Genomic DNA, 144,179 nt, shown 5'->3' with positions numbered 1-144,179 from the left:
GGTATAAGTCAGCATACTTGCCTAATTTTCCATTTCTCCATTCATATAATAAGGAGGATTTGAATTGGAGGGCATGTATTTATCTATAAAATTTTAAATTATGTGACTTTTTAAACTACAGGATTTAATTAGTCCATGCTGATCTTGCCATTGGTCATAAAGACTGCATTTAATGTTATTTCATGGAAAATCTAATTCACTGACCAAATCTCATATCAAATTAGGTGCTGATTTCTCTTTTTTCTTCATCATCATCAACCATAACTGTTTATTGAATATTCTCTATATTATAAGGAACTGAAGTAGTATCCGAGGATATAAAAGTTTCCTCTTATTACCCTTAAGAAACCACAGTTTAATCATAAGATAAACAATTCAAATATATCTGTTGTTGTTGTTCATTCATGTCTAAATCTCCATGACCCCGGTAGAGTTTTCTTAACAAAGATACTAGAGTGGTTTGCCATTTCCTTCTGCAGTTCATTTTACAGATGAGGAAACTGAGACAAACAGGTCTAAGTGGGATGTGCCCAGTATTACAGAAGTAAGTGACTGAAGTTAAATTTGAGCTCAGGTCCCCCTGACTTTAGACTTGGGTTCCATCCTCTATACCACTTAGCTGTCCTAAATCAACCAGTATGAAACACCAGATCATCAGGAGAAACAATTACTAGAATTTATTTAATGAACACCTATGGAAGAAGGGTCTGCAATAGGCAAACTATGTGCCAGGTGCTAGAGAAAAACCTCTCTATTCAGCGAAAGAATCCTAAAGGAATTGGGACATAAAATTGGGTTTAAAAGAGGGCAAGGACTCAAATAAGCAAAAAGGAAATGGATGATTTTTTCCCTTTTAATTGAGTGGCTCTTAGGTGCAAGTTACTCTTTCTGATGATCTTCCTCATGTTTTCTTCTGATGAAAATAAATGGAGTCTAGAAAGTATTGAACTAGGAACCATAATATATAGGTTCAGTTCTTTATCTATTTGTCTTACTACCTGTATGACATTTTGTGATTCCCAAGTCTCTCTTGATCTTTAAAATGGGAATAATCTCAGTCCTTTTATTCTATGATGGGTAAACATTGTAGAGAAATGAAAGCATTTTGCAAACTGTGGGGTTCCAAATATTTTAAAATAGATTTTTATTAATGGATTATGTTTTATACATTCTTAAAACTCCCTTTTATCCCTCTTCCATCAGACTCTCCCAGAAAGTCATATGTAGTATATAAATAAAATGTGATATTATCACTGTAACTCCTATGGTCGTTTTGGGAAAGATCTAGGATTCTTAAAAACAGTTCCTGATCATTTTCTTTGACTCTAGCTCAAGTCTCACATCTCCCCAAACAGAGTTACCTTGATTTCCATCTCCAGCTATGCCCCCTGTGTTGGAGGTCAGGATCTTAGAAAGCATAGCCTCCAACTTCTTCCACTGGATGGACTGCAGGGACTTCTCTCTTGAAGCACATTGTTTGAAAGTTTGTGTCATAAAGAAATCGATCCTGCCCCATGCTCCCAAACAGAATCTTGATGTTGAAGCACTCCTTTAATCAAAAGTAAATTATGTACTGGCTGCGCAGGTCAGCCCAGCCAGACTCACAAAAATGGCAATCCATCATTTATTCCTAAATGTCACTGAAATCTGGGGATCAATATGTGTTCCAATGTGGATTATGTTTATTATTTTTTCTGTAAATATCAAAGAAGAGAAATATTTCAGAGATGCAAGAAGGTGCCACGGGAAATCGACCTGAGATCTTGCCAAGTAGATTTTGTCTGCTCCTTTGGGGGAGGTCAGATCAAGAAGTTCAGGGAAAGAATGTGTAGGCTCACATACACAAAAATTCTGTGAGGAAAGTTGGAGGAAGAAGGATGAAGTGCTTTCAAAAAATAAAATTCTGATGATACAAGCAAAAATGAGAAGGAAAGTTAACTAAAGATACCCATGTGGTTACCCAGAGCATTCTCCTCCAACTTAAATTTTAAGAGACAATATTACTTATACCACCTACCTCACAAGGTTGCTGTGAGACATGCACTTTGTACACTCCAAGGTGCTGTATAAATGTAAGTTTTGATTTTCTTGGAAAGGAGCATAGAAGATCAAAGTAAGTACAGGTAACTCAGGATGAATATCAAAAAGTGACATGATCCTCTCAGAATAATACAGGAGTGCTAACACTCAGAATGAACACTTGTTTACAACTTATATGAATGAGAATGAGTACTCCTTTTGCAGCTATGCTGAGTGGGAGAATGATCAAAGATGGGATAGGAGTATTGCTAAGGGTAGATGGGAAGATAATGATGTACAATGAAGAGAAAGCAGAACTACTTGACTACTTAACACATTTATATTTTCTTTTCTTTTCCTGGAGTTTGGAAATATAGAAGAAAAATTGCTAAAAGGGCATGCCCAAAAGTTTTAGTGACACTTAAAAAGTAAAGTGTAAGACTTTTAGGATGGACTGTATAAACAAAGAGAGGGCTAGAGAGAAGCAAACTACTCTCAATGAATTCAATTCACAAAGCCCAGGTTAATCCTATGCCTAAATACAAAAAGAAGAAAAATATCAAAATCTCTGGTAGAACATATTACCAGGAAATTATTGATAGTTCCTGATAATTACTGATAGAGAATGAAAAAATACCATGGGACTGGAGATAAGGAATGTGGTCTCAATTTTTTTAAAAATAGCAGAAGGTAGATATTTCAACCTGACCTATTCCTGGAATAATTCTAGAACACATTGTTAAAATGGTAGAATAAGGAAGTGATGATCACTAAGAATCAACCAACATGAAGAACCTGTTGATTACTTCTTTGAAATATTCCCTAGACTGTTGGTTCTAACTTTGGTCTGGATATTGCTAGGAATATCCAAGACTCTTTAGAGGGGCCCATGAGGTCAAAAATTTCAAAACAATATTAAGAAGTTTTATTAAATAGGATGAATATTGAGGATTATAACTCACTTGAGCCAAAAAAAATCTCTTTTGGGTGGGGAGATCCTCATTAATTTTTAAGAATATAAAGGAGTCCTGAAACCAAAAAGTTTAAGAATCACTGTTCTAAACTAATATATATTTGTGGAAAGTTGGAGATATAGAATATCTGGGTTTAATTTTTCATATATTTTTGTTTTACTTTTTTTCATTTATTTATTGAGATATTTTTTCCTTTTAAATTTTGAGTACTAAATTCCCCCCCCCCCTTCTCCTGCCCCATTTACTTTTCCATCCCCGGAGAAGGGAAGCATATGATATCAATTATGTATCTGAAATCATGAAAAACAGCTATATTTAAAAGAAACAAGAAAAATTAAGTGAGAAAAATACTTCAGTTTGAATTCAGATTTCATCAGTTCTCTCTCTGAAGGTGAATGGCATTTTTCTTAAACATGAATCCTTTGGAATTATCTTGGATCACTATATTGATTGGAGTAGCCAGTCTTTCAAAGTCAATCATGATTTCCTGGTTCTTCTCACTTCACTTTGCATCAGTTTATATAGATCTTGCCATGTTTTTCTGAAACCTCCCCCATCATCATTTCTTATTCAATAGTACTCTATCACAATCATATGCTATAACTTTTCAGCTATGCCCAAATTAAGGAGCATCTCCTCAACTTCCAATTCTTTGCCACTACAAAAATATTTTTTTCCATAGTAGTTTATCCTTGTTATTTTTTCTTTTTTTTAGATACTAGTACTGGTATTGCTGAGTCCAAAGGTATGTATAGTTTTGAAGTCCTTTCAACAAAGTTTCAAATTGTTCTCTAGAATAGTTGGGTCAATTTACTATTTCACCAACAGTTCATTAGTGTACCTGCTTCCCCCTTCAATATTTATCAGTTCTGATAGGTATGAGGTGGTACCTCAGATTTTATTTATTTTGCAATTCCCTAATCTTTAGTGATCTTACTATTCAATCCTGATGTTTTCATTAAGAATGTTTGAAAATCTTCTGTTTCATTAAATACACATTGTCCCCCTGAAAGATTATACTCAGATTTTCTGTCTGAGTTATTCTTAGTTGTAATCCTAATTCCTTTGCATTCCAGAATGTCATGTTTCATGTCCTTTGCTCCTTTTATGTGTAAAGTATTAAATGCTGACTGCAGCTTAATGCTATATGAATTGTTTCTTTCTGGCTGCTTGCAAAATTTTCTCCTGGAATTTGGTAAAAATATTCTTGTGAATTTTCATTTGAGGATCTCCTTTTGGGAAATTATCAGTGGATTCTTTCAATTTGCATTTTACCCTCTGGATCTAAGATAGTGACTGTGGTAGTTTTCCTTGATAAATTTTTGACAATGCTATATAAGCTCTTTATTTAATCATGGCATCTATATTTGATTAGATAATCCAAAAATTCCAAAATGATCTCTCCTCAAGTCTCATTTCTTTTCCCTAATATTTTCTTTATGACTCTCATCTCTTTCTTTAAGTCTTTCAGGAATTGCTATTGGACTTGGGTCCAAATAGCATTTTCTTTTGAGACTATGTTTTCAGTTGCTTTCACATTATTGTCTTCTGCATTTGTCTTGTTCTTCCCTGCCACCATCAAGATTCTTGTTATTGTTGTTTTCTCATCTTTCAGCCTATTTTTTTTCACTTTGAATTCTATATTGAAGTAGAACTTTGCTCACCTGAATGTGAGGAGACAGTGTTCCAAGCTTCAGACTTTCTCATGCTGCTATTTTCAGAGCTAGTTTTGGGGGTGTGCAAGCTTTTTGCATTTTTTTAGGTTTGTTTATTTGTTTTTTGCAAGGCAATGATGTTAAGTAACTTTCCCCAAAGCCTGGAGGGATTTGAATGAACTGATGCTGTGCAAGATGAGCAGAACCCGAAAAACATTGTACACCCTAACAGCAACATAGGGGTGATGATCAACCTTGATGGACTTGCTCATTCCATCAGTGCAACAATCAGGGACAATTTGGGACTGTCTGCGATGGAGAATACCATCTGTATCTAGGGAAAGAACTGAGGAGTTTGAACAAAGACCAAGCATTATTACCTTTAATTTAGAAAAAAAAACCTGATATATTATTATGTAATCCTGCTATCTCATATATTTTATTTTTCTTCCTTAAGGATTTGATTTCTCTCTCATCAATTTAGTGTATACCATGGAAACAACACAAAGACTGGCAGATTGCCTTCGGGGGGGGGGTGAGGGAAGTAAGATTAGGGGGAAAATTGTAAAACTCAAAATAAATAAAATCTTTTTTTTTAAAGTAACTTATTGGGGGCAGCTAGGTGGTATAGTGGATAAAGCACTGGCCTTGGAGTCAGGAGTACCTGGGTTCAAATCTGGTCTCAGACACTTAATAATTACCTAGCTGTGTGGCCTTGGGCAAGGCACTTAACCCCATTTGCCTTGCAAAAGCCTAAAAAAAAAATTAACTTGCCCAAGACCACACAGGTAGGTAATTATTAAGTGTCTGAGGTCAAATTTTAACTCGGGACCTCCTGATTTTGGAACCAGTGCTCTATTCACTGTGCCACTGTGCTGCCCCAGTTTGCAAATTTTTCACACTTCCAAGGTGGTGTGATCCTGAGAAAGGTAAAGTCACTGCTTTTTTGTCCTATGTCCAGGAAGAGCTCCTGATCCCCTGCAGTCACCCAGGATTCCTTTTCATCTTGGAAATGTGACCCAGAACTGTGTATTGGCAATAGAGTTGCCAATCAGTGCCAGCTGTACCCAATCCCAGCAAACAGTCTCCTGCAAATCTCTTTCTGAGTATTGTCTAACCCCATTATCATCACTGGACTGAGAGTTCCTGAAGCTGCTGTTGCTGCGCTGACCACTATTCTGTCCCTGCATGCACTTTGACAGGTCTTCACCCTGGTGTCAGAAGTCTTCTGCCAAGCTTCTAATTTTTCTTAGACCAGAAAAATATCTTTCTCTGACTCCAATAAAACCTCTCAAACCCTTGAGGACAATGTAGAAGATAATACTGTTAGGCGGATTCTAAACGAAATGAGTGACTATATACAGAGCAATGATTCAGGAGGGAGGTCTCTGAAAGAAAATCTCAGTCTCTGTCCTTGGCTTTGTGTTATTCAATATTTTTAATAGTAACTTGGATGATGGCTCTGATGGGTGTAAGCAAAGATGGGAAATTGGTGAAATTTCTTATACAAACAAATAACACTATGCTTAGAGGAATAGCTAAGGAAATGGATTACAGGTTATAGACAGCTAGGTGGCACATTGAATAGACCATTAAACCTAGAGTCAGGAAGACCTGAGTTCAAATATGGTTGAAGACACTAGCTATGTAATCCTGGACAACTCACCACTTTTATCTGCCTTAGCTTTCTCAACTGTAAAATAGGTATATTAATTAAAAATCCCTATTTTTTAAGGTTATTGTGAGAATCAAATGAAGTAATATTTGTAAGGTCCTTTGCATGATGCTTAGCAAAAAGTTGGTGCTTAAAAAGTATTCTTTTGAGGGGCAGCTGGGTGGTGCAGTGGATAAAACACTGGCCCTGGAGTCAGGAGGACCTGAACTCAAATCCAGCCTCAGACAATTAATAATTACCTAGCTGTGTGACCTCAGGCAAATCACTCAACCCCATTACCTTAAATAAATAAAATTAAAAAAAACAAAGTGTTCTTTTGTCCCCAAACTACTACCCTTGGTTCAGAAAAATCAATTAGAGAAGGAACAGTTAGAAACAAATTCATGTTAGCAAAAAAATGGGGGAATTAATGTATTCCATATTCAATAATTATGATAAGGCACCTGAACAGATCTGGAACCGTGCATTTCTGGGTGTTGTATTTTAGAAAAAGAACTAGACAAACTGGAGAACATCAAGAGAAGAGCAAATAGCATCAGAAAGACTCTAAGACTTAATTGAATAAATTGGGGGCATCTAGCCCATTGAAAAGGAGATTTAGTGGTGATATGATAATGTTGTTCAGGTATTGAAAAAGTTATTATAGTGACAAAAATTTCAATCCATTTGATTTGACCCCCAAAAGTATAACTAGGAGTAATGGAAATAATTAATAGCATGCTATTGAAAAAAAGGAATGGGATGATGAAATAAACACTGCTGAATGTTTTTAATCCTGGTTCTATCTCTGTAATTAAGGAAACCACTTAATCTCTTTGGTTTTCCATTTCCATCTATCATTTATCTACTTACCTACCTACTTATCTATTTATCTTCTGTCTGTCTGTCTTTCTGTCTGTCTATCTCTCAGGTGATTTATTCTTTCCCAACTCTATATTCTATGACATCTATTCAAATATTATTTAATATTCTATTGAATTTCTTAGTAAATATAATATCTGTACCAAAAAAATTGTTCGGCTGGCAAGTACTGTTAAAAGTGTAAATCTCCAGTCTTCCCTCTATGTAGATTACAATTCTCCTACCTGTTAATGGCAGTATCAATTAGTTTTTGTGGTCAAATAAATTGAAAAACAAAATAAGACACTATCCCCTGATGGCCAAGGTTCTGGTGATATATCTTTCTGAAGTTGAACAGACTGGTCCTTAGGCAAGAGATATGGCATGAACTAAGTAATAGCATGTAGGAGACTACATAGCCAGTATTCAAATTCTTTCTGTCTTGGATAGCTCTGGCAAAAATTGTGCTTTACCAACATAGTTTTAACATACTCAGGATCAGTATATGACCATGGAGAGATATCAAAAGAAACTTCAGTGGAAGAAAATACTAGATACATGTCTGAGATGATGATGATGATGTTAATAGTAATGATGGTGGTGGTGGTGGTGGTGGTGGTGATGGTAGTGATGGTGATAGTGATGATGATGATGATGATGATGATGAAGTGAACAGAGAGTGAACCTCAAAGTCAGGAAGAGCTGAATGAAGTCATGTTGGTTGTATAATCTGATCAAGACATTTAACCTCTTAGTACTCTAAGTAACTTTCTATAAGACTATTCTTTCAGAAAGGCAATTTTTCACTGGGTGAAAAGAGAGTTAAAAATAGTGTCATTTTCTCCAAGCAGATCACTTTATAATTGGGAAGAAAACATGCAAACAGCAAAAAATATATATCATAAATGGAAGATAATTTTAGAGGGAAAACATATATATTTTAGGTGCATGTGTATGTTTACATATATATGTATATATTTTATACAGTAACTATATTTTATAAAAATGTTTTATATAACATATTATGTATATTTACATGTGTATTTGTAGAAATCATCTCCATATAAAGTATACTTCCGAAGTTTTAATGCAGTTTTAAACTATTAAAGCTTCAAACTGCTCTAGGACTTTTAGGACACTACCAGCCACTGCACATCAGTGCTCCCAAAGTTCTTTCTCCTGCGTTTGTTTGCAGACTTTTTTTTTTCCACTCTCCAACTCTCTACCACCAAGGCATAGAGCACTTTATTTTTTCTGAGTGAATCTTCCTTTTTTCTTGAGCCTAGCGCAATGACCTGTTTTTTGCCACCTAGTGTCCAAACTTGAGAACTAAAATCTCCTTCAAAATTAGTTTTCATTTTACCATTTGAGGAAAGAAGAGTCTGGGAACACCTCCTCTCATTCTACTCGAATGGAGAATCTCTTTGGGGAAGCTAAAAATTGAAATATACTCTGAATTTTGAACCACCACAGACAAAGGAACCCACTACTTGTAGCATTGATTTTATTTTATTTTATTTTTTAGGTTTTTGCAAGGCAAATGGGGTTAAGTGGCTTGCCCAAGGCACACAGCTAGGTAATTATTAAGTGTCTGAGGCCTGCTTTGAACTCAGGTACTCCTGACTCCAGGGCCGGTGCTCTATCCACTGCACCACCTAGCTGCCCCGTAGCATTTATTCTTAAAGAAAATTTATAATTTCTTTAACCATATGTCAGTCATTCAGTATCATGTTCCCAATAACCATAGTAGGTAGCATTACTAGCTGATTTCTAGAGAAAGGAGAAGGATGGAAAGAAGAGGAAAAAAAGAGCATAAGCCACCTAGCCCAACCTTTTCATTTTACAATTCAGAAAATGGAGAACCTGACAATGAAATGACTTACCCAAGACCACATAGGTAGTAACGATTTGAGAAGAATGTAGAACAAAGCTTCTCTTATTTCAGAGCTAGTACTTTCTTTGCTGGATAACATTTCCTCCCAAAGTGCACTTTGTGATTTAGGCTCATCATTTTGGACCTGGAAGGGACCTAAGAGTCCTATTTGAGCCCCATCATTTTATACATGAGGAACTTAAGGCTCAACAAGGTTAAAACTTCCAGGTTTCGAGATCAGAGTTGCTTCTTGGTAGGGAAGAACAAAGTCATAGGTACGAAAAATAGGAGCAATAAATCTGTATAACGTTTGTCTTTATTTACTAGAAAATCTCTGGGATCATATGCTTTCATCAAATTTTAGATCTGGAAAGAACCTTGGGCATTGGTGCCTTATAGTTTCTTGAACTAATCAAATCTAAGAAATAGATCCTGAGAGTTCATCTGGTCCAACTTCCCTCACTTTTCCTAAAGGGAAACTAAGGCATAGAAATGACAAGTGACTTTCCCAAGGTTAGCACAGCACGGTCAGAGCCACCAGGCAGGGCTGCCTTTTCCCTAATCCAGTGACTTTGGAGATTGTGTTGATCAAGGGATTTGTACTTAGTTTAACCAAACCTTCCACTCAGGTGGACCTTTGTTTAGCTAGCACAAGTCTCTTAATCATGCTGGCAGTGGGGCCAGAGCCCTTTTCTTTCAATTTCGAATGACAAATAATTGCTTCACAAAGAAATGAGAGAGCGGCAGCCTACTTCTGGCCACATTGTTTTCTTTCCCAGATCAAGTCTTTTATCTGGGACTACAGAGAACAAGGTGTTAGACCTCTTCCCCCAGCTCACCAGGGAGGTGAATGAGCAAGAAGGTTGCAAGAGTTTAATTTTTACTTAATTTTTATTTAATCTCCAGTAAGCAAAATCTACAGTACAGCAAAAATACTCTTCTATTATCTACTTGCTAAAAAACGCCAGAATTGAAAGAGAAGGGGGCAGAGCTTTCGAGATTATCGCCATCTAGTGGACCCACTGATTATCAACAGTCTCCAAGAAGAAGTCAGCTGTAGAGATTTGTCTTAACTCTGGGTTATACAGTAGAAAACATTAGGGGAAATCTTTATGAGACCTTCAACAAGCATAGGACTAAAATTAGGCTGAAGGGTGGCGATTTCTGTTATATTTAAGATTTAAATGGAACTTTGAAGCTGGATATACATAGGGGTATGTGTAGTATATACACATATCAATATAAAATATATACAATTTTAAACATACACATTCAAGCACACATCATATACATATATATAAAATGTATGCAAAATATCTACAGAGCACTTTGAAGACCTGAAAATATGTGTGCCTACATATACAATAGAAATCATGTTCTATATAATATGATATGATTTTAATCTTATATATAAATATGCATATTTGCATAAATATATATAAACCTAGAATTGTTGATAAAATTATTTGATAAAATTAGTAAAAAAGAAAATTGTAAATTGAGCAAAAGAGTTTTGAAAAATCTAGTGTGTGTATATATATTTATAATATAAATTGCATAATTTATTTAGGATATGATATATAACCTTATATGTGTATATGCAAACACATAAATGTGTGTATATGTATACATACATGCTACCACTCAGGATTGTTTAAAGCATCATTTGAGAAAATTTGTGAAGAGTTTTGTAAATCTAAAAGTGTCTATATGTATATTTACCATATAATTTTATATATTTGTGCATATATGCACATAAATGCATGAATTGTATATCTCTCCAGATTGTTGAGAGGATCATTTGAGAAAATTTTCAAAGAACTTTAAAAATCTCAAGGCATGTGTTTATATATTATGTTCATAATAGAAATCATATTTTCTCTATGATATGATATATAATCTTATGTATGTATATATGTTTACACATAAATGTGTACATATGCATTATGCTACCTCTCAGGTTATTGAGAGAATCATTTGAGAAGATTTGTAAAGAGCTTTGCAAACCCAAAAGTGTGTACAAAAATGTTCATAATATAAATTATATATTATATGTGATATGATTTATAATCTATATGTGTATATGCATACACATATACTACCTCTCAGGATTGTTGAGAGGATCATTTGAGAAAATTTGTAATGTGTTTTGAAAATCTGAAAGGGTGTGTATATTTATATGCATATATTTGCACACATCTATGTGTGTATATATATATTATATCCTCTCTGCCTCTCTGATCACACACACATGCACACACACACATATACATGATGACAAATACTTTGAGGTTCACAAAGTGCTTTACAAATCCTTTCTCATAAGATCTTTATTAATTCCTCGGGATTTAGATATTATAATTATCTCTATTTTAAGGATTAAGAAACTAAGACTGAGTGAGATTATGATTTCCCACACATAGCTATTAAATGCCTTGGCCAAATTGAAACTCAGGTTTTCTGACTTCCAGTTCTAGCACTTTATCTACTGTGCCACCTTCTCTCTAATCTGACTCATAAGAAACTTGCTATCACTACTCCACTTCCATTGATTTTTATTCTGTAAAATGAAGAAGTCAAACTAAATATCCCTTCACCTCTAAATTCATGATGCTTTCTGGTTCTATGACCTTTTCCAGGTCTTTCCATAGCTCTAGGTCCTGAAACTGGACATAGGAGCTGGGGAGGATATCAGGTTAATCATCTGGAAATTAAGAGCCATCTCTAGCTTCCTTTCAATTCCTTAGCCTGAAAATTCATTCTCTAACTCTCTTCATTGTACAGCTGTCTCCCACTCATATCTTTCTGGATCCCCCAGTTCTTAGAGCTCCCTCTCTCTAGAAATTACTTTCATTGAGTTTGTATGCCTCTTGTACTTATTCAAATGTATTCTGATTATATCCCACTATAGAGTCAACCCACTCTCAAAAGCTAGGAAAATTTTATTTTTGTCCTAAAGACCCCAATGCCTAATACTGTCTCTAGGACATGGGAGATATTTAATAAATATCTCTTGAATTAAATTATTAAATTACATCTTCTTTCATTCCTTTCCCTCCCCAAATGAGCAAACAAATAGCCAGGGTTCAAGAGAGATGCTCAGTAGAAATGAGAAGATGCTAATAAAGAAAAGAGAGGGATGCTGCAGCATCAGAATGGCAGTGAGAGGTAGGGCAGTCTCGAAACATGGAGAAGGCTGCTGGCTGTGTCAGAAAGCCCTTGTAAGAGGAAATTAAGCCGGATATAACCCCCTGTGGGAAATCGATGTGGGCACATCTTGGGTCTCTGGTTTAAATATTCAAGACCTTCAGCAAGAAAGAGTATTAATGCAGAGGGTCACTTGTCAGTAGAAAGAGAAAAAAAAATTAGTGAAAAATGTGTAATTCTCCATCCTCCTGCTTATGCTACGCTTACACCAGGCAGACGCTGTCCGGTTCCTTATAAAGGGGTCAAGAAGATCTGTGACTACTTTCCTCTCACCTTCTGGAGGCCGCACTGAGCTCAGGTTTAAGGAGAGCAGCCCCTGGGAGGGGGTATCCTTGCATGGAGAGGCTTTCTTATTTAGCTTTGTTTTTTTACAGAAAAAGCCATTGCTAATGGAGGTCTTGACACAGGTTGAAATAGCCAGCCACAGAGATGTTTGTTTTGCCTGAATGTTCTTTGTTAAAGAAGAAATATATTATTGGGGGGAGTAGAGGAAATAATCTCTGTATTCCTAAGGGATAGGACTGAGCAGAGAGATTTCCAACTTTCAAGACCAATTCACACACACACAAGTTGCAATACAGATGTGGAAAGTCCCAGCCGACTGTCAAATGCTCTTTTATGTAAATTGGGGAGAGATGCATCCCTCCATGAGAAATCTCCTTTTCTACACTCTAACTGTGTCTTAAAAAAAAGAAATAAAAGCACAAAATAAAGAAACAAACAATAATGGCTTGGTCAGAGTCATGGGGAGGTGTATAGTAAGGGACATGGCTGCAATAACAGGAATCTAATGTGGCACACTTGCCCTTGGAGCTCATTATAATGAGAGGAGGCTCAAAATCAAAAAATCTGGTCACCATCATTCTATTTTATATGTTGTCTTCACCTATCAAAATACGAGTTCCTACAGAATAGGAACTGTCTTTTGTCTTTCTTTGTATCCCCAGTATTTGGCACAGTGCCTGGACCATAGGCATTTAATAATTATTTATTAACTAATTGTCTCCATGTCTGTCTTTGATCTCTCCCTCTCTCTCTTCCTCTCATTCCCTATTTCTTTTGTACTTCTCTGTCTCTAGCTCCTATTTTTCTCTTTCTCCTCTCTGCCTCTCAGATCTGTTTCTCTCTGTTCTATCTTTCTCTGTCTCTGCTTCTATCTTTTCCTTTCTTCTATTTTTCTCTCTCTTAGTTTCTCTGTCTCTGTCTTTGTGTCTGTTTGCTCTCTCTCACCCTCAATTTCTTTCTCCTCCCTTTGATCTCTGTTCTATAACTTTGCCTCTCTCTGCTTCTAAATCTCCCTTTCTCTTCTTTGTCTTTGCCTCTCTCTCCTCTTTTTCTCTCTCTCCCTCTCTCTGATTCTCTGTCTCTGTGTCTCTTTGTCTTTCTTCTTTTTTCTCTTTCTGCTCTCTGCCTCTCTGAGATCTCTCTCTGTTCATTCTCTTATTCGCTAACTCTCTGATCTCTATCTCATCTCTATATCTCTATCTCTTTCTCTCTGCTTCTATCTCTCCTTTCTCCTCTGTCTGTCTCTCTTTTTTTAGTTTCTCTTTCTGTTTCTTCTCTGTCTCCCTTCTCTCTTTGTTCTATCTCTTTCCTATCACTCACTGTCTCTTTGTTTCCTTCTTATCTGTCTGTGTCTGTCTGTCTGTCTGTCTGTCTGTCTCTGTCTCTCTCTCTCTCTAAGTTTAGCATAATGACCAACTTACTCTTAATAAATACTTTTCTTTCATTCTTTCTAAGTCCAACCCTAAGCACTTACTTATTAACTGTGTGACTTGAAACAAATTCTTTTCACCTGAATTTAGTTGCTCCACTACAACAGGGACAATTAAGTCTTCAACAACCCCACTGCAGCAGAGTGGTTATGATAAAAGAGCTTTGCAAACTCTAAATAAAGCATTATATACATGTGGCCTAGGTTCATCATTATTTATATGATACCACTTCCTTAGAATCTTTCATTGTCATTTCCTCTCATGGCTTCAGTGAAGAGTCCTTGGAGAAAAATGAATAGAGTTCAGATTCAGCTGTTCTACTGATACAGTAAAAGAAATATAGAATTTCTCCAAAGACTTTTTTTCTGGGCAGTTTGACTCATGTCACTCCCCAAATTTCAGCTTTTTTCCTCACAGAGTTCAGGAAAATGAGGGATCCAGAGTAACTTACTTCTCCATTTCATAGGTAGGCCAACTGAGATCAGGGAGTTCAAGGAGCACAGTAGAAAATAGGAATGAATCATCAAACATTTATTAAATGCTTACTGTGTAAAAAGCACTGTGTTACTTCTAAGGATACAAGTAGAAAAGCAAGACTGTTCCTGCCCTCATGAAGTTCAGATTATAATAAGAAGGAGAAAACATATTGGAGAGGTTTCAGTAGCAAGTTAAAAAGAAAGGTTCATTACTCTCAGGGAGTAGTAGCATACAAATGGTAAAGCTATCTTCTTCAGTGTTCTTTCCATTGATAAAATCACTTCTATTTCTAATCTTTAATCATTCAGCAGTGCCAAGGATTTTAATGGAAATGCCTTCTTGCCTAAGTTTTCAGTAGTCATATGACAACAAAAACAGTCTCTACATATTTATATTAATCCTGATTTCCCATTAGACCACAAATCCCCGAAAGCCCCCAAAAGTTACTTTCAGAGCATCTCAGTTCTCCTGAATCTCCACACCACAGGACAGGTCTCTATCAGCATACCCATAGCAGCAGTAAATGATGGGGGCAAAGGAAAAAGACAAGGGGTAGGGAACAAGTATTTATTGAGAGTCCACTAAGGGCCTGACCCAGTGCCATGTATTTTAAAATTATTATCTCATTTGATTCTCACAACAACCCTGGGGGATAAGTGCTCTTATTATCTTGAGAAAACTAAGACAGAAAAAAGTTACGTGACTTACTAGGGTCAAACAGCTATCAATATCTGAGGTTAGATTAGAATTCAGGCCTTCCTATTTCTAGGCCCTCAGCTCATGCCATCTAGAGTGTTGGGGTTTGTAAAGTACTGCACAAAGTTATTTTAATAATGTATGATTTTGCTATTTTTAATTTTATGTTAATTTTAAGAATGTAGTATTATTGTTCATATTTTGTAGTTGAAAAACCTGAGTCTTAAAGAGATTACTTGATTTGTTATATTGTTCATTTGTTTGTGATTCACTGGGACTCCCTGCACCAATCTATTCATGAAATTTCCTTGGTAAAGATACAGGAGGGTTTATCATTTCTTTCACTAGTGAATTAAGGTTAACAAAAGTTAAGTGAATTGCCCAGGGTCACATAGCTACTAAGCATTTGAAGAATTTGAACTCAGTTCTTCCTGATTTCAAGTCTAGCCTTCTTAGACAATGACCACCCAGCATCTTTAACATTGTTCCCTAAAGTTCAGGGCTCCCCTTCATATCCCTGAGTCAAATTTCTCACCTCTTTGCATAGCATCCATCACTTGCTCAAAGTAATCTGTGAGCCCCATTTCCCATCCATTAGCTCCATGGCAGAATAACTCTGGAGGAGCCCTGGCTAATGGTGAGAACTCCTGGGGGTGATGAAATCTACCCTTCTCCACTGCGTGGGGTCTACTCTCTGCTCTGTAGGTAACAAGATGTTAATGGAAGTCAATTCTCTAGGGGGGTGAGTGAAAAGAAAGGGACAGTTTGACAAATGGAAGAATCTTTAATATACTCTAGAGGGAAAAATTGAAGGAAAAAAAGAATTCATCTGTTAAAAAGGGTGCTCTGTCAATTCTTTTACATAGACTACTAGAATCCTTGGGTCAGAAAGGACCTCAAGAGATCATCTAACCTATTCCCCTGTCTCTGGGCAGAACTACTTTGTAGATATTGATAGATCCTCAAGAGAGAATTCATATAAAGTACTCTGAAAGCTTTAAAGTCCTATATAAATGCCTGTTATTATTATTATTATCCTCTTTGGGACTCCCAAGCTAACTGCTGTTGCATAAATGAACATGTTGACACTGACATACATTGCCTACCTGGAATAGGTAGAGCCCAAGACAAAAGCTGCTGGAAAGTGGGGAGATGCGTTTGCCCCATTCACCCCTTCAGTCAGTGACTGTCAAGACTGTTGACTGATAGCAAGGTGTACCCCTAATGTGGATGAATCATGTCCTCCTATACAGAGACTATACTTGTTCAGAAGCGTGGGTTGCAGTGGGGAGAGCACTAGCTTTGGAGTCAGGAAAACTAGATTCAAATCTTAATTCTTTTTCTTAATATGTGTGATTTTGCCTAGGGTACAACCTCTCTGGGATTCAGGTTTCATCTGTCCCTTGAGGGTGTTGAATTAGGTCATAGGTCCACAGGATCATAATGTTAGAGTGGGGGGGATCTATGCTATGTGATCCTGCAGCCCCCCCCCCCCCTTATTTTACAGTTGAGGCAATATATCCCTGAGACACACCTCCCCAGCTCTGACTTGGTTTCAATTTCCTAAAGCATAACTGAACTGGAATTCCCTGAGCAAACACACAAAACAAAGCCAACCTTAGACTTCTTCACAAAGCCAGTCCCATTCAGGATGGGACGCTGGAGTCCAGACATCACAGTCAGGAAGGGGAGAGAAAAATGATATGAGAGCAGCTTGGATTTGAACAATATTTCAGGCATGGCTAGCTGTTAAAAATGAGCTAATTCAGAAGAGGCACATTTAAATAAATATAATGCAAAGGCATAATGGCACAAGATAATAGTTTTGAATGGGAAATTCTAATGACCAAGTGCATTTCACAGGGCAATTAATACACTTGGAAATGCTGCTATGTTCAGCAAAAGGAGAAGGTGGGGAAGGGGGGGAGGGAAACAAGGGCTGAAAACAGGAAAGGGAGATGGCGGCAACTGATAAAAATAGGACTTGATTTTCTTTACAGAAGGAGTAATGCTTACAAATATAATAAAAGGGGAAAATAAGTATGTCAGGTTTTATAATACAGCTTGTAAAATCCAGAATGATTAGTTTTTGAAGGGGGCAATTAGTCTTCTTTTGCATATTCATGGAAGTTTAATGAAATCGGGTTGGGCTTTCTTTCTTTGATTCCACCCCCCCCCCCCCATTCTCTACCCCATGTACCCTTCCTCCACTACAAACTAAAAATATATCTGATTACCAGCAGCAAATTCAGAGTATACCCCAATTCAATTCATTCAGGAATCTCTCTAGGCTAATTGGTACATACAAATACCCAGGACTCTCTTTAAGAAATTACTCCTCTTTATTGTCTCTGCCAGGAGGTAACAGATGAGGTGTGTAAATTGTCTGGGGATGAGAAGGAGAGTTTTGATGACAGCAAGTGGGGAGAATTTACAGGACTGGAGATTGAGACAGAGGGTATCTTTTTTTTTTGTTTTTATTTTTTTATCATCTACCAAATAAAGGTGTGTGTGTGTGTGTGTGTGTGTGTGTGTGTGTGTGTGTGTGTGTGTGTGTCTGAAGTTGAGAAATATGAAAAGGACCACAAAGTAAGACACATCATAATCCTTTCCTGTCCATCTGGGTTTGGGGCCTGGTGGATTATTTCAAGGCAAACTGAAAATGTTTTTTCCCCCTTTCTTCCTTCTCCTTTTTTGTTTATGTGCCTTTTGACTGTTACCTAGAGTGGGCAAAACTAGAAATAAAGACATAAACAAACTCTGAACCCCCACAAAGAAGTCAAAACCCGTTTTGACACAAAAGTAAGAAATGTTGATGACCCATCTGGTGTGGCTCTAGCATCATAATCCGCTACTGGTAGAGAGATAGACAGACAAATAGATAGATAGATAGATAGATAGATAGATAGATAGATAGAAAGATGATAGATGGATGGATGGATGGACAGATAGATAGACAGACATAGAAAGGTAGGCAGATAGACAGACATAGACATATATAGAATTATTACTAATTCAAACCATTTCTTTAATGTTTTCCAGCAAGAACTCCTGCCTGCTGCACAGTTCTCATTTAATTTTTTTTTAAGTTGGAACATTTTTTCTTTCTCTAACATTCCTAGAACAATAGTAACCATTTCCATTTATTCCATATTTCTCTAACTTTAAACCTTATTTCTTATTCTGCTATATCGTAACAGTAGACTAGAGTATCTCTTGATCAAGAACCTTAAACATTTTTTCCTCGATGATTAGCTAATTTTGAGTCCTTAGAAGCTGGTACCTAAAGCCAGGTTAGGAAGAAGATTGATAAAGTCACAAGTTGTTGGAAAACATTAGAGAAATGTTTTGCATAAATGGCTGAGGGGACTAAGAATGTGATCCTGGAGTTACATAAACTTCTAAGATTGAGTGGTCATTGTCTAATGCTCTATTGGGATTCCCTGTCCTAGAGAGATCCTCGTAGACTTCTTATGAATCCACAAATCATAAATCTTCTCTATAAGGCAATGCTTTACCCTACCATCCCTGCCAATCTAGAAGTAAAAAATAGTGCACTTGCATACTCTTTTCAGTTTAAAATTGTTACAGCATAACAATTTCTGTTACTGGTATTTGCATCTTGCCTTTTCCAAAGACCATGTTTTGTTAGAGTATCCCAAGGCCTTTAAAGAGTTTGGGGTTGATTCACCTATTCAAGAGGGCTTATATCCCTGCTAATGCCTACTACCTGTAAGAGGCAACCTTATTCTTCATCTTCCCACTTGGCTGGCTAAGGTCTTGTGAATAACTCCCCTGCCAAGAATCCTCTCTACTGGCACCCAGAGAGAGACTTCCCTGCTGTCCTTGAGAGGAAACTAGCCTTCACAGTGTGCTGTGGGTTTAATTCATAAATAAATATTACATGTACCACCAGATGGTTCATTAGTCAGTTGTTATGGCAATCAGTGTTTCAGCCAATTAAAACCCTTTCCCAAGACTCTAAAATATGTTGATTGTGGAAACATTAAAACTCCTGAAGACCAAGTAGATCCACTTGAGTACTAAAAGAAACAAGCAAGAAGAATCGCTGTCTGATAGGAGGATATGGGTAGGAGAAAGTGAAAATGAAATGGAGGAAAGGGAAAAGGGAAAAAAAAAAGAAAAAGAAAGGAGAAAAGTAAGCAAGATGCCAAAGAGTGTTCTGATCCCCAAGGAAAGAGAGAAGGAATGAAGAAGAGAGGCACATTACATAGTTCCCACGATTTCAGTTCTATTTTTTCCTAACTCTATGGCCAGGAGCAGGTCACTGTTACTCTCAGAATTTCAGTTCCTCTTTCTGTAAAATGGCAGTATTATCTCTTGTCCTATCTGACATGATTTCTGTGAGGAAAGTGCTTTGTAGGGTCTGATACAAATGTTAAAAATTAATTTATCCTTTCCCTCACCAGATGAGAAGTCCTAGCAAAGCCTCATGCAATCCAAGGGAGCTCATTGAATATTAATGCACAACAAAGAAATGAAGTGGCAATACCCATTCTCACTATCTTAACTAAACAAGTTTGCTTGGAATGTTGCAGGGCCAGGGTAGGAAATAGGCTCTAGAATCAGAACCTTTTCTAGCCAAGGATAAAGGTATTGGAGAAGAGGACCAAGCTATAGTCTGTCCCTAATTGGTGCCTAAGAGACAATGGCTACAGATGCCAAGAATTTACTGGATTTGGAAATCTCATAGCCTCTATTTTCTGTACAAGTCATTTGGCACCAGTTTGTTTGTTTAATCAACTGGTATGCTAGTTATCTTTTATCACAATGTTTATGTTTTATGTCTGCTAACTAAGCTCATTGAAGGAAGAGATAGTATCATAATCATGAGACCTTTATTGGTCAAAATTCACACCAGATTAATATTTCTCTAGCACATTCTTTCTCTCTCTCTCTCTCTCTCTCTCTCTCTCTCTCTCTCTCTCTCTCTCTCTCTCACACACACACACACACACATATACACACAGACTTATTTCTCCCTCCCCTCTCTCCCCTTTATCTCTCTCTCTCTCTCTCTTTTTCTGTCTTTCCTTCCATTCTTCTCCCTTGACTCTTTCTAGTTTGATATGTTAAGAAAACATCACACTCCTATAGATTCTTTCTGGTTACTAGAAAAAACTGAATGTGAAGAGACTTTATTTCAAGGTAGTAAATTTAAGAGGATAAGGATATCATCTCTATATTGACCATTCAGACCAAGCAGATTCTTAACTGAACATCACTTTTGTGTTTGTCTTATCATCTTAGCAGATGTATCTCCTCTACAAAGACTATGAACTTGAACCATAACCTCTCAGAACAAGCAGATATTAATCTGTGTTGGTAGAGGACAAATAATAGACAAACCAAAAAGGAAACACAGCAAAACCAAAATTCCCCCTTTGCTAAATAGAGTGATCTGTCTTCAGTAGGTACTAAATGTGCATTCAGTTGAAGAATAACCCAGCACAATATCTTACCCAAATATTGGTGTTCAATATATGCTTATTGATTTATTGATCCTTTGATATCAATTTCTCCAAGAATATTTGGGAGGCTAAGGGATGTTTTTGGATCCTTTATACTGACTAAAATTCTCAGTTTATCTCATTCCAGTGTTGACTTTTATTATTTTTTGGAGCAGCCCTGCCATCTCATTGTATCATTGATACAGGGAACTCTGAGTAGGCATATTGCTGCTATTAATACAAATTAACAGCTGCTCTACAAGTTCTGAACTTGAGAGAGTTGCCTGATTACATTGCTAGTATCTATCAGAGTTGTATTATGAATCCATCTTCCTAATACTGAATTCAACTTAATGCATTAAGCCATACTGTCTTTAATGTTTTGGTGGAAATGAAATCTTAAGGTTCTTATTGTAGTCTTGATTTTTCCACTTCTTCCTTTTGGGGTCTCTGGATAATTAGTACTACCAGAGACAAGGAGATAGCCATGTAGATCTGTTCCAAGAATGAAAGCACTGATACTTATTGGGGCCCAAGAGCCAGGAATAATTTTAGGGGTCTGGAATTTCTAGCTCTCAAGGCAGCTGGCTCTGTTTCTAACTGGCAACAAACTCCCTCTCTCCCTGGGCAGGACAGTCTGGCCCCCTCCTCTTAAATTTCTGCCGCCTCTGAAATTATATTGATATAGTAGAGGGAAAGGAAGCACAAAAATAACTTCCCCAGACAATCAGAGCAGATTATTTTAATGAGGACTTGGAAATGAGAAACAAACAGCACCAAATTAGCCTCACTCTCATTCTTCAACTGCGCTGGCGAAGGCACTGTAGCTTTGCCTGAGTCAGCAGTATGGAGAGCCAAGCTGGCTGTCTTGTGTTTCAAGACTGGCCTCTTCCTGGTAGCTCCTCAAGCTTTCTGCCCAGAAGTTGCCCATTAGCATTGGGCCCATTCATCTCTCAGCTTGTCTCCAGCACACTTTGGCTACTTTACTTTGGCCTTAGATATCCAAAGAGAGGAAAAAGGGTAGATGGGCAAGGACTTGATTTCCCATATGGACTGAAGAAAAGTAAATAATAGGACCAAATTACTAATCTTCCCCAAATCTCAATGGTCATCCCCAACCCAGGAGGTTCCCTTTAGCTGGCCCTTATGAAGACAATAGTTTTTTATTTTGTTTTCTATTTTCCCCAAAGGGAACTTGTCTTTTCCCATTATACATTAGCATTGGCAATATACAAAGCACAAGGCTGGGGCTGGGGTTGGATTGACTATCACTCCACAAATCATAGTGTGGCATGATAACAATGATAATACTCCCGAATACAGCTGGCCGGTGATGCTGAGCTCCTTCTGCAAAGGGGCCTCAGGTCAGAGTGGGAAACAGGAAGGGATTACAATAGATTATTATATTAAGCAAAACGAAATTGTTTCCCCGCTGGAAGGAAGGAAAGTCATTAACTCAGGGTGTCCAGTTATCAAGGAAAATGATATCACATCTGCAGTATGTTTTGGATTGCAATTTAAGGGGGAAAATTGGAGGAGAATTTGATGTAGGGTGAAAGGTGTTGGATTGACAGCTGAGAGGATTGAAGTATGTTGTTCCTTGCTCTGTTTCTCCATCTTAGTCACTCTATCTTTGGGTCATTGTCATTTTTTTTTTCAACTCTCTCTAACTCCCCCCACCCACCTTCTCTCTTTCCAGAATAAGCAATATATTAGAAGCAAACTCAACTTCAGTAAATTCCATTCCTTCCTTGCTTCAGACTTTGCTGGGATATCTATTTCAAAAAGTATTCTTATGATTGGCTAGCTTTGTGTTTGAAGAGAATTGTCAGAGTAAAATGGTATAAATTTGTTTACATATACCACTAACTACTTCTCGAGGGCTGGTATGGAAAGCCTCTTTATGTTATCCATTTAAATAGCTTAGTTTCTCCCTAACTCAACCTCAGTTATGAGTCATGAGTCACATCACATTTAGCCCATTCTTATCAAGAACCACTTTCCTTTCATAAATTTCAAGATAAATATTATACACCAGAAAGTCAATTATAAGTATAGTTGAGTTACAGCATTTAGTCTTGTCTGGCTTAAGGAAATCTTCCTCAAGGCTGGATTCTCTGCCTGAACTCAGTCATCCTCAGTTCTGTCTCAGCTTTTCACCTGCTCAGCTTTGCAAGAAGTCTAGATTTTCTTTACTTTTCCATCCATATAGAATATGAGAGTGCTTTATTTCCATTTACCTGGACAATGGGGAAGTAGGTCACTTTTCTTATCCAGTGATTTCCCCCATTATTATTCCCGAATCAGGTAGAATAACATTTTACCCCTAAATTTTCAGAGCCTTGTAGTCCTTGGCAATGTCTGACACCTAATGCCATAGAGTTTCTTCTTCTTTTTTTTTTTTTTTTAGGTTTTTGCAAGGCAATGGGGTTAAGTGGCTTGCCCAAGGCCACACGGCTATGTAATTATTAAGTGTCTGAGACCAGATTTGAACCCAGGTCCTCCTGACTCCAGGGCCGGTGCTTTATCCACTGTGCCACCTAGCTTCCCCCTAGAGTTTCTTCTGTAAAGTCTCTTGGTATCAATTGATCAATGAATTAACAATATTTACTAAGCAAAAACTATGAGCCATGTAAGTGGTTTACAAATGCAGGGAATGAACACTCCTTATTTGAAAGGGTCTTATAATCTAATGGGGAATATAAGAGATAGAGATGCATTATATAAATAAAAGTTATTAACCATAAAATAGTTAAATGCATGGTAGTTTGGAAAGGACAGCAGTGATAGTTTGGAGTGGAGGCCAGGAAGATATTCATTCAGCTATTCAATTGCATCTTTTTTTTTATGTTTTTGCAAGGCAAATGGGGTTAAGTGGCTTGCCCAAGGCCACACAGCTAGGTAATTAGTAAGTGTCTAAGATCGGATTTGAACCCAGGTACTCCTGACTCCAAGGCTGGTGCTTTATCCACTAAGCAACCTAGCTACCCCAAAATGACACAGGATTTTTTTTTAGGTTTTTGTAAGGCAAATGGGGTTAAGTGGCTTGCCCAAGGCCACACAGCTAGGTTATTATTAAGTGTCTGAGACTGGATTTGAACCCAGGTACTCCTGACTCCAGGACCGGTGCTTTATCCACTGCCCCACCTAGCCACCCCTCAATTGCATCTTTAAGAAAGAATAGGGATTGGGGGAAGCTAGGTGGCTCAGTGGATAGAGTATCAGTCCTGGAGTCAGGAGGATCTGAGATCAAATCCAGCCTCAGGGTGTCCAGTTATCAAGGAAAATAATATCACATCGGCAGTATGTTTTGGAATGCAATTTAAGAGGGGAAAATTGGAAGAGAATTGGATGTAAGGTGAAAGATGTTGGATTGACAGCTGTGTGACCTTGGGCAAACCCCTGAACCCATTGCTTTGTGAAAACCAAAAAAGCAAAAAAAAGAAAGAATAGGGATTCTATTAGGCCAAGGAAAGGAGGAAGTACATTTCAGAAAGATGGGTGGGCAAAGCTTAGAAATGGAGTATCATGTATGAGAAACAGAAAAGGCCTGTTTGTCTGGATATTCAAATGTGGAAGAGGAAATAATCAATGTTAAATGAGACTGAAGAGAAAAGTTGAAATCAGTTTATGAAGGATTTCAAAAGTTAAACATAAAAGTCTATATTTTATCCTAGAACAATAAGAAATCATTTTAATTGGGGAATAATGGGCAAATCAGATCTGTATAGTTGAGGGCACCACCATCTTCTCAGTTTCCCAGATTTGCTACATAGGTGTCATTTTCTAATTCCCCCTCTCTTTCCCCAAATCAAGTCAGCTGTCAAGACCTGTCAATTTTACCTTCACAGCATCTTTTGTATTCTACCCCATCTCTCCCACCACTGGGCATCCCTAGGTGTAGATATTCATCATATCGTGCTTGTACAATTCCAAGAGTTTGTTGCTTGGTCTCTCTGACTCAAGTACCTCCCCCCCAGTTTTAGACATGTTGAGTTTCATATATCTGGGACAACCAGTTTGAAATTTAAAAAAGGCACTGCTGTTGTGGGACTGAAGCTCAGGACAAAGACCAGCCCTGGATATATAGGTCTAGTAGTAATCTATACAAAGATGTATCACATAATGTTAGACCCAGATGAAACTAAGGAGATCATGCTTCAACCTATCGTGCTATACATAAGTCTATGGAACAATGCCTTATTTAAGATTACATGTTTAGCAAGTCAGAACATGAATTCAGATCACATTAACTCTTTATCCAAAACTCCAGATTATCTACTATAAACAAGCACATATTATACAATGATCATAGAACTATGGACTTAAAGTTGAATTGAACCTTAGAAGTCATCTAGGTTAACTATTTCATTTGTCAGATTACAAAAGGTGTCAATACCATTTAGTGTAAACTAATTACTATAAAGAAAACTGATGGTATATATTTAGAGAATGAACTAAAAAACTAAACAAAACAATTAACAACTTGAGCAAAGATGCAGGATAAATCCATGCAAATCATAAGCATTTGTATTTATTACCAATAGAACCCAGCAGGAATAACAAAAAAGAGAAATTACATTTAAAATAACTGCAGACAGTATAAACTACTTAGGAGTTTACCTGACAAGACTCACAGAGGAACAATATGTGAATAATTTTACACAAAGAAAGATAGCGGGGGCGGCTAGGTGGCATAGTAAATAAAGCACTGGCCCTGGAGTCAGGAGTATCTGGGTCCAAATCTGGTCTCAGACACTTAATAATTAGCTAGCTGTGTGACTTTGGGCAAGCTACTTAACCCCATTTGCCTTGCAAAAACCTAAAAAAAAAAAAAAAGAAAGATAGCTCTAAACAGTTGGAGAAATATTAATTGCTAATGGATAGGTTCAGACAATACTACCCAAATTAATTTACTTATTCAGTGCCACACTAATTAAAGTACCAATGAATTATTTTATAAAGCTAGAAAAATAATAATAAAATTCATCTGTAAGAACAAAAGGTCAAGAAAATCAAGGCAATCAATGAAAAAAGTGAAGGAAGGCAGTCTAGCAAGTGGTAATCATCAAAAACAATCTAACACTAGATAAGAAATAGAGTTGTTAATCAATGGTATAGATTAGGTACACAATATGGAGAAACAAATGATCACAGTAACTTAGTGTTTGATAAACTGAAATATTCAAGTTATTGGGGAAAGAACTCATTATTCAATGAAACTACTGGGAAAACTTGAAAGCAAATTGGCAGAAACTAGGAAAATGAATAATTTTGATCATATAAATTTTTTGCATAAATAAAATTAACAGACAAACTTAGAAGGAAAGGAGAAAACTGAGAAAGAAAGGAATTTACAAGTTTCTCTGATAAAGGTCTCATTTCCCAAATTTATAGGAAACTGAGCCAAATTTCTGAAAATAAGGGCCATTCCTCAATTGATAAACAATGGATGTGGACAAGCAGTTTACAGAAGAAAAAAAATCAAATTTATCAGTAGTCACATAAAATGCTCTAAATTACTAATAATTAGAAAAATGAATGAAAATTGTTCTGAGGTACCACTTTACAAACATAAGATTGACTAAAATGACAGATTAGGAAAATGACAAATGCTGAAGATTATATGGGAAAAATAGATACATTAATGCACTATTGGTGGAGTTATGAATTGGTCAAACTATTGTGAAGAATAATTTGGAACTATGCCCAAAAGGCCATAAAACTGTACATTCTACTTTATCCCATCAATAAACTTATTAGATCTATACCCCCAAAGAAGTTTTTAAAAATGAAAAGACATATGCGCAAAAATATTTATAGCAGCTCTTTTAATCCTGGTAGAAAATTAGAAATTGAGGGACTGTCCATTAATTGAGGAATCGCTGAACATGTTGTGATAAGTGATTCTGATGGAAAACTATTGTGCTAGAAGAATAATTAGTAGGGTGTTTAAAAAAATACACCTGGAAACACTTATATGAACTGATAAAAGAGAAGTGCACAGAACCTGAAGAGCAATGTATATGCTAATAGCAGTATTATAACAATAATAAACTACAAAAAATGTAGGTTCTCTGAACAATATAATGACCCATGACACTTCCAAAGGACTCATGGTGAAAAATGCTAACCACCTCCAGAGAGAGAATTGAGAGACTGGGTGGAAATGGAAGCTTATTTTTCCTTTTCTTTATTTTTTTACTTCAACAAGACTAATGTAAAAATGTTTTGCATGATTTCATATGAATAATTGTTATCATCAATGGATGGGAGGGATGGAGGGAATAAGAGATTTCAAAACTAAATTCAAAAATTCAAAAATTAAACATTAAATTAAAAAAAAAGAAAATCCAGACTAATATACATGAGCAAAATGGTTTGAATTTGGCTCCTACTGCAATGTCCAACCCACATGCTTGGGGACTTCCTTGACTTCTCTTGACATTGTGAGCATACCAATGAAACATTTTTAGATTTACATTAATAATTCCTTACACTTAAGCAAGTAGGTCTTCTTTTTGCTCATACATTTATTTAATGTATTCTTTATTTCATTTTTTTATAATAACTCTTTGCTTGCAATGTGTCTTCATTGCATTTTGGATAATGCAAAATTTCACAGACTGTAGTACTCCATGACTCATCATGGTCAGAATAATATTGCTATTTTTAAAAATTGTCCATATTTTCAAAGGTTAATGCTGAAAATTCCTAATAAAGAAATAAAGTACTCAGGATAGAATGACTTTTTGCACATAACCAATGTGATAATTTTTTCTGATTGACTATATCAATATTTAGTGGTTTTCCTTTAGCTCTATATTGGAGTTTGGGAAGGGAAGGTTAGAAAATGAGGTTGAGAAGGTAGATTTCTCCTGAATGAAAAAAAAAAGCAATTAAAAAATTAAAAATAAATAAATAATCATTTATTTCATGGAGGATTTGGGAGCAATTAAAATAACTTTGTAATTTACCAAACTCAAGAATATCTGCTTTATTTTTTCTTCTCAGTATAAAAGAGATGACTAAGGAATGTACAGATTTTTAAAAGATGTTGCTGAAACAATAGAAAGAATACTATACTTGAAGTCAAGATAAGTACAAATCCTGTTTTAGACACTAGTCATATAACAGAGAAAGTTACTTAATGTTTCTTATGTCAGTTTTCCATTCTGTAAAATGGGGACAATAATCATTATCTATCTCTGAAAGTGGTCATGAGCATAAAATGAAATAAAATATGTAAAACACTTTGCAAACTATCTAATAAAAGTATATATATATAAAACTTTAGATAGAGATGCTATAGATGCTATGCAAATGGCTTAAATGTTATTTTTATTTATTCATTATATAATATATTATTAGAATTTATATATTTATGTGACACATGTATTATTTTACTATATAAATCATTAGACTATTATGCTAAATTATTATACTACATAAATTCAATTATTAGTATTAATGATAAGGAGTATTTTGCAGAGGAAAGAGTACTGGAAATGAAACCAGACAATACTTGTGTTCAAATCCAGGATCTGTAATCACTATCTGGATGATCTTGCATCAGATCACTCAGTTCTCTTAGACTCTGGATGTTTATTATAAGCCTTCTTTCAAGCTTTCCTATTTCTGTCAGTCACCATCATTCTTGCCATTTCCCATATTGGCAGGCCCAAGATTATCCTCATTTCATTCTCTCTCACATCATATATCCACTAAGTAGGGAATTCTTACCATTTCTTACCTCCATAACCTCTGACCTCTTCTCTGTACTCCCACAGTTGTGGATCTTATCACCTCTTACTTGCTTCAGTCATCTGATGGGTCATGCCCTGCTTCAAATTTCATATCGCTCTGGTCCATTCTACACATTGCTGCCAAAATGATTTTCCTTAATCATAGATCTGATTGTATGACTAACTCACACAGTCTGGCCCCAATCAATCTTTCCAACCTCATTGTATATTACTCTCATTCTTGAATGTTGTGATCCCACCAAACTGGCCTTTTCTTTGTCCCTCATTTGCAGCACTCCATCTTTCCTCTTTATACTTTTGCAATGATTTTTTTTTTTTTATGAAATGAATTCTCAACTCTCCTTCACCACTTTCTGAGGTCTCTTCCTGCAAGATGCTGGTCATGTATCATTGCTACCCACATTCTTTCCTGATCTCCTCAATGGCTAGTGCCTTCTCTTCTTAACTATTTCTATTTAACTACTTGGTATTTATTTTCTTTAGGCTTATCCAGCATATGTGTGATCTTCCTCATTAGTATTTTATGGTCCTTGAGGGTGGACATAATTTCTTTTTATGTACTTGTATTCCCATCACCTAGTCCAGTGTCTGAAAAAAAATAGTAGATCCTTAATAAATATTTGCTTGATTTAATAAATATTTAGTAAATACTTAATTGCTTTATAAGTTATTAGGTTTGACTGAGATAATCTGTAAGATCTCTTTTAACTAAATTCTATTAACCTAGGTCATTCTTTTATAAGATTTCAGGCTAAATGACATTCTGTAGCTCCTTTTCAGTATAAGTATTCTTGGGTTCTAGGAAAGCAAAATGTAAAAACATAGTAGAGAACTTATTGCTTTAAAGTATAAGCTTCTAAATGGCAAAGAGCAATGTTGTGTGACCTTAGGCAAATCATTTAAACTCCCTCAGCTTCCACATCTGTCAAATAGAAATTTGGAAAAGGGTGTATTGACCTTAAAGTACTATTTGTTCATCTATAATCCTGAAGATTAGATCATATATATATATATATATATATATATGTATATATATATATATACACACACACACACACACACACACACACACACACACACACACACACATATATATATATATATATATATATATATATGTAAAGCCATGATCACTAGGTTGACAGAGACAGAGCAGCACATCCTTTCTTATAGGAAACCCCTGCCTCCTCTCCTTCTTCCTTTTCCCACTAAGATAGTGCCAGAGATTTTGTTCCACTCTTTCCTAGTCTCTAAAATCTTTTCTGAGATTGTATGCGGTCCTCAGTTCAGATTTGGAAGGTGAAATAGAAACTACCAACCTCATTGTTTTTGATTTCTTATTTCCCTGCTAATCATGATGTATTGACATGTCTGTGACATTCCTTCAAAGAAAGGCAGTTGAGCTTCTTCTTGCCTGTTTCATTCCCCCACCCCTAATTCCCCAAGTTTGGTATGAGATGTGAGTGAGAGGGTATGGGAAAGAAAGATACAGATGTAGGCTTCTGATACCCAAAGTTATTCACCAAGGTATGTAGGTCCTTGATTTGGCATTAATGACCTGGCATGTTGTAATATTAATAGAAAAAAGGGGAGAGATGAGAGAACACAAAACTCCCCACAATAAAGTAGAAACTTTTGCTAGCACATTAAAGAAATTTAAAATGGTGCCAAGCTTATAAAGGGAAACAACTTTTTTCCCATGTATTGTGACTGTGTTTGTGCTGTTCCTCCTTAATAAACTAAGTTCTGTGAGGGGAGGGATCCATGTTATCGAAACTTTGTCTTTTTCCTTGTGACCAGCACAGTGCTCCAAGTATAGTAAGTACTTGGTACTTTTGTTGAACTAAACTTGAATTACATTTCTGAAAATACTACGACAGGGAAGAGGAATACACAAAATCCAGTTGCTTGAATGATTCACAGAACTTAATGAGATCCCAAAACCCTCTGTTCTACTTCATTAATTAGATATCTAACTAAAATAACCAACTGAACTATGCTTAGAAAGAATTATTTTCTTGGCAGTATGGAGACTTGGCTTCAAAAAACTTATAGTCTCTATTAGGGAAAATGAAAGCAAATAAATATATCTTCAAGAGAAATACATTAATTATAAACCTGATTTTTTTATAGTTTGAAATATATATAGAAATCATATCCAGAAAAACTATAGGATTTATTATATTACATTCAAATTTATTAAATTATCCATTTAATATATTGCATTCAAATTTTAGGATTTAGTATATCAGATGAAAATTGGTAATGTGATTTTTATTCAGTCAGTAAGTATGTGCCAGGCTACAGATACAAGAGGCAAAATTAATGGTTGTCCTCAAGGAGTTTAAAATCTAAAGGGAAAAATGGCATGCAAAAATATATACAAAGTAAGGATTTATACAGAATGAAAAGGGAATAATTAAAAGGGGGGAAAGCACTAGAATTAAGAGTTCTTGGAGAAAGCTACCTATAGAAAGGAGAATTTTAATTGGGACTTAACAGAAAACAGGGAGGTCAATAAGAGCAGAAGAGAAAGAGTATCTCAGGCATGAGGGATATCCAGGAAAAAATATGTTCATATTTAAGAGATAGAGTGTTTTTTTTTTGTGAAACAATCGGTGTCACTGGATCAAAGAGTACATGCTAGACAGAAACATGTAAAAGGACTGGAAAAGTAGGAGAGGTTTTGGTTAAAAAGGACTTTGAATACCAAATAGAGAATCTTGTATTTTTGCACCTGGAGGCAGTAAGAAACCACTGGAGTTTTTTGAATTGGGGGGGGGAGGGTGACATGGTTGGATATACATTTTAGAAAAATCATTTTAGTGACTAAATGTAGAATGGAATAGATAGGGAGGAAAGCAGATTCACCAGCTAGATAGTGCTATAAACCCAAGTGCTAGATGATAAAGGTCTACACCAGTGATGCCAGTGTAGGTGGAGAGAAAGGGACAAAATTGAGAGATCTCACAAAGGTAAAATCAATGGACCTCAGCAAAAGCATAGTATGGAGGACATGAAGGACAGTGAGGAGTTCAAGATGACTCCTAGGTTGTGGACCTGAGGGATTGGGAGTTGCCTTGATGTTGCTATGTTAAATAGAACAACTCAGTTAAATGGAATATCCTATTTTTCCCAACCATGCTGGATAAATGGGAGACTATTTTAACTTGAATTAATAGAGTTTTAGTCTAAACCTAATTTGCCATACTTTCTTTCACCTTGTTGACACCTTCACTAGGATAAAAGGAAACTCAAGGAGAATAATGCTACATTTAGAACTTTTAGGGTTTGCAATATCAAGTCTAACCCTATATACGTATATATATATATATATATATATATATATATATATAATCTAGATCTAGATCTAGATATGATATATAGATATGTAAGTATATATATATATATATGTAAATGTGTTTATATACATACATACTACCTATATATGAAGAAACTGAGGTGAAGTGATCATCTTGCCTAGTATATCAGAGATAGTACATAGTAGGTCCAGAATTTAACTCAAGTTTTCTGGTGTAGAATCCAGTGGTCTTTTCATAATTTGATATCACCTCTTTAGTATCTTTTTAGCACTGAAACATACTCTACAACTAATGGAGTTATTGATCCCCCTTAATGCTAGTGCCTCCCCTCTTTTTATTATTACCAATTTCTCCTGTTCATTTTGTTTATATGTAGTTGTTTGTATATTCCCCCCACACACACACATTAGACTATAAGCTCCTTGAAAACATAGAATGTCATTTATCTTTCTCTATTTACCAGTGCTTAGGAAGGGCCTGAAACATTGTAGATGCTTATTAAGTGAGTATTGACCAAATGGCTGATTGACTAGTCCCATTTTCTCTTCAGGTTTGTAAGAAATGGAAAAACTAAGAAGCTCCAAAAATGGCCTGTGGTATGATCAACTCCTGGGTATTGTTTCCTCGGATTTTAGCCTAAGCTACCATCAGATCTCACATGGCTTAATTTCAGTACTTAACATTGGTGATATACCCTGCTTCAAGTCTCTATTTTTTCAATATGTCTAAGTTGTAAATATGATGATCAGTTGATGAGTTGTTGGGAAAGACTACCAGGTACTCTGGCAGATTCATTAAAGTGTGGGGACAGTCCAGCTCAAGGGGAACCAAACCAAACTATTAAGTAAAGAAAAGGAGATAGTTCATTTAATCCAATCCAGTCCAATTTGTAAGCATGTATTAAGTGTCTAAAGTATGTAGGGTATTATGAGAGATAGGAGAGATTCAAAGATCAAAATCCAACAGTCCCTTCCTTCCCCTACAGGGACTGCTTATGTAGAATCAAAATAGTACATTCATGATCATCCGAGGAGGAAGGAGAAAGCGCAAACACCAAAAGCAACCATATAAGTTAAATCTTATTACTATTTATCCTGGGAAGGTCAGAACTTGAGAGGAAACTTATAAAAGTGGGAATTTGGAGAAGTAGGGAAGTAAGATTAAGGAAATCAGGCTATAAAGCCAATGTTAGGAAAAGTAGAGGGCAATGGCAGGTATACAATGTCAGGACCAATAACACCAGGGGTTATGACCAAGTATGTGGCAAGATCCCTTTTGAGATGTCTCTCCTAACTTCCATCTACATTGGCATGTTATATCTCTGTAATAAAGCTAATTATTTCTCTCTTCAAGATCTTAGGGTAACCTTTAGAGATTAATATTCCTAACACTCACTCACAAAAATACCTTACTTGGTGTTCCTCCTAGTTTCAATCAACCAATGGAACTTTATTAGCTTCTAGGAAAAAGCATTTACTGAGAAAGTATAGCAAGAAAAGTAAGTATAATATATTCCCTATTCTCTGATGTTGAAGGCATACTCTGTATGCATACAAAATCTCTGGGAAGAGTTGACTCAAATTTGAAGTAAAAATGGTAGTGAGGTATATATTTAGGGAATATATGAGACAAAGTACTATCCTGTAACTTGTATTCTTAGGAGTCCTAGTTCAAACCAAAGTCACCTATGCCAGTGGAGTCAGTGATAGATGGGTTAGCTCCTTTCAAGGTGTAATATTTTTTACAACAGATCAATAAACTACAAGGGTGGGTTAAGCATATGAGGTACTGGTTCCTCACTAGAATTGTTTGTTTATAGCTACTTCCTCCAATGGATTCTGTTACCCACTTTGTGTAACCAAGAGCTCTGATTAGGAAGGGGACAATTCTACATTTCCCAAATCCCCAACTCACCTGGGTATTTCCAGCTAAGGATGTTCATTAATCTAAGATCGAGAAAGAACGAACACAAAAGAAATAGAGGCATAATATTATTAAAAACATATGACAGCCAAGTTTTAGGGGGCAAGTACTTAGTTTCCCTTCTCCATGGTAGAATTATAGATATTCCCTCTCAAAAAAAAGTCAGGAATGAGATTGAAAGGTTACCTGATCAAATTTTTTGTATGTATAATTAGTTCCAACTCAGTCACTCATCCTAAGTCAGCAGTTCTTTCCACACTTAAACCAATTAGAAGGTTTTTCATCATCTTGACTCTTTAGCTACTTATTCCTAGAAACTCACTCCCTAAAGTTCCATAAATTCAATTGGAATGTGAATTATACAAAGCAATGTGAATGCTTTGTATAACCTACCAAGAATGGCAAATCCAAACAGGCTTTAAGGACTGTGCCTTCCATGACTAGCCCTTCTCTCTCTTCCCATTAAATTAGAAAGAGGGAAAAGAAAAAAAAGGGAATCATGATGACAACATGACTTGTTGAATGAGTGCCATTCTACAGCATTAGAGTATATATATCAAGCACACTATTTCATTTTATCTTCACAATAAACCTGTTAGGTAGGTGTTATTACTATCCCCTTTTATTAGAAGAAACTGAAATCTAGAGAGGAAAAGTGACTTGTCCAAGGTCATTTAGCTACAAAATATATTAGAATGTGATTATCTTGAAGGCAGAGACTGTTTTTGCATTTCTTTGTATCTCTAGGTTTTGGCACAATGCTTGAATTACAAGGAAATTAATAATGATATATGAAGACTTAACAAAGTTTTGGAAGCAAGATTTGATCTGAGGTACTTCTTATTCCAAGCCTAATGCTCCATATATTATACTTCCTAACTACCAATAGAGGGGAAGAAAAGAATGTTTTAAAAAGCATATCCAAAAGACTATAAACTGATAGCCTAATAGCAATTGCATTGAATTGAATAACAGAGAACAAAATTGTCCTTCATAAATGGAGGCTGATGGAGCTACAGTTGTTGCCAGGTAAGGAGAATGGTAGAGAGCCAAACCTAGAAACAGGAAGACTTTAGCTCAAATACTTCCTCAGATACTTATTGTATGACCCTAGAGAAGTCACTTCACTTTGATCTGCTTCAGTTTCTTTATCTGCAAATGGGAATGATAATAGCCTCTATCTTCCAGGGTAGTTGTGAAGATAAAATCAGATAATATTTTTAAATATATTTTCAAATGTTAAAATGCCATAGAAATGCTATTATCATTGCCAGAAAAGCAAGGCTCTCTACTTTCTTTAGTGGTATCAAAGATGGTATCACTAGAAGACAATAACTGTTCAACTCTCTTCATTGTTTTCTTAAAGACCCTTACAAATCTGGCAAATGGGACGGTTTATTTTTTGGCTGTGCCTTTTTTCCCAAGAAAGTCTTTCTTTTCTCAGAGCTCTTCCTCTCAGGGGGCTGAATGAGAAGAAAGAAAGGAGATATAACTGTGATTAAATGAATACATCTTTGCATTGTCTTCCCTGAAATCCCCTGGTATCTGTGGCTCTCTCCCCAGTGAAGCTCCTAGAGAGTTATTTAGATGAAGCATATGGAATGCTTTCTAATCCTTTCATTACTCACCAAGGTATAGAAGTCACAGTGTTGGCACTCAGTTATCTGACTCATTTTAAATGTCTTTTGCTTCAGGAAAAAAAATAAAAAAAGAGAAAGGTAACTGAAAGATGAAGAAACAAAAGAAGCTCCCCATAGCAAGACAGATGCCTTGCCAACTGCATTAGAGAAATCTGAACACTGCCAAAGTGATGGTGCAGCTCAACTTGTCTCATACTCCAGGTTTGGGAAGCAAACAGGGGCCAGAGCTGCACAAATGTACTCTCAGTTTCAGATCAGAACAACATTAAATGCAATGAAAGCTGTCTTCAAGTCAGTCCCCAACTCCAGGCCGGGGGGAGGGGGGAGGCAGAGAAGCCAGAAATGGCTATTGGAGATGAGAATCCCAATGGAATCTGATGAAATTGAAAAGCTGGTGAACTCCTAGAGGGAAGAGATTGTGTCTTTCACAGCACCCTGCACAAAGACCTGTCTGAGTATGGGTCTTTGACTCTAAGGATAATGCTTCAGGTGTGAATTTAACTCAACAATTTGCCCGTATTTCCAACTCTATGGTTTGGCCAATTGGAATAATCAATACCCTCACCCCCATCTCCTCCTGTCCCTGCCACAACCCCCCAAGGATGAAAATTCTCATTTCTTAAGACATGAATATTTCCCCTGCTTACACCTCTCTCTCCTCTCTCCATTTGCATTGGCTATATAGGAAACATGAGTGCACTCCATAGCACTTCAGGCTCTTATTTCAAACACCAATTAGGATTCATACCAATGATCCAAGACATTTGGCCCAACTCTCATCTTGATGTGCATGTGCAAGCTAAAGGGATGAGAGTCAGGGAATAGCTGGACCTACAGAGAGCAACTTCAAACCTAGTTAATTTAAGCCCTCCCCCATTCTGAAGTTTGATTTAATTTCTACTTGCACAAGGGGGAAAATAAATAGATTTCTTTCCTCAGTCCTATCCATCCTTTCTGGCAGAAATAATATTCTCTATCTTTCCACTGCTCTGGGTCTTCCCTCCCCCCTCTATCCCCAACTCTTCCAATCCCAGTAATAACATAGCATTAACATCTGCTAAGTTATGAAGATTTATCTTGGGACAAAAGGGTCTCTTTCTAAATGGGGTAAACCATAAACCAGTTGTGGTTAAAAGTTAGGAATTTGGAGACATCAGATGACTCTCCCAAGAAATTGATTCCTTGAGAAGTCCTTGAGTGGTAAGGTTTAGGGGTGAACTGTTAATGGGTCAGTGGTTATAGCCAGTCTGCTTAAAAGTTCATGAATAAGAGATTGTATATAATATCTGTGTTATGAATTATACACAGCCCTTGCATTGGAAAATGTACAACTTCCCACCCTTACCCACCACAGCCAATTTCACCTTCATTTTCATGTCAACATCAAGTAACTTCAGTCAAATTTACTTCCAGCTGGCTCACTTTGGTCCTAGTGAAGTCAGTTCAGAACAGGCCTGGGATGGATTGAAAATTCTTGACCTTGGTGAATTCTGAGGTATTAATTTCCTTATGAAAATCCCCTAGGATCTCTGAATTTCTTGATGAAGTTTTCCAGGACTACTGAGACTCCTAACACACTTTATCGCTTCCAGTCTCTTCTCTTTCCAAGCCATTCTTCATTCCAGTGGCAGATTAATCTTCCTAATGCACTGTACTGATCACCTCTCTTATTCAAAACTCTTCAGTAACTCTCCATTATCTGTAGAATAAAGAATTAGCTTCCTTACCCTTCCAGTCCAGTCTCAGGCCACCTAGTCAGTTCTATCCACACTGCCTCTTGTCCATATACCTGACCTTCCAGCACAAACCAGATAATATGGAAATGGTTTCTGCTTTCTCTGGATTCTCAGAGTGCTTTACTTGTGAAGGACAGAGTCCATTGTCATGTCTGTGATGCTCTTTTATCTCTTAAAATCAATACTTAGCCAAAATGTTAGCTTCTAGATAATAGTCTTCCTGATTCTCTTGGTTCTTCATACTTTCCTCCTCTCTGCAAAATGACTTTAATGTTAACTGAATGTAAGCTCCTTGAGGGCAGAAACTGATGTGTTTTCTTTTTCTTTATATCTTCATTACGGTGTTTGCCACTTAGTTGACAAGTAATATTTTTGAACAATAAAACAGTAAAAATCAGTAATTATATAACACTACAGTTTACGGTATATTTTTTCATTCAATTGTTAAATTGAGTTGCACCTCTTCTGATATATTCTTATAGATGTTAGGATTTAGATGTAGAGATGGAAAAGATCTTAGAGACTCAGAATCCCTTCATTTTACAGCTGGGGATATTAAGTCACAAATTTTTTTAAGTGATTTAGGGAGTGTCACACAAATTCGAAGTGTTTAAGGTAGTAAATCTACTCTGCCCTGCATAACCTACAGTGAGCATGTTATACATATCTTTGTTCACCCCAATAGATAGTAAAGTACCACAAAAGAAGAACTCTTTTACTTTTAATTTGTATACCTCCCTTGACAACAAATGCAGTGTTTGCAACATGGTAGGCATTTCTTAAATGAACTTTAAATTGGATAGTTCCTACCATAACCTATCCAAAATCCATTCTTACTGTGCCATAGTAAGTAATAAATATGAACAATGTAAAGAATCATGAGATAACTAATTTGAACTGATGTAAATTGAAGTAAGCAAAACCAAGAAAATAATATACCTAACTACGGCAATAAAAATGAAAAACAATAAAAAGAAACTTAACACTTTAATTATAATGACCATACTTGTCTCCAAAGAAAAAGAGAAAAAAACAAACCACTTCTATATCTCTTCTTTGGAGAAGTACAGCTCTATGACTGTGGGACATTATATATACTGTCATACTCAGTAAACACATTGATTGATTTTAGCAAACTACTTTTTTCTTTCTTTTTTAATATCCTTTATTAAAAATGATGACTAAGAGTGAAGGGTGAGGATATGTTTGGAAATGAAAGCAACAAGGAAGCAAAAGATATCAATCATTTTTTAAAAAGTTGCTTGAATGTGGGAGTTCTCTTCATCTTTAACTAAGTGAATTTAGACAAATTGTGGTTTCTGATCTGATTCAATCTGAAGTATATACATTTAATAAAAAAAATTACAGTTTGAAAGCTAACATGATTGGAATTATAATGTATAATGTTCTCTGTGTTTATATAATTAAATGAAACTCCCTTTTGCTTTGTTTTCAGAAAGAGAGCAAGCAAAGAGTGAGAGTGAGTGAGTGAAAGAGAGAGAGAAAGAGCGAGAGAGAGAGAGAGAGAGAGAGAGAGAGAGAGAGAGAGAGAGTGAGAGAGAGAGAGGTATAAGAGGATTTGAATTCAGGTCTCACAAGATTCTCTGGAAAAGACAGGGTTTGCATTATGTGTAACTGCCCCCCTCAACCCCCCCTACAGAAAACTGATGATGTTTCAGTTTTGGTAGACAATTCTATGTACAACATTAGGAAAAGCAATAGAAATGTAATTTACCTGTATTTTTCCAATTCCCAGAGGGTCAGAACTATTTACTCTTGTCCCTTTTGAAATCCTATTTCTTTTTTTCCTAACCAGTAGATCCACCATCTAAGGGTAGATAGCTTAACAATGCCTATTGCTTCATCAGAGAAGCATAATATCTGAATGTTAGGAGTTTTAAGGATAAATCACCAGGCAGGGCTGCAGGTAAACCAATCCCAGATAGATGATGCTTTTGGAATCTCTGTTTTTCTCTGGGGAAGGAGATCTCCAAACCTTGCTTTAGAAAAGTCCATACCAATGTCCCAGAGACATAATGGGGGACTGGGTGGGAGGAAGAGGGGAAGTTCTGCATCCCAACTCTGTCCCTTACTAGCAGAATTGGGTTTGGATTTTGAGTGTGGCAAGTCACTCTTCTCCTTAGAGTCTCAGATTTCTCAACTGCAAAACAGAGACGAAACTTTTACTACCTATTCCACTACCTATCCACAAGCAGAGGTTGTGAGAAAAATACCTGGTGAGTGTGAATTATTAATATTTCATCCAATTTAACAAGGAATTATTAAATGTTTATATGTGCAAAACACTGAAGTAGACCCCAAACCCCCCCAGGGTTAAAGATAAAACAATTCTTACTCTCAAAGAATTTCCATTCTATTCAAATGTAATGATAATTACCACTATATCTAAATTTGGAAATTGAGAGGCAATGTGGAGTTGTGTATAGAGCTAATCTCAGAGTCAGGAAGACCTAGGTTCAAACCTCACCTCTGACAAATCCTGGCTATGTGAATCAATGCCCAAGTCAAGTCTCCAAGGCTGTAAATTGTAGAACAATTGCACATTTGCATTAGTGGAGTGATGTGCCTCTCTGCAAACCAATTAGTCCATACAAATGAGCAAATAATCTAGGGTTCTTCCTGATGTCTCACTTAAATTCTTCCAGCTGCTTACAGATGAAGCCCTTTCCCCAATTAGGCTCCTCCATATAGCCATTTACATCTTTGGAAATGGCTATTAAGTCACCGTTCTGCATTCAGAAGTTAATATTATTTAGTCCCTTTAGGATTATTGTTTTTGCCATCATCATTATTTTTATTGATTAATATTGCATTAGTTTTAGTCCATCACTACACACAGGCAAAGCTAAAAGGAAAGGGCCTGTTACCTTTTTTTGCCAAAAATAGGATTTTCCCTGACTAGAAGTATCTTTTCATAAATTCAGAAGCAAGGAACTATGCTATCCATACACCATGCCATAATCCACTCCTGTCTCCCAGGGGCTCCCTGTTACATATTGGATATTTTTGAGTTTGCTTTAAAGCCTTTCATTATCGAATAGTGTTTGGGGAGCTGGTGTGTAATGAGGAAATTGGCAGGCATCCCAGAGTGATCCAAGGGGCTGGAATTCAGAATGCTAAGCCACTATTCAAAATGTAAGTAATTAAAATTAATTAAAAATCATTAAACAAACCTTCACTCTTGCAATTTCAAGGTGCAACCCAAGTCACCAGAGCTCATAAAGGATATGCATGCCATCGTGTTTCCATGAAATATTTCCATGACCTGAGCATTGACTAGGAGGCCAGGGCTGGCAGAAGCAGGGGCTATATGCCAGGACAATTCAAACTCTGCATTTAAACAGAAATAAAGACAAATAACAACATATCCACATGAATCTAATCAAGACAGTGCCTTTGATGATACACTTCCTGCCAATCAATCAACTGGCTACCAAGTCTCTACAGAGCCTTTGCCATTTATTTGGCATAATACTGAGTCCTAGAGGTGGTGTAGTGGAAAGAGTCAAGGGACTCAGATCAAAGAACATAGATTCAAATCTCAGCCCCGCTGCTTATTACCTGTATTATCTTAGGAGACCAAATGGTTTCTTCTAGTTCTAAATCTAGGATTTTGAACACTGCCACTTACTATTTGTTTGACTGGAGGAAATCACATCACATTCCTGGCCTCAGTTTCCCCATCTGTAAAGTGAAGGAATTAGACACAATGGTCTCTGAATCCACTTTCAACTCTATATTTATGATTCTATCATCCTATGCACAATAACAAGAGCTGACATTATCCTTACTCTCAAGATAAAAATGACTAAACAGTATTAATAAGAAGACACTGGAGTTTCTTGAAGGAATAATGATCAGACTTAAGTTCTGAAGAAATCACTTTGGCTCATAAGTGAAAGATGGATTGGGGTGGGGAGGTAACAGAGGCTGGAGACCAATTCAAAAGCTATTTATTGCAACAGGCCAGAAGAGAAATGATGAGGGCAGTGGCTGAATCAAAGTTTAGCTGACTGGGTTCGAATTTTTGCAGGCTTCGTTCTCTCTCTCTCTCTCTCTCTCTCTCTCTCTCTCACACACACACACACACACACACACACACACACACACACACACACACACACACAATCTAGGGCCATTTGCCTTTCTCCAGTCTTGTAGAACCTCATCTATTTTCCATGATCTTTTCCATCTCACTGACAGTGACTCAGGAATCGCATCTCCCACTTCTAGGTGCTTTCCTGATACCTCCTAAATTATGTTGGAGATCAATTCCCTAATAGTCAATTTTATTCATCATTTCCAGAGAAAAGGTTATTTTTCTTTTGCAGAGAAAACATAAATAATAATTAAACATCTTTGCTTTCTCTCTGCTGCTACATATTTTTGTCCCACCAGTTCTAAGCAAAATTTTTATTTCTTCTTTAATTCCCTCTTTCTCTCACAATGGTAAAGAACAAAACAAAACAAAAAATATTTTCCTTAGGCTCTTTCCCCAGTATAAATTCCTTCATATTTTTAGTATTTTTTCAGACTACTTTATGGAAATTCCATTTTCCTATATTATCTTTTGTTACTTGGAACTTACTTCTATCATTCTTTAAATTTCATGTAAAAATATAAGCTGTTAATTGAGTTCCCTATGTATCCACATTGTTCCCTTCAGATTGATTTCCTGTGGATCTTCAGAATTTCATTCTTTATTATCTCCCAACCTCCTTGGGCTAATTTGTCTTAAAATATTCTATTCCTCGGGATATAGGCTATTTTTCTTGAAATTAGTTCCTCTAAAATTAAGAGTGCATGTTAAACTATGTTTAAATTTCTTCTGTCACAAACTATAGGATGGAATGATGGTCTCTCTCCAAGGTTCTCATCAATATAAATAGTATCTGAACTAGTCTTTTGACTCCAATTTCTGTTGTCTTTCAGTACATCATCCTATCAATAGGAATTAAATCAGAGTAGAGACTGTTCTGACAACCAAACTGTAATCTCCATTAATTCATTGCAAGCAAGAAGACTTAAAATAATAGTCTATGTATTAGAAGGGACCATAAGAAATCCTACCCATCTCTTTGCTTCTTGGCAAGACCACACCTAAAAGTCATTAGTATTATAGATTCTGTTACTTTTCTTTCAGAGTGCCTCTGTATCTGTGTACTCATCACTTGGTCCTCATTACTTCACTGTGAGGTAGGAATGATAGGATTAATAGGTCTCCTTGGTACAGGTGAACAAATCAGAAATATTACAATTTGCCCATGATCATACAGCAAGTTAAAAAAATGAAATCAGGAATATCACAAGCATCTTAGTCTCCAGACATGAATGAAAGAGAAAGGAGGTGAAGATGTGCTATCAAGGTTGGTTATAAGCACTGCTTTCTTAAAGATTTTGATGAAAAGACAATTATTTTTCGCATGTTATTTTATTTTGCTTTTTATAATTACATGCAAAGATAGGTTTCAACATTTAATTTTTATAAGCATTTGAGTTTGATACTTTTTTGCCTCCCTTTCTCCCCTCCCCATGACAGTGAGTAATCAGATATCAGTTATAAATGTACAATCATGTTTAATATATTTCCATATTTATTGTGTTGTGAAAAGAAGAATCAGAACTAAAGAAAGGAAAACAAGTTTGAAAAAGTGAAATAATATGCTTTGGTCTGCATTCAAAATCATAGTTTTTTTTCTGTGGATGTGGATTTCCATCATAAATCTTTTTGAATTGCCCTTGATAGAAAGCTAATTATTTACAAAGGACAGGTTGAGTACAAATACTCTGGAGATGTAAGGAGGGATTAAATGGGTTCACTCTGATGACTCTGAGATTCACCCAGCCTCTGCGATTAAGGGACTTTGTCTCATTGCATTGCCCTAGAGGAATGAAGCTAGGAAACTGATGGTAATATGACCACCACTTACTGTATTGGTCTAAAGAGTAAAGGTATTGCAGGAGTATCTGACAGTACACCTGCCCTTTGGCCTGTATTTTGCATTTTCACACATGATTAGTGTGTTTAAAGAAAGCTTGTCTCGCCATGCTCTACAATATCTATGTCTTCCTGTCCACTTCTCCATCCCCAGATGGGGGATTCAGCCTAATTTAACATGAGTGACAGTTTCTGCTCATGAGAAGACCCATGCCTCAGTTACCATGGAGACAGAATTACCTCTCTTCCTTCCAGGTCAGGGCCCTAAACAGGCTCTTTTTGTTACTCTGCACCTGTGTCAGTGAAAAGGCCCACACACAGACACACCACACACACACACACACACACACACACCAGAGCCATCTTCCCAATCCCAAGGTGTCACAGCAATGCAGGCTAATGGATGAAGAGCCTTGGGCTGACACACATAGAGCTTCATTCTCCTTCTGTCCTTTCCCATTGGAAAAAGGAACTTTCTCTTTAAGGAGCTCAGGTTCACTGCATATTAAATGGAGGAAATTACTTTTACTTTTCTTTGCTTTAAAGAATTGGTGAGAAGAAAAAGAAGAATAAACCTGTGAAGACCTCAGAACTATGAAAATCAAGTCAGTGGGACAAGGGAATGGATGGCCAAAAGGTTGCAGTTGGCAATAATTTAGGGCTAGAGTCAGGAGGGTTACATGATGATGATGTTTGTCCTTCCTTTCGAAGAAGACCACGACATCAAGGAGGTGATACCATGACAAGCACATGAATTGGATTTGAGTGAGGGGGTGCTGTGTTGTCCCCAGCCTCTCTTTCTCCTCTAGAGTCATCTGGGTCCAGTGGCCAGATAGCAAACAGAACAATTGGAGATGGCCCTGGAGGTGAGGCAATCAGGGTTAAGTAACTTGCAGCTAGTGTCAAGTGCTGAAGGCTGGATTTGAACTCCCATCCTCCTGACTACAAGGCCACCTAGCTGCCCAGGATGGTTATGTAGATCTATTGTGAATCCAGAGAAGGAAAATTGGGAAGATTAGGTCAGATTAATGGGAATAAGCAAGGAACCCTGTTCAGGTTGCTGAGTCTGGGTTGCTGTCCAAAGATTCAGGCAGGGGAATATGATAAAAGGCAGAGTTCAAATATATAGGCAAGGGTTGGGGTGAAGATTATTAGCTTTATTACACCAAGAAGAAGGAATAGTCAGAGAATAAGCCTGGATTGGAAAATAAAAGAAAAGCACCTCAGGAATCACCACAGATGAGATAAATCAAATGAAAATAGTTTTAAGTATCCACATGGGTAGAAGCTCATAATGTATAGCAGAGGTTATAGTAAGACAGTCAGGTGGTATAGGAGATAGACTATTGGATATGGCATCAAAAAGATCTGAGTTTGGGGCAGCTAGGTGGCACAGTGGATAAAGCACCAGCCCTGGAATCAGGAATAGCTGGGTTCAAATCCGGTCTCAGACACTTAATAATTACCTAGCCATGTGGCCTTGGGCAAGCCACTTAACTCCATTGCCTTGCAAAAACCTTAAAAAAAAAAGATCTGAGTTCAAATCATGATTAGCTAATTATGTGATCTTGAATAAATTATTTTACTTCACCTCATCTAATCTCATTTTCCTCCACTGTAAAATGAGGATCTTCACAGCACTATTGTGAAGGTCAAAGAAGATAATGTATGTTAAAAAAAACTTTTAAAATATTACATATATAATATGGTATATAATGTATATAATATATACACATATATGTATATATTTATAAAGGATTTTGTACACATTAACCTTAAACAATATATATTTATGTATGTGATATATCATATCTTATATAAAAGCTAGCTAAAATGTAAGATATAATATACCATAATGTAATAATACTCTTAATATAATAATGATTTCCTTATTGAAGCATTCTCTCATATAAGTTATTAAGCACTTATAAAGGTAGCTAACATGTAATATATAACATATATTATAATGTAATAATTCTAGTTAATACAATAAAAATGCTTTTCTTGTTGAGGTGTTCACTCATGTAAATTATTAAGCACTTATTGTATTTAGGTGTTTGGAAAAGATGACTGTGGCACAGGCTTGCGACTAGAGCTCCTAAAGAGATAACTATCATAATTCTAACAAGCCAGGCACTATCATATGAGATAATGTGTGTAAAATTGCCTTGTAAACAATGATGTGCTTTACAAATATCAGCTATCATTATTATGCCTACCACTCATTATTGTTCTGCATCTCTGTGTGATGCTTCCAACTGTTTTTTTTTACTTAAGTGTCCAAATTTCAGTGTCTGCTGTTGCAAAGATCCCATTTTGAGCTTTTAGTGACAATAGCAACAAAACCCTATAAATTGGTATGGCACTCGCCAGTTTCCAGAGCATGTTCACGAATATTTCATTTGATCCTCCTGACAACTCTATGATACAGGTAGAATAAGTGATCTTATTGTCATTTAAATGATGAAGAAACAGACACAGAAACATTAAGTGATTTGTCCATGCTCATACAGGAAATAAATGATAGATTTGGGACTCAGATTTAAAGATGCAGACAATAATAACATTTACATAGAGTTTTAAGATATACAAAATACTTTATAAATATCTCCTTTTATCATTACAAAAAACTTGCAAGGAAGGTATTATTTTACAGATGAGAAAATTGAGGCAGATTGTGGTTAAATAATTTGTGATCACGCAGTGAATACCTGACACTAGAATTGAACTGTGGTCTTCCTGAGTCCAGGTCCAATGCATCATCCTGCTGCTTCCATATTTTTTTCTATTCAATAATTCCATTTAAATTCAAAACAATTACATAAAAATGTTTCTATGACACATGCTCATTACTGCCCTGAGATATAGCTTCTCTAGCTATAAAATAGAAGCAACTGTACATTTTTCATTCATTCATTCATTCTTTAGTAAGATTTACTAAAAACTTACTATATGCAAAACACTATGTTAGGCATTAGGGAAGATACAGGATTGACATACTAACTCCCCTAGTTGGGGAAGACAAGACATAGAGAGAAAAAAAATATATAATGTGAATTAGAATATGATCTATGTAGAAAAGGAATATAAATGTCTCTATATAATAAAAGCTGACATGCATATGGTACTTTAAGAATTGCAATGAGCTTTACATATATCTCATTTGATCTTTACAAGAATCCTGTGTGAATCACTACTACAATTATGATTTCCATTTTACAAATGAGGGAATGAAAACTGAGAGATGTTAAGTGACTTTCCTTGGGTCATGGAAGTGATAAGTTTCTAAATACTTGAGGTAGGATTTGAACTCAGGTCATTCTGGTTCCAAGACTTAATTTTTACTACTCTTTGCTGCTAAGGAAGGAGGGGAGGGGCAGGAAATGGAGGGGGGAGGGAGGAGGGAGGGAGAGAGACAGACAAACAGACAGACAGACAGACAGAGACAATTTTAGCTGAGAGATCAGGGAAGACTTCAATCAAGGCAGTTAGAGGACTCAGTGAATAGATCTAGAGCCAGGAAGACCTTTGTTCAAATTTGCCCTTAAATTCTTACTAGTCATAGGATACTGGATAAGTCATTTAACCTACTTCCTTCAGTTTCTTCAATTATTAAATAAGGATATTGATAATAATAATAATAATAATATAATGATAATATGACACAGGGTTTGTGAGGAGCAAATGAAATATTTGTAAAAGCACTTAGGACAGTAGCTAACAAACACTAATGCTTCATGAATATTTATCCTTCTTTCCTTTCATTCTCCTTCCTTCCCTCCTTTCCTTCCATCCTTCTTTCCTTCCCTTTTTTTTTTACTTTGTGAAGAGGGTGAATAGTTGAGCTATGTTTTCCAAAGTGAATAATTTGCCATCATAATACTATTGTTTGAGATTTTGTTTGTTTTAATTATTTTTATTCCATTAAATATTTTTCAATTTTCTGCAAAAATTTTAAAATATTGATTTTAAATTACCCCCTTCCCTCTTACCCTTCCCTGCTCCTTGAGAAGAGAAGCAATTTAATTTTTATTATATATGTGCGGTATTTAAAAATATTTTTCCTTATTAACTTTATTGTAAAAGAAGACAAACAAAATAAAACAGTAAAAATAAATTGTGTTTTTTTTTTTCAAAAACTATGCTTCAATCTGCATTAAGTTCTTCATTGTATTTCAGGAGGTAGATAGTATATTTCATCAATTTGGGATTGTCTTGAATCATTGTCTAAATCAGGGTAACTAAATCTTTCACATTCGATCACCCTTAACATATTGTTGTACACAATATTCTCCTGGTTCTGCTCACTTCACTTTGTCTGCTCATTTTACATAAGTCTCCCCATCCTGCTTGTCATTATGTATAGCATGAAAGTATACCATGTCAATTATATACCACAATTTGTTCAGCCATTCCCCATATGGCTGGCATCTCCTCAATTTCCAAAATTTTGCCACCACAAAAAGAACTGCTATAAATATTTTGTACATATAGGTCCTTTTCTTTTTTTTTTTATCTTTTGGGAATACAAATCTCATAATGAGCTGGGCCAAGGACATCCACAGTTTTTAATCCTTTGGATATAGTTCCAAATTTTTGCCAGAATAATTGGAAAATTCACAACTTCAGACTCCATCAACATCAATGTCCCAAATTTTCCACATCACCTCCAATGTTTGTCATTTTTTCTTTTCTGTCAGAGTTAATCTGATAGATGTAAAGTAATATTTCAGTTGTTTTAATTTATATTTCTCTAGTGGTATTTAGAACATTTTTTTTCACATAACTATTTATAGCTTTGATTTCTTCTTCCATATCCTTTGACCAATTTTAAACTGGGGAATATCTCATATAAATTTTGGTCCATTTTCCATATAGTTGAGGAAAAGACCTTTATCAGAGAAACTTGCTATATTTCCCCCCTCTCCAATTTCTTGCCTTCCTTCTACTTTTGGCTGCATTAGGTTATTTTTTTTTTTAGTTCAAACATTTTTGTTCAAAAAATTGAACCTTGTTCAAAAGGTTTTATAATTTCATGTAATCAAAATTATCTAACTACTCCCATAATTCTTTATACATCTTATTTGTTCATAAAATCTTCCCTTGTACATAGGTCTGAGAGGTACATTTTTCAGTGCTCCCCTGATTTCCTTATGATGTCATCCATTATGTCTAATCTTTCATTGATTTTTACCAAGTCTTGATTTATGTTGTGAGATGTTGTTCTATGCCTAGCTGTTAAGTTGCTTTCTAATTCTCCCAGAAATTGTTGTCAAATTTTGAATTCTTACCTCAAAAGTTAGGCTCTTGGGGTTTATCAAATACTGGCTTATGAAATAAGAAAAGTTCAATATATACCCTGGTAAGAAGAATATAAAACCACGGTTAATATAAGTAGGGCCTCGGGGGGGAAAAATCTTCATTTTGTTTTGCTTTGTTTTCTTAAATTCTCATAAAATCATTACTTTCCATTTGCTCAATTCTAATTTTTAAGGAATTATTTTCATCAGAAAGGAATTATTTTCATCAGTAAGCTTTTGTACTTCCTTTTCCATCTGAACAATTCTATTTTTAAGAAGTTTTTTCTTTAGCAAATTTTTGTGCCGTTTCATTTCTCATGATATTTTTGCATCACTTTGATTTCTCTTCTCAATTTTTCTTCTGCCTCTTTTACTTGGTTTTCAAAATCCTTTTTTAGCTCTTCATATTTTTTCTTGAAGGCTTTGGAAATAGGAGCTTTAACTTTATTATCTTCTTCTGAGCATGTGTTTTAAACTTCTTTGTCATCACAGTAACTTCCTATGGTCGGATGTTTTTTCTGTTGCTTGTTCATTTTCCCAGTCTATGACTTGATTTTAATTTTTTATTAAGGATAGAGGAAACACTGACCCAAGCTTCTGAAATTTTGTGCAGCTGTTTTCAGAGATACTTTCAGGGGAGGTATAAGTTTCTATTTTTCCAAAGTGGTAATATCTAAGGAGAGCAGTGTTTTTACTCTCCTGGTTTGTACTCTGGTCTGTGAGAGACCATAGGCACACTTTTGTGCCTTAGCATCAGCTCTGGTGTGCTACTGGTCCTTCTCACTCCAGGACTGCCATGCAGGACTGCAACCCAGATTCAAGAATGGGCAAAGCAACAGAGTCATGCTTCAGGTTCTATAATCTTCTTCTGACCCCCTTGTCACTGCATCTTCTGATGCAGTGACTCCTTCCTGAGGACTGATCCTGGATTGTTGGTGTCTGTTGGCACTGCCTGCATTGGCCTTCAGCCTTGACTAGATTGGCACTCCTGTATTACCCCAGACCTGCCTGGGGACCTTCCAGGACCTTTTTTTTTCTTGTGCTAGAAAATTGTTTCACTCCATCATTTTGCATTTTACTCCTCTAGATTTCTTTAGAGTCATTATTTAAAGGTATTTGGAGTGATTTGGGTTAGAGCACAGTTAAGTCTTTGCCTTTACCATCTTGTTACACAGCAATGTCTTAATGACAAGGATTCTTTGAGTAGATGGAAGAAATGGAACAAACTGTTTTTAATGAAATTGAGCTCTTGAGGGAAAAAAGAAAAAGAAAATAAATAGCTTAGAACAGAAGGTCAAAAACAACATGAAAGAAGGGATTTGAGTAATGAGTATCTCATGAATCTTGTTCTTATTTGAACTGGCCAAAGGAGGACTGGACATATGCACAAACACTTTGGTATAGAAAAACACTGAATTGAAAAGGGAAACTTCTTTTTCTTCAGAAAAAGAAGAAGAGGGGCGGCTAGGTGGTGTAATGGATAAAGCACTGGCCTTGGAGTCAGGAGTACCTGGATTCAAATCCAGTCTCAGACACTTAATAATTACCTAGCTGTGTGGCCTTGGGCAAGCCACTTGACCCCATTTGCCTTGCAAAAAAAACACCTAAAAAAAAAAAGAAGAAGATATTATGAGGGAAATCAAAGTTGAGAAGGAAATCATCACAAATAAGACAAACCATCTCCAAATGGGCAGATAATAGAGTGGCATACACTCTTAAATATGACCAATTGTGAATTTTTGTTTGAATTTATTATTTCATCATAGTAAGAGCTTCTGTTTGATGAGAACCTTGAAGAAGTAGGAAGAGTGATGTAGAAAAAGGAAGAAAATGGAAGTCATTAATCATACTTTAAAAAATATCCAGAAGAGAACAGAAAGAAAATTCAAAAGGAGACATAGAGAAGTAGGAAAATTTTGTTATTATGGTATAACATTTAATATGTAGTTTAAGAAAAACAGACTGTATAGACATTTGTAGATTTTCACAAAATCCACTTTTTTCTTTTCTTGAATATTTAAAAATGCTTGTAAATTTCATAACAAAGATTATGAAATTTTGCAGTTAAAGAAATATAAAATTTTTAAGTAGTTTAGGTACCAACTAGTTATGGACTGTCATTTTCTCTGCTATTGGCATTTTAAATCATCTTACCCTAGTGTATTACTTCTGAATTTGCATTTTACCTTTCTACTTGTAAATGTAATATAGAAATTCACTTTTGTGGACTTCAGTGTAATGGAACAGGGAAGGAGAAAAGGAAAAAGTGGAAGGCAGATTGTGTGTCAACACAATCTGTGTCTCCAATTACAGGAGCAGCAGGAGTAAGTTAAAGGAAAGAGAATCTGTCAAAGTGAAAATAGGAAGAATCAATTGAGTTACATTCCCTAAATGATAAATTAAAATCACGCAGGATTATCATAACCAAAATCGAGACCATGAATGGAACAAATATTTTAAACACTAAGAAAGAGAGTGTTTAAGTATCAAGTAACTAAGGAAACTTAACTATGATTGTACCCAGGTCACCTAGCAAACTCAAGGATCAGAAATATTTAAGAGGTTTGGAACCTTTAAGAAATTTGAGTTCAGTGATGAAGAAACTTCAGACAAATAGATGCTAAATTAAAGAGGACCAAAGATCCAGAATCATAACTAACATTGGACAAATGGAGCTTTGCCCAAAGGCACTAACATGGAAAGGATATGTTTTTTCCAAATGCAACAACTGTACCTGAAATCCAATAACCAACTATAGAATCCTTCCACCATGGCACTCTGCAGCTACTGCTTTGTCTGGTTACAACTTCATACCTCCTATTATCTTCCCCCCTTCTTCATTTTCCAACCTCCTTTTGCGTTGTCTTCCAGTAGATGGTAAGCTCCTTCAGGGCAATCACTGTCTTTCCTTTGATTGAGAGTATTCCCAGGGTTTAGCACATTGCCTAATAGTAGGTACTTTATAAATATTAGTTGGAATTGGATTAGACATTATCTTTCTCTTGGATTGGATCTACCCTCCTCCTCTTCCCCTAAAGGGGCAAAGATCCAGACAGTTTAGGGAACTGGCAACTCCCTTCTGGCATGAACCTTCCTGAAAAGGGACTGTCCTCAGTGATAGCTCATCTCACAGATAATTTCCCCCAGCAAAATTCAATTTTCTTATGACTCTGTTTAATAGACATGATTTTATCAGAGTGGAAGTTCACATGGCAAAGGAGTTTGGAGGAGCAAGAGATGAAGCATTTACTAATCACCTAATCTGTCTCAGAGATTTAAAAATACTGAACCAAGAGATCTACAAATATTTACAAACACTGAACCAAGAGATCTACAAATACTGAACCAAGAGATCTACAAATGCTCACAATAACCTTGGGGAGTAGGTGCTTTGAGGATCTCTATAGAAGCTGAGGTAGAAAGACATTAATAGACTTACCAAAGGTCACACAGCTACTAAGTAGACTCAAGAAATTAAGTGGTTTGTCCAGAGTATTACATATAGTAATTATTTGAGGTATAATTTGAAGACAGGTCTTCTCAACTCTAAGATAAGTGGCTGAGCCACTACACCATGCTATTCCTCCTTGGTACCTACACTCTAACTCAATGTCTTAGACAGTAATCTGGGACACTGAGAAATTAAGAGAATTAATTACTCAGGGTCATACTGCTAATGAGTATGACAATATATACAGAATTTGAACCCAGGCCCAGATTCCAGCCCAGTGTACTATCTATCATTCAGGTAAATAAGCTTTGTAGAAATGCAGCCTGACAACTTCCTCCAAGTGCCGCAGCCTAAAGACCACCTGGACCTACAAACAACTTGCAAATGAAACCTCCTATATGTTGTTATCTCCATTAGAATGTGAACTCCTAAAAAAATGTGAACTCCCTGAGTGTAGGACCTCTGTTCATGTCTATCAACAGGACTTTGTACATGATCAGCCAATAAAAACGCTTTTTAATTCATTCATTCATTCATGGATTCATTCATTCACTCACTCATTCATACCTGATATTTTGGTCTCAGGACTTCTTTACACTCTTACAAATTATTAAGAATTCCTCAGTGAGCCTTTATTTATGTGGGCCATATCTATCAATATTTACCATATTAGAAATTAAAACATCTCACAAAATTAGTTTTGACCTTGCAGATCCAGGGCTCCCCAGGCATCCATGGGTTATACTTAAAGATCCATAGCACTATTCCATGCTACACCATTTTGCTTTCTAGTAATTCTATCAAAATTCCCTTTGGCCTCAAAGCCTGTGAGTAAGGCTACATACACACAGGCACATAAAACAAAGTTGAGTGAGTAATTTATGTGTTAAGGGATGCCAAACAGGTAATGCATCCCCAGGTCTTTTATTCATTAAGTAAATAAATTCAATTATCCTTTATTCAAGGCTATATCACTAGTTCCTCTCTCTGGAATACTCCCCTGCCTCTCCCCCACTGGGTTTGTGTTTAGATTGGGATGGTTACAGATCTACCTATGAAAGATGAAGAGAAGAGCAGAGGGTAAAAGATCGGCAAATGCAAAAGAATAAACTTAAAAGATCAGGGTATGGGGTCACTCCAAAGCTTCTCCTTGCTTTGTCTCTGACTTTTTCAATGGAAGTGACCAGGGTCATAAGACAATATGATTTAGCTCCAGTTTTGTTTCTGCTAACTCAAGAGAAAATAAGAGGCCACAGACCTGCCTTTTCACAGGAGATTTCCTAGCTTTCCCATGGAGTGACAGCTGCCTCCCAGGCTCTGGAATGGTCATGAACTCTGGCCTTTTGGCCCAAAGGGCAGTCAACAATTCTGAGGATGTAGACTCTAGAGAAATCTAAGCAGCATAACTCCTAAGGAGAGTAAAGGGATTGGCAACACTGAAGCTGTCCCATGAAGATAAGATCAGATCAGGAGACTCAGAGAAAAACTATAGGATTCTAGGACTGTGAATGACCTTCCCAGGACCCTTCTATTGATCCCCTAGACTCTAGATTGGCCTTGATCAAAATAATTCCCAAGATGGGAAAGCATTTTTTCCTCAAAGACCACCACAGAATTATCCTTGACAATATTACAAGAAATAAGAACATAGATTTTAGAAGTGCAAAGGACACTGAAGACAATTTAATTCAAGGGTTCCTTCTTGGAATTAATGTTTTTTAAGAATAGAATGAAATGCTAAATTTCAGTTAGGGGTTAGAGAAAATGAAGATGAAATATTTTCCTCATCCAAATTCATGGATTTCCTGAAATTTATTCATAGATCTTGGATGCATAGACCCTATCTAAGAACCCCCATCTAATCTAATTTCCTCATTTTACAGATAACCTAATTGAGGTCCAAAGAGAAGTGTTTTGGTCAAGATCACACAGGAAGTAAACCAAAGATTTTTAATCTGAATCAATACTCTTTCTATCATACCATCTATCCTAAAACCTCATCTCAATACTTCATGGTACTAAAGCTCAGCATATTTTTTCTTTTTCTTATAAATTGTGGATAATAGTTTGCTAACATCATGAATGCCTGGAAGGATATATGATGGAAAGGAAGACCAACCTGATAACACCTACTTAATAACATCTGTGCCAGCGAGACCATTTCAATAAAATTTCACACAGAAATGAAATAATGTGGTGTAGGTCAGTTATTTGATTTAGTTGATATGACTAAATGGAAAAAAAAAGGAATATCTGAAAATAAATAATATGTCCAAAATAAAAGAGATGATCATCCCACTATATTCTGCCCTGGTCAGGGCATATCTAGAAGAAGTACTATGATCACTTCCAAACATCAAATTTTAGAAGAAATATCAACAAAAAAAATGCAAAGGTTGACAAGGATGGCAAGAAAACTGAAGATAATATATATAGGGACTGGGTCACAACCTCCCTGAATCTCAGTTTCTTTTTCTTTAATTTTTAAAGATTTTATTTATTTTGAGTTTTACAATTTTTTCTCCTAATCTTACTTCCCTCTCCCCACCCCCACAGATGGCAATTTGTCAGTCTTTACATTGTTTCCATGGTATACATTGATTTAAATTGAGTGTGATGAGAGAGAAATCATATCCTTAAGGAAGAAACATAAAATATAAGAGATAGCAGGATCAGACAATAAGATATCTAGTTTTTTCCCCCTAAATTTAAGGTAATAGTCCTTGGTCTTTGTTCAAATGCCACAGTTGATTCTCTGGATACAGATGGCATTCTCCATTGCAGACAGCCCCAAATTGTCCCTGATTAGGCAGTGATGAAATGAGCAAGTCCATCAAGGTTGATCATCACCCCCATGTTGCTGTTCAGGTGTACAGTGTGTTTCTGGTTCTGCTCATCTCACTCAGCATCAGTCCATGCAAATCCCTCCAGGCTTCCCTGAATTCCCATCCCTCCTGGTTTCTAATAGAACAATAGTGGTCCATGACATACATATACCACAGTTTACTAAGCCATTCCCCAATTGAAGGACATTTACTTAATTTCCAATTCTTTGCCACCACAAACAGGGCTGCTATGAATATTTTTGTACAAGTGATATTTTTACCCTTTTTCTTCATCTCTTCAGGGTATAGACCCAGTAGTGGTATTGCTGGATCAAAGGGTATGCATGGTTTTTTTTTTTTTTTTTAGGTTTTTGCAAGGCAAATGGAGTTAAGTGGCTTGCCCAAGGCCACACAGCAAGGTAATTATTGTGTGAGGCCAGATTTGACCTCAGGTTTTCCTGACTCCAGGGCTGGTGCTCTATCTACTGCCACCTAGCAACCCCAGGGTAGGCATTTTTTGTTGCCCTTTGGGCATAGTTCCAAAGTTCTCTCCAGAAAGTTTGGATGAGTTCACAGCTCCATCAACAATGTAATAGTATCTCAGTGAATCTCATTTTCTTCACCTGAAAAATAAGTGGGTTGAACTAGATACTCCATGAGATCACTTTCAGTACTTGATCTATGATTTTGTGATCCTGTGAACTGGGAATATTTAGATTGGGAAAGATAAGATGGGTGGGGGAGGGGCACAAGACTCATCTTTAAATATTTAAGAGTAAATCATAAGGAAGAGAGATTCAATTTGGTCTGATCCTGATCTATAACCAGGTTCAAGGGGCATAAGCTATTGGAACCAGATTTTGATTCAATATAAATGTATAGGGAGATGAATTGGACTTTATTTTTTTCATGGTTTTCTTGTTTCTTGTCTGTATTTTCTTTCACAGTATGACTAATATGGCAATATGTTTTGCATGATTGCAGATGTAGAGCTTGTATCAAATTGCTTACCATCTCATGGACCAGGGAGGGAAAGGGGGAGAATCTAAAACTGAAAATTTTAAAAATAAAATGTTAAAAATTGGTTTTGTATGCAATTGGGAAAAATAAATTACTTTGAAAAACAGCTCTAAGACTTTTGGGAAAAATAAAAAGCACTTGTTGCTTGCAAAACAAAAATAATATAGTGTTTAAACTGTTTTTTTTTAGGTTTTTGCCAGGCAAATGGGGTTAAGTGGCTTGCCCAAGGCCACACAGCTAGGTAATTATTAAGTGTCTGAGACTGGATTTGAACCCAGGTACTCCTGACTCCAAGGCCGGTGCCTTATCCACTACGCCACCTAGCCACCCTAAACTGTTTAAAAAAAAAAACTTTTGCAATATCCTATTTATATCATCAACCTCTCCAGTTTCCAATATCCTTTCCCTGGAAGGATAGAGAGAGAGAAGGCTGCTTCCCTACTCACTTCCCTTCTCAACACAACACATACATCTGCTTAAATAGGCTGGCAGCAAAGTGACAACTTTCATATGAAAGATAAAGTCCACTTGCCAAAGTGTACTACCTCAGAACAAAACAGACACCACCCCCCATTCTAGCTCTAGATGTCTTTAAGCCAAATCTTGGCAACTATTTATAAAGAATATTACAAAGAGAGTTTCTGTCCAAGTTCATATATCTGGATCAGACCAAGTAACCAAGCTCGAGTGTATGACTCTGGATGCTGCTTGTGCCTTGGATTCCTTCTCCAAGTATAGGTGACTGAATGTCATTGTCAAAATAGATCTCCCAGTATAGTCAAAAGAAACCTTGACTGGATGTATAGTCAAAAGAAACCTCGACTGGATGTTACTGCTGTGGTTCAATCATGTTCCACTCTCTGGCACCCCATTTGGAATTTTCTTGGCAGAGAAAACAGACTGATTTGCTACTTCCTTGCCCAGCTTATTGTGTAAATGAGGAAACTGAGGTAAATGGGATTGTTACTTGTCTAAGGTGACAAAGCTAAGAAGTGTCTGAGTTCAGATTCAAATTCAAGTCCTCCTGACTCCAAATCCATTACTCTATCCGAAAGACACATACTAAAATCTTACATTCAAATTCTGTCCCTTAGAACTCATGTTATTTCGGACAAGTCTCTGGGCTCCATAAAATGAAGGGGTTGGACTCAATGGCTTATAAAGTTAATTTATAAAGTGAATCTCTAAATGTATGATCCTATGTTCAGATTTGGAGGCAACCTTATGAACTTGAGATCATGAGTCTATCAGTTGGGGGGATGAATATCAGCAATGAAATTTCAGCATCAAAGCAGATGATTCTGAAAGAGGATAAAACCAAGCCCTAGTCTGGCTTGCTAGAAGATGTGGGTCTGGAGGGAATTGCTTATCTGATATGGTGCCTGAGGTGAAATGTTAAAAGAAAAAAGTTTATTCTGCAGTCCCACCAAATGCCTTCTGATTTGATGATATGAAGTCTTGACCTCCCAGGGTAGTATAAGGCTAAATAAATTATTCAGTTTTAAGGTTGTGTTAATGATTACTTATGAGAGCCTTTTGTATTTAGCATTTTTTTTTGTGAAGAGGAAATAAATAGCAGCCCCAATCCTGATTTATATTGTACATAAAAATACTCTCTCCTCCCCTCTTTGGCAAGACCCTAGGAATGAGTCAAATAGATGCTTTAAGTAATTTTTATTTGGGGGGGGGGAAGATGTTTAATAAGGCCTAGATTTGGAGGAAAAAAAAGGTTAATTTTCCATTAAAGGCCAGGCTTCCCCCTGAAGCCATGGATATGGATCTGGAGCAAAACAGGCCTCCTTAATAGAGAAGGAAGGGGCATAGCTCCCCAGTCCCTTGAGTCTAGAAGTAGATACTACCTTTAGATATGGAAAAAAATTCTAGTAATTGTGGTTGCTCAAAACCAAAGTGGATGACCTCAGGACATAACAGACACCCCCCATTCTAGCTCTAGAGGTCTTCAAACCAAGTCTTGGTGACTATTTATAAAGAATATTGCAAAGAGAATTTCTGTCCAAGTTCATTGTTCTAACTGGTTCCAAAACAGAACCATGACTAAGTGATAAGATATAAAAGCAGTGAGATTCAAGTTCACCACTTAAGGAATTGAGTAGTCAGAGAACAGACATATGAGGTAAAGATTCATTGTAGTTTAGCTTTATGTTTGGTTTTGATTATTCTGAAACATGTAGTCAAAAATAATAAGCTATAAAACATTTTTTTTATCTTCCTTGGTTCTTTGGGTAACAAAGTATTTTATTTTTTTTAAGGATTTTGCAAGGCAAATGGGGTTAAGTGACTTGCCCAAGGCCACACAGCTAGGTAATTATTAAGTGTCTGAGGCCAGATTTGAATATTAAAGTATTTTAAAAGCACAAAAGTTAGTCAACAAGCCTTTATTAAGTGCTTACTATGTGTCAACTTGGGAATACAAATGCAAATAATAATAATAACAGAAATAGTTCCTGACCTCAAGAGGCTTACAATCAAATAGGACAATACAACACACACAAAAAAGAAATTGAAATGTGAAGGACTGTAATTTAGAACAGAGAAAAAAGGAGACCTGAACTAAAGCTATGGCAGTGTGTGACTAATGAAGATATACTGTGAATGTAGAAATGGCAAGTTCTGGCAAGAGAATGTATATGATGTTAGATGAAGGAATGGGGGGAATTGAGGTTAATACCAAAGTTTTGAACCTGTGTCCTCTACCATTTTCTAGTTGGGAAATTCATAAGAAGAAGGAGAGGTATTTCAAGTCTGAGATGAGTACAAAACATCCAGTTTAAGATGTCTAAAAGGCAGCTGGAGAGAAACTGGGATTGGGTAGATAGGCATGAGACTTAACTAGTTCGAGTTGATAACTGAATCTATGGAAGCTGCTGATCTCACCAAATAAGATGGCATAGGGAAAAGAGAAGAGGGCCCAGGACAGAACCTTTAGAGACAAATTAGTGGGAGCAACAAGTATGAAGAACTAGCTAAATAGACATGAGAAAGAGTAATTAGACTAATAAATTCCCAAGGAGAATTTAATCATGAAAACATAGAGGGAGAGAATATTCAAGAACTGAAGATTATCAACAGTATTAGATGTTTCAAAGAGATCAAAAAGGACGAGAATAACAAAAGTCCATTAGATCTTTTGGTTAGGAGGTTGCTGATAATTTTGGAGGAAGCTGTTTCAGTTGGGTGATAAAGTCAAAGGCTTCTCAGAGGGTTTAGAAGAGAATGAGAAGAAAGGGGGTACTGATGCCTAGGAGAACCAGGAAAGGTTCTCCATGGGAGGAAGTGAAGGAACCCAAGTAGAGATGAGAAGGAAATATATGTTGGGGATTGGAGGAAGCTTCTGCAAAGGTACAGAGGCAGGAGATGAAATAGTCATTTCTAGAACCAGCAAATAAATCATTTGAGCCAGAATTTAATGTAAAGGGAGGAAAAGTGAAACTATTTTCAAAAAATGTTTGCTGGAGGCACCCCATGAAGTGTTTTAAATTTCAGTATGAAATGTATATATTCTATACTAGACAAAAATTAGAGATACCTCTCCAAGTGAGTGAGTGAGTTTCAGATTGTGAATATGGGCCCTTAAAGCTGTTCCAGAAGTTGCATTTCCCTGTAGTTCAGTCAGCTGAGTTCATGGTTGAAAGCATTCAATAACTCTATTTTTAGTATAGGAGGTTGTTCATATTAAAAGATATTAATGATATTTTAAATATTTCTTCTCCTCTATCCTGTGGCAGGGGTCCTATTCCCCAGCTGTTCTTACCACCTGCCCTCTCGATCTTGGCACCCATGCATGCTACCTCTTTTCCTCTTCTGAAAGTCTTTCATGTTGAAAGTTTCTCCACTCCCAGCTTTTCTCTTTCTAGTTTCTGCTTTAGATCCTGATAGGAAAGGGACCAATACTCAGCCATACCCAAGACTCAGAGGATAAATTATAAGTTAACAGGTGGAGATGCTATCAATACATTCAGTTAGAAATATCCATCATTTCCTTACCAGAATTCCATGGAAGGATAAAAATCAGAAAATTGATGTACTTGAAAAATTTCTAGGTATTTTCTTCTTCTTTTGATTTTTAAAATTTAATTTAATTTACATTTTTCAATTATATGTAATGGTTGTTTTAAATATTCATTTTCATAAATTAGTCTCCCTCCCACCCTTTCCTCCACCCTAAGATAGCAATCAAGTAAATTGATAGGGGTTATACATGTATATTTGAGTCATGTTGTGAAAGAAGAATCAAAACAAAAGGGAAAAAGTCTTGAAAAGGAAACAGCAAAAATAAATTTTAAAAAGTGAAAATAGCATACTTTGATCTGAATTCTGATTCTATAGTTCTTTCTCTGGATGTGGATAGCATTTTATCTCAAGTCTTTTAGAATTGTCTTTAATCACTGTATTTCTGAGAAGAGTTAAGTCTGTCATGGTTGGTCATCACATATTACTGTTCCTGATTTTTTTGAAATCTGCCTGCATATCATTTCTTATAGAACAATAATATTCCATTACATTCATATACCAAAACTTGTTCAACCATTCCCTAATTGATGGATGTTCCTTCAATTTCCAATTCTTTGCCACCTCAAAAAAAAGCTGCTATGAAGGACCTTTCCCCCTTTTTTATGATCTTTTTGGTATATAGATCTAGTACTGGTATTACTGGATCAAAGAGTATGCACAGTTTTATTGCCCTCTGAGCACAGTTCTGGATATTTTCATATGGAGGAACTAGAACATATGTAAAGTACTATATGGAATATATTCTATCACACATCTTTGTAAAGAAACGACTGGAAAGCAAATCCCATTTTCTCATAAATTTTCATTATGAAATTGGGGGAGCTTGTCACAGTGTGGGAGAGGAGCAGGAACCCTGAATTCAAGACATAATCAAAAACATTTTTTCAAGGAAGTTCCAAATGACCTGACCCTTGGCATGTTGGGTGTTAAATGAGTAGATTCTGGGGAGTTAACTTTTCCATTGAAAGAACAAAGGAATTTCCTTCACAAATCTGAACACCAGACTAGCATACTTCATTGACTTTTCACAATGATGGAGATTTTCCCCTTGTCTAGGGATCCCCTTACAAGGTTCTGCATGACAGAAGTTCTTTACACTAAGTAAACTCAATAAATATTAGTATTCAAATAACACCTTAAGATTTGCTAAAGTCTTAACATATGTTCACTTATGTGATCCTTATGGTACTCCTGTAAGAAGGGATACTATTATCCCCATTTTAAAGATGAGAAAGCGGAGACAAAGGCCAAGTGACTTTCCCAGAGTCAGAAAACTAATGAGTTTCTGAGAGTCCAGTTCCTATTCTCTTCCTCCACATTGGTTGAAGTGAACTATTAGAGGATTGGATTGACCTTGGGATTTTTAAGGAAAGTTGTATAAGGTTCTTAGTCTGTAAAAACAGTTGCAAAAAGAAGTATATGGATTATATAGTTAAATCTAGGCAGTCTACTACTTTTGGAAATATTCACTGGGTGCATTTTTCTTGAGAATAGAATGGGGGGGCAACTAAGGTGGTGCAGTGGTAAGAGCACTGGCCCTGGAGTCAGGAGGACCTGAGTTCAAATCTTACCTCAAACAATAATTGCCTAGCTGTGTGACCTTGGGCAAGTCACTTAATCCCATTGCCTTAAATAATTTTTTTTTTAAAAGAGAATAGATTGGAACAAATACCACTACCAAACACACCTTCACCATCACCAGCAACAAGTACATATATCTTACTAGAAAAAATTAGTCCCAGTGGGACTTCTTTCAATATATATATATATATATATATATATATATATATATATATTTCTCTGACTTGATCCCTTCTCACCCCTTTGCCAGAGTGAGTCTGATTCCAGATGTAAGCAAATAGAGGTAGGGGTTTAAAAATACAACTGGGGGGGGCAGCTAGGTGACGCAGTGGACAAAGCACCAGCCTTGGAGTCAGGAGTACCTGGGTTCAAATCCGGTCTCAGACATTTAATAATTACCTAGCTGTGTGGCCTTGGGCAAGCCACTTAACCCCATTTTCCTTGCAAAAACCTATAAAAAATAAAAAAAATACAACTGGGGAGTAATTCAGTATAAGAAAGGACGTTTGAGGGAGAAAGAATATCAAGAGAGAGCAAGAGACAGATTGAAACAGAGAATGGACAGAGAAGGGAAAGATGGAGAAGAGGAGGGAGGGAGGGAGGGGGAGAGAGAGAGAGAGAGAGAGAGAAGAAAAAGAGGGAGAAAAGGGGGAAAGAGAAGGGGAAAGAAAGAATGAAAGAGGAGGGAGGGAAGGAGAGAAGGAAAGAAGGAAGGAAAGAGAGAGAAAGAGAACCAACATAGAAGAAAATAAAAAAGTTTCCTTTACAGAATGAAAAGAGTCAGAGGTCAAAGGTTTTGTCAGTTCACCATAACTAAATAATCAACAACAAGAAAGTCGCAGAATTAAAGCCAGGGACTAAAATAAAGACCAACAAAACCAATAACAGGGTTAGTCTAAGTAAGGGACTGAATCCTGCAAATTGTTTCCTGTAATTTACTCCCCTCAGCTGGTAGGTAGCAGCAGCTGTAAGCTTTTAAATTAGGATCTGGTGGCTAGTACTTCTCTGGAAGGTCCTGGTTCACTTGTACATCATCTAGAGTGAGAGACAGCTCTCTCAGGGAAAAATAATGTGGGAGAGAATATTCTTAATTGATGCCTGGGGACAAAACCAAGCATCAGATTAAGTTGTAGTTGATTTAATTAGGAATGATGAGAAATGTTCCTAGATATTTATAGAGGAAACTTGTTCTGTAGTAACTTAAAATATAGTTTGTTGATATTGTTTACATTTAGGTGTATTAATAAGAAATTATATTTTTGTCAAAACCTGGTAAATTCGTGGTAAGCATCTGGATCAGAGGCAACATGTATGCCTTACAATTTGAACCCTGCTTGGGGCTCATCTGATAGAAAACTACATTAGAGGGGTAAGGATGACAGACAAGCATAACATTATTAGATACGGATGATGGCAAATGGAACAACTCCATACTTGTAAATCCTTTAACTTAGCTAGCTTTCTCCCCGTTCTCTTCGATATTAATAGAGATGGGCTATATAACACCTTGTTTCAAAAGTAGTAATGGTATACCCCAATCTGAATGCACCTTATACCCCACCTGAATACACCTTAGGCTCTAGTCATTCCCCTAGAATTTTGCATCTAGGTCAGGAATTTCATTGACCTAGGCGAAAAAATCAGATGTAAGCAAATGGATTTGGGATCTTAAAGTATAACTGGGGAGCAAAACAATATTAGAAGGGAAGTTTGAGGGAGAAAGAACTGGTAGGGGGGAAAGCTGGGGAAGTGGGGAGAGAGAGAGAGAGAGAGAGAGAGAGAGAGAGAGAGAGAGAGAGAGAGAGAGAAGAGAGAGGGGGAGGAGGGAGGGAGAGAGTTGGAGAGAAAGGGAGGATACAGAGGAAGAAAAGGAGGAGAGAGAAGAGGAAAGAATAGGGGGATAGGGAGAGACATCAATATAGACTGCCAATGATTTTGAAATAAATAGCTTTAAAGAATTGCCTGAGGCACTGAGAGTTTAGACAATTTGCTAAGGGTCACATAGCCTACAGTATCAGAGTCAGGACTTGAACTCAGGTACTTCCTGATTGAAACTAACTCTTTATGCTTTGGACCATGCTACTTTTCAGTTCTGTAAGTTCAAATTGTCATATACTGAATTCTTGAAAATAAAGATTATTTTCAACTATCACAGAATCTCAGATTTCAAAGACCATCTAGTTCAAGTGACATCCAATTCCTTCCATTGCCTACCTAGTAAGTGGCTAACCTAGCCTTTGCTGAAAGACCTCCAATGAAGGGAAACTCACTACTGGACAAAACCATTGATTCCACTTGGAGATAAGTTTTCTTGTTAGCAATTCTTCCCCAAATCAAGCCTAAATTTGTCTCTCCAGTCAAGCAGAACAATTCTAATATAATGTTCATCTATTTGAAGATTGCTGTCATAGTGTCCCTAAATTTTCTCTCCTTCAGTCTAAACACCCCCATTTTCTTCAAATGTCATCAACTTAATTAGCTTCATCATCCTGGCTGCCAATGTTTTGGACATATTCCTATGTCTAATGTTCTATTGTCCATGTACTCCTTTGAGTACTTGCCAAGCATTCAAACTCTACAGCAGAGGGTGAAACTCCAATGAGCTGACCATGTTGTTTGAATACCAAATGTACATTTGCCTAAGATACTTTTTGGTGGAAAACTCACATAGGGCCAGCACTCACATGGAGGTCAGAAGAAGTAATACAAGGACATTCTCTAGAGAATTTATTGTACAACATGGGAAACACTGGCAAAGAACCACCCAGCATGGGATGTGTGCAACAAAGAAGGTGCTGTGCTAATGAGCAAAGTAGAATTGCAGTACTTCTGAAGAAATATGAGATGTGCAAATTTAGTGACATCTCTACTCCAAATATTCATGTAAACTACTTGTACCCAATCAATGGTAGAGCCTTCTGATTTCATACTAGTCTAATCAGCTACAGTTGGTCACTGTACCTTGATGTAGTGATGTCATTTGAATCACTGGGTTATTTGGGTCAAGAATGAGGAATAATCAACCAACCAGCTCCTTTGAGTAAATGGGAAAACCCCAATGTACTCCTTGAGGGAAGGGCTTGGTTTTGCATTTCTGTCTATTTCCCACATTTTCAGTGTTTGGCACATACTTAATGCTTCTAAATTAATGATTGATCTGCCTCCCCCAGGATTGAATAAGTTAAATTTGACAACAAACTTTTTAGTTGTTTAGTCATTTTTCAGTTATGTCTGACTCTTTATGATTCCATTTGGGGTTTTCATATGATAATGGTTTGCTATTTCCTTTTCCATCTCAAATGAGGAAACTGGGGTAAATAAGGTTAAGTGACTTTTCCAGGATCACACAGCTAGTAAGTATCTGAGACTAGATTTGAAATCAGGAAGATGAGTCTTCCTAACTCCAGGCTCAGCAATCCATACAGTGATCCACATAACTGTTCAACAAACATTTTTAAAGCTTAATATGCACTTTGCTAAGTAATAAATAAAACAGCCCCTGCCCTCCAGGGGCTTACACGATATCAAGGGACCACAAGATAAGTAAATACAAAATAATTTCAAAAGGGACAGAATATTAACCACTAAGGAGATTGAGTGAACACTGTCTAAGAGCTTCTAGAAAGTGAAGGTGAAGTCGACATGATTCCAATGACCCTCTTTGCTCTCTCCCTGTGATCCTTACCCCTATCCAACCCCCATTAACCTATTGATATAATTTCAAATCCAATTCTGAATAAATAGTAGAAAAATAAAATATAGGGTTGAAAGGAACTTTATCAATCACCTTATCCAACCCTCAGATTTTGCTAATGAGGAAAATGAGACTCAATAACATGACTTTCCCTTAGTAGTCTTAACTACTAAATGTCAAAGTTGAAAAATCACACCTAAGTCTCTTGACTCCAATCCCAGTACTGTTTCCACTCCACAGCTCTGCCCATTGTGAGAATGAAAATTACTTGCTTTCTCAGTGCTATTCTGGGGACATAGCTTCATAGCTCCTCTTAGGATTACTGAACCTGCCAACTCTCCATTCCGACTGCCAAGCCTTAGTAGTATCAATAAATGCTCAGGAAAGAGTCTGTTGTAAATAACCCGTTTCCACCCTCGTAATCAATAAATAAATTGTTTATAGTGGTTCTGGGTAGTACCCATATTGTTAGGGGGATCTGTCTGAGTTTTCCCACAGTCCAGGTTTCAGGGAGCATTCCTTGATTCTTAACAAAATGTGTCAGGCAGAGACCTGGCTCAGAGGGACAATGGAACCAGGGACAAATGGATGAAGCCATTTCTGAATTATGTAGGTTTTTTTCCCCCAATCCATCTTTAGCAAGGACTATTTCCCAATTTCAGTGAACCAGACTGAAAACAAAAGGTTTAGATTTGTAAAAGAATGAACAGTTTCTTATTTGTCTCTCTCCATGGACAGATGCCACTGAGGATGCTGAAGGGAGAAAAAAACCAAACAATGAAGTGAGCCCCCTGCCCACATGCTGTCATATATTTGATGGAGAGAAAAATCCATTGAGAAAATATAATGACTGTCTCCTATCTTTCTTGTAGAACAAAGCTAGACTGGACAGCAATAATATGATCATTCCCCCTTCTACTATCCTTTCCCTTTCCCCTGCATTTATTTTCATTCTAACTCCTTTTTTCTGGCTCTACCATCTCTCCCCTTCTACATCATTTTCTTGACTGGCAGTGGTTTGTCATCCTAGATCATATTTTTAATTCACCAAAAATTCTTTCAGTCCATGGAGTTGTTTTGAATTTATGAAGGAAGGGAAGGGAAAATAAATCATTCTTGTTTGCAGGTAGTTAGATATTAAGCCAAGAAGTTGGGTGGTCAGGAAGGGAGAAATGCTATTCATTATGAGATACTGTTATGAATTAAGATTATTCTGGCATACTGGTTGCAACTGATGGTTCAGGCACTCCTTGGGGAAACGTGTCTCTGAAGCAAAGGTTTTTTAGAAATTCTAAAGACTGGTGCCCAGAGGTTTCTGCCTTTAGGTTAAGCTAAGCCTGGGAGGAGAGGAGAGATACATGTATTTCTGTGATTGCAGAATTTGGCACAATGCCTGTACATAGTAGGTTCAATAAGTATTTAATGAATGAAAATGGTGAATGACTAAATATTGGCATTGTCTAGTGAATGATGTCATTCTTAATATTTGTTTGATGTTATTATCTAAGCAATATAGATGTCTTTTCTGATAAATCAGCTTGCAACTCTTTTTCACCAACTCCATTGTGGTCTGATAAATCAATCTGTAAATCTTTTTCATCAATTGCTTTGTAATCTGGTAAGTCAGTTTGGAAATCTTTTTCACCAACTCCTTTGTGATTCTCCTATTTCTGTCATAGCCAATGTTTCTGCTTCCTGTAAATAGACCAAGCATCAGAATACCTGCAATTGAATCCTTTTAGGATAGAGGTAGGACAAAGGATCCCAGGTTAAAAGATCCAGCTCCTTCTCTGTATGGATCAGAAAACTGAGGACAAAAGAAAGGAAATGACTTTTTCATATCACACAAATCACAAATAAAAGAACCAGGATTTAAAACCCACATCTTCTGATTCTAAGCTTAGGGTCTTCCCACTTTACCACACTCTCATTATCCATATTACATACCTTCTCTCATTTTCAGTTGCTTCAGCTGCAAAATAGGGATTATAATATCTATCCTACCCTATTTGCCTCTTGGAGTCATTGTATTGATTAAATAAGATAATGGATGTATAGAACATTATAAGCTACATAATAATTTTTTTCATTCAAATGATTATTATTTGATATTATTGAATTGCTAAGTTATATTTCATTTAATACTCTGAGGGAGATAATCTATTTGAATTTGGCCTCAGATACTTATAAGTATCTTAACCTCTGCCTACAAAACAGAGATAGTAATAGCGTTTACCTCATGACTTGTTGGGAGAATAAAATGAAATATTATTCATAAAGGTCTTTGAAAATTTTTAAATGTCTATTTAAATTCTAATTATCATTCTCCTCTTCCTCCTCCTCCTCCTCATCCCAATTTATATGTGAGACAATGGAAATTTAGGGAGATTATAGGATCTTGGATTTAGGATCTGAAGGAAATTTACAAGTCTGTAGCACATTCCCTTAATGAGGGTCAAACCAGATTAAAATTTAAAATGTATTTGACAAAATAATAAAATACAAGAGAACATAGATAATGCTGTAAGTCAATGTGTCTAAGTCAATATGAAAATAATAAGGAATCCTTATTTCTAGGTTAATGGTGCTATTTTTACTAGATTTGATGTTACTAGTCTAATAATACAATCTTCTTTTTTATAGATTTCTCCCAGACTCATTAAATGCTTTACCAGAGACCTTGAAGATTATGAATAATAGAGGAAAGATTTAAACCTTTGTCCTCTGACTCCAAATTCAACTCTCTTTGCACTGAATAAATGACTTGCCCAAGGTCACACGGTTAGTATGCTACAGGGCCTATATTTTAACCTTGGACTTTCTGGCTCTAAATGCATGTATTCTTCTATTATGATTCAATCATTGGTCTTAGAGATAACCTTCTGAGAAGTCAAAGTCAATATCTTCTTTCTCCATAGACTCTTAAACTCAAGAAAATAGTTGTAGAATTGACTCAAATTAATGAGAAGCTTATATGTAACAAAATGGAAAACAGAAGAACCAAACCAAAAAAGAAAACAGATAGAATGCAAGTATCAGTCCCCAGGTCAGAGGAACTCTGAGTGTGGGGAAAAGGATGGCAGCTGGGTTTCCAGTTAGGTCTGGCAGTTAGCATGATGTTAATGGAGTGTTGACGTCTGAAGAAGGATTCAGTAGCTATAAAGGAGGAAGCACAGAGATCAATTTATACATATGAATTTATAGTACATCTCAAAGAAAAGTCTCAGCAACTTAACAACATAGGGGAAGCACTTGATTCTGCAAGAGATGCTGTTTAGTGTGACATGTTCCTAACAGGTAAAGTTCCTGGGTAATGGAATGATCACTCACTGTCAGACTATCCTTACCTAGGGTGAAAGGGTGCATAATGCAAAATGGCACAAACCAGTTGAACCTTAGAACACCTGTGAGTCAATTCTGAAGTAGCCTTTGAAATAAAAAAATGCAAGACAGTTGCAGATAAGGTGGCTAAAATGCATTTGTAGCTGAATCTCAGGTTTTGATTTGGGGCTCTATTCTAGACAGATAGACCTGGAACAGATATGCCACATTAATTAGGGAGAAGGATACAGCTGATGGCAGCACTGCTAGAAGTGAAAGTTTATAGGTGATGGCAGTAAGAGGTTTGTGCTGCAATTCAATGGGAGAAATGAGGAAATAGATGAGTTATTTCAGGGACTGAAGTCAGAGGATCATAGAACTTCAGAACACTAAGGGGACTAAAAACTCATCTCATCCAATTCTCCGCCAATATAGTAATTCTTTCTACGGTGTCCTTGAAAAGTGGTCATGTAGCTTTTTCTCTAACACCCTCAATGATGGGGAAATAACTACCTAATGTGGGACCTTATTTCATTTTTGGTGAGCTTTAGTTGTTATATTGATATCAGATCTACCTCCCTATGACTTCTAAGGATACAGGTAAGAAAGGACATTGAGGGACAGTTAGTTGGCACAATGAATAGAGCAGAGGTCCTAGAGTGAGGAGACTTCAGACATTAGTTATATAATCCTGGACTAGTCACTTAATCTTGAGTGACAGAAAGAAAGAAGGAAGGAAGGAAGGGGGGAGGGAGGGAGGGAGGGAGGGAGGAAGGAAGGAAGGAAGGAAGGAAGGAAGGAAGGAAGGAAGGAAGGAAGGAAGGAAGGAAGGAAGGAAGGAAGGAAAGAAAGAAGGAAAGGAAGAAAGATATATAGAGAGAATATTGATAAGCTTAAGGATATTCAGAGATGAGAATGGGTTGAAAAAGTATTTAAAGTACATGCCATTTGAGAACAATTTGAACTTTGAAGAGAATTAGAATCGAAAAGACCATCTAGTCTAACCTCCTTTTGGTCCTGCAGTAAAGACGAGGAAATTTAGGCCCAAGAACATTAAATGATTTACCCAAGATATCTTGGAATACACAATAGCAGTCTTCAGATATCTGAAGGATTATCATTATGGCAGAGAGATTTCTTCTTCATGGGTCCAGAGAGCAGAACTAATCAATGAAAGTTGCAAAGAGCTAAATTTAGGTTAGATATTAGTGGAGAGGGGGAAACATCAATAACAACATTTCCTTCTAATTGGAAGGAATGTATCCAGACTAACCAAATAGACTGTCTCAGAGGGTGTGGAGTCTTCCTTGTTGGAAGTCTTTTTGAAAGACCTTTGGAAGTCTTACAACAGGAGGACCATCCTCCAAGTAATATAGAACAAGCTTCCACGTGGATGGCCACTAGCTGAAGATAAGAGACCTTATTTCATATGAGGTTTGGATGAGAAAGTCAAAGGACTGAGTGGCCAATGGAAATTCTATGCTTCTGAGTTTCTAGTCCCCATAATCCTAATTCTGCCCTTTAGGGCCAAGGAGAATTAGCCTCTTCTCCCTCCCATTTCACATTTTGAATATTTGAATGGACCTATGTCTAGCTTAAGTCTTTTTTCTTCAACTAAATATCACCAGTTCTTTGCACCATTCCTCATATGATAGATAGTATTTCAACATTTCTCTCCATATATTCACTTTCATTTTTTTCTGGCTTTTCTGCAAGGACAAGTGTTCCTTCCTAAAATGGCACAAAATGAGACTAAATATTTGTAACATGAATAGTGACCAAAATACAGTTATACTTTGAATTTTCTTCTTCTTTTACTCCTCTCCCACCTCTCAAGGCCCTATGGGTTGTCAATTATTAGCCCTACTAGTCATACTTCTTATGGAAAGGCAGTATTAAATAATATGAAAGCCCTGAATTTGGAATCAGGAAGACTTGGGTATAGGTACTTTTAGATATTTACCAACTGTATGAACCTGGGCATGTCACTTAACCCTCTCAGCCTTAGTTTTTTTAGTTGTAAAAATAGAGATGTAAATAATAGCATATACCTAACAGTTTATCAGGGGGATAAGATGAAATCATATAGATGATTATTTATTTATTCTGTCATTTCAGTAGTGTCCACACCTTCTTGATCTCATTTAAGGTTTTCTTGGCCACGATACTGGAGTGGTTTGCCATTTCCTTCTCCAGCTCATTTTGCAGATCAGGAAACTATGATAAACAAGGTTTAGTGACTTGTCCAAGTCACACAGTAAATGTCTGAGGCTGCATTTGAACTCAGATCTTTTTTTTACTAGACCCAGCACTGAAGTACTATATAAGTGTCAATAATAATGTTTGTTGTTACTATATTTTCAGGAAAGGACTTGAAATTGGTGGCTCAATAACAGTCAAGTGGGCAATTTCTAGACTTTCTGCCTTATAAACATTAGATTCTTCCTTACAGACATGAGGTTTTACTCACATAAAGGGTGATTTAAAATTGATGAATTCACCTCCTTAAGCTCAATCCATTTTTAGGCAAGTGGAGGTTCTGATGTATTACAGTGAAATCAGTTTAGAATTGATGACTTTTTTTCTTAAATGCCAGTTTCTGGGGAGAGAAGCAAATATTGACTCTCCTCTAAAGTCAAGGGGGCTATTTTTACATGTAGCTGTTTGTGGCACAGAAGTGGTTTCTATTCACCACAAACCAACAGGTAGTCCAACAAACAGACAGAAAAGCAGACAGATAGCCTGTACTTGATCAAATATATTATAGTGAACCTACTGTGCAAATAAATGAAAAATAAATTGGGAAAATTCTAGGCTCCTGAAAAGGAGTGAAAAGACAATTCATCCCATAGCTCACTATATTTAGCATTGACTGGATTTCCACCATGGGTATGAACATTATGAAAAGCCTGAGAGCAGTATGTGCCCAAGACTTGAAGAGTGATATTTTGTAGATTGTGGAATAGAAAAGCCTACATATCATAAATGTTACATGTCATACATGACATGTTTGTGGGTGGTCACTAGATGGATGAGCTTGGCAGCTGTGTGACCTCTTACACACAGCTTAGCCTCTCTGAACTTAAAATGATACTTGAATGATGTAGTTCTCCCAGGTTGTCAGGAACAAAATATATTTAAAAAATACTTAGAATATTCAAAAGTGCTATGTAAATGTCAGCTCTTGTTACTGACATTATATAAACTAGAGATACAAGACTTATGAGTGTTCATAAGAGGAAGGAATTAATTCCATCTAGTAGGGTCAGAATAGGTTTCATAGAAGAGCAGACATAGCCACTATTCTGCAATTCTGCCTTTCCTCACCCCAGATCCCTATTAATCTAGCTCAATTCAACTCAATCTGAAAAGGATTTGTTAAGCTTTTTATGTGGGTATACATATGAACCATGCCTAAAATTGTCTATGTCCACAGAGAGCTTACATTCTGTGCAGGAACTCTGAATATAGATAAATAGATACAAAATACCTACAATGAAAATTCAAAGTATCTTCAGGGAATAGCAATATAGGAAGGGGCTACAGAGAGGTCAGGAAAGACCTCCTTGGGGAGAACCTACTTGAACTCAGATATGAAGGAGGTTAGAGGTTCCAAAGTTATAAAAGGTGGGAGCAAGGAACATTTTGGGAGTGGAGGGACAGCCTAAACAAAGGCAAAGAAGAAGGAGTGAGAATACTGTATACCAGAGGCAGGAAGTATGATATTTTAGCTAGGGTATAGAACTCACAAAAGGGAGTAGTAATGTGAAATCACCTTAAAAGGGTAGGTTGGAGCCAGATTGTATTGGACTTTGATGTTTGCCCTTCATTCTCAAAGAAGGACATAAGAAAGGTGATGTCACTGCAAAGCACAGGAAATGAATTTGAGTGGGGTGGGGTGGGGGGTGCTGTGCAAAGTCATTAGCCTCACTTTCTCCTCCAGCGTCATCTGACTGGAGATGCCCTAGAGGAGAAGTAATCAGGGTTAAGTGACTTGTCCAAGGTCACATAGTTAGTGTCAGTTGTCTGAGGTCAGATTCAAACTCATATCCTCCTGACTCCAAGGCCGGTGCTCTATCTACTGCATCATCTAACTTCCACACCAAACAGAGGAATGGACATTTGATCTTTAGAACAATAGGGAATCACTGAAAGTTCTTGAGCAGAGAAACAAAATGATGGAATCTGTTTTAGGAATATTGATTTAGAAGTTGCAAATTTGAGATTATAGAGGATGGAAAATGGAAGCAGGGAGATGACTGCAACAGGAAGAAAGATACAAGTATTTATTAGTTTCTACTTTGTAAAAGGCACTGTACTAAGTGTTTTACAAATATTATGTCTTTTGACATTTACAATGTTCCTGTGAGGTAGATACTGTGATTACTCCCATTTTATAATTGAAGAGACTGAACCAAGTAGAGGTTAAGGGACTTACCCAGGGTCAGATAACTAGTATGTACCTGTGACCAGCTGGGAAGTCAATTTTCCCTGAGTCCAAGACCATCGCTTCATTCACTGTACCTACCTCAATGACCCTGTAGTTCACCTAAGTGTTGATAAGTGACTGGAGTGAAGTTCATTCTCTACTCCTGTCCCCTAACTGTATCACTAGTTCTATGCCTCTCTACTGACCTCCCCAGGCCAGACCTCCTGCTATCCTCAAGTATAGGCAACAGAGCTGGGAAGCCTGGCTAGATGAGCTCAATTTCCAGTCATGATTTTTTAGGGAATGAGCAAGTATGACTGGCAGGGTAAGGATGGCCCTGTGAAATGGGGGTGGGGGACAGATCCATAAAGGAAAAGAGGAAAGCTTTCTTAAAACTGTTTAACTTGGATCTCAGTAAAATTGTCCTTTCTTCTTCCCTTGGTAATTTATACTTTTTAATTCCAGACAAGAACTCATACTTAATTGATCATGCCCGCAGAGCTTTGGTCCAGGTTTGATAGGGGAGACTGCTTTAGATCCTTCCAGTGATAAAAGATCCTCTCTTTTGGTGCCTGGTAATAAGTCATAAGGAGGAAGGTTGTGGCCAATAAAGTCATTTTAGAGAGGTTATCAAGCCCATACATTTTCATCCTAACTAGAAAGACTATAACCTTTACATATGAAAAGAAAGGGAGGAGGGGAGGAGGAAGCCTAGGGAACTGCTCAAAATAATAATTTTTTTTAAAAAGGGGTCAATGTCTTTATCCTGGACTGTTTTTCCCCTTTCCAGAAAATGCTTCAAGCTTTAACTGAGGTTCAAATTCTGGATAAAAATGCAGTAAAAAGTAAAGATTCAAGTTACCTTTAACATACCCTCCCCCTTGGATTTCTTCTGAATCTTTATTCAGTTGAGCAAACAGAGAAACATGAAGCAGATATCCTAAGGCTCACCATGGTTCCTAAAAGGTGGAAGAGTTGGTAGACCAAGTCCTCTTTACAAGGGCACTGCCTACTCTGCAGGAAGCATTTGAACCAGTCAATCACCAAGCACTTACTAGGGGATCATGGACCATGGCCAGAGTTGGAATCAATATAACAGAGAAGGAAGCTTTTCAAAGGTCATCTACCATCCCAACAGATCTAGTTAATCCCACTTCACTCTATTCACACAGACACCATTCCAGGGCAAGCCTTTATCACCTCACATATGGACTAGTGGTATCCTGGCTAGTAGGTCTACATGCTTCAAATCTCTGCCCATACCAGTCTACCTTCCATTTATATGTCAACGTGATCTTTCTAAAGTACATATCTAACCTTGTAATCCCACCACACACACACACACACACACACACACACACACACGCATGCATATATTTGCATACATAGCACCTGGACTAACTTGTCTGAAGATAACCCTTGTGCTATCCATGCCAAACACATCATAATCATGCCAAAATATATATGTACATATGTGATGAGCATGCTTAAGCTCTACTATAATGGGAAAAATTCTTCATCCTGAAAAACAGAAAAAAAATCTCTTCTTCCTATTATTAGTAATTCTGAAAATTAGATTTTTTTTAAGGTTTTTTTGCAAGGCAAACGGGTTAAGTGGCTTGACCAAGGCCACACAGCTAGGTAATTATTAAGTGTCTGAGACTGGATTTGAACCCAGGTACTCCTGACTCCAGGGCTGGTGATTTATCCACTACGCCACCTAGCTGCCCCCTACATTAGATTTTTTTAAAACAAATTCCAGTATCTCCAGGATCAATTATAAAAATCCACTGACTTTTAACTTGGCTTTTTCCTAACTTCATTCCATTCCCATTCTCTGTGATAGAGTGACACTAGCTTTCTTTCTTTCTATTCTTCACATTCTTTCTATTCCTCTGAGCATTTTCACTGGTTGCCCCCATTCTTGGAATTCTCTTCTTCATCTCTGCCACTTGGTTTCTCTGGCTTCCTTTGAGTCCTCACAAAGACTGGTCTTATAGTTCCTCAAAGATGACACTCTATCTCCGAATGTCCTGCCTTTTCACTGGCTTGCTCCTAACTCCTGCAATACTTTCCCTCCTCATTTCTGGCTCCTAGCTTCTGTGGTTTCCTTCAAGACAATACAAATCTCACCTTCTGTAGCAGACTTTTCATGGTCTTTCCTTGCATCTGAAATTTCTTTCCATAGTTATTTGTCTGTTGTCTCCCCAATATAGTATATACCCCCTTAAGAGCAAGGATTTTGTTATTGCCTGTATATTGTTAGCAGAGTTCCTGGCCCATAGTAAACACTTAATAAAGTGACATGACAAGATCATACCTATAGTCACAAGTAGAGCAAAGATTTGGAAGAGATTCTGGGGAAGGATGAGAGATTTTATTCTCCATATGAATCACAGGGAACTCAAGCCTGAAGAAATTACCTCTTGAAGGAGGAGAGGGAAAAAGGCTTGGTCCATAAAGTACAGCTGATTTGTTTTGAAAAGAAACTTAATATTAGAAAAGAAAACCAAATCTGATCCATGAAATTGAGCTACAGATAATAAAAGTATCAAAGTGAGATGGTGGTCAGAAAGCTGAATCTGGAGGGGGAAAAAATCATAGTTCAGAAAAAAAAAATCAGGCACCTTGTCAATGTTGATCTCATCCCTCTCTGTGTCACCCTGGCAGCCGATCTGCTTCGTTTACTGATAACAAAAAGAGAAAAGAGGCAAAGAAGAAAGTTTTTATTATCTTCCAGCTTAGCATGGCAGGGCCAATATGCCTTGGCCATGGAAGAGTGAACTGCCTTGTTCCCAGCCTCATGCATCATCAGTCGAATTGACAGCTGAGTGCTAACGTTATTCACACTTCCAACCCACAAGATGGGGGTGGAAGGGTGGCTATGAAGGGGATGGAAAGAGGGCAGGGAAAGCTCTCCAGGAAGTAAAGGAAGACCTAGGGAGATGGAGCAGATGATTATGATAGGACAGTCTCATGGAACAAAAGTTAGTTATAGAAAGACAGATTTAGCTCTTTGCTTCGGTCTTTATTAGTTCAGTGACCATGTGAGGTTTACTTCCCCTTTTGTCTCCTTCCTCTCATCTGGAAAACAAGAATGATTACTATCTTCCTCCCAAGGTTGTGATGAGGGCAATACTTTATAAACTTTAAGGCACCATATAAAGGGAAGTCTTCTTATTGCTGTTTTTAACATTTACGCATTCTTTAATTTTCTTCATATAATTACAGATGGTACATGTTATCATATTACTTTCTTTAATTTTTAATTCTCTGCGCAGGTGAATAAAATAATTGATTATTGGTATTGGTGGTAGCAAGAGCAGGATAGAGCCTATGTGGCAATAGTAAATAAAATGTTGATCTTAGAGTAGAGAACTGAGTTCAAATCTCTTATCCTTTGTAGCTCAAAGATGAGTTTTGATTTCCCTCCCTGAGTTCTTTTCATCTTCTTCAGTTGAAGTCTCTGTAAGTCAAAGAAGATAGACTTGATGTTTTTTGACAAAAGTCTCTCCAGCTCTAAGGTTCTTTGCTTTGAAGATCAGTAGATGGTAGCCAGTCTAAATGTCCACAATACTATTAGCCTCAAAAAGTCTTTTATGGTTCGTGTCCAAGACAAGATCTGACAAGGTCATATCTGAGTTGTTCACTCAAAAGGAAAATATTTCTATTTGTAAGTTGTTTGCTTTTAATATCACTCATCATTGTTCTAAGAATAAAAATTCCTTTTCTTTTTACTTTAAACACCATGACTCTCAAACTAATGTCAGGCAGGTCTATCCAAGTCTGGGAAATGACTGCTTAGGTTCTGACTCCATTGGGCCCAACCTCAGTGGAAGGGAAGTTCCATCCAGCCAATTTCCAAGCATCCAAAGCCCTAGAGATGAAAGAGTGCAGTGGCTCTTGTCACCAAGTTCATTCAAACATGAACTTTTTGGAAAAGCAACTCTTCCCAGTTAATTATATAAGCTTGTTTCCATCAAGGAGGCACAGAGAATCAAAAAAAGGAAGTTTCCATAGAAGGGAAAGTGTCTATACAAGATGATCAAGATGGAAAGAAAGAAATGTTGGGGGTGGGGAGGAAAAAGAATAACATTTAAAAAAAATTAGCCTGTATTTGCAAGGCTCTGTATCTGCTCAAAACATCTTCCAAAGCCCAGAGAAGTCATTTCTGATCATGCTGGCTTAAACCTATTCACATGGTAATCCCTGTTTAGGGTATAACAGCAAAGGCAATAGTCAGCATAGAAAATACTTAGGAAAGAAAAAACAATTAGTATCTCTTCCTGAAAAAGCAACATAATTTCCCTTTAAAAAAAATCCCCTGGTCCTTTCCCTCAGCCTCAGAAAAATGCCCTTGGAGAATGATTTTCCATTTCTGTTCCAAAGCACCCCCAGAAGATTCCTCTATTTGCCTGAACCATGATCACTGCCTAACTCTGTAATCTTCTTTCAATAGCTCTGAGTCCTCAATGGAAGTTATCTTTCCTTCCCATATCTCTTCTCTGCCCCCCCCACACTCCATTTAAATCTATAGCATCTAAGACCTGAGATTAGAAAACTCAAATGACTCCTTTGGAATTATGTGTTTGCCTTAACATGCACGCACACACACACACACACACATATGGTGTGTGTGTGTGTGTGTGTGTATACATAGTGATATGAAGATTTAAGGGAGATTACAGCTGCCTCTCTATGTACATAAAGCAACTGGCCTGCAAGTTAGTCTCTGGGTTCTGGCCTACAGGGAGAGATAGAAAGCCAGGGCAGATCAGGGCACTTTTTCCTGGAAGAAGAAATGATTCTCTGTTTTTCATCTCACTCACCCACCTTCCAACCCCCAGCATTCAACCTCTACCACCCATAGCATCTCCAGGGGCCTTCAGGCTCTGATCTACCTTAGGCCCATAGCAACATAAAATCTGAGTGAACAAAGAGGCACAGAATGAAGCTCCAAAACTCATCTTAGCAGTTTACTTCTCCACCTGCCAAATTCACCTGAGAAATGAAATACCCATCAGAATGCCTGGGCTTCCACCTTCAGAGACAATGGGAATTTTCATATTTCTTCCTTCATTTTCCATGGAATTTCCTGAATGGTTGTTTCTGATTTTTCCCTTCTTCCTAGGGAGTCATTAGTCAGGATGCACATTTTCCCCCTGAAACAAAAGAAGGATAGATTAGAAAATCTAAAATCCATTGGGATAACAAATGTAGACTGCAATTCTGTCCTGGCAATTGAGACCAGTGGTCTATGATTATAAGAACCTGAAGTCTAAACTTGCCAGAAGTGGAAAGAGTACTGATTCTGGAAGTCAGAGAATATGGCTTCAAATCTCACCACCAAATACTTGGTTATTTCACTTAATTTCCATTAACTTCAATTTCTTCATTTGTAAAATTAAAGGATTATTTGATCTCTGAGGACTCTTCCAACTCTACATCTCTGATCTCTTCCCTAATCATATTTTTGCAGATTCAAAACTTTCAGAGCTAGCAGGGTTCATCTAGTGAAGTGTTGTCAAGCAAACCACACATTAACAATTATCAGTATTGTATTTTTATTTATTTCAACAAAAATTTTGTAGTTGTATTTTAATCTGGTTCAGCCTCACTCTGAAGTTTTGTGGGCTGTTTGACATCTGTGACCTAGTCCAATATTTTCATTTTACCTATGAGGTAACTGAAATCCAAAGAAGTAAAATGGTAGTTGAAGAATATGATGTCCTGAAAAGACACTATGCTTTCTTTCCCAATAATCTCAAACTCAAATAGAAACAGATTCCTCTGGCCACATATTGACTTAGAAAACCATAAGTTAACCACAAATTGCATTTTTATTAATTTCATTAAATAACCAGTTTTGTTAACGGACCAGTTATTTTGTTAAATAATTATTGTATTCAGGTGGAGAGTCAAGGAAACCTGTAAGCCCTTTGTGGTAAAAGAAGCCTTAGGATCTTATCTCCTTATCTGAAATACTGCCAAATCAACCATGAGCACATGGTCCTGTTGTTTCTGCCTTTCTTTTTAATCTATTCTTCCTGCTTTTAGGTGAAGGGATACTGGAGATGGCTGCAATATCATGAAATTGGAAAGGAAAGGAGAATAAGTCATCAGAAGTCTAGGAACAGGAATATATGCCAAATAGTGAAAAGCAAAGCTCACTGGTGAGCTCTTTGAACCAGTTCAGATCAAAGGAAGCCAAAGGGAGTTACAGTGCTTGGTAATGTTGAATTCAGAAGTGAACTCAATGGGGAAATGCCATGAAGAAGTTACTTAAGTTTCAGCCTACCTTCCCAAGAGACCAAGATGATATGGGGAAGAGTATGCCTCCAGGGATTAAAGGGAAATAATGCTTTGTAATTTCTGTTCTGGCTATCCTCTTACAACAAATATCCCTTCACAAAAGATTTTATTTCTTTTTAAATTTTACTTAGAGTCAGGAAACTTGGGTTTGAGACTAGATCTAATACTTACAAGCTATTAATCACCCATAAGCCTCAATTTCCTCATTTCTATGATGAGGATCATCTTATTTGCATCAGCCGCCTGCACAGAGTTCTTGCAGGAAAGGCAATCTAAAAATGTGAGTTATTGCTAATCCTTATTTCCTTGAGTTGTTTCACAGCAAGTGAATACATAACACACTCTGTAAATGTGAAGCATTATTAGTCACCACAGGCTTGTTAAACCCTAGGTCCTGCCCTTGTGGAGTTTGCCTTCTAGTAATTCTAGCTAAGACTCGACCTCATAGAATCCTGGACCTCCACCAACTTCCAAGTCCTTTCATACATCTACTCTTCAAATCTTGGCCAAGTTCTGGACTGAAGAGGGGTTGGAATTTCTTTTCAGTTCTCCTTCCTACAAAGCTATATGACTTTCTTAATTTTAACCGAATTAAAGACAAGAAAAACCAAGTGGCTTTCTAATGCTTGTGGAAAAGGGCTGAATTGACAGCAGTTTAATCATGATATGTGGAGAGGTTAATTCCTTTTCTTGGTCTCTAATAGACCTAGCTCTGGGTATGAATATTTTAGTTGATGCCAGACCCAGATCATCTATCGGTCTTTCCTAAAGAGAGAGGTTTCCCTACTCTAATTTCTCTGTTTTTAATTCCTCACCCAGTCTTCTCCTCTAACCTGAAAAAGCAAAGGTCCCTGAGCTAAGAGATTGAATTCTCCCCACATCCCCTTTTCACAGCCCCAAAACATCAGGGGCTGTTCCAACACAAGAGAGCTCAATCCAATGTATACAGTGTACAAGTCTTTGACCCTCCAAATGCTAAGCACTAGGAAGCCATTGCAGCATTCTCTAACCTGCTGATGCTAGAAAGATTGAAGCAGAAGGGGGAAGATCAATACAAATTAAAAGCAAATTAAAAACTGTACCAAGGGCCAAAGCACACAGTTGAAAATCCATTAGCTGCTGATTTATGGTTTGGTGACCCATGATTGTTTGCTAGGTGATAGAAGTGAGTATGAAATCTATTAGCTTCTTTGGTATGTTTGGAGAAGTCCATACAACTCCAGAAAGTATCTCTCATTTAAAGTAAGTTGAACAAATGCTCTCTGAACATATTCATCAGAAACAATAGCATTAAGCAAAGCGGCTCCAGGTTAAGGGATGGAAGGTGGAACATATATTTCATAGATGCTCCACCTATGAAAGGTAGAATAAAAGCAAAGGGGAGAGAGGGGAGGATAGAAGGAGCTAGTGAAAAGATCAGGCAGTCATAATGCCTCAGAAGGAAATGTCTTCATGATTAGTGCTTTATTTGTTGGTGTCCTTTTTTTCTGTTTTGGTCTTGGAATACCAAAAATCCCCACCAAATGAACAAGATGACAATGAAGTCAGGTGAATGAAAATGAAGAATGAGTACAACCCCCCCCATAATATATATGTGTGTGTGTGTATTATATGTATGTGTGTTTATATATGCAAATATGTATACATAAACATATATGTTAACTATTATACAGGTACTATGTTAGGTGGGACAATATCCAGTCCAGTTTACATTATAGTGTGTATAAGCATATATAATATATATAATTATGAACATATAATATATATATATATGTATATACATACATGCATACATGCACCTAGTAAACAGTATCCCAAAAGTCTTAGTAAGGTGTCAACTTTAATAGTACAATAATAATAGCCAACATTTCTATAGTACTTATGATGTGCTAGGCCAAGCACTTTACTATTATGATTTACTATTATTATCTTATTTGATCCTCACAAAAATCTTATTCTCATTTTACAGATAAGAAAACTGAAATAAATAGGTTGGCTGACTTGCCCAGGATTACACAGTTAATAAGTATCTAAGGCTAGATTTTCACTCAGATCTTCTTATGTAAAGGTCTAGAGTTTTATCTATTTGCCACCTGGAATCTGTGTTTAAGGATGTGTAAACATGCATAATACATATCTACATATATGTATATATACACATTTACACACATATAAATATATGTATGGATACAGATCAATTTGGGGGCTACCTTGTATAGTAATGATTGTCCTTCATTCTTGAAGAGCACCAAAATAACTTCTCTATGTTGAGTTAAGATACAGTGTGTCTGACTGGTTGATCAAACCAATATGACCTGGGCATCCTCTACTACAGGTTGAGCACAAATGAATGGTCAGTGTGACAGCGTTTTGGGTGACCTTGTATATGCACATATATGTGTGTATATATATATATATATATATATATATATATATATATGTATATATATATATATATATATGATTAAATATGTTGTAAGTGATCTTGTCATAGGAATGCTGAATAGATTCATACAGCTGTCTATTGTCATTCTAGGGGAGCGTGGAACTAGCTGACGCTAAAGAGAAACCAGTTTAATCCTCATGAGTTCAGTGTCAACCTGAAAGGATGCTGTTTGTGGAGCATCTTAGGGATCTCTGCTTGACCTTGTGCCATTGACCATTTTTATCAATGATTTAGATGAAGTTCTGGTGCCAAGATAGCAGAGTGAATAAAGAACCCTCTGAAGCCCCCCCAAAAAAATTCCTCCAAAAAACTAGAAAATCACCCCAGAATTGATCTGGGAGCAGGGAAATAGCTTCCCAGCCCAGGAGTAAAGGTCTGTCATTCTGGAGTGGGAGGAGAATAAGGACCAAGAGCAGCAGCAGGAGCTGAAGGAGAGGCGTGCAGCAAGGTTATAAACCTGAGCCAATGCACCAACAAGTCTCACCTTCTTGCAAACCAGAAACCCCCAAGGTAAGTGAGCAATCTGCTTAACATAACCAGGGTCTGTTCCAATTACCCGACTCCCAGCACAAGCCACCAGTGAATCCTTCATTGCTGATCTATAATCAAGAGACCTTACTCCTAGGGCCTGACAGCAGAGAGACCCTGTTTCCAGCAACTCAGCAGTAGGGTCCTACCCTTGGGGTAAACTAACAACAAGCTCTCTCCTCCAGGGTCAGACACCAGAACTACAAGAGCCAGCTGGCAGAACGATCCTACCCTTGGGGAGGTATAATGGTCCCCAATATAAGCTAGTGAAAGTAAGCAGCTAAGTCTTGAAGCCCAGTGAAGTCCAACAGTAAGACCCTGAGTTCTAGCACAAAAAGCTTAGAACAGCAGGACCAGAACCCAACTCTCACTTAAAAACCCTAAGTCACCAAAAAAAGTCAGGAAAAAATGAGCAAAAACAAAAAAAAAGAGCTTAACTATATAATGCTACTATGGTGATAGGAAGGATCAGGCAAAAAACTTAGAAGAGATCAATAGTGACAAAATGGCTACATGTGAAGTCTCAAAGAAAAATATAATTTGGTCTCATGCCCAAAAAAAATTCTGGAAAAAAGTTTAAAAAGGATTTTAAGAAAGTAAATTCAAGAAGCAAAAGGACAAACTGAGAAAAGAAATGAGAATAGTGCAAGAGAATCTTGTAAAAAGAGTCTATAGCATGGGGAAATATTTATAAAAATTTACAGAGGAAAATTACACCCTAAAAAAATTAAATTGTCCAAATGGAAAAGGAAATACAAAAGCTCCATGAAGAAAATAATTCCTTACAAATTAGAATTGAGTAAATGATATCTATGAGATATCAAAAATGAGATTTTTTAAAAACCATCAAGAAAGAAGAAAATGTGAGATTTTGCATTAGAAAAATAACTGACCCAGAAAATAGATCCAGGAGAGATAATATAAGAATTATTGGACCACTTGAAAACTGAAAGAAACAAAGACTGGAAAAAAATTATTAAAGAACTCCTCTCTTCATATATTTGTAGCAGAGGACAAAATAAAAATTGAAAAAAAATACACAAGTCACCCCACTGAAAGAGATCCCAAAAGGCAAACTCTCAAATGCACCATAGTCAAAATCCAGAGTTCATATTTCAAGGAAAAAGCACTGCAAAGAGCCAGAAAGAAACAATTCAAATATTGTGGAACCATAATCAGTACAATACAAGATATATCAGATTTTACATTAAAGGATCAGCAGGCTTGGAATATAACATACTGAAGGACAAAAGAACTAAAATTATAACCAAGCATCATCTTCCCAGCAAAACTGAGTATACTCCTTCAAGGGAAAAAATGGATATTCAGTGAAATAGAGGACTGTCAAGTATTCCTGATGAGAAGAGAGCTGAATAGAAAAACTGACTTTCAAATACAGTGTGCAAAAAAAAAAAAAAAAAAACCAACGTAAAAAGACAAGAAAGAGAAATCACAAGGAATTTATTGAGGTTAAACTAGTTATATTCCTACATGATAAAATGATATTTATAACTCCTAAAAACTTCCTCATTATTAGGAAAGTAGAAACATGCATACAGAAAACAGAGGTATGAGTCAAATGTGATGGGATGATTATATGATAAAATAAAATTAAGGGATAATAAAGAAAAATGGGAGAAGCATAAAGGGAACCATACAATAGAATAAATTATCTGACATATAAAAGACATGAAAGAGATTTTACAGTAAAGCAGGAGATGGGGAGCATGTGAACCTTAATCTCACTGGAATTTGTTCAAAGTGAGAAATATATACATACTCAGTTGAGTGTAGAAATCTACAGTACCTTATAGAAAACTAGGAAGGGAAGGGAATATAAGAAGGGAGGGGGGACACTGTTAGAAGGGATGCAGTTGGGAGAGGTAAAAGTCAGAAATAAAACACTTTTGAAAATGAAAAGGGTAAAAGAAGATAGTATAGTAAATTGGGAAAATGGAATGTAGGGAAATAATGTGGTTTTAATCATGTGAAAGAAAATTTTTACATTTAGTTCCTCTGATAAAGACCTCATTTCTCAAACAGAATAGAAAATAGAGTCAAATTTTCAAAAAAAGAGCTATTCCTCAAATAGCAAACTATCAAAGGATATACAGGAAAATTTCAGACAAAATAATCAAAACTACAGTCATATAAAAATGCTCTAAATCTAAAGCAAAAGGGCTATAAAACCATGCAAACACTTTGACCACTTTGACCACTACTAGGAATATATCCCAAAGACACAAAAAAAGAAAAGGACCTATAAGACAAAAATATTTATAGCAATTCTTTGTAAATTGAAACGATGGCTAACAATTGAGGAATATCTGAACAAGTATATAATTGTGATGAAAAACTACTATGCTTTAAGAATTGATGAGCAGGATGTTCTCAGAAAAACAAATCAAGTTAAAATGAACTGTTGCAAATTAAAATGAACAGAACCAGGAGAAAATTGAACACAGTGGAAGCATGAATGCATGATGATCTACTATGAATAATTTAGCTGTCCAGGATTACAATAATCCATGACAATTCTGTAGGATTTATGGTGCAAAGTCCTGTCCAATGAGAAAACTGGTAGAGCCTAAATGTAGATTAAAGATACTTTTTTCCTCCATTTTCTTTATTTTCCTTGGGGTTTTTGGTCTGTGTTGTTGTCTTTCACAGAATGACTTATATGGAAATGTGTTTTGCAAGACTACAAATGTATAAACTATGTTAAATTGATTACTTTCTCAGCTGGGGAGGGGGAAGGAAGGAAGGAGAAAATTTGAGAAAAAAAATGTTAAAAAATTGTCTTTACATAAAATTAGAGAAATAAGCTATTAAATAAAATTTTAAAAAAATAAGGACAAGAAAGCAAAAAATTCCCAGGACCAAATGGATTCACAACTGAATTCTGTTAAACATTTAAAAAATGATTAATCTCAATACCATATAAATTATTTAGAAAAACAGGCAACAAAAGAATCCTAACAAATTCCATAGAGTGCTAATATCTAAACCAAGAAGAGCCATAATGGAGAAAGAAAATTATAGGCCAATTTCCCTAATGAATATCGATATAAAATTTTAAATAAAATACTAGTAACAAGATTACAACAATATATCATAAGCATCATAAACTGTGACTATGTAGGATTTATTTCAGGAATGTAGGGCTACTTTAATTTTAGGAAAACTATCAGCATAATTAACCAAATTAGCAACAAATCCAAGAAAGCCTTTGAAAAGTTCAGCACTTGTTCCTATTAAAAACAGAAAGGAATAATGAAGCTTACATTAAAATAAGCAATATTTATCTAAAGCCATCAGCAAGCATTATTTATAATGAAAATAAACTAGAAGGCTTTCTGAGACAATCAGGGAGTAGGCAAGGATGGCCAAAAGTACTTCTATTATTTAATAGTGTACTAGAAAATTTAACTATAGCAATAAGAGAAAAATAAATTAAAGAAATTAGAGTAGGCAATGGGGAAAGGAAATTGTTGTTCCTTGTAGGTGATAATGATGTTATATATAGAAAATCCTATAAATCAATTAAAAATTACTTGAAATTATTAATCATTTTAGTAAAGTTGCAGGATATAAAATAAACCCACATAAATCATCAGTACTTCTATATCTTCCAATGAAATCTATATCTTATCAATGAATTCAAATTACTTGAAATTATTAATCATTTTAGTAAAGTTGCAGGACATAAAATAAACCCACAGAGCTCATCAGTACTACTATATCTTACCAATGAAATCCAGCAGCAAGGGATTAAAAGAGAAATTCCATTTAGAATAACTGCAGACAATATAAAATACTTGGGAGTCTCCCTGCCTAGACAAATCCAGGAACTAAATGAACACAATTACAAAACACTTTTCATACAAATAAAATCAAAACATTTGGAAGAAATATTAATTATTCATGGGTAAACCAAACCAAATAATGAAAACGACAATTCCATCTAAATTTATTCAGTGCCATACCAATCAAATTATCCAAAAAAAATCTATAGAGCTAGAAAAAATAATAACAAAATTCATCGGAAAGAACAAAAGATCAAGATTATCAAGGGAATCAATGAAAATAATGTGAAAGGAAGTGATCTAGCCATACCACATCTCGAATAATATTATAAAGTAGTAATTATCAAAACAATCTGGTACTGCCTAAGAAATAGAGTGGTGGATCAGTAGAATGCTATTTTTCACTTTCTTTCATTTTTTTCTTTTATTCAAGTCTTCTTACATAAAATGACTAATATGGAAATGTTTTACATAGTTGTACATGCATAAACTAGATCTGATTGCTTACCATCTCAGGGAGGGGAAGGTGGAGGGATGGAGGGTTAGAATTTGAAACTCAAAACTTTAAATAAAAATGTTAAAAAATGATTTGGATGAATGCAGAGATGGTAAGCTTATTAAATTTAAAGATGGCACAAAGCTAGGTAGGAGAGCCAAAATATTGTATTACAAGGTCAGTATCCAAAAGGATTTTGACAGTTTAAAATACTGGGCCAAATCTAAGATGAATTTTAATAAGGATAACTGTTCCATGCCATATTTTTTTCTTTTTAATCAGATTCACAATTATAAAATGGGAAGTGATGACAACAGTAACTTGTCTGAAAAAGATCTGAGAGTTTTAGTGGACTGCAATTGAAATATCAGGCAACAGTGTGATATGGCAGCTCAAATTGAAGTTAATATTTTAGGCTGCTTTAAAAGAGGAATAATGTCTAGTCCTAGATATAGAGAGCTGATAGTTCTTCTCTATTTGTCCTAGGCAGACTTGATATAATGATTTTTTTTTCTATTTCTGGGTACCATGCTATCTAGAGAAAGGCAACCAGAATGGCTTAGAGACTTCAGTTCAAGTTATAGGAAGATTATTTAAAGTGAGGACATTAAGTTTGGAGGAAACTTAGATGTGGAGACATTATAACTCTTCAACTAGTGAAGGGAAGTCATATGAAAAGAAGGAATAGATGCAAAAAGGGTGATTGGTATTTGCAATAGTGGATTTCATCTCCAAACAAAGGAAAATCTTCCCAACCATTTGGTAGTGTTGTTGTTGTTTCATTTGCATTCAACTGTCTTTGGCCTCATTTGGAGTTTTCTTCACAAAGATATTGGAGTGGTCTACCATTTCCTTATCCAGCTCATTTGGCAAACAATGAACTAATTAGAATTGCCCGAAATTAGAATAGACTACCTCAGGAAGGAATGAGTTCTCCCTCTGTAGAATTCTCAAAACAGGGGTGAAATGATCATTGCCTGGTAGTTTATGGAGTGTGTTCTTATTCAGGTAGGGGCCAGATGCCCTCTGAGGGACCTCCCAACTGATAATCTTTGATTCTATAGTACAAATAATCCAGCTTGGTTGGAATCTAGAGCATGAAGAAAACAAAGTGAACTGAAACTGGAAAAGTTAGATTGGACAGATATAGATGACCTCCCTTGGGTTAGTAAATGATATTTTTTTCTCCTTGTCTTTTGTAACAGCAACAGTGATAATGATGAAGAGGAGGATGATTCTAGTCCAAGGAGTTTATATTTTATCCTGGGACAGTAGGGAGCCTCTAAAGATATTTTGAGAAGAGAAATGATATAGTCAGAGCCAAGCCTTAAGAGGACTATTTGGCAGTTGTGAAAAAAAAATCTATGTACTTTTTTTCTAAAATGATAAAAATACTACTTTAAATTGCACAATCACCAGAATAACATAATTATCCCAAAATCATACAGTTCACTTGGCATCTTGAACAAATTTACCTTTTGGTGCCTGGTCTTTTTGGGCATTTCATTTTCAACAGGTTGTTCCAATCAGTATCAAAGATTGTAGAGAAAAGAGATTGGACTTACACATGATTATTTTAAAAATTAAGCAATACAAGAGTTAAATACAGTTTTAGAGCAGAAAAGGACCTTCATCTAAACCAAACTCCTTAGTTTACATAAAAGAAGACTGAGACATAGAGGTTATCAATCAGGAAGCACTGATAAAGTTCATACCATGGGCTAAGCTCTGTGCTAAGCAATGGAAATACAAACACAAGTAGAAAGATAGTCCTTGCCCTCAAGATGCTTCCATTTTAACAGGAAAAGAAAATGTATTAAAGAAAAATGAAAAGGTAGAGATGGGAGAGTATGCAGAATGAGGACCTGGTAGAAAAAATCCTATAGAGAGGAATTAGCAGTACAGCCTGAGAAGGACAGAGGTGAAATGACAACACAGTCATAGACTATGAGTTGGGAAAAATCTCAAAGGTCATTTAATTCAACCTATGCCTGAAAAAAAAGACTCCTCACTCTTCTGTACCTGATGAGTGGTTATTCAACTTCTGCTGGAAGAACTGCAAGCATGAGGAACACCTCCTTTTCAGGCAGCTAAATGGCAAGCTAAATGTTCAGAATAAAATAAATCAAACCTACAACAAGAAACATTTGTCCAAGTTCACATGGTTAGTAAATAAATAAAGTGAATAAAAGCTTATTGAGTTGAAGTGCAGAGTGAGAGAATTTGAATTCAGGTTTCCTGACCCCAAATCCAAGGCTCTTTCTACCATAGCATGCATGTCTCCAAGCACTATGGGACAAGTACCAAATGAGCGTGATCAAGAGAGATGATTTATTTTGGACTAGGAAAACTGGATTTATATAAGCAGATCCAGAAATTATAAAGGGATCTCTGAAGTCATCTACTCCTCTCATTTTAGAGATGTGGAAACCGAGATTTTAAGAATTTAAGTAACTTTGTTGAGCTCAAACAATCAAGAATTGGTTTTTAAATTCAAGTATTCTGATTTTAGAGACAAAACTTTTGAATATGTGTTACGTGTTATTAATTTCATTCTCTTCCTTCATAAGCCTGTGGCCAGCAGCATCCCCCTTAGAAGCCCTTGGGGTTCTGAGTAGCTGAACTGGGCTGCTAGTCCTCCTTTCCTACTCCCTATCCCAAGGCTATCCTCACTGTCTTCTTGGCATGTCAGAGGACTGCCCTGTCCAGGAGAGTCTGACCTCTCTCCTACTGCTCTCTCTTCCTTTGCCCCAACACCCCCCCCCCTTGTCACCAGACTTCAAGCCACTAGCAGAGTCTCTAATCTGGCCAAATAGCATTTTCCATTCATATGAAATGCCTCTTAAGGAATCAGGAGTTTGATTTTAAAATAATCATATCCAGTAATTCTCCTGTTGCAAATGCCAAGCTTTCAATGCAAGCTCTGACTTCTCAGATCTTTTCTTTCCCATTTTGTACCTGAAGGTGAAATTCATGCTAAGCAAAAAGAAGCCCTTTTGTATCCAACCCAGGAGGCTTCTGAGGCTTGAATGCTGCTGCCTTTCTTTTCTCTCATATTTTTTTGGCTTGTTTTGTTTTTCTTCTTCACCTGATCAATACCTTCTCCTTCTGAAACTGCACAACTGGCCTGATTGCCATTCTCTCCTTGCTTTTGATTGGCTGTGAGGAGGGAGGCAAGAAAGGGGGTCAGAGACTATATTTAACTACAAAGATGATTCCTTCTTTATGTGACCAGGGGTTCTGGAGAGGCTTTGACATTTCAGGGGACTAAACAGTAAGAACAATTCCCATTTGTCAGGCTGTAGGAGCAGAAGGGAGAGGCCACTTTTGGGGTAAAAGATTCAAAGATCAGGCATTTTGTTCAAATTGGGTAGGGGACATTTACTTTTCTTGCAATAGGCTCACAAGAGAACTTGACATTTTTTTTCTCCATGAGAATCATGGAATGAACATCACTAGCAGATTTTAGTCTAAGTTGGATCAACAGCTTATTCACATGTTCACCAGGTACTAAACTTCATGGTTCTTCTTCTTGAGTTTTTGCATACAGACCAGAGCTAAATGACAAAGGTGAATAGGACTTTGCCTCAGGGCACTAATATCCAAAGAAATATGCTTTCTCTCTCTATGGATAACAATAATAAATGAAAAAAAAAGATGGAATATTGTTGTCCATAAAATGGCAATAATCACAGTACTTACATCTGAGGGTGTTGTGAAAATTAAATAACATAATAGTTGTAAATTACTTGGTACAAATTCTGACAAATACTATTCATAATATACATCTTTTCCTTTCCCTTCTTCTCACTTTCCTCATTCATAAAACTTAGATTTAATGGCTTTTGAGATCCCTCCTGGTGATCTAAATTGAACATTTAAAGGTTAAGGGGGGAAATGAGACATAGGAAGAGGGCAACTATGACATAGTATCTTGGGGGTGTTGACTGAGAGTATGCATGCTTTGTAAGTGCTGTGATTATTGCCATTTTACAGGTTAAAAAATAACTGAGGAAGACAGTGGTTAAGTGGTTAAAGTATCAAGTGCATTTCTGTTCCTATTCCAAGGAAAACTACCCACTACCCACTCTCAAACAGAACAAAATGCCTTATCTTTGTATCATTTTTTTTCTCCCAACAGTGACCTCTTGCTTCTCTTCCTACAGCCTGACAATTGGAAATTGTTCTTATTGTTTAGATCCTGAAATGCAAACCAGCATTCAACTACTATACCCCATAGTTGCCCAGCTAGTGAAGTCCCCAGAGGTTAAGTGACTTTGTCAAAGTAACAAGTTATTACCAGAGGTGGTATTAAAGGCAACCTTGGTGCCTACTCTCTAATAGTTCTGATTCAATATTGGGATGAAACAGATAATTGGAACAGTTAGCCAAAGGAAGTTAACAACCCTATCATGTGGAAAGATAGGCATCAAGATTACAATTTTGAATCCCCTTGTGTCCATATGGAAATTCAACCATTCATTGGTGCAAAGTGTAGTGAATCATATTCTTCAGGCATACTTCAAGTTAGAGAGGCACCAATCTCACATGGATGGGGCCATTTATGCTCCTAGATAACCTGGAATTCAAAACAACATGCCCAGAGGCAGCATGAAACATAAGGGAGGCCTCCATAAACATCCCTGACAAGTTATCTATTTGATATCTTACTTCAACACCTCCTAAGATAGAGAACCCTTTCTACTTGGGAATGGTTTTAATTGCTAGGAAATTTTTCTCAGGATCAAGTTTTCCATAGCATGTTGACTCCTGCCTTTTTCTCTGGACACCACTCCTGATTCTCCAGACTTCTTCCTCCACCTTGACTCAGAAGCCTTTTCAACTATAGAAGATCATTCTACCTCTGTGGTCCCCTTCCTCTGACTGGTTGACTCCTCCAGGAACATTTACTTTAAGAAAGTATCCAGTATAACTATGTTTATTTCTTCATTCTTTTCTGAACTCTGTTCCTTATTCCTAACTCTTTGCCCATCCTGCCCAAACTACATGGAGCCAGGTGGCAAATTATATTGAGTCCTGCATTCTGCCCTCACATGTTTATTAGTTTGATGATCCTTTGCAAATCACTAGCTCTCTCTCTCTCTCTCTCTCTCTCTCTGCCAAATTGGCATGATAGTATTGTTATTCTTAACTCTTCATGACCCCATTTGGGGTTTTTATGACTAAGTCTCTAATACAGATGAGGAAACTAAGGCAAACAGGATTAAGTGACCTGCCCAGGGTCACATAGTCAGTAAATGTTTGAAGTCAAATTTGAACTCAGGATCACGAGTCTTCCTGACTCCAGGTCGTGTGCTCTTCTATTCACTTGTCTATCTAACTGTCCTGGGCATATCACAAATCCCTCACAACTCCTCAGAGTTGATGTAAGGATCAAATGAGATGATATTTGGGGGCGGCTAGGTGGCACGGTGGATAGAGCGCCGGCGCTGGAGTCAGGAGTACCTGAGTTCAAATCTTACATCAGACACTTAATAATTACCTAGCTGTGTGGCCTTGGGCAAACCACTTAACCTCACTGCCTTGCAAAAAAAATGAGATGATATTTGTAGGATACTAAGCAAAATAAATACTTTGATAAAAGCTTGATGCCCTTCCTTCCTCTGCCCCACTCTTTTCTGTTTCCTTTTCCTCCTCCATTAGAATGCTCCTTGAAAGGAGCAAAGGCTGTATAGCTTTTTTTGCCTCCCAATATTTAACACAGTGTCTGACACATAATAAATACTTAATAAATCCATGCAGACATGACTTAAGCCCCAAACTTACTCAAATCTGCAATTTTTATTCTGACTCTAATACCACTTTGCCTTTACTCACCAAGCAAAAACCTCAAAGACTATCTCTGGGGCAGCTTGGCCACTACTCTGGGACCATATATCTTCAATCTCACTCCAATCATGTTTTACCTTGTTCCCAATACAATAATGATCTCCAAAACTCAACTCATCATCCATTTTCTGAGAGCTAAATACATGGCAAAGTAAGAAATGTCAGCTTGGGTTATGTACAGTAGGGATTCTATAAGCCCTAAGCCTGCTTTAGTGGCCATGAACGCCTGGCAGGAACTTTGAAACACTGGCCAATTGGACACTGGCAAAACACTGAATGGCTTAGTACATGATCAGAGTGATAAAACTGCTTCTAGGAATCTAAGAAATAGACAGGATGGAATTGGGTTACCAGATGGCCCTACTATTCAGTTATCATGATGATATGCTCCACATGGAAGATGGCATAATGGCATGCACTCCATTGTATTCTGCTACCATAAAAGGTAAAATATTGTAACAAATCAGCACCCCACTTGCTGGAAATGTATCAATATGAATGGGACTAATCATTAAGATGAGCAAATTCTCAGTATCTATGCAATGGACTGAGGACATGAATACTTATATTATATACTAGTATGATATTACCAACCCTCAGAAACCAGTAGAGAACTACACCTAAGGGAAACTTCATGAGAACTCTACAAAGAGAGTAAAGGGTAATCAGCAGCTAGCTATGACTTTCCCCATTGTCACAAGTGTTCTCTACATGCTTGCCTCACAACCATTGTCCTTTCATTTTGAGGTCACTCTCCTCAGAGAATTTTTGGTGCAAGGGGAGAGCATGCATTCAATTAGGGAAGAATATTTTTGTAACTACTATTCTTGTTATGTCTTCCTAGTAAAATCACTTTACCTAAAGTTAATTAATTCTAACTGGCCAATTATCAATTAAAAAATCTCTGGAGGGGACTTGTTCATGTCATCCCCTTAGGTTTACCCTGAATATAGTCACCTTCTAAGGACTCTATCTTTTAATGCAAGTGATGATGATGACATTTATCCTTCATTCTAGAAGAAAACCATGACATCAGAGAGGTGTGCCATGACAAGCACAAAATCAGGATGACTGGAGATGGCTCTGGATGCTAGGCAATCAGGTTTAAGTGATTTGCCCAAGGTTACAACTCATAAGTGTCTGAGGTCATATTTGAACTCAAGTCCTCCTGACTTCAAGGCCGACTCTATCCATGTGTTATCTAGCTGTGTTTCAATGCAAGTGAGAGGTGACAAATAACCCCAGAACTGGTGTGGGTTCTATATGCAATATCTATTCATAGTGAATAGCAAGATTCTCTTAATTGTAACAAGTGCCTAGTGACCTATGGGACTCTTTAGGCTGCATATCTAGACGTTCTGAATAAAACAGCCTTCTTGACTTGTTGAAGCTTCAGCCAGAATCTAACCAGTGATATTGCTAGAGGTTTGACAGAGTCTTTACCAGGGCTTCCCCCTGCTACTAGAAATATGAACTAATTTTCAATAAACATTCTTTTTTGCTACCACATTATGTTCTTCATTGCCTTTTTGTTTTTGCAACTTGAACCCATGTTCAACATATATCAGACTATATTTACCATAACTGGCAGGACTGTGGGACCCTCAGGTCAAGTTCATGATGTTACTGGGAGCAAAAAGTTTATAAACTATAAAAGATGGAGATAACATCAAGCAGCTATTTAGCGATAGTGGCTGCCTCCTGCTGCCTAGGGACCTTTTGCATGCCTAGCTGACAGATTTGTATCTTTGTGATAGAGACTGCACCTGTTTCATGGACCAAAATAGAAGAATTTGGGCTAGAAAACAAAGGATGGAGCTGAAGGAAGAAGAGGATTTGAAATAGGTCCTACTTTGCATGCTCTTCCATATACATGATTATTTGATTGCTGTATGGACTCTCACAGAGGTCATCAAGACTGGACAGAAGAAAGAAAAAGGGAAATCAGCCCCCTTTCTGCTTGTGATTAAGGAGCCTGTACTGGCAGAGGGCTCAAGGTGGCATCTCTGAAATTGGAAGAATAGACTTGAGGAAATGACAGAGGGGTTGAATAGAGTGATAGTAAAGATATTTACTGTTTAGAATGGGAGGAAGAAGAAAAGGAGGAAGTGGCACAGGTGCCTTTCAGAGATTATCTTTGGACTAACCACAACCATTTGAGATTACATCAGACCAAGTTACAGGTTCAATTAATTGTGTCCTGACACCTGAATAAAATAGAAGTCAAATAGGGAAGTCAGGCAGAGGTAAGAGACATAGGAAACATCTAGTGCAAGCATGAGATGAATGGGGCTGCAATTTGGTGACTCTCACTCCATGGAAAACTGGAGTAAGTAACTATCTTTTTTCTGTCTTAGTTAAGCTTTCTCTAAAAAATCTCTTGAGATAGTTCAGTTGTTTTTCAGTCATGTCCAACTCTTTGTTAACCCTTATGGGATTTTCTTGGCATAGACTCCAGAGTGGTTTGCCATTTCCTTCATTTTACAGAGAGAAAACTGAGACAAACAGGGTGAAGAGACTTTCCCAGGGCCACACAACTACTAAGTGTCTAAGACCAGATTTGAACTTAGGTCATCCTGACATCTAGTCTGTTGCCCTACCCAATGTACCGCCTAGCTGCCCTTAGATGGCAAAGAAGAGGGTTGCAGCTCTTCCCCACTTCTTCCCCACCAGGTTCTGCTATACAATGACTTCAGAGAGACTGCTAGGATGATAAAGACCCTGTCATGAGAGACAACCTGCAAAGACAAGCACAAAAGAATGAAGATCACCCTTGATAATTACTGGTTGCATTTGTAATTCAACTGAATATATAAAGTCACCAACTTATCAAAAGAAGTCTCTCCTATTTTTAAAAACTGCTTTATATATACAACTTTCTACTTAAACCACATCTCATTAGTATCCCTATTGTTCCAGGGTGTAGACCATAGGAGAGGGTATATACAGAAATATTTCTATGGACAGAGGGGATTAACACAGGGTCTTCTTTTCTCCTTTTCACTTAATATTTCATGGGTTGATAAATATGCTCACCAACAGTTTAATACTTGATCCTTTTTCAGCCATGTATAGCTCCTTTACCCATAGCAGTTTCCTAAAGATTGACTCAACTAAGTCATATTGTCTAGGGATGGTCTGAATAAAAAGAGTGACATAATTTGCTCATTACAGACTCTACCCAAATAAAGCAAGAGATGCTTCAAGTTCTTGTACCCATTCACTGGTCTTTACCAGGACTTTCCCTATTTTCTACTGAAATTGTGAACTTAAAACATTTAATCAAAATTTTTTCTCCCAGTTGTCTTTCTGATTGTCCTTTGTAGATTATTTAAGAAAATAGGAAAAAATGTAATATGTCACTGTAGGTTGTAAAAATTGAGCACCTAACTGAACACCTACAAGATATGACCTAGTGTCCAGAATTATATGACAAAGTCTCAGAAGGATCCACAAACAACAAATAATTTGTCAAAAAATTCTAGGAAACTTAATAGTTTGTACTATGACTGGAACATTATCACACAGAGAATTAATTACCCACCATTACTCAGACATAACAATAATAAATCAAAACTTAAGAACACTATTTTAAATATGGTTTACCATACTAAAGACTTATGCCCTCCAAGCCATTAGTAACAAAACAAAACAAAACAAAAACCAGAGGATCAAAGCATGTGGGTACATAATGAGTTGTACAATTGCCTGCTATTCTACTTCTTCTGGAGTTGTCCTGAGAATATTTTTAGTTAATTTATAAAAGGTATTATATGACATGAATTACAAAAAAACCTCACAATTTATTTTATCTACCTGCACAAAAGTTAGAGAAACATTAAACATAAAAGAATAATAGCAGGATAACTTGTCCCAGGACGATGTCTATCCAAATTCAACCAAAAAAGTGAAGCACAAGTTTATTGTAACATAATAAGCAGGTTTATCAACCCATGAAACATTGAATGTAAAATAGTATAATAATATAAAATAATGCCAGTTAAGATGGTTTATTTTTCCAGACCTGCCTCTATTTGAACTCCATCAACTAAGAATATCTTTTTTCTATATAATGATAATAATAATAATAATAATAATAATAATAATAATAACAGTGCCCCTCTCCCATGAAAACCAACTTACAATTCTTGGGAGAAAAAGGGAAACAATTGTAAAGTGGATAAATGCCAGTCAGAGTTATGTAAAAAGAGCTCTTCATGTACTCTAGGACAAGTAATAGTAGCTATGAAAGTCTTATTCTAAAGACAAATATCAAATATTTTGGCAGAAGCATCTTGAGAAAACTACTATCCTGAAGACCTATAGGAGAAACCATTGGAAGATTTCATCAGTACCTATCTGACATAGACTATAGAAAATTTGAATACCATGCTACCCAAGTAAAGACAAAGAAAATAAATAATTCAGGACATTAAACAAATATATAGCAGAAATTACTGGTTTTACTTGAACAGCAGTTTTTTAAAAGGTTATAGCAATATAAGTAATTTTTAGCAAAGTAATGTAAAGAGCAAAATAATTCAATATAAATCAGGAACCATTGTATAGAATTTTGAGAATTAAAAAAAATTAAAGGTAAATTCCCAGGATTATTAGTATCTGAGACTATTGAAAAGGATAAGATGAATAAAGAAATAATACTATGAAAAGCATTTATTTTATCAACCATTTCAATAGTTCACAGGTTATAAGAATATTTTTCTGTAATAATACTAATAACAATAGCAACAACAGTAATAATAATAACCCTTTCACAGATAAAGTTATAGTCTTTGCTGGAGGGGTGGGAGAGTTGCATGGTAATGAAAAAGTAAATGAATGCCAAATGAAGAAGGAGGGTGTGAAGAATTTCTGGTTGTTTATAGGATCAAAAGAAGTCCAACACAATGAAACACCAAGTAAAATAAAAAACGAGACAGCTTGTGTGCCATTTCTATAATGAATGACAGAATGGTTATATCAAGGAAAGTTGCCAAAAGTTTTAACTTCTCTAAAAAACTGGAGGGTGGCAGATCCAGTTAAGACCCATAATTATTGGTCCAAATGCTTCGCAGTGGTGCATGAATTTTAAGCAAAACACTTAATCAGTCTCCTCTCTGATTTAATCCTGATCACATGTTTCTTAACAGAAGGTATCACATATTTATTACCAAAAGTTGAGAATACCAGTGACCGTTCCAAATATAGGCCTATCACACATTTATGGATTTTATAATTGTACTTATTTGGCTGAGAAAGAAAACCCACTGTAAGAAATCTTAGAAGAAAACAATATATTGACTGAGAAGCAAAATATATGTGCCCAAAATTCCCAGGAATGCAAAGAGCAACTCCTTCTCAATTCAAGGATTGTGGAACAAACCTCTCACAAGCTCAGTAACATTTACATCATTTTTATTGATTATTGCAAAACCTTTAACTCAATCAATTCTCATGTACTGGAAATATATAATTTAGATCCAAGAATAGTGAACCATGTCCTCTGATTTCAAATCCCTTGTCCTTTCTATTGTATCACAGTATCCATCACAAGGACAAAAACAAGACTGCCCATAAGGATCTTATATTTCATTGTGGGGATAAAGGACCCTTCCCACCCACCCCCACCACCCCCATCACAATATGTACAAAATAAATGCTGAGTGATTTCATGTGTATCATTAGTCACTGGGGGCATCAGGAAAAGCCTTCTAAAGAACATCTAAAGAATATTTGATTTCTATACAATCAAATATTTTATTTTTCTCACTCTTATACATAATCCATGAATGCAGAGCTGAGTCAGAAGGATGGCATGGTGGCTAGCAAATCAAATGTGAAATAATAAATACCTAGGTTCAAGATGTTTCTCTTATATTTCCCAACTATGTATAAGCTTCTATTTCTTTTATCTATAAAGTGATGCTATTGTTGTTGAGTTGTTTCAGTTCTGTCTAACTCTTGGGGTTTCTTGGCTCAAATACTGGAGTGGTTTGCCATTTCCTTCTCCATTTTGCAGATGAGAAAATTGAGGCAAATAGAGCTAAGAGACTTGCCTGAGGGTCACACAGTTGTGTGTCTAAGGCTGGATTTGAACTCAGGTCTTCTTGACTCTAGGTCAGATGCTTTATAGACCACACCACCTGAGATTGTAATAAATGGTCTCTAAAGGCCCTTCTATTGCTATAACTCTAACTTCATCAATGTTCTCTTAGGCTTTGTGGAGGAAAGCATGGTGCAAATGAAATAAACCTGAATTCAATGTCAGAAGATCAATGGAACAATAATTAATAAACATTTATTAAGTCCTGACTATTACCTGCTAAGTACTGGCCATGAGAATCTTGGCTCAAACACTTCACTCTGCTTGTGATCTCAGAGACATCACTAACCTATTTCTCAGTCTCCATTTTTTCTATGGTAAAATATTGGGGTTGGACTTGATCATTTCAAAAGAATCTTTCAGCTGTATCATGACCTCCCCATATTTGCTTTGAGAGCAAGGGGAACCCTCATACTAGTTTTTTGACAGTTTGAGATTCTTTGTTAATTCCTTTCCTGTATGTGAGAATTAGAAAAACAGAATGAGCTTGTACCATTAGAGCCTGATGAATAAATGAATATATGCAAATAAAAGCCAGAATTTAATTTAAGTAGCACTTTAAGGTTTGCAAAGGACTTTATAAATATCTCATTTGATCCTCATAACAATCCAGGGAACTAAATGCTGCTGTCTCTAATTTGCAGATGAAGAAATTGAGGCAAATAGAGGATAAGTGCTTTGCTCAGGTTCACTTAGCTAGTGTGCTGACCAAATTTGAATTCAGGTCTTCCTGATTCCAAATCCAGTGTTGTATCACTTAGCAAATCATAGTTATTTCCCCACCTCATTTAAAAGCAGTGTAATATAATGTTGGACATGTGAGGCATAGGCATTGTGCTAGAATCCTAGACCATTTGGAAGCTGGAAAAGATCTTAAAAATCATTTAATCCACCTGCCTCATTTTACAATTGAGGAAAAGGAGGGCCAGAGAGGGCAAATGATTTCCCTGGGTTATGCAATTAGGTAATGAATGTCTAACTTAGAACTAGAACCCAGGTCTCCTGACCAAGGAATTTTCTATTCAAATTTAGTTGAAGTGAATTTGCAAATGATTTATTTCTGCCTATTGAGAGTTCACAGGTCTAAGACCACTCTGAGACATGAGGGAGATAGGACAAGAGAGAGGCTAGTGTGCCTAAAGGGTTAGTCCTCCATGAATACTGGAGGCTTCTATAGGTTTGAGAGGTGAACTATTCAAAAGAAGTTCCATCTACTTGCAAATGTTTCTGGGGGAGTTCAAATTGAAGGCTGAGACCCTTGGCCAGACTCCCAAGTGGCTCCTCCAATGTTTCTCATGCTCCCCACTCTGATGGATGACCTAACTTAGAACCTATCATGTGGTGTTCCATTGCACTATGGGGTCTAATCTAATATGATGTGCAACCCTGAGTTATGCCAGGGCACAGATCCAAAGAATTCCAAAAAGGCTTTATTTCTAAAAATTTAAGAAGGGCCCTCAGGGTTTAGTAGGAACAAGAAAGTTGGTGGGGGGGGGTCGCCCCTCCCTACCACCAAACAATCATTCTTTAATAAGACATTAAATATTGCAACAACCCAATCCCTGATGTCTCAATGTCTGGTCTGCAGCTAAACCAAGAGTTGGGCTGTCTTTTATTTTTCTATTTTTTACATTTTCAGTTTCAAATTCTCTCCCTTCTTTTCTATATTCTCTTTCTCCATCGGAGCTATCTTTAGTAACCAATTCTCTCTTTTTTTTAATTAACCAGTTCTTTCATTTGAAGCTAAATTAGCTGGACCTATTTATCCCTAGTTCATCATTTTAGCCTTTTGACCAGGAATCATTAAATGTATGGTGGGTACAGAACAGGGAGAGGAATTGGGCTGGTGACTTCTCTGGTATAGTGAAAAACCTCTCTCTACCAAGTAGACCATTACCTTCTATAGAATTTAAAGGCTTAAACTTGGGGTATTAAAGGGCTGATTGACCTGCCCAAGGTTACATAGCCAGGATGGGTCAAGGATGAAAGTTAAAACCAGGTATTTCTAGCTTTAAGGTTACCCTTTGGCTCTATCCATTACTCCATGCCATCTCTCAAGGTTGACACATCAGGAAGGAAACAGGGAATGCTGAGTACCTGGTCACCCAAATATGGAGACTTGTTTTTGGTGAGTCAATGATGTCAAGTGACTTGTCCAAGGTGACACAGCTAGTATGTATCAAATGACAGAGGTCAAATTTGAATTTAGGTCCTCATGACTCTAGGGCCAGTGTTCTATCCACTTTGCCACCTACCTGCCCCAAGGCTTCTTTTTCTTGATGAAATGGTAATACAGGTATTCCAGATCTAGGGGAGGTAGAAGATAGAATGAGCAACACTTTGTCACCCAAGTTTCCTTTGAATTTTCTATCAATCATTCATTCATTCACTTTTTATTTAATATTTGTTAAATACTCTGTGTGTGCAGAGCAAAATAATGAACATGACATATATATATATATATATATATATATATATATACACATAAATATGTATATTTGGAGGGGGGAGAAAGAAAAAAAATCACAATTTCAAGATACCTTGTCCAATGGAGATGCTAGGTTCCAGAGATCTTCTTTGTCCTATATAACTTCCCACTCTCCCTCCAAAGAGCTCATTTATCCTCTGTTCTTTCATGATTTTAATTACATAGAGGAAATATTTTATCTATTAAAAAAAGATTTGCTAAACTACTATATTCAAGGTGCTGAGCTGGGTAATAAAGATACAGAGATGAAAAAAGTCTCCACTCACAGTGGGATTTACATTCTTCTCGTGGGGAACAACATATACAAAGTTAATACAACATTTATAGAAAATGATGATAGTAGAAGAATACCCACACTGGGGGTGGGGGGGGTATTAGGGAAGGTCTCAGTTAGAAGACAGCACTTGAACTGAGCACAGAAAGAAGCTAGGTGTTTCAAGGGCTAGAGATGAGAAGATTCCAGAGGTAGAGTACATTCCAGGAACTGGGAACAGCCTTAATGGAAGAACAGAGAATGGAGAGAAAGTGACGTTTGTAAGGAATGAGTAGAAAGTACATTTTTAGTCAACAATCATTTAGTAAATATCAGACACTGTGTCAAGGGTACAAATAACTAGAAAAATTATAGACCTTGTCCTCAAGAATTTTATATTTCGATGGAGGAGACAACATACGAAACATTGTACAAACAAGGTATTGGAGATGACAAATAGTATTGAAGATGACTTTGACTTTACTCTCCCACAAGAAAGTTGGAACATCTCCACTTCTGCATTGTAGGGTACCCTTCAGTGGATGAGGTGGAACTTCAGTAATTCTGTGGGATTTAGTCCTTATTCTAATACATTTGTACCCCTCACTAATTGTCATTGATGATTAATGTACAATTCCCAATTAACCAGTTAATATTAATTAGTTTTTGCAATGGAATATTTACTTAGAATTTATAGTAAGAATGGATGTGAAAACATTTTTCCCCAACAACTGGGATACCTTTTACCCTATACTACCACAGTCCCCATTGAGACTTAATGGTTTTTATATAGTCACCGAGGTCACTTTCAAATGCATCATGACTGATAGACAGATGAGTCCACATCTTTGCTATGGCTACTGGGAGGCTAGGTCAAGCAAGTCCCTCTGGACTGTGATCCTCATCACCTGGTTACCAACATAAACTCCATCTTGCACCCTAGTGACTCATTCTATTGACCTATGGAAGCTTGCAGTGCCTTAGTCATCTCCAAACTCACATAAATTACGAAAGAAAATTGCAAAGAAGATGGTTTTCATGGCCATGTCATTCAGCCTTGGATGAGGAGGGCATGAAGTTTTCTCCTTACATCATTATTTCACTTAAATAGCAACTGAACAAAAAAGAACTTGACCAAGCAGAGTAGTACATCATTTTGGATGGAATATAGAAAGGTGTTAAAGGCTGGAAAAAGAATTTTGTAATATATTTAGAAGCAACAGAGAACCACTGAAGTTTCCATGTTCTGACCTGGACTTCAGGAAAATATAATATCTGATATATGGCATGATATAGGATGCATTCTGCATACTTGGAATGTATCACATATTCCTATATTTATATTTGTGCGTGTGTGTGTGTGTGTGTGTGTGTGTGTGTGTGTGTGTGTGTAGTTTTGGTTTGGAAAGGAGAAATTGGAGTGAGAGAAACCTGTACTTTAGAATATATGATATTTTCCATATAGACACATATATGTTTAGTATATAGATATATACATATATGTAACTATGTGAAATTTGGTTTGGGGAGAAGATAGATCAAATGTAGGAAAACTACCTAAGATGCTACTGCAATAGTCCATTGAGAGGTGACAAAAGCTAATCCTGGACTAAAAAGAGAAATTGAAGTGAGAGAGACCTGCACTGTAGAAATATATGATATATTCCATATATATATACACATACACATATGTATAATATATATATATATATATATATATATATATATATATATATATATATATATATACACAACTATATGAAATTTAGCCAGGAGAGGAGAGAGATCAAATGTAGGAAGATTACCTAAGAAGCTACTGCAATATCCATTGAGAGATGACAAAAGTCCATCCTAGACTAAAAGCTGTGTGAGTAGAAAGGAAATGAATATGATAGATATTTTGGAGGTAGAATTGAAAAAAATTGCAACACTGGATAATGAAAAAGAGAGTAGAGGAGGGAGAAGAGTCAAGAATGCTTACTTAAAACTGAGTAACAAGAGGGGAGTAGGGTACTATCCAGATAAAGGGAATTTAGGAATGAGAATTGGTATAGGAGTCAAAGATAATGATTTCATTTTGGAAAATTCTAAGTTTGAGATATTTACGGGATTTCCAGATGGAGACATCAATCTATTATGACAACAGACTGACATTCAAGCAAGAAACCATGACTAGATAGATATGGAAGTAACATCTTGATTAGTGATCATGGAACTCATGGGAATTAATGAAATAACAAAGAAAGTAGGTGAAGAGAAATGAAAGGGCCTACCATTCCCCAAGGATTGGGAAACACACACATATTTGGAGGGTTGGGATACAGATGATTAGTTATCAAAGGAAAATAAGAAGAATATGCTAGACAGGAAAAAAAGTATTTGGGTATGTCCCAAATGTGGGGGTGGGAGTGGGAGTGGGGCAGGGGGAGAATCCAAAAGGAGGGCAGTATTTAATGGTATTTTAACTGTGTCAGAGCAGTCATGTAGGATGTTACCTGAGAAAAGGTCATTAAATGTATCCATCAACCATGGAAAAAGCATTTTTAGCTAAGTGATAATGTCAGAAACCAGTCTGTAAGGGTATGAAAAGTGAATAAAAGGAAAATAAGTAAGGGGAAAATTAGATAGCTTTCTTGGCACTTTGACTATGAAAGGGAAGAGAGAGATGGTAAGAAAGCTTGGAAAAGATTGTGTGGTCAACGGAAGGAGTTTTTTGTTTGTTTTGATTTGCTTTGTCTTGTTGTTGTTTTTAGGATATACACAATCTGGGCCTGTTTATAGTCAGCAGAGAAGGAGCCAGTAGATAGAGAATGATTAGGGAGAGCAGGATAGCAGAGGGAAGAAGCTTCAGGGAAGAACCAGGCAGAGATGAGAAGACCATCACAAGTAGAAAGGTTAAACTTGTCAAAGAGAAAGACTGCTTCATCTGAGACTGGAGTCGAGAATTGGAGAACGAAGGGTGAGGAATACTAATTGTTTACATCATTTTCCTTTAAGACCTACTCTTTAGCCTTTTAACAAAGAAGGTTTAGGGCAGATTGAAGGAAGCAATGGTAGGTTGGGAATGGGGGTGACAGGCCAGTGTGGGGAAGAGGTGGTGAGGAAAAGGAAGAGATGAAGTGAGCAGGAGGCAAGAATTATTCAAAACCTCAGTCTCAAATGCATCTGGGAAGCAGACGAGATTCCTATATAAGCTAGTGAGAATAAGAATAAGTACATTAAATCTGCAACAAGCTAAGTGGAATGCCACTGTGCCCCCTTGGTCTTAGCTAAACAGAAGCCTCTCTGGCCTCAGGGCTTCCCTGGGCACCCTTCAGCACTGTTTCCCAGTTCCCTTTCTCTCAACATTCTAACATCATAAAGACAGTTTCCTTCAAACCCTGGGGACATCCCTTGGGACTCTGAGGCCCCAGCAATGGAAAGCCTCAGCCCCTGCAGGCTTTTTTGATCTCAATCTTATTCCTTTGTGAGAGGCACAGGTTGAAACTGAAAACTATGATTTGGGTAAGGAAGGCAGAGCCAATCTTCTAGAGAATAGGCAACCTCCAGGAAGTTTCCCTACCCCATTTAAATTCCCCCAATTATGCCCTCCCCACTTTTTTAAACCAGTAGTGATTCATTCCTTTGAATTAAGCTCAGTTAAAATTAAGATATTTCTAGGAAAATTAAAACATTAAATCCCCAAAATCTTCAATTTTTTTTCAAAACTCCACCTATGTACAAAGTACACACACAAAAAAAATGTAATCTTGGAAGAAGGAAGCAGAATATAACATACGTTGTTGTTGACTTCATTAAGTTGTGTCCTACTCTTCATGAATCCATTGAGGGGTTTTCTTGACAAAGATACTAAATGGTTTGCTATTTCCTTTTCCAACTTGTTTTATAGAAGAGGAAACTGAGACAAACAAGGTTTAGTGACTTACCCAGGATCACAGAGCTTATAAGTGTCTGAGTTCAGATTTGAACTCAAGAAGATGAGTATTCTTGATTCTAAGCCCAGTGTTGATTATACTAGTTAGCTGTTCACATCATGTACATAGAAAATGAATTTATGAATTCAAGTAGGGAGAGAGAACTAATTCCTAATGGATCAGGAAAGATTTCATTTTACAAAGATGTTAGCAATTCCATGTCTGAAGAAGAAATCAGTGAAACATCACTCACAGGGAAGTCTCAAAACAGTCTATGAATTGGACTCAAAGACAAAAACTCATCAAAGAGCTTAAAAAACAATTTAAAAGCCAAAGAAGAAAGGAAGAAGAAAAATAGAAAAAAGAAATGAGAATCATGAAGGAAATTTATGAAAAAATTGATCAAAGAATTCAACACCTTTAAAAAGGAATCACAAGAGACTTCTGGCCAAGATGGTGGAGAGAAGACAGGCACAGTTCTAAAGTCTCCTGATCTCTTCCCCATCTATCACATGAAACAAACCTCTTAAAAGTAAGCAGAACCAAGAAACCCAGAAAGAAAAGCCAGGAGAGGAAGATCTACCTCAGGATTTGTCTTCCACAGCAGCCTTGGCTGAGTACAGGCGGGTGAGTCTGGGCTCCAAGGGAGACGCAGCCTGGGATCAGCCAGATTAACAGCTGAATTGGAACCAAGAGTCTGAGGGCCCAAGAGCCAGACCTGCTGGATCAGCGGTGGGGCTGGACGAAAGGGGCTTAGGTCCGCAGGGAAGCAGAGGCGCTGGTGTTGGTGCTGTCCCCCTGGAGCTCTGGGACCAGGCTGGGGGAAGTATTCTGGTGCAGGAGAACGGCAGACACCATCCTAGGCTTCTCCAGTCTGAGAAACTCTGAGTGCACGCCTCCATTGCACAGAGGCATCTACTCAAACAAAGGCAAATTACTTCTGCCTCAGTCCCAGGTGTGTGAGCAAAAGAACCAGCCCAGCTGAGGAATGACCTCAGGCCAGGGTAAAGCCCACCATTGATTGAAGGCAAAAGAATTCAATAGCTTCAATTCCTCCCTTCAAGCAAAGGGAGAAGGCCTCTCTACCAAGGTCACAGACACTCCAGAGAGGGAAACCAGCACCTCCTACTGGCCAGCCAGAGAAACTGCACTCAGTAAAGCCTTCAGTGATCTCAAGCCCAGGTGAACCAGCCCCCCCAACTCAAGTTCTTAGCATAATGAAGAAGGGTCAGCGGAAAGGTGGATCCATACAAAAATTCCTGGAAGGGAAAGACCCCAACTCAGACAGACCTGGAACCTCTGAGGAGAATACAATCTGGTCTCCAGCACAGAAAGACTTCCTTGAAGAAATAAGGAAGGAGCTTAAAAATTTGGGAGAGACAATAACTTACAACAAGAAAACAAAACCTTAGAAAGTACAATTGGACAAACACAAAAGGAGAATAAATCTCTCAGATCCTCAAATGAGCAAATGCAAAAAGAAATTAATTCTCTCAAAACCTCAATTGGTCAAATGGAAAGCTCTTTCAAAAGTAGAATTGACCAATTGGAAAAGGAGTTTCAAAAGGTTAATGAAGAAAACTCCTCCCCCCCAAAATAATGGAGTCTACAGAAACTAATGACACCATGAGACAGCAAGACTCAGTTAAACAAAATCAAAAAATAGAAAAAATAGAAGCAAATGTAAAATACCTCATCAACAAAACCACTGAGCTCGAGAATAGATCAAGAAGGGGCAACCTGAAAATTATAGGACTTCCTGAAAACATTGAAGAGAAAAAAAGCCTGGACTTAATATTACAGGACCTAGTGATGAAAAACTGCCCTGATATCATGGAATCAGAGGGCAAAGTAGTTATTGAAAGAGTGCATCGATCTCCACCAGAAAAAGATCCTAAAATGAAAACACCAAGGAATGTTGTGGTCAAGCTCTAGAACTATCAGATAAAAGAGAAAATCCTGCAAGCAGCCAGAAAGAAACAATTTAAATATCAAGGATCCACAGTAAGGATCATGCAGGACCTGGCTGCATCAACTTTAAGGGATCGAAGGGCCTGGAATGAGATATTTCGAAGAGCACGGGAGCTTGGAATGCAGCCAAGAATCTACTTTCCTGCAAAGCTGAGCCTTCTCTTCCAGGGAAAAAGATGGACATTTAACAAAATGGAAGAATTCCAAAAATTTCTGATGAAAAGACCAGAGCTAAACAGAAAATTTGGACATCAAACAGGAGGTTCAAGAGACACATGAAAAGGTTAAAAAAAGGGGGGGCAGTAAAAGGAAAAAAATGCAATCCAGTAAGTTGAAACTGGCTATATCCCAGCATGGGGGGGGGGGGGGAGGAAAGAGACTCTCATAAATCCTGAGAAATGTAACTCTAACAGAGAGAATATACCTAGCCAGCAATGATGGACATCCATGACCTATCCATGAGACTGCTATCTAATGGGATATAACTGGCTTTAACCCCACTTGGGAGAAAGACTCTAATAACTCTCAGGAATTTTGACTCCATTCAATAGAATATACTGAACTAGAAGGGACAGACACTCAGAATGTTCTATGACCTAGATAGAATGATCTAAAAAAATACACTACCTCCCTAAAAAGGGGGACAGGAAAGAGATGGGAGGAGGGAGGGCATTCAATGGGACAAATCTCATTACACTAAGAGGTACAAAAAGCCTATGTTAATAGAGGGGAAGAAGGGAGCAGAGGAGAAACACCTGAGCCTTCTTCTCATCAGACTTGGCTAAAAGTCAACCTACACATACTCAGTTAACTTACAAAACATCTAACCTTTCAAGTATTAAAAGGGGAAAAGGGGACGGGGGGGGGTGGAGAAAGGGAAGGGGAGTGGGGGAAATAAGGGGAAATAACAAAAGGAAGGGAAGGGAAAAGGGAAAAAGGGAAAGGGGAAAGAAAGGGGAGGGTGTGATATAGGAGGGCAAACACACTGAAGGAGGTGGTATTCAAAAACAAAATACTGGGGAATATGGATAAAAGGGGGGGAAAGGGGGAAAATACAGACAGAGGGAAGATAGCACAGAGGCAATAAAGAATTAGTAATCATAACCTTGAATGTGAATGGGATGAACTCTCCCTTAAAACGTAAGCAAATAGCAGAGTGGATTAAAAACCAGAATCCTACAATATGCTGCTTACAAGAAACTCATTTGAAGCAGAGAGATACATATAGAGTAAAAGTAAAAGGTTGGAGCAAAATATATTTTGCCTCAGCTGAAGTAAAAAAAGCAGGGGTAGTAATCCTTATCTCAGACAAAGCAGCAGTAAAAATAGAAAGCGTTAAAAGAGATAAGGAAGGAAACTTTATCCTCCTAAAAGGTACCACAGACAATAAAGTCATTTCAATATTGAATATATATGCACCCAGTGGGACAGCACCCAAATTCTTAGAGGAGAAGCTGAAAGAATTACAGGAAGACATAGACAGCAAAACTCTACTAGTGGGAGACCTCAACCTCCCGCTATCAGATCTAGATAAATCAAATCATAAAACAAACAAGAGGAGGTAAATAGATTGTTAGAAAAATTAGATATGGTAGACTTATGGAGGAAACTGAATGGGGATAGAAAGACATATACCTTTTTCTCAGCAGTACATGGAACTTATACAAAAATTGACCATGTACTAGGACATAAAAACCTAATCATCAACTGCAGAAAGGCAGAAATAGTGAAAACATCTTTTTCAGATCACAATACAATAAAAGTCATATGCAATACTAGGCCAAGGAGATATAGACCCAGAACAAATTGGAAACTGAATAAACTCATTTTAAAAAATGAGTGGGCCAAAAAACAAATTATAGAAAGAATTAACCATTTTATCCTAGATAATGATAATGATGAAACAACATAACAAAACCTATGGGATTTATTCAAAGCAACTCTCAGGGGATTTATTATAGCTCTAAATGCTTATATGAATAAATTTGAGAAAGAGGAAATCAATGAACTAAACATGCAACTAAAAAAATTAGAGAAAGAACAAATCAAAAATCCCCAATCAAATATCAAATTAGAAATTCTAAAAATTAAAGGAGAAATTAATAAAATCGAAAGCAAAAAAACTATTGAATTAATAAGTAAAACCAAAAGTTGGTATTATGAAAAAAAAACAATAAAATTGATAAACCTCTGATCAATTTGATTAAAAAAAAGAAAGAAGAAAACCAAATTGCTAGTATTATAAATGAAAAAGGTGAACTCACCACCAATGAGGAGGAAATTAAAGTAATAATTCAAAATTATTTTGCCCAACTCTATGCCAATAAATCTGATAATCTAAGTGAAATGGATGAATATTTACAAAAATATAAGTTGCCCAGGTTAAATGAGGCAGAGATTAAATACCTAAACAACCCTATCTCGTGAAAAAGAAATTCAACAAGCCATTATTGAACTCCCTAAAAAAAATCTCCAGGGCCAGATGGATTCACAAGTGAATTCTACCAAACATTTGAGGAACAATTGGTTCCAATCCTATATAAACTCTTTGGAAAAATAGGGAAAGATGGAACTCTGCCTAACTCCTTCTATGAGACCAACATGGTACTGTTACCTAAACCAGGAAGAGTTAAAACAGAGAAAGAAAATTATAGACCTATTTCCCTGATGAAAATAGATGCAAATATCGTAAATAAAATCTTAGCAAAATGATTACAACAACTTATCACTAGTATAATACATTATGATCAAGTACAATTTATTCCAGGAATGCAGGGATGGTTCAATATTAGGAAAACTGTTAGTATACTCAATTATATCAACAACAAACCTATCAGAAATCATATGATCATATCAATAGATGCTGAAAAAGCTTTTGACAAAATACAGCATCCATTCCTATTAAAAACACTAGAGAGTGTAGGAATAAATGGACTGTTCCTTAAAATAATTAGCAGTATCTATCTGAAACCATCAACAAGCATTCAATGGGGAGAGGCCAGAGGCTAGAGGCATTCCCAATAAGATCTGGGGTCAAACAAGGGTGCCCATTATCACCACTACTATTCAATATTGTATTAGAAATGTTAGCCTCAGCAATTAGAGAAGAAAAAGAAATTGAAGGAATTAGAATTGGGAAGGAAAAGACAAAACTCTCACTCTTCGCAGATGACATGATGGTCTACCTAGAGAATCCCAAGAAATCATCTAAAAAACTACTGGAAACAATTAGCAATTTTAGCAAAGTTGCAGGTTATAAAATAAACCCTCATAAATCCTCAACTTTTCTATATATGTCTAGCAAGAAACAGCAGGAAGAGCTAGAAAGAGAAATCCCATTCAAAGTAACCTCAGACAGTGTAAATTATATGGGAGTCTATTTGCCAAGACAGACTCAGAATCTTTTTGAAAACAATTATAAAACAATTCTCACACAAATTAAATCAGATTTAAATAACTGGGCAAATATCAACAGCTCATGGATAGGGACAGCTAATATAATAAAAATGACAATTCTACCAAAACTAAACTATCTGTTTAGTGCCCTACCAATCAAAATTCCAAAAAATTACTTTAATGAGTTAGAAAAAATTGTAAGTAAATTCATATGGAGAAATAAAAAGTCAAGAATTGCCAGGAGCTTAATGAAAAAAATGCAAAGGAAGGTGGCTTAGCACTACCCGATATAAAATTATATTATAAAGCATCAGTCATCAAAACTGTTTGGTATTGGCTAAGAAATAGAGTGGTGGACCAGTAGAATAGACTAGGTGTAAAAGCAGGAGAGGATTATAGTAATCTGCTGTTTGATAAACCCAAAGAGTCTGGCCATTTGGATAAAAACTCCCTCTTTGATAAAAACTGCTGGGATAATTGGAAGTTAGTATGGAAGAAACTTAGATTAGACCAACACCTCATACCCTTTACCAAGATGAGATCCAAATGGTTACAGGACATAGACATAAAAAAACAATACTATAAGCAAATTAGAAGATCAAGGACTAGTCTACCTGTCAGATCTATGGAAAGGGGAACGGTTTATGACTAGGGAAGAGTTGGAGAACATCACTAAAAACCAATTAGATGACTTCAATTACATTAAATTAAAAAGCTTTTGCACAGATAAAACGGATGTAATCAAGATCAAAAGAAAAGTAGTAAATTGGGAAACAATCTTTACAATTAATGATTCTGACAAAGGACTCATTTCTAAAATATACAGAGAACTGAGTCACATTTTTAAAACAAAAAGCCATTCCCCAATTGACAAATGGTCAAAGGATATGCAAAGGCAATTTACAGATGAGGAGATCAAAGTAATCCATAGCCATATGAAAAAATGCTCTAAATCATTAATTATAAGAGAAATGCAAATTAAAACTTCTCTGAGGTATCACCTCACACCTCTCAGATTGGCCAGTATGACCAAGAAGGATAATGATCATTGTTGGAAGGGATGTGGGAAATCTGGGAGACTGTTACACTGTTGGTGGAGCTGTGAACTCATCCAACCTTTCTGGAGAGCTATTTGGAACTATGCTCAAAGGGCAACAAAAATGTGCATACCCTTTGACCCAGCAATACCACTACTGGGTCTATACCCTGAAGAGATGAGGAAAAAGGGTAAAAACATTACTTGTACAAAAATATTTATAGCAGCCCTGTTTGTGGTGGCAAAGAATTGGAAATCCAGTAAATGTCCTTCAATTGGGGAATGGCTTAGCAAACTGTGGTATATGTATGTCATGGAACACTATTGTTCTATTAGAAACCAGGAGGGACGGGATTTCAGGAAAGCCTGGAGGGATCTGCATGAACTGATGCTGAGTGAGATGAGCAGAACCAGAAAAACACTGTACACCATAACAGCAACATGGGAGTGATGTTCAACCTTGAAGGACTTGCTCATTCCATCAGTGCAACAACTGGGAACAATTTTGGGCTGTCTGCAAAGGAGAGTACCATCTGTATCCAGATAAGGAGCTGTGGAGTTTGAACAAAGTACAAGGACTATTCCCTTTAATTTGGAAAAAAAACCAGATATCTTATTGTCTGATCTTGTTACCCCTGAGAATTCTGTTCTCTTTAAGGATATGATTTCTCTCTCATCACACCCAAATTGGATCAAGGTAAATCATGGAAACAAGTAAAGACTGATGGAGTGCTATCTGTGGGGTGGGGGTGGGGGAGGGAAGCAAGATTGGGGGACAATTGTAAAACTCAATATCTTTAATAAAAATTAAAAAAAGGAATCACAAAAAGTAATTGAAGAAAATAAAACTCTAAAAATTAGAATTGAACAAATAGAAACAAATGAATCTATGAGACTATAAGATTCCATCAAACAAAACAAAAAGGCTGAAAAAACTGAAAAAAATATTTTAGGGAAAACAAATGACCTGGAAAATATATCCAGGAGAGACAATCCATGAATTATCAGACTACCAGAAAGCCTACAAAATAAATCCTGGAAAAAATCATGCCGGAAATTATTAAGGAAAACTGTCCAAATCCACTAGAATAAGAAGACAATATAGCCATTGAAAGAATACACAGGGGGTGGCTGGATGGCTCAGTGGATAGAGCACCAGTCCTGGAGTCAGGTGTACCTGAGTTCAAATATGGCCTCAGACACTTAATAATTACCTAGCTTTGTGGCCTTGGGCAAGCCACTTAACTACATTTGCCTTGCAAAAACCTAAAAAGAAAAAAAAAAGAATACACAGAACCCATCCAGAAAGAGATCCCAGGATAAAACCTCTAAGGACTGTTATAGCCAAATTCCAAATCTCTCAAATAGAGGAAAGAATATTGCAAGCAGCAAAAAGAAAACAATTCAAATACAAAGGAAACACATTCAGACTCACACAGGACCTATCAGCTTCAACACTGAAGGACTGGAAGACCTGGGATACCATTTATTGCAAGGCAAAGGACCTAGGATTATAATCCAAAATTTACTACCCTGCAGAATTCAGTATATATTGTCAGGGGAAAAGATGAATGTTCAGTGAGATAGAAGACTTACAGAATTTCCTGGCACAAAGACCAGAACTGAACAAAGAATTCAGTCACCAGATATACAACTCAAGAACTGCATAAAAAGGTAAATGAAAAAGGAAAGGAAAAACAAAACAAAACAAAAAAATGTTGGTCAACACCATCAAATTATATGCAACCCTAAAAGGGAAGATATAACACTTCTAATTCTTGAGAACTTTAATTATCTTAGGATAATTAAAGGATTGAATATAAGTGGAGATATTGGACTTAAAAGATATGGATATATTTGGGTTTTGTCTATCCACTGAAGTGGTTCATGATATCTTTACCATGTTTAGGACAAAAATCCCTAATGAAAAGCAGGGGTATTAATTTTAAACCTTAAACTTAGGTGTCTCCTTTTGACTTACTTTCACTCTGCTGTGCTGACAAAAGCTAAGCACTTACTCATAAACTGAGCAGTCCTGAGTCAGTGTCTCCCATAATGTACAGTCATTTGTAAAGTTCTCAGGTGAGACCTCCAGAGTCTCCTAGTACTTAGAACCCTTTAAGGTTCTTGTAGCTACTTATATCAGGGTTTGAGTTAATCTTTACTTCACTTAACAAGGGATTAAGTACCCTGGGTAGGGAGAGGAGGGTGAAGTATATGAGAAAATAGGCCTGGGGGAGGGGCACAAATAGTTCAAGAAATGATTTGGCATTGGATGATACTTTGGCTCATGAGGAGGATTGTTTATCCTAGGAAGGTACTTGAATAGGAGGTAAGCTAAAAAATGATTATAATTATAATTTCCTGTAATTTGAGACAATGCTGATTATCAAGCAATCAAGCACTCAATCTGTGATAATACTTTGATAACAATATGAGTTTATCAAGCAATCAAATAATCAAATTGTGATTGATGATATCTAATTAATAGTACTTGAGAGAAAAATAACACCAGGTGAAGAGGCATTAATATTTATAATTTTAGAGGGAAAGAAGGGGGAGTATGAACACTGAATAAATTCTGTTCAATAGATTTGGCCCAGAGTGGGAATAAGATACATTCCCACTTGGGTTTAAAAATCTATACTGGGGAAGAGGGGATGGGGAAAGGAAAAGATAAGGGAAGGCAAAGGTATAAGTGAAGATAAACTGAAAGTTAAATTTTAAAAGAAAAGTTAAAGGGGGAAGAGAGTAAAATTTTGGTGAGGAGGAATAAAGAAAGGAAAGATAAAAATATAAATGGAGAAAGATAGCATGAAGGGAAATACTAATCTTAACTATAAATGGGAATGAGATAAACTGTCCCATAAAACAGAAGTAGTTAGAGGAATGGATTAAAAACCAGAATCCTATATTATGATGTTTACAAGAGATATATTTGAAACAGAGAGAGATACACAGGGTAAATATAAAAGGATGGAGCAAAATATATAATGCCTCAGCTGAAGTAAAAATATCAAGCAGTAGTAATCCTGATCTCAGATAAACTGAAAGGAAAAATTCAATCTCATTAAAAGGGATAAGGAAGGAAACTATATCTTCTTTTTTTAGGTCCTTTTTTGCAACGCAAATGGAGTTAATGGCTTGCCCAAGGCCACAAAGGTAATTATTAAGTGTCTGAGGTCACATTTGAACTCAGGTACTCCTGACTCCAGGGCTGGTGCTCTATACACTGCACCACCTAGCCACTCCCAAAATTATATCTTCTTAAAAGGCATCATTGGTAATGAAGCTATTATCATTCCTGAGCTTGTATGCACCTAGTGTTATAGCATTCAAATTTCTAGAGGAAAAGTTGAGTGAATTACAAGGAGACATAGACAGCAAAACTTTAATAATGGGGAACCCCAAACTCCTCTCAGAACAAGATAAATCTAATCACAAAATAAACAAGAAGGAAGTTAAGAAGGTGAATGAAATCTTAGAAAACTTAGATATGATAGACCTCTGGAGAAAACTTAATAAGGATAGAAAAGAATATACGTTTTTCTTGGCAGTACCTGTACCAAAATTGACCATGTACTAATGCACAAAAACCTTATAATGAAATGCAGAAAGGCAGGAATAATAAATTCGTACTTCTCAGACCATGATGCAATAAAAATTACATGTAATCAAAGGTCATGGAAAGATAAACTAAAAACTAATTGGAAACTAAATAACTTAATCTTAAATAATGGGTGAATCAACCAGTAAATAATATAAATAATCAATAATTAAATCCAAGAAAATGACACTAATGAGATATCATTCCAAAATTTATGGAATGTAGCCAAGGCAGTTTTGAGGGGAAACTTTATATCTCTAAATGTCTATATGAATAAAATAGAGAAAGACGAGATCAATGAATTGGATACACAACAAAAACAACTAGAAAAAGAATAAATTCAAGATCCTCAATTAAATCCCAAATTAGAAATTCTTAAAATCAAGGGAGAAATTAATAAAATTGAAAACAAGAAATTTATTGATCTCATGAATAAAACTGAGTTGGTTTTATGAAAAAATCAATAAAATAGACAAATTATGGTTAATCTGATTATAAAAAAAGAAAGAAGATAACTAAATTACCACTATCAAAAGCAAAAAAGGATAAATTAATCACCAATGAGGAGGAAATTAGAGGCATAATCTGCAGATAATTTGCTGAAGTGTATGCCAATGAATTTGATAACCTGAGTGAAATGGATGAAAATTTACAAAAATACAAACTGCCCATATTAACAGAAAGGAAATAAAATACTTGTATAACACCATTTTTAGAAAAAGAAATTGAAGAAACCATCAACTCCCTAAGAAAAAGTCTCCAAGTCCAGATGGATTTACAAATGAATTCCATTAAGCATTTAAGGAATAATTAATTCCTATTCTACATAAACCATTTTTTAAGAATAGGAGGAGTTCTGCCAAACTGCTTTAATGATACCAATATGGTACTAATACCTAAAGTATGAAGAACCAAAACAGACAAAGAAAATTTTAGACCAACCTCCCTAATGAATATTGATGAAAAATCTTAAATAAATTTTTAACAATGACAATAGCAAGTTATTACTAGAATAATACATCATGATCAAATAGGATTTATATAAGCAGAGAAGGTTAAATATTAGGAAAACATTCAACATAATTGGACATATCAACAGCAAGACCAACAGAGATAACCTGCTTATCTCAATAGATGCTGAAAAAGTCTTAGATAAAATACATCATTAATTCTTATTAAAAACACTAAAAAGTTTGGAATAAATGGAGTTTTCCTTAAAATAATAAATAATATCCATCTAACACCATCAACAAATATTATATATAATGGAGAAAAACTCAGAATACTTCCAATAGAATTAGGGATGAAGCAAGGATGCCCATTATCACCATTACTCTTCAATATAATATTAGAAATGCTAGGTATAGCAATTAGAGAAGAAAAAGAAATTGAAGGAATAAGAATTAGCAATGAGAAAGCAAAACTTTCACTCTTTACAGATGATATGGTGGTATACTTAAGGAACCCAAGAAAATCATCTAAAAAACTCCTTGAAACAATTAACAAATTCAACAAAAGAGCAGAATATAAAATAAACCCACACAAATCATCAGCATTTCTATATTTAAACAACATAGCCCAAGAGAGAAAAATTCCATTTAAAGTAACTATAGATAACATTAAATACTTGGGAATCTACTTCCCAAGACAAATCTAGAAACTGTATGAACACTATTATAAAGTACTTCTCACCCAAATATAATCAAATCTAAATAATTGGGAAAATGTCAATTGCTCATGGTTAGGATGAGCTAATATAATAAAAATAACAATTCTTACCAAATTAAATTACTTATTCAGTGTCATACCAATGAAACTACCAAATAATTATTCTACTGAGCTGGAAAAAATAATAACAAAATTCATTTGGAGCAACAACATATCAAGAATAGTAAGGGAAATGATAAAAAATATGTAAAGAAAAATGGCCTAGCTCTACCAGATCTAAAACTGTACCATACAGTAGCATTTATCAAGACTGCCTGGTACTGGTTAAAAAATAGAGTAATGGATCAGTGGATCAGGATAGGTTCAAAAGAAACCACAGTAAATGACTACAGCCATCAACTGTTTGACAAACCCCAAAATATCTGCTATTGGTATAAGAACTCACTATTTGACAAAAATTATTGGGAAAACTGGAAAATATTATGGCAAAAGCTAGGCATAGACCCACATCTCACACCCTGTACCAAAATAAGGTCAAAATGGGTACAGGATTTAGACATAAAGGGTGACACCATAGATAAATTAATGGACCAAGAAATACTCTATCAGATCTATGGAAAGGGGACAAATTTATGACCAAACATGAATTGGAGTTCATTACAAATTGTGGAATGAATGACTTTCACTATATTAATTTTTTTTTAGGTTTTTGCACACAGCTAGGTGATTATTAAGTGTCTGAGGCTGGATTTGAACTCAGGTACTCCTGACTCCAGGACCAGTGCTCTATCCACTGTGCCACCTAGCCACTCCTTGACTATATTAAATTTAAACATTTTATACTAATAAAATCAATGCTGCCAAAATTAAAAGGAAAGCAGAAAACTGGGAAACACTCTTCACACCTAGGAATTCTGATAAAATTCTCATTTCTAAAATATATATAGAGAATTGCACCAAATTCATAAGGTTACAAGTTATTTCCCAATTGATAAATGTTCAAAGGATATGAATAGACAGTTTTTAAATGAAAAAATTAAAGCTATATATTATCATATAAAAATGCTCCAAATCCTTATTGATTAGAGAAATGCAAATTTAAAAAGTTATGAGGTATCACCTCACACCAACCAAATTGGCTAAGATGAGAAATGTTGAAGAGGTTGTCAGAGGTTTGGGACACTGCTGCTTTGCTGGTGGAGTTGTGAATGAAGCCAACCATTCTGGAGAGCAATATGGAACTATGCCCAAAGAGCAATAAAAATGTTCATTCCCTTTGATCCATCAATTCCAATTCTAGGCCCATATCCAAAAGAAATAATAAAAAGTGGGAAAAGTTCCACATGTTCCAAAATATTCATAGCAGCTCTTTTGTAGTGGTAAAGAATTGGAAACTGAGGGGATGCCTATCAACTGGGGAATGGCTAAACAAGTTATGGTACATGAATACTATGGAATATTATTGTTCTATAAAAAAACAGAAAAGGTCAGACTCTAGAGAAACATGGAATGAGTTACAGGGTCTAATTTTGAATGAAGGGAGAAGAACCAAGAGAACAATACATTGTGAGATGATCAACCTTGATGGAAGCAGTTCAGAGAGCCAGGATAACCATATTAGATCAGCTATGGACAATATTATCTCCATCCAGAGAAATAAAAATAAAATAAAACAAAACAAACAAGAAGCACATAAAAACAAAACAAAATCAACAACCCTTCAGAATCTGATGAACGCTACATTCAATTCTTAAAAAATAATTCTTATGTGTTTCTTTCCCTTACTCCAGAAATGACTAATCAGTGTTTATCAAAAGTATGTATGTACGATGTTAATCTGACTATTCACTGCTGAGGGGAGGGGGAGTGTGAAGGGGAGGTGGAAGGAAATTTTGTAACTTAAAAACATATTTATACAAATGGATAAATGTGTTAACAAAATAAAATAGATGAACTTTTGGGGAAAAAAGGAAAGGTTTCATATTCAAGTGGAGCTAAAAAGGAACCTAAGGATTCTTTGAGGTAGAGATGAGGAGGGAGGGCTTTTCAAGCATAGGGGACAGTCTCTGCAAAGGACAAACAAGATATAGTTCAGAGAGCAAACAGGAAGTCAATCTACGAGTTAGAGTATGGGAGATAAAGTGAAATAAATTCAGAAAGGTCCATGGGAGTCAAACTGCCAAGGAATTTCAATGCCAATGTGAATGAGAAGTTGAAAATGTATCTGAGAGACAAAAAGCAGATTTTTGAGAAGTGTAGAGACATACATCATCAAGCATCTATTTTTGTAATGGTAAGATGGCAGCTGAGTGGAAAAGAAGTTGAAGACTGTAATCAAGGGATTTCCTTAGAAGGAAAATTGTACAGACAAAGAGTGGTGAGCACCTGACCTTGGAACAAGGCCTTATAAGTAGAAAGAAAGGGTCAAGGCTAAATCTAAGGTTGTGAACCTGGCTGACCCTCCAAGGAAAAGTAGGAAAGTTTCAGAGGTCACGTTGAGAGGTTTTGTTTGGAACTTGTTGACTTGATGTGTCATAATGTGTGTAAATTTATCAAAGTTTATCATTTTCTATTTCATGCTCTTTTTATATAACTTGTGAATACAGCATATAAAATGCTATAATATGAATTATTTCTACTGACACCACATCTCTGAGTTGGCACTCTAATTATTGCTAGAGTCATTTCATGTCCAATCCTTTGTGGCTCCATATTGGGATTTTCTTAGCAGATTTATTAGCAGTTGCCAGATTGGTTTACCATTTCTTTTTCCAACTCAGTTTTACAGATGAGAAAACTGAGGCAAATAGTATTAAGTTACTTGACCAGGAGCACACAGCTAGTAAGTGTCTGAGATCAGATTTGAACTTGGGTCTTTCTGTTGTCAGCTCTCTATGTGTAAATGAGTAGAGTCTTCTTTGACTTTAAAGCTGATCCCATCTAGTTGTGCCAAAACAGAATCACATATCTAGGGATAGAAGGAACCTCAGAGGCAATTCTCTCTGACTTAATTTTAAGTTGATGAAACTGAGGCTCAGGAAAATTAAGTTGCTCAGTAACACCAGTGGTAAGGGTCAGGATCAGGATTTGAATTCACTTTCTTTAATTCCATAGCCAATTCCAGTGTACAATCTTGGGACAATATTACTTTCTCCCCCCCCCCCCACACATACACTTTTACATTTAGAGTTGTGCCAGTTCTTCTTGCTTCTATCAATCTCCCATCTCTCTGTTTCTCTTTGTCTCTCTTTCTGTCTCTTTCTCTGTTCCTCTCTATTTTTTCTACTTTTTAATCTCCTTATGACTGTGTCTCTTTCCTCTATCTCTCATATCTGTGTCTCTCCATCTGTGTCTCTCTGTCAGAATGTCTCTTTATCTTTATCTCTCTCTCTCTCTCTCTCTCTCTCTCTCTCTCTCTCTCCCCCTCTACTAATAGCTTCCCCTTCTGTCCTGAGTGTTCCTTTTCTTAGGTGGGATAAGTGGATTCTAAGATTGCTTAGGAATCAGAGAATCATGTTTATTTGTCTGACTTTGATGTGCCAGCGTTTCTCTGCCTATGTCTCCCTTTGTGGTGTTTGGGAAACGTGGGCCTCTAAGATGAAGTGTTACCTCTTGTCTTGGCAACACTTTGAATGAATAACCCAGTCACTCTGAATTCATTTGGTGTTTATGGGAATATCATATGTAGTTGCGTCGACATTCCCTAACCATTATAATGCAGTTACCGTAGATAATGGTCTCCTAGTGCAATATGTTATCGCTGTTTTAACAGCCTGACATACGATCAGCTCATATTATCACTTAAATGAATCCATTAAGCTCCTAAAGGCTTCCAGGAATCAGATGCAAGAGTATCGAATGGGCAAACCTGTACCACTTCCTAGGGCTGCAGGCCATGTCAGCAGGATGCAATTCCTGAGCATTGTCTAAGGGAGACTTCAGTGGTTACTTTGAGTTAGGCTAGAGCTAGACACCAGAACACTGGCAGGAGGGAGAAAGATCAGACCCACCTCACCCAGTTGATACAGAAAAGGAATTTGGAATCCAAAAGTAATATGTTGAGATATAGCTAACTTCCAAGTCAAATGATGTTAAGGATTTAAGAGGTTTGTTTCTGAAGGAAGAAGCAGATGATCACTCCAACAGTAATTGGTAGCCTATAGAGTATGCCTTTAAGAGCAATGAAAAGCTTCCACCTGCTTTTAAATTATCTAGTCTCTCACCTATTGCTTCATTTGAGGAGACTACTATGAGAGATCATTGTCCTTGAATTGAGAGAGCTCCCCAATAGAAAGCAAATATGAACTTGGTTATCAGTCATTTGCATTTGATCATGGATACATTTACAGAAATGAAACTTTAAGGCTCATTTTATTAAATGTTTTTCAAATGGAGGATAAATAAGAACAGGTTTAAGGAGGAATGTGAAGGAGGACATAGGTCATTAAATGGGGTGGAGTGAGAGTGACCCAAAAGTAGGAAAGGATGGAAAACTTTCCCTGTTTCACAACTGTGTGTGTGTGTGTGTGTGTGTGTGTGTGTACATGGCTTTATACCAGATATTTTGTTACTTGGATATAGGAAATTTCTGATAAGAAAATACTTCTATCATGGAGATCAATACCTACTGTTCAGTTTACAGTTATGGAGGGTTGCCTTGAACCTTGAAAAGTTAAATGACATGCTCAATGTCACATACATATCAGCAGTGGGACTTGAACCCAGGTCTTTCTGACCCCATGGTTGACACTTTATCCATTACTGCCTCTCACTTAGGAGTCAATAGGACTAAAAAAATGTATTGTTCTTCTCACAGAACTCTTATACCAAGTAGAAAGGTTTATATCTTTTTTTTGTGCAGATTGGTCCCTCAGCATCTTCTGTTTCCAGGAGCTCACCATGTTGTTGCCAGATAGTAAAAACACTTGAATAGATTGAGTCCTGGAACTCAGAATTCCAAAATTCAATCAAACCATCAACATCACCACCCTCAGCAGCAGCAGGAACTACAGGTATGCCGTGCCATGTGCTGCTGAAGGTGATGCATTTAATGAAGTTACTACAGATATCCTGTAAACTGGGGTTCTTAACTTTTTTTGTATGCTGGAACACTCTGGCACTCTGGTAAAATCTATGTATATATCTCTCTCATAATAATGACTTGTAATGAAAAAATAAAATACTTAGGATTATAAAAGAATCAATTATATCAAAATACAATTATAATATATGTATATGTATGTGTTCATAAATATTATAACAAAATAATTAAATAATAAATTAAAATTAATTAAATTAAAATAGTTAATATTTTTAATGTATCGAAATAAATGACCTTTAGGTTCAGAACCCATGAGAGAAAAGCGCAAAGAAATGGCTTTTACACTAGTAAATAAATGCCTTGGATTGTGAATTATAACTGAGATGGTATTTACAAAGACACAGCCACAGGCTTATGCCACAGAGTCATTATAGAATCACAAAGACAGTTAATGAGGTCATTTGGTCCAAACCCCTGTCTCCAACAGGTCTGTACCCAAAGTCTTCCAGATGAACAGATGGTGCACACTCAGTCAGCTATCCCAACAGAGAGATACAAAAGAAGTATATGCTATAGAAAAAGAATTGTGCTCAGCCCTACTGACTTCTTTTGTCCTGTTACCGAGAATCTGGACAAGAGTCTCATTGAGCTTTGTCAGACCCCAGAAAAAAAGATGAATGACTCTGAAAAGAAAAGAATCTTCACTTTCTAGATCGAGATTCCCTATAGGAAAAGACTGTAAAGGGTTCTACCCCCTCCATGGTTAACGGGGCAAAATGTGGCACTTCCTCCACTTTCTAGGCTGCCACCATCACATAAATTGAAACAGACAGAATTACCATTGATACAAATTAAAAACAAATAAAAAGGGTACACAGAGCTGATTCTGAGAGTTCAAACTCCATTACCAACTGATTTACTGTGCACTGACCTGTGATTGTTTGCAGGGGGAGAGGAGCCCATGTGGATCCCATCAGCCTGGTGGCCACGTTGAACACCAGTCAATAAGCTATTTAATTTAATGGGAAACAGTATTGACGAGGCCAGGAATGCAGCTCACAAAAGATGCAGCTGCAGAGAGCAGATAAAGTCTTCAACCCAGCTTTAGTCTTTGGGTGTCCTATCTTCCTCCCCCAATCCCCCAAGCCCACTCCTTTGGGGCATCTTTCTCAGGAAAGTCAGACAGTCTATCCAAGGGATTTTGTTGGTGTTAGAAACCCAAGGGGTTAAGGGACTCAGGGAAGATTAGTTGTAGCAAAAGATGTAGTCAGAGAGCAAAGGAATGATTGGAAAGGAAATGGAAAAGAGATCATCTAAAGGACAATGTTGTGCTCTGACCTTTCAGAATGAAGGCAGTCAGAGAGAATGCAGTCTTTTGGGAAAGGAAAATATCGGATGTGGCTGAGGAAAAGGAGATTCAGCCCATCTGTTTGACTTTCCTTAATGTGGTCGATTCAACTCAGGCCACAGAAGTAAAGTTGGGAAAATCAAGACCACATCCACTGAAACCACAGTAAAGGATTCTGAATGAGGGAGAGCAATTTAGGATGGAAATAAATTTATTCAGCTTTTGTAATTTGGCTGAGTAGTTCTCAATAATCCTCTGAAGGTAGCTAAATGGAGTAGCAGAAGTTGGGAAGACCCATGCTCAAATCTACCCCAAGACTTACTAAATCTATGACCCTGAGCAGGTGACTCAACTTATGTCTACCTCAGTTTCCTCAGTTGTAAAAAAAATCACCTTCTTCCCAAAGTTATTGTAAGGATTAAATAAGATAATGTTTGTGAAGGGCTCTGCAAACCTTAAAGTGCTATATAAATATTTCTTCCTTCTCCTCCTCTTCCTCCTCTTTCTTCTTCTTCATGGAATTATTGTATAATCATAGGACTTAGACCTGGAAGACATCTTAGGGATCATCCTATTTAATACTCCCACATTCTACAAAATTCATAAGCTGAGGATCAACTAATGTAGATGACAGGTAGAATCAGAAATAGAATTTGAACCAAGGTCCTATAGTTACAAACCAGTGCTATTTCTATCATGATATAAATTTCTAGATGAGGAAACTGAGGCCATTCCATACAAAGACACTGAGACTGAGAGAAAGTGATTTAGTTAAGGTCATGCAGTTATGAATGGCAAAGGTAAAACTAGAATGCAGGTTTCTCAAATGCTAATTTAATATCTCCATGTTGTTTTGAGTAGAGCAATGAATTAAGATAAACTTGTGCAATTTCTTCTTTTGCCACTCAACAAATATTCTGGTTTCTTTATTTGTAAATAAAACCAAGGATCCAAGGTTGATGGAAGGAACATACATGATTGGCTGAGTGATCTATTAGATTGAGCTAGGCAGCAGTTCAATTTTTTGACTTCAGGACCCTTTCATATGCTTAAAAGTTATTGAGAATACTCCAAAAAGCTTAGTTTATGTTAAAGCTTTTGATAGTCAACATATTAGAAATTAAAATATCTTAACATTATTAGAAAAATAATTTTGAACTTGAGAACCCCTTGAAAACTTTGAGAACTGATATGTTAGGGAAGGTTTAGAGAACTGTGACCAGGTTTTCATTTTAGTTCTTCCATATACTCATTGTGTGATCTTATTCAAGTCAATCCATTTCTTTAGACCTTGGTTTATTCCTTTTAATGGGGGAGAAACGTTCTTATCTCATAAAATCAAGAACTTTGGAAAGACAAATGGAATAATTGACATAAAAATGGTCAAATCACTTGAAAAACATTCAAACCTTTCAGTAAACCACATTGAATGCTCACCACCCTTCTTCCTTAAGTTACCAATCTGATTCAACAAGAAATTTATAAAACTCCAACCATGTACTTGGCAAAGGACCAAACTTTCAGAACACAAATATTTAAAAAAGCGATCCCTGATATTAAGAAATGTATATTTTATTGGGAAATGCAATAGGCATACAAATAAGTAGAAGCAAAATGTATACAATATAATTACAAAATAATTTCATGGAGTTGGGGAAAGATCAGTGGCAGGAATAGGAAAGATTTCCTATAAGATATCATACTTAAGTTGAAAGAATTTAAGAATTCTAATAGGTTGAGGTGAGGGGTAAATGCATTTCAGGCAAAGGAACCAGCCTATGGACAGACTAAAACAGGAGAGGAAATACCACAATTGAGTAACATTAAACTTGGTAGGTTGAAAAATAGAATGTGCAATAAAGGGTAATACACTAAAAGCATGGAAAGAAGACTTGAACAAGATTAGGAAACCAAATAGTAGGGTTTATATTTATTTTATAGTAGAAACCACTGGAAGTCACTGTATCTTAGTGAGTAGAGGAGTGACAGAAATATCCAGGCATGTGAAAAATAAATTAAAGAGAAGAGAGGATCAATCAGCAAGCTATTGCAATAGTCCAGGTAAGAGGTGATAAGGTCCTGAATTAATTTGCTGGCAGTGTAAATGATGATGATGATGATGATGATGATGATGATGGTTGTCCTTTTACTCAAAGAAAGCCAGGACCAGATATAAATCAGAATAACTGAAGATGGCCCTTGTTGTGAGGCAATCAAAGTTAAGTGACTTCTCCAAGGTCACACAGCTAGTAAGTGGCTGAAGCCAGATTTGAACTTAGGTTCTCCTAACTCCAGTGCTGGTGCTCTATCTACTGTATCACCTAGCTGCAGTGTAAATAAAGGAACAGGAAAAGAGGTGAGAGACAGAAAAAGTAGATATAGCACCATGGAGCTCATGGAATGTGGGAGAGTGCAGCATTAAGGATGAATCTGAAATTGCAACCTTCAGACCTGGGGGGATGGCAGTGCCATCATAGTCAATTCACTACATACAAGAATTCCTCCTTAAGGGTGTCCCCGAAATTCCATGTGGCTGGGATATGAAGAGATAATGGCTAGAAAATAGGGGGGGGGTAGAAATGAAAACAAAAACATTCCCCTTCTCCATCCTTTTCCCTTCAAGGATGTGGATCTTTCCCTCCAGGCTTTCCAGTTAAAAAGGCAAGGAAGCAAACTTCCTTCCACTCAGTGAAGTCAACAAAGCAGCTGTTCCACTTTGCTCTGTCTGCCCTCAATCTGCCCTCCTTCTATTCATCACAAAGGGTGATGAGGGCCAAGGTTAGTAGGAAGTGATGGGGACTGGGAATATTCAGGGTGACAAGGAACCTCCATGATCACCCTGGGCATCTTCCAGCAACCTGAGGACTCCCTCCTACTAATTTCTATGGCAACAGTCAGAGACTTGGAGATGCAAGTTGTGCTCTAAATGTCATAGGCAGTTCTAGAATGTGCAGGAAAAATCTTTAAGAAGTCAAAGGGTAGCAGTTTGGGGAGAGAGGTCTCTGGCAAGCATTAATGAGGCAATTCTCCCCATGTGGTCTGGTACCACAGAGAGCCTGGATATGCCAAAAGGAGAAGGAGGTATTCCAGCTGAAAAACAGTACAAAGATGAATCAGTTCTTATGCATCTATTAAACTCCTATTGCTGTAAGTGTGAAATACTATGCAAGGCTCTGGGAATAAACAGACAAAAAAATAAAGCACTCTCTACCTTTGGGGAACTTATATATTATTGGGGACACAATATATACATAAGTAGGCATGTATATGTGTGTATGGCTGTATATAGATATAGATATAGATGATAGATATAGATATAGATATAGATATAGATATAGATATAGATATAGATATAGATATAGATATAGATATAGATATGGATATGGATATGGATATGGATATGGATATGGATAAAAATACATCTGTAGATATAGGTTTATCTATAGATATAAATATAGGCAGCTAGGTAGTGCAGTGGATAAAGTGCCAGACCTGAAAGCAGCCAGAGACACCTCCTGACTGTGGAACTTAACCCTGATGCATCATCTGTAAAATGAGATAGAGAAGGAAATAGAGCACCACTCCCAGAAAACCCCAAATGGAGTCACAAAAAGTCAGTCATAACTGAAAAACAACAATATACACATCCATGTGTATCTGTATGTGTAAGAGTATGTTTGTGTATATATATATATATATGTATATATATATATACATATATATATATATAGAGAGAGAGAGAGAGAGAGACATATATATATATATATATATATATTATATATATGGGGGGGAAGAAGGTCAACCTCCTCAATATTATGAATAATATTATGAAAGTTGCAGAAGATTAGGAATCCAAGGACAGGATCAGAAGGACATAATTCCAGTGTGGTGGGCATATAACATTCATTCATCCTCCATGGCTGACAATCCCTTCAAGAAATAAATCTCATTTTTCATGTCAATAGTGTTTCCTAGCCACCTGTGCCCTCACCAGGCTTCTTGCAGTAGATTGTCCCAAGAAAGAACTCATGAGGACACTTCCTGTCTTTTACCTCTTCAAGTTTGTGTGTGTGTGTGTGTGTGAATTTTAAAAACATTAAATAAAATGCATATTCTAAATACTTAAGGCAAAATGGAGAGGGAGCAGGAGGAAAAGGATGGTACATGAAATTTTGAATCTTTGTTATATATCACTTGTTTTTCTTTTAAATTTAATATTTTCTGGGCAGTTGAGAGAACACTAACCCTGGAGCCAGGGAGGGCCAGAGTTCAAATCCAGCTTCAGACACTTAATAATTACCTAGCTGTGTGACTTTGGGCAAGTCACTCAATGCCATTGCCTTGTAAATAAATAAATAAATAAATAAACAAACAAATAAATAAATAAATAATCTCATTTACGATTTTTAAGTCAGTATATAATTATATAATTTTTTAAACTTACCTGTTTGTCTGTGATTATTTCTTCCAATATTTTTTCTACTCAGTCCTATTTTGAGTTATAAAAACCTTGACCTCATGGTACATTGTGGACTGGTTCATGCTAGGAGAATGTGGCTGCTTTTCACTAAACATATATATAGTCCTTAGTTTAGGAAGCTAAGGAACTTGTAGAGGCTACAGTAAATTTAGGCTGCTACTTCAAAAATAATGAAAATAAACACAGGACTGGTGCTGTCCACCTAATTCTGTGCATTATTTAATAAACATCTTTCACCCTAGCACATTGCAATTTGAACCTGAACATCGACTGGCTTATACTTCAGACAGATTCGGTGAGGAAATTAAAGAGCCAGAGAAGTTAAGCACCTTCCCAAGATCACACAGCTTGAAAATGGCAGATCTGGGATTTGAAACATCTTTCCTGATTCCATTTTCAGGACCTTTTTATTCAGCTCCTAAATGAATTCTATCCCCTAAAATGAAAAATGCTAGAGAACAGCACAATGAGATGGAGGTTCATAGATTTACAACAAGAATTTGGATAGATTCTAAGAAAGAGAATGGTCCAAGATTATGAGAGAGCAGAAGGTAATCTCATAGAAAGGTGGAACCTGCATCCTTCTCTAGAGAAGTCAAGATGACTTACTTAACAAACTCTGCCAAGACTCTGTGTCCACCTGGAATTCAATAGACTATGGAAAACAGAACTGGCACTCTGTTCTTAAGGCCTTATTGAGATTAGCCAAAGCCTTTGATTCTTTTCTGAGTCCAAAGCAAACACCATCAGAAATGAAGAAACCCTATGGAGGCAAGAGCCCTATAGAGGGATATTATTTTTCTACCCAGAGGAAACCAAAGATTCCAAGCCCATTGACAGTGCTTGAACTACCCAATTCCCTTCAACAAACATGCGCAGCCAAGCAATGTCAAAGTTAGTGGCTAGTTTGTTTACTCTGTAGGAGAGTTTAGCTTTGTTCATACCTGAGATGTCGGCATATTATCAAGCTGGGAGGAGTGCCCACTGATGAACTCCTGTGGGATAAGGGTAGAGTGAGCCCTCAAACTCCCCCCCATGCCAAAAGCAGCTTCAGTCATTAAACTAACTAATCTTCCAACAAATAAAAGAGTTAGTCTAGAATTAAGTTCACGAAAGCTTTTAAGATGCAAATTCTATTCCCAAGCAAGCAATAATAATGACAGTCTAGAATTGAAGGTTTTCTAGGAATCAGAGATTATATTCAGATTCACATTATCTTGATTCTTAGTCCCTTATGTCATATAACCTTTTTTGTAGGTTTTTTTTTTTTGTAAGGCAATGGAGTTAAGTGGCTTGCCCAAGGCGACACAGCTAGGCAATTATTAAGTGACAGGCCGGATTTGAATTCAGGTACTCCTGACTCCAGGGCCGTGCTCTATCCACTGTGCCACCTAGCCACCTCCATATAACCTTTTAAAAGCAAAGCAGATAAATAATATATGTTTCTTTCCTATATATGTCCTGATATATTCTGAAGTCAGAAAGACCTGAGTTCAAATGTGATCTCAGATATTTACTAGCTGTGTGACCCTAGGAAAGTCAATGAAACCTTTTTTGCCTCAGTTTCCTCATCTGTCACATAACCTGGAGAAGGATATAGCAAACAACTTCAGTAGGATGCCAAGAAAACTCCCAATAGAGTCACAAAGAGTTAATCATGATTGAAATGAGTGAACATCAAATATATTCCCAAACAAGTGTTAACCTTTATCAGAGTGTGGGATAAGGTTTTTGGACCCAATTGATTAAACTGTAGAACCTTAATTTTGCTTTCTCTGACTAAAACTGCCACAACATTCCAGGATCACAGCATATCAAGGTTGGAAGGGTAATCATAGTTTGGAGGTAATCTAAGTCCCCTACATTGTGTAAATAAGAAAACCAAGGCCCAGAGAAGAGATGAGATTTGCAGCAAGTTACCAGTTAAATAGTGGCACAGACAAAATTTGATCTCAGGTATTCTGATCCTCTGGTCTGAATTCTGCACTATTATGAGAAGCATCTTTAGTCCCCTATGTCCCTTCTGGAAACTTTGCACATCACAGATATTTATTCTTTGTCTATTAGAAACATTATCTCCAAACATTTCAACACAGAGGTGGTAAATCTTTGCAATGGAATTTTGTTTTTTGCCTTTAAAAACCAAATCACAGTAAGCTCATCCCCTTGGGAATCTCACATCTAGCTGTCACCATTTTCAACTAATTAGACTGCAAGTTTAAGATGACTATTGTACTGTACTACTATACTCTTGACTTAGAAAACATTGACTGTATACTCTCCAAGAGTGGAAAACAGCACAGAAGCAGGATCAAGCACTTCTTGGTGGATGTAACAAGATTTTCGTGTTATCAAAATGGCATTCTATCATAATGAAAATAATGAAGCCTAGCATTTATAGAGAGCTTTACGTTTTGGAAAATGTTGTATGTATGCTATCATTTGATCTTTACAACAACCTGGGGAAGAAGGAACAATTAATATTCCCATTTTATGGATTAGGAAATTAAATCCCCAAAAAAGGTTAAATGATTTCTGCAAAGTCACACAACTAGTAATTTGTTCAAATTCAAACAGAATTTGAAGTCAGGTCTGCTTGACTTCAAGTCCAACACTCTTAGTTATCTCTGTGGAAAGTGGGCTGGGTTTGGAATGAATGGTTGAGGCCACATAGCTCTGTCATTTACTAGCAAAGTTACCTTAACCTATCATTTCACTTAGATGTTCCTCGATTTCCTTTCCTATAAAAAATCAATAATACCTATAACACTAGGGTGAGGCTCAAATTAAATGAGGTATGAAAAACACCATACAAATATCAATTATGGGTCTTTACCCTAAAGTCTATTAGTTCCCATTTCTTCTAGGACACAATATTTGTTTGGTCAGGGTCTTTCCAAGAAGAGAAAGGATGAAAACAACATCTCAGACTAGTTTTTATCAATTTATTTTCCTTCTTCTCACTTCCCATTTGGGCCTTGACCCAAGCACAAGGGGCTTTAGATAATCTCAGTATGACATTATGAACAGAGCTCAAACTCTGTCCTACAAAATCTTTTGAATTCCAGGTAGATGTTTAAAAAAAGAAGTTTTACAAGTAAGATATCATGAAGTATATAATATCTCATTCCCAAGCCCCTAAGCTAAACTTCATTTCCACCAGCTCTCAGTCTTACAGCTAAGTGGTTACAATGGATAGAATACTTGGTTTAGAATCAAAAAGATCTGAGTTCAAATGTGACCTCAGATACTTCCTCTGTGACTTGTATCATTTAACTATGTGACCTGAGCAAGTCACTTAAATTCTGTCCACCTCAGTTGTCTCCATTACAAAACAGGAATATGAATAATACCTACCTTCCAGAACCAAATTTGATAATATTTGAAAAGTAATTGGCATGGTGGCAGATACATAGCAGGTTCCTAATGTATCCAAAGTTCTTTCCTCTTCCTATGAACAGTCTGCATGCTAGCCCTCCCTCCATGAACATAAAGAGTCCTTATAAGGTTCATTGGTCACAAACCTCTATTTGACAGGGGTTAATGAACAATAGGCTAATTTCAGGATTACCAAATTCAGATGAGAGTTTGTCAAAGTTCAAAGATATCCTCTCTGGACAAAATAACTCTTATAGATGTTATCTAGACAGGGACACAGCTCTCAAAATCTTTCTTCTCAGTTGCACATTCCCAGAAGAAAAGGACTTTCCCTTCTCTCCCCACTGTCCACCTCAACACAACTTGCCCCAGTGTCCTCTCTGGTCGGGGCTATAAAGCTTTCCTTTGGGGAGGCAGCTGGTTATTCCTGCTGGAGAAATATTTAAAGTTGGAGGCACTGGCACGTTTAGATCATGAGACTCAGAGATTGGGTATTTTTAAATGTGAGCATCTGCATTGTTGGCTAATAAATGAGTCATTGTTTTTTTCTTTTTTTTGCTGAAAACCAAAATAATAATAATGGAGATGCCTAGTCATAGAACCCTAGCTTCCATACTTGCAAAGCCTTTTCTGCTTTTACTAAAAATATCCTTGAGAACAGCAGGGCACTTTAAAGTTTTTACAGTTCTCAGCATATAACATCTCATTTGAATTTTTGATCTTCAAAACAACCTTGTAAAGCAGGTACTACAGGTGGCATTATCTCTGATTTACAGATAGGGAAGCTCAGAGAGATTAGGTGACTCAAGCATAGTCATAAAGCTAGTTAATAGCTAAGGCAGAATCCAAACCTAGATCTATCCTGACTCTATTAATCCATTACTTCATATAGTGAGGCAATAGACAGTTTTCATTGAGGAGATTCAGAAAGAGGTACATTGTCACACAGCATGGGATGATAGAGGAAGAAATCACAGAACTCCAGCCCCATTGCAATGTCTTCTAGGAGTCTTGTTTCTATTATGCATCTAGAAACCGTATGCAGGGATTCCTCAACCAGCCAAGAGGTCAAGTTGTTTAGTGTCAGAATGGGAGGTATTTATAAATGCTGTGCCCCATGAAGGAAACCTAGATGTGTCTCTAATACTAGCAGGGAGAGAAATGCTATAAAGGAAACCACTCATAGGTTAGCAATGGAGAAGATAGTGTATTTCACTGGGTGAATTCAATATCTTGCTACTATCTCTCTCTGTCTCTGTCTCTCTCTCTGTCTCTCTCTCTCTCTCTCTCTCTCTCTCTCTCTCTCTCTCTTCTTTCCTCCCTCTTTTCTCTCTTCTCCTTCTCTTCTCTTCACTTCTCTCTCATCAAGTCTTCTCTATTTCATCCTTTCCTCTTCTTTATCTGCTTCTTTCCTCCTCCCCCTCCTCTCCTCCTCCTTTTTTATCACCCTTTTTTCCTTTTCCTCTTTCCTCTCTCCCCATTCTTCTCTCCCCTCTCTCTCTGTCTTTATCTCTCTCCCCTCTCTTCTTCTTCTTCTTCTTCTTCTTCTTCTTCTTCTTCTTCTTCTTCTTCTTCTTCTTTTCTCTCTCTTTCTCTCTCTCGCATACTTTTTCTCTTTATTATTTGACTATGCAGAAGGGAATGGGAAAATCTGGAGGAAGAAGCCAAGGAGTAGAAATTTAATGCTGCTTACATTCCTTCTCATTCTGATCCTCTCTCTCCCTAGAGGGAAAAAAATAGCAAAGCTCAGTCTCTCCTTTGTTAAGTGCTATATAATGAGTCAGGTGGTAGGAAGACAATATTCTTTACAAAGAGATTCATGAATTATAGGGACTATTTAGGATTTATGTTTGCCTATGGTTCCTTACTTACTCAACTTGGGGTAAGAGGTACCCTAACTCCAACACTTACCCCTTTCAGATTTTTGAATAGTTCTTTGAAAAACAAGAAAAATACAGATATTCATAGTCAACCTCCTACCATCCATCCTACCCCCCAAGATACTCAATTCATTGTCTCATACTGGGGCTTCCTTACATGGAGCTTAGTGCCTATGATTTTGTCTGCCATTTAACTGCGATTAGCTGGAAGCAATCTGCTTAAAGTTTAAGCGTCAACTTATCACTTTGTTAACTGTGCATTCGTTTTCAAGGGGATGGTTAACTTTAATTGGAATGGGAGATTGAATAATGTGGCAACAGGTTCTGTGACATGTGGAAGCCAGAAGGGAAGAGAGAGGCCTTCACCATCAGATGCTGTAATGGGATGGGAAGGAGCTAACTAAAACATTGGAAACAGCTTTTTGCTGGCAATTTCCCAGAGGTAGAGACTGAAGGACTCTCCTTTGGAAATCCCTTTGAATGATGTTATTTAGATCACCCTATTCATAGAGTGGGAAAGAGGGATCATCTCAGGTTCCTGGCAGGGCAAATTACAAAATCACAGAATCTGGTTGCAAAAGACCTCAAAGTCAAACCCAGTCCAACCTGTACCTTGACAAGAAATGCCTCATCATCTGAACTGATAAGTGACCTCCACTTAAAGATCTTCAAAGCATCCCATACCACCTCTACCTAATTCTGACTGGTAGGAAGGTTTTGTACTGTAGTTAGCAGAATGACCTGCATGTAACTGATTCTTATATAAACTTTAGGTATTGTTGTTGCTGCTGCTTTCATTATGTCAAGCTCATACTTGCACAAATACAACTTCTAGCCCTGCTTTCTGGCTGAGAATAAACAATCTATTCCCTCTTTCATATGGACAACCCATAAAATGCTCAGTTTGACATTTAAAGCCCTTCATAACCTGACCCCAATCTACCTTTTCAGCCTTATTGCACATTATCCTCCTTCATAAACTCCATGGTCCAGCCAAACTGTTCTCTTTTCTGTTCTTCACAAATGATACTGTGCTTTTCCAGCAACCGTGTTCTGGACCTGGCATGCAAGCCTCCTCATCTTTGCCTCCTGCTCTTTTTTAAGATCAGCTCATGCTTCATGTTCAGCACGGTCTTTCCAGTTTCTGGTAGACTACTCATCAAAATCACCTTCTGTCTCTTTATATTTATGATATAGTGAAAGACAGATCATTCTATCAATCAATAGATAGATGGACAAATGGACAGGCAGATAAATGGATGATAGATAGATGATAGATAGTTATGAATATATGTTTATACACACATATATATATATAATATCTACATCTATCTGTATATCTCTATAGCGCTACCTATCTATCCATCTATCCACCATCTATCTATTCATCTATTCATATATCTACTTACCTTTACATCTTCTTCTCTAAAATGTGAACTCCTTAAGAACAGAGGGTATTTCATTTTTGTCTTTGTATCACTATCACCTAGAACAAAGTAATTGATTGATAAATGCTTATTGACTGGTTGGTTGATTGACTGATCAATTGAAGGGACTCAGAAATCAAGTAGGAAGTGTACCTTCATTGTAGATGACTTCAAGGATCCCTTGTAACTCTAGAATCTTCAGACTATAATTTTAGACTTTATTTCATCCTACTCTTCTCATTTTCAGATAGGGAACTGAAGGGGTTAGAGGGGGAAAGGAAACTATCTAAAGTCCCATAATAGCAGACTCAGGATGAGAACCCTTGTTCTTGGTCTTGTTTTTTTTCCTCACTCTACAGACTTCCTTCCCAGGGTATTCTCAACTGCTCTTCTTATCTCACGAGTGGTTCACTCCTACTGCTGAGATGAGAAGTGAAAGCAGGGGGTGCTGCTGAGGGGATAAAATCATTTTTAGGACACATTTTAGTTTAATCTGCATTATTAACACTTTCTTAACTCTAGACAATCAGCAAAAAAACCAATTTGTAACAAACAGTTATAAATGTTTACATTAGAGCATTAGAGTTCTGAAAGGCAGAGCTGGAGCTCATGGGATGATAGATTTGGAGCAGGAAGGTATCTAAGAGGAAATCTAGTCCATCCCTCTCCTTTTATAGATGAGGAAATTGAGATTCAGAGAAGGTAAGTGATTTATCCAAAGATATCAATGTCAGGGCTAGGATTTGAACCTATGACTTCAAATTCAGAATGGTTTCCAATCAATTCTACATGTGGCTTCCTAGAGGGAATACATTCAAGCATGGGGCTTAGCTTGTGCAAATGAACATTGGGACCCGCATAAACTTCCATCATGTCTGGCAACACTCAGTGAACAAGATAGTAGGAGCTCATTGAATATTTATTAACTGGCTAGCTCCCACTCAGAAACAGTTTTGTTCATTTTGTTCTCCCTTTACAGTGCCCACTCGCACAAAAGACCCACATGGCCTTTCATAAATTATTTTTCTCTTTACCAGAGCCCTGCTCTTCCTCTCTGGGCCTTTGTCCATCACCCAGTTCCATACACATGATTAACATTGGTGACCTGGAATAGCACTAGTACCACATTGCCTATTTGGGGTTTCACCAGATAAAGCATTCCTAAATGGAGGATCACCCACTGGGGAAGCAGCAGCTGCCAGAGATAACTGCGCTTTTCAGATGTCAGCAGGTCTGGAGCTCTGTTCCTCCTTATTCACTGGCCCAAGGACACAGAATTATATTACAGTAGCCTTGCACCCTGCAGAGCTGAGAACTTAGCCTTCTTTTCACCTGGCTAATCTGAAAAACTAGAGGAGGGTAAGGCCACAGAACTCCCATTTGAGCTCCTCCCCCACCAAGGCTGTTTTGGCTTTCCCCACTCCCCACCCTGATCCAGTACTTGAATCTCAGCTATAGACTGGGTCTCTTTGCTCTTCCTTCAGGTAATCAACCCAGTTGGGAATACATGAGGCCTTCACAGAGAGAGGGATTTACTGTTTGTTGTTAGACTATTAACAAGCACAGTCTGTTAATGCTCTTTGATTGATTTCTAGATGTCTTTCCTTCTGGGCTTTAAGAACTCCCTTTGCTGTGGAGGCCAGAGATGGGAAACAAAGTGCTTCATCACAGCAGCTGCTAGAAAAGTCAGAGGAATTTGTGAAGTGAATGCATGACAGACTTGAATGTGGAGCAGGTCTTCTACAACAGCATCCTAAATCACATCTTCCTAGGGATATCTGTCTCCACTGGTTCAGGGATGGTGAGCTGGGGAATCATAAATTCTAAAAATTAGGAAGGGCATCCATTAATAAACCTTTACAAGATGGATAATTTATTAATGTGTTTTATCTTAAGAAAGCAGCTAAGTGGACAAGTGCTTAGAGTTCTGGTCTTAGAGACAGAAAGACCTGAATTTGAATCCTACCTTAGACATTACTAACTGTGAAACCACAGGTAAGTAAATTACCCCCCTTTCAGCTGCAGTTTCTTCATATGTAAAGGGAGATAATAATACCTACCTCATGGGGATTGCTGTGAAGATCAAATAATAACATATATAAAATATTGTATATATATACATATATAAAGTGCTATGTAGATATTAAAACTTTATATAAATTCTAGTTATTATAATTATAATTATAATAATTATTATTATTACTAAGCATTTACTGTTTCAGAAACTATGCTAAGCCTTGTGATACAAATACAAGCAAGTAAAACCATCCCTGACCTCAAGGGGCTTACATTAACAGGGAAAGACAACACATAGAAAGTTAATCTGAAAGACTAGAGGAGGGGAAGATTAGAGTTCCTATCTGAGCTACTCCCCACCAAAAGGCTGTTTTTCTCTTCCCAACCCTCTATCTTGATCCAGTACTGCTTTATCTTAATCTCAATAGGAGATTAGGTTTCTTTGTTCTTTCTTCCAGGGGAGATAGGAGCATGGTGAAAAGATGATCCAGAAATGGTCTGGAGACCCAAGACTGGGAAAGATAAGGCTCCTCTATGTAAGTGCTAGGATTAGGATTCAAAATTCTGGTGGGACAGTGATGATGGTGGCCAAAGAGTAAATGCCATAAGGAAGAGGTATAGACATTCCTGTTGTGCCAGAGATACTGCAGTCTGGAGTTTCAAGGAAAAAGCAAAAACAGTCCCTGCCCTCTAGGAATTTATATTCTACTAAGGAAGACAACATACATACAAATAGGCACATAAATATTATTGTTTTCAAAAAGGATCAGTGAATGGGGAGACTCTTCACATGGGCATGAATAGGATTTAAGTGAGGTAGAGTCATCAGCTTCACTCAATTTTCTAGAGTCATTGAAGTTCAGCAGAACAATGACCCAAAATGCAAAGGGATGACCTTGCTGCCTTCTGTGTTTGACCAAGTTCTAAGTTCCCCACAAAGCTTATTTCAGCCACCTTCAGGACTATGGAATAAATTGCTTTCAATCATCCATTATTCTGACAGAGATAGTCTTTACATGCTTGGGATAGACATTCCCCTAATTTATCAATGGATTTGAGGCTCAATGGTCACCCTCAACCTGGTTTAGCCTTTCTACCAAGATGATTTTATCAGTGTGCTTGCTATGCACATTATATCTTCTTGGAGCCACAGGTGCCAGTTAGATAATAGGTGAATACTAAAAATGAATGAACAGCCCTGAAAAGGGCTCTGCAAGGCTTCACATCAGAGGTATTAGTCATCCTTGAACATCCCATGGAAGTATATATTACATACAGATTATAAAGAAGGCAGTCTTAGAATGAAAGGAACTTGGAACTGGGGAAAATGGAAGTCTCCTGAAGAAAGTATAATTTGAATGGAATCTTGAAGGAAACCAAAGATTCTAAGAAATTGCCCTGAGATGCTTGATGAGCATATTTTAGTCATGGAAGTTGGAAAATACAAAGGCATAAAAATGGTAGATGAGTGGAGCCAAGATAATGCCATGAGGGCAGGATTTCCCAGAAGCTCTCTTTTAAAAATTCCAAAAACCTTAAAATTATAACTAACTAAATTTTCAAGAGTTAGAACACATGGAAAGACCCAGTAAGGAAATTCTCTAGCCCAAAGTAACTTGGGAGAGTGTGGGAAGGCTCTGTTCCACAAATTTGGAGGGGGCAGCAGTACAGCCAAGATCAAGGTCTACCAGAGTGAATGAGCTCCAGCCCCGGGGGCACCAGCTTATGGCAGCAGAAACAGTTTTCAGATTTCCCAACCCAGGGATCACCAAGAACAACTTGGAAGATCAACAGGGAAACCTCTGCCAGAATGAGGATGGAACCTAGGTCAATGTGAATCCTCAGTGCAGCCATAGAGCTTGGCACAGCCCCAGTCCCAGTCCCAGGAAACAGAAACAGGACTGCAGAGTCACCCAGCAGGGAGTTGCCCAGCAGTAGCTCCCAGAGTGGTGGGAGGAGACTGTCAAGGACTCTCCTCTGTCCCTGGGACAGGACTCTTATGCATTGTCCACATTCAGACTCTGATCACAGTCTGGGCTCCCCCATTGCCATAGGGCAAGGACCATCTTCACAGGTCCAGGGCAGAGGAGAGCATGTGTGGTCATGCCACAGACCAGAGCACAGGCCAGAAGAGTTTTCAGGGCCTCTCATAAGACCTTGAAAGAACTGGGGTCCTTGTGAGGGTGTCCCAATAGCACTCAAAAGCTTGGAAAGCACTTCAAAACCAGGGCACAGGCTGGGGAAATGAGTAAAGAGGGAACAAAGGAAGTTAATCATAGATAATTACTTTGGTCCCAAGGAGGATCAAAACAAACACTCAGAAGATGACAAAGTCAAAGCTTCTATATTCAAGGCCTCCAAGAAAAATAGGAATTGGGTTCAGGCTATGGAAGGGCTCCAAAAATATTTTGAAAATCAAGTAAGGGAGGTAAAGGAAAATTTAGGAAGAGAAATGAGAGAGATGCAGGAAAAACATGAAAACCAAGTCAGCAGCTTGGTCAGAGATACAAAAAAAAAATGTCAAAGAAAATAACAAGTTAAAAACCAGGTTAGGTCAGTCAAATGGAAAAAGCAGTCCAAAAAGTTAATGAGGAGAATGCCTTAAAAAGCAGAATAGGCCAGATAGAAAAGGAGATAAGAAAGCTCTCTGAAGAAAACATCTCAAACATCTCTTTCAAATGTATAAGGGAGCTAAGGGAAGTTGATGACTTTGCAAGAATTCAAGAAACATCAAAAAAATTAAAAGAATGGAACATTAGAAGAAAACATGAAATATCTCATTGGAAAAACAACTGACCTGGAAAATAGATCAAGAAGAGACGATTCTAAAAATTATTGGGTTATCTGAAAGTCATGATCAGGAAAAGAGCCTTGACTTCATTTTTAAATAATTTCTACAGGAAAATTGCCCTAAGATCCTTGAAGCAGAGAGAAAAATATAAACTGAGGGAATCCACAGATCTCCTCCTGGAAAAGTTCCAAAAAAATAATCATTCCCAGGAATGTTATAAGCCAAATTCCAGAACTCCCAAGACAAAGATAAAATATTACAAGAAACCATAAGGAAACAATTCAAATACTGTAGCACTGCAGTCAGGATTACATAGGATTTAGCATCTATATTAAGGGCTCACAGGGCTTGGAATATAATATTTAAGAAGGCAAAAGAGCTTGGAATACAATCGAGACTAAACTACCCTGAAAAATTGAATGTCCTCTTCCAGGAGAAGAGATGGATTCTCAATGAAATAAGTGAATTTCAAACTTTCCTGTTGAATGATCAGACTGAACAGGAAGTTTGATCTCTAAGTACAGGACTTAGGTGAAGCATAGAGAGGGTGGATGAGAAGGGTAAATTCTGAGGAATTTTATCAAAGAATGCAATGCATCCCGGAGGCAGAGCTGTTGTTATGGGAACATAGATTGAAGTACAATTTTTTTTCTTCTTTCTTTCACTTTATTCTTGGTGAAGTTTTTATTTATGTGGGGGAAGGGGGGGTTATATTTACTCTTACAACAAGACTATTTTAGTAATATGTAAATAAATTTAAGATGTAAATTTCAAAAACAGAAAGAAAAAAAGAAGGTAGATGGAACATCATATGAGAAACAAATTATACAGATGAAACTTAGAGGGAAAAATGTATTTATTGTTTGGTTATTCTTCAGTCAGGTCTGATTCTTCATGACCCCATTTGGGGTTATTTTGACAGAGATATTGAAATAGTTTGTCACTTCCTTTTTCATCTTATTTTACAGATGAGGAAACTGAGGCAAATGGGGTTGAGTGATTTGCATGAGGTCACACAGAAAGTTAAAAAATCTTCCTGACTCCAGGACTGGTACTCCTACTCCCACCACCTATCCACCCTGTAATGTGTTTAGAAATTAGAAATATAGGAGGAGGTATGTTGTGAAGAACTTAACAAGGATGCCTTCCATAAAATTGGTGACAAGTACTCATATCATCCCTGCTTGAGGACTTCCAGTGAAGATATGTGGGGTTGGATATGGACAAGTGATAGTGGACTCTAAATCAGGGGGGAATTCACTCCAATACATTTCCATATTTCTATGATATTCCAGGATCTTATAGGCAAATATGGCTACTTTTCTCAGTTCTTATCACTCAAGAACACTATAAAATCAGGAAATGGCCCAAGAATGATAGAAATCATAGATTTAGATTTGGAAGGGGCCTTGTAGATTTTCTTACACATTAACAGTCAGGAAGATAAGGCCAAGATATATGAAGTGACTTTATAGGATCATGGCTTTAGAGCTGGGAAGAGCCTTAAAAAACACATCTAATCTAACCCATTTTATGAAAAATAAATAAATGAAGGACAAAAGGGGTGAACTAATTTACCCAAAGTCTTCCAGATAGGAAATGGAAGAACAAGGACTTGAAATCCGGTCCTCTGACTGCTCTTTACACTGTACTCACTGAGGGAAATTAGAGGGAGTATGAACTTTGATGAAGCTTTCAATTTCAATTTAATTCAACAAATATTTATTGGGTGCCTACAGGGTGACCAAAAAGTAGGAGGGAGAGCAAGATAACTTCAACTTTAGAGCTTAAAAGTCTTGGAATTCCAGAGTGGGTCACATCTACCTATAGAAATTGTGGGATTTTCTTACAATATTTTATAAGAACACAGCAGACATTGCTCTGAGATGGCTTATCATTGGTCTAGTGATCAGTAGATCTAGGTTTTGGTGCCTACTATAATATTAATTACCTGAATAATGAGGAAAGTCATTTATCTAACATCAGACTTAAAATGTAAATTGAGAAAGATGATCTAGATGTTCTAATCTATGGTCTATGTGTTAGTCTATGAAGTCTCTCTATTTAGGCCCTGGGGATACAGAAGGATTAGCTAAATTTTTTTTTCAAACTCCTTTCCATTTCTGGGATTCTTCAGCTATTCAAAAGATTTAGTATTTTATAAAGAATATAGCCATAATCCATACTTTGTATTAAAGAGGAATTTCTAACCTATATATCCAGAGACTCTGCTGCTTTGAATAAGTGCCACAAATTCTAAAGACACATTTGGAAATTTTTACCCCAATCATACCCTCTGAGACTTCAACCACCCTTTTTTTATCTTTATCTTTAAGTGAGAAAGAGTGGCAAATTCTATAAGCAATGTGGTTAAAACAACCACAGAAGTTCTGGGCCACTACAGCAGTGAAGACTTCTGAAAAATTTACCAGCAGGCTATTGCTTTCAGAGATGAAAGTTCAGAAAGGAAAAATTGGCAAGCATTGCCCAATGGGAAAGAGGAGGAAAAAGCTATTCGCTTTATGGCTGCTTTCTAATTCGGTCCCAATTCAAAGTTGATAATGGAATTGCATTTATGCAGTTTACTTTCCTCTACATATGGAGAGAACATATCTTTAGATCCAAAAAAGGCCAGACTTCCTACAAAAGCAAAGCAAATTGAGATGTGAGTCTTCCTTCCTTTTTTCTATTCCCCAAGTTTCCTGGACCTAGCAGCTCCAGTGGAAACAGGGGGGGAAAAAATCTAATTCCAATAGCTACTTCAGTGTTAAACTATGTAATAGAAGCCCTCCTATTGTCTTGATGTTCACATTTAGTGTGATAATTGGTGAGCATGGAATTCAATTTCACTTTTCCCCTGGGAACAACAATGAGCAAGCCATCAGGATATGCTAGCTCTGGGTACTGATATGGGCAGAGGGAGGGAGAAAGGGGAGGAGGGGAGAGAGACTACCTGTAGTCATCAACTCTTGCCAGTTTTTATTGGCACCTCCAAAAGTTATTTTCCTTATCCCAACCTTTTCAACCTGGCTCTCCACATTTTAGGATGTGGGGAAACATGAGGGTGAGTCCCTTTTCCTTGGCATTTTTGTTGACTATAGTCATATTTTTGAGTCACAAGTTACTGAATTTCTTAAATTTTCAGCTTTATGGGTTCCAAATTCTCCCTCTCTTCTGAAACCTCTGGGGGAAAAAAACTGTCTTCTCTTGTCCTTGGAATCTGATCACTCCCTCTCCCCATAATCTCTCTGGGACTTTCCCATCTCTTGAGAATTTGGAACAAAATTAAATTCTACAAACAAAAGATAGGGTGATTATTTCCCCAAAGGATGTTGGAATAATCTACAGGAAAGCTGACATAAGAAGAAGTGTTCAGAGTTCAAGTTACTGCTGTAACCTAATGTCCTGAATAAGGACAGAAGGTGCCGGTTTGCTTGCCCCTAGACCACTTGTGGGAATGTTCAATTATATTAAGAAACATTTACTAAGGTCATCTTGTGTACAAAGGATTGTTTTCAATTATATTAAGAAACCTTTACTAAGGGCATCTTGTGTGCAAAGGATTGTTTTAAGCCCTGAGGAAGATACAATATTTAGATAAGACAATGTCTCTTCCCTTTAGGAAATTTCAGTTCACAGAATTCCTTTGAAAACTAAACTGAGGTTCCTAACTCATTTTTTGAACCATATAGTTCAGAAAGCTTCTGTTGACCCAGGAGGCACATAAATTCAAAACAAGAAACATTTAATGAAGCACATGAGAAGGTAAATAGCAAGGAATTTGGATCAAGCATTAAACATTCTCAGAATTCAACTACAGATGACTTCTTTTCCTGAATATATCTTAGTCATAGAATCAAGTACCCAGCTCTTGATCTAAGAACATCTATACTCCCAGGAGCCTTTTGACTCCCAATTAACTAAAGTTCCCAGCATAAAAGAAAGAAGGTAGAATTTAAGAATTTCCTGGTCCAACAGGGAAGAGTACCTTCAAAATCCTTAATGAAAAAGGTTTACTTTTCCTCAATTAGAGACTCTTCATGATCAGTATACACCAATCATAGTACCATTCAGCTCTTCTCCTAGCTTTTAGTCACTATTTTCCAGGTCCACTTAACCTCATATGTTAAGCTATTTACCCACTATTGTCTTCTATCTCTTTCCATCTTTAAAGCCTGCATGTTGACTTCTCCTTCTAGATTATTTATCATCCCCCCCCCATCTCCATCCCCAGATTTCCATCCTCCTTTTGAAATAGGTAATCTGAGCTCCCCCCCACCCCCCAAAAAAGAGTAAGGCCCTTGATCTTAAAGCATTCTGGAAATGTCATTCCAAATTTGTTCTCTACCTAGAGTTCATACATCATAAATGCATAAAAGATGTGCTGCATGAGGTCAGAGTGGGAAAAGATCATTATCAACTAGGGAGATTAGGAAAGACTTCCTGGAGGAGATAACATTTCAATTGGGTTTTAAGGATGACTTTAAATGATGAGATTTCATTAGGAGTAGTAAGAATGGGAGAAGGGAGGAGGGATTTCAGACATAGCTTTTGTCTGAACAGCTTTAAGGTTTACAAAACACTTTACATCCACTATTACATTCTCACAACACTCCTGTGAAGTCCCTAGTAGAAGTTTAAGTACTCCCTTTTGACAACCCAAGAAATAGAGGCACAAAGAGTTGAGGTAATAGGTTAAAATAGGTTAGTTATTTTTCACTGGATTATAGAAGCAAAGATTAATAAAAATAGGATCTTAGGAATCATCTATTCATCCATCTACCCATCTATTCCCCATTCTACTCATTCACTTAAGAGGTTAAAAAAAGAGAAGCCTTGGCTTAGGCAAGGTCACACAACTAGTAAATAGAGCTAGGAAGGAACCCAAGCCCCTTTACATTCCAAATTCAATATTCTTTCTTCTCCACTATGCTCCCTATGACCCAAACCCTCAGTCCTCAAAGCCCCCCAAACTTCCATCCCCAAAGCATAATCCTTTATACTATCCCAAAATTTGGCCAGCTGAAACATTAGAAGATTTATAAAAACACTGCTCCTGACACAGAAACCTGGGTCCTTTAGGCAATGCTGCAGGGGACACTGGGGCTCTCTCAGAAGAGGGACCGAGCTTATTAACATCATAACTCAAGCAAGTTGCTTGGAGTCAGTGCACATGGAAAATTGCATTCTATAAAGTGTTGAAGCTGCAAAGTCACCAGCTGAGTCGATAGACTTTTATTTTAACGATGTTTGTGATCAATATTTAAACAGGATTGACCGAGCCTGCCGCCTGGTGCACCTCTCTTTTTCCAGCTGTTTGTGAAAGATAAAAAAAGAAAAAA

Source organism: Macrotis lagotis, chromosome 2, assembly GCF_037893015.1.
Source record: "Macrotis lagotis isolate mMagLag1 chromosome 2, bilby.v1.9.chrom.fasta, whole genome shotgun sequence".
Lineage (NCBI taxonomy): Eukaryota > Metazoa > Chordata > Mammalia > Peramelemorphia > Peramelidae > Macrotis > Macrotis lagotis.
This window is presented reverse-complemented; position numbering follows the sequence as displayed.